This window comes from Anolis sagrei, chromosome X (genome assembly GCF_037176765.1).
Source record: "Anolis sagrei isolate rAnoSag1 chromosome X, rAnoSag1.mat, whole genome shotgun sequence".
In the NCBI taxonomy this organism is placed as follows: domain Eukaryota; kingdom Metazoa; phylum Chordata; class Lepidosauria; order Squamata; family Dactyloidae; genus Anolis; species Anolis sagrei.
In genome coordinates, this window is record NC_090034.1 from 22,509,751 (window position 1) to 22,646,910 (window position 137,160).

At 46.9% G+C, this 137,160-nt stretch overlaps 12 protein-coding genes across 15 annotated transcripts; 9 read left to right on the forward strand and 3 right to left on the reverse strand.

Moving 5' to 3' along the window:
• Positions 1-5,773: 5,773 nt before the first annotated feature.
• On the forward strand, positions 5,774-12,573 carry KDM8 (lysine demethylase 8). 2 transcript variants are annotated; one of them, XM_060786426.2, is made up of 8 exons: positions 5,774-5,951; positions 7,959-8,477; positions 10,181-10,347; positions 10,476-10,608; positions 11,087-11,134; positions 11,279-11,428; positions 11,515-11,607; positions 11,705-12,178. In XM_060786426.2, exons 1-8 carry the CDS (start codon positions 5,880-5,882, stop codon positions 11,867-11,869), a joined length of 1,347 nt encoding a protein of 448 aa, XP_060642409.2. In that variant the 5' UTR covers positions 5,774-5,879; the 3' UTR covers positions 11,870-12,178. The 2 variants fall into 2 exon arrangements, with proteins under 2 accessions (XP_060642409.2, XP_067316649.1); XM_067460548.1 differs by lacking the exon at positions 5,774-5,951 and adding an exon at positions 12,185-12,573 and having other exon boundaries at positions 8,133-8,477; positions 11,705-11,905.
• Positions 12,513-18,101, reverse strand: NSMCE1 (NSE1 homolog, SMC5-SMC6 complex component). Its single transcript, XM_060786428.2, has 7 exons — positions 17,937-18,101; positions 13,975-14,090; positions 13,776-13,853; positions 13,422-13,568; positions 13,215-13,331; positions 12,977-13,097; positions 12,513-12,781 (listed from the first exon to the last, which is right to left on the reverse strand). Exons 1-7 carry the CDS (start codon positions 18,043-18,045, stop codon positions 12,771-12,773), a joined length of 699 nt encoding a protein of 232 aa, XP_060642411.2. The 5' UTR covers positions 18,046-18,101; the 3' UTR covers positions 12,513-12,770.
• A 20-nt stretch (positions 18,102-18,121) lies between these two features.
• Positions 18,122-23,784, forward strand: IL4R (interleukin 4 receptor). The gene is made up of 8 exons (XM_060786424.2): positions 18,122-18,358; positions 18,431-18,585; positions 20,865-21,016; positions 21,151-21,301; positions 22,033-22,126; positions 22,242-22,311; positions 22,420-22,481; positions 22,676-23,784. The coding sequence occupies exons 1-8, from the start codon at positions 18,177-18,179 to the stop codon at positions 23,619-23,621; spliced, it is 1,812 nt and encodes a 603-aa protein (XP_060642407.2). The 5' UTR covers positions 18,122-18,176; the 3' UTR covers positions 23,622-23,784.
• Positions 23,785-24,216: 432 nt separating this feature from the next.
• IL21R (interleukin 21 receptor) lies at positions 24,217-29,291 on the forward strand. The gene is made up of 9 exons (XM_060786425.2): positions 24,217-24,788; positions 25,851-25,986; positions 26,231-26,357; positions 26,618-26,802; positions 26,974-27,128; positions 27,329-27,503; positions 27,618-27,711; positions 27,886-27,970; positions 28,070-29,291. Exons 2-9 carry the CDS (start codon positions 25,935-25,937, stop codon positions 28,898-28,900), a joined length of 1,704 nt encoding a protein of 567 aa, XP_060642408.2. The 5' UTR covers positions 24,217-24,788; positions 25,851-25,934; the 3' UTR covers positions 28,901-29,291.
• A 2,077-nt stretch (positions 29,292-31,368) lies between these two features.
• On the forward strand, positions 31,369-35,651 carry LOC132781542 (interleukin-9 receptor-like). 2 transcript variants are annotated; one of them, XM_067473259.1, is made up of 8 exons: positions 31,369-31,511; positions 31,687-31,810; positions 32,055-32,251; positions 32,452-32,597; positions 33,044-33,218; positions 33,440-33,551; positions 33,917-34,001; positions 34,959-35,651. In XM_067473259.1, exons 1-8 carry the CDS (start codon positions 31,388-31,390, stop codon positions 35,448-35,450), a joined length of 1,455 nt encoding a protein of 484 aa, XP_067329360.1. In that variant the 5' UTR covers positions 31,369-31,387; the 3' UTR covers positions 35,451-35,651. The 2 variants fall into 2 exon arrangements, with proteins under 2 accessions (XP_067329360.1, XP_067329361.1); XM_067473260.1 differs by lacking the exon at positions 33,917-34,001.
• Positions 35,652-40,170: 4,519 nt separating this feature from the next.
• Positions 40,171-50,578, forward strand: LOC132781891 (3-phosphoinositide-dependent protein kinase 1). Its single transcript, XM_060786423.2, has 14 exons — positions 40,171-40,296; positions 43,167-43,403; positions 43,655-43,697; positions 43,880-44,017; positions 44,444-44,588; positions 44,904-45,001; positions 45,152-45,227; positions 45,575-45,643; positions 47,281-47,377; positions 47,750-47,923; positions 48,154-48,374; positions 48,706-48,763; positions 48,958-49,110; positions 49,423-50,578. The coding sequence occupies exons 1-14, from the start codon at positions 40,273-40,275 to the stop codon at positions 49,528-49,530; spliced, it is 1,641 nt and encodes a 546-aa protein (XP_060642406.2). The 5' UTR covers positions 40,171-40,272; the 3' UTR covers positions 49,531-50,578.
• A 1,461-nt stretch (positions 50,579-52,039) lies between these two features.
• Positions 52,040-64,503, forward strand: LOC132781890 (BTB/POZ domain-containing protein KCTD5-like). 2 transcript variants are annotated; one of them, XM_060786421.2, is made up of 7 exons: positions 52,040-52,474; positions 59,375-59,483; positions 59,843-59,934; positions 60,350-60,445; positions 60,593-60,718; positions 61,576-61,634; positions 63,649-64,503. In XM_060786421.2, exons 1-6 carry the CDS (start codon positions 52,076-52,078, stop codon positions 61,618-61,620), a joined length of 867 nt encoding a protein of 288 aa, XP_060642404.2. In that variant the 5' UTR covers positions 52,040-52,075; the 3' UTR covers positions 61,621-61,634; positions 63,649-64,503. The 2 variants fall into 2 exon arrangements, with proteins under 2 accessions (XP_060642404.2, XP_060642405.2); XM_060786422.2 differs by lacking the exon at positions 61,576-61,634 and having other exon boundaries at positions 52,041-52,474.
• A 3,795-nt stretch (positions 64,504-68,298) lies between these two features.
• Positions 68,299-77,575, forward strand: LOC132781889 (SUMO-conjugating enzyme UBC9). The gene is made up of 7 exons (XM_060786420.2): positions 68,299-68,501; positions 68,848-68,926; positions 71,626-71,709; positions 72,474-72,546; positions 73,700-73,809; positions 75,929-76,008; positions 76,922-77,575. The coding sequence occupies exons 2-7, from the start codon at positions 68,861-68,863 to the stop codon at positions 76,983-76,985; spliced, it is 477 nt and encodes a 158-aa protein (XP_060642403.1). The 5' UTR covers positions 68,299-68,501; positions 68,848-68,860; the 3' UTR covers positions 76,986-77,575.
• A 358-nt stretch (positions 77,576-77,933) lies between these two features.
• TSR3 (TSR3 ribosome maturation factor) lies at positions 77,934-80,995 on the reverse strand. Its single transcript, XM_060786419.2, has 6 exons — positions 80,913-80,995; positions 80,549-80,801; positions 78,973-79,166; positions 78,669-78,842; positions 78,495-78,558; positions 77,934-78,418 (listed from the first exon to the last, which is right to left on the reverse strand). Exons 1-6 carry the CDS (start codon positions 80,989-80,991, stop codon positions 78,265-78,267), a joined length of 918 nt encoding a protein of 305 aa, XP_060642402.2. The 5' UTR covers positions 80,992-80,995; the 3' UTR covers positions 77,934-78,264.
• A 78-nt stretch (positions 80,996-81,073) lies between these two features.
• On the forward strand, positions 81,074-90,610 carry GNPTG (N-acetylglucosamine-1-phosphate transferase subunit gamma). The gene is made up of 12 exons (XM_060786418.2): positions 81,074-81,155; positions 81,249-81,300; positions 82,374-82,441; positions 83,211-83,265; positions 83,358-83,441; positions 83,599-83,692; positions 83,787-83,901; positions 85,072-85,154; positions 86,075-86,200; positions 86,284-86,365; positions 87,168-87,313; positions 89,259-90,610. Exons 1-11 carry the CDS (start codon positions 81,089-81,091, stop codon positions 87,308-87,310), a joined length of 969 nt encoding a protein of 322 aa, XP_060642401.2. The 5' UTR covers positions 81,074-81,088; the 3' UTR covers positions 87,311-87,313; positions 89,259-90,610.
• Positions 90,298-101,022, reverse strand: ALG1 (ALG1 chitobiosyldiphosphodolichol beta-mannosyltransferase). Its single transcript, XM_060786417.2, has 13 exons — positions 100,793-101,022; positions 100,257-100,334; positions 98,936-99,039; positions 98,091-98,239; positions 97,147-97,236; positions 96,407-96,523; positions 95,857-95,981; positions 93,486-93,524; positions 92,824-92,883; positions 92,332-92,442; positions 91,707-91,821; positions 91,150-91,225; positions 90,298-90,457 (listed from the first exon to the last, which is right to left on the reverse strand). The coding sequence occupies exons 1-13, from the start codon at positions 100,995-100,997 to the stop codon at positions 90,305-90,307; spliced, it is 1,422 nt and encodes a 473-aa protein (XP_060642400.2). The 5' UTR covers positions 100,998-101,022; the 3' UTR covers positions 90,298-90,304.
• Positions 101,023-106,330: 5,308 nt separating this feature from the next.
• CIMIP2B (ciliary microtubule inner protein 2B) lies at positions 106,331-116,820 on the forward strand. Its single transcript, XM_060784398.2, has 6 exons — positions 106,331-106,492; positions 108,035-108,270; positions 108,993-109,186; positions 109,662-109,800; positions 110,287-110,517; positions 115,933-116,820. The coding sequence occupies exons 1-6, from the start codon at positions 106,425-106,427 to the stop codon at positions 116,025-116,027; spliced, it is 963 nt and encodes a 320-aa protein (XP_060640381.2). The 5' UTR covers positions 106,331-106,424; the 3' UTR covers positions 116,028-116,820.
• The last annotated feature ends 20,340 nt before the right edge of the window (positions 116,821-137,160 follow it).

Genomic DNA, 137,160 nt, shown 5'->3' on the forward strand with positions numbered 1-137,160 from the left:
GCATCCCAGGGTAGTGCCCACTCCCTTGGTTCGACCAATGGCAAGCTGATCATCCTCCCTCTGCCTCCTCTGACCAAAGGTCCCCTTCTGCCAGCGCTCCTTCCTTGGTAAGGCATCTCTTCCGAGGCCTGAATACCAAGCGCCTTTCACAGCACAGGGGGCATCCATTGGGGAGCAGCGCCCCCTGCGGGCGACAAGACCCTCTTTCAGCTGGATTTGGGGGAAACAGAGGGGCAACTAATGAAACCATCCCCTGGATTGGGAGGGAGGTTCTGCTCCATTTCCCAATCGAGGGACTAAGAAGTGGCTGAAGTGGCCCTCTCCAGTTCTTCCCTCTTTGGGGGGATGGTTTTGGTTGGCCACTATGGGCAGAGATTGCTGGACCACTCAGAGCTCAAGGCAGGTCTGGCTGGGGGACGCCAAATTCCAGGGCCACAGCCCCTAGCCCCTCCATCCTGACTCTATAGAGAGAGCCCAAGGCTTCTAGGATGGGATGGCAGCCTCATCCAGACCAGTCTCAGTCTCAGAGAGAAGGGACAAATGAGGCTTTACAGAGGGCAGTGGAGAGGACTGAAGCACCCCCATAGGCAGTGAAGTCTATCAATTGTTATGTCCATGTTACTGTCATTTCCCCTGTCTGCTGGGAACACCTCATTGGGAATTCAAACGGCATTACACTTTATGTCTCCAGTTTGTGTTGCCCAGAACAGACGCACTGGGCAGGGCCGAGGGTTGCCCAGCAATCCTGCCTTCCTACAGAACATGCTGGCTTCCACTCCAGAGGCATACATTTCTATGGGGTGAGATGCGGAAGAGCCCTCCCAAAAAAATCTCTCCTCTGCCCAGATTTAATTCCCATTTGTTTACTTCCAGCTGGTACATTTCCAATTCCAAGCACTGATTTGGAGCCTCTGTGCTTCAGATGGGAAGGAGGTAGAGAGGCAGGGAACATCCGCATTCAGATAAAGGCCCAATGGAGTGGTTTTGTGGGGACAGTGTCCAAATGTTAAGGAGAGACACATATCAGCACCGTCGGGGCCCTGGGGTCAAAGGCAGCACCTTCTCTGAAACCCAGAGAACTCTGTGGCTAGTAAGTGGCCACCTCTTGATGAGCCATTAGTCCAGCCTTGGTCCTGCCCAAACTATGGCCACAATTATTCAAGGGAAGAGGTCTGGCCATAGCTCCCCCCCCCCCTAAAAAAAAACAACTCCATGCTTGGCCATGGTGATTACTTACTTCATTTATAGGGACGCTTTAAAAGGCGCCTATCAAATTAAAATTCTTTTTTTCTACAGGCAACAGCTGGTTCACAGCTTGAAAGCAACAGTTAAGATAAATTAAATAAAAGGGATAATAAAATCCAAGCCTAATTTAATTTGTGGTACATGCAGATGCTGGCAGTGTTTTTAAAACACAGCAAAAGACGCCAAAGTCAAGGGACCCAGGAACTCTGTGCAAACATGGCTCTGGGTCTCAAAAGTAAGAGTAAAGAGACGCTGCAAGAGGTGGGGGGCTCATAGGGAGGGCCATACAGTGGCAGAAAAGACCAGAACGGCTCTCTGCAGCAAGAGTAGAGCACAGACTAAGGGAGGCCCAGCGCTGGTTCCTTGGGGGGCTTGGCCCCATCTAAAATGGCCATGAAAGTGTCAAAGGAGGCTGGATGGATCCATATAGGAGGCAATCAGTGGAAAGTAGCCAGGACAGCCCTGGACCTGGCAATGGATGGGAGGAAAGTGGGAAGAAATGTAGATCAGAGCGAGGCCATCCTGGCAGAGGAGGGAGCTGTGTAGGCAGATCCTCTCTCTGGAATAATAGAATAATAGAGTTGGGAGAGACCACCTAAGCCATCTAGACAAACCCCCTGCCATTCAGGAAGAGCACAATCAAAGGACCCCTGACAGATTGCCATACAGCCTCTGTTTAAAAGTTTCCAAGGTAGGAGCTTCCACCGGACTCTGGGGCAGAGCGTTTCACTGCTGAACAGTTCTTACAGTCAGGAAGTTCTTCCTAATGTTTTAGTGGAATCTCCTTTCTATAATTTGAACCCATTCTTCCGAGTCATGGTCTCCAAGGCAGCAGAAAACAAGACTCCTCCCTCTTCCTTATGGCATGCTTTCACATATTTATACATGGCTCTCATGTCTCCTCTCAACTTTCTCTTCTGCAGGCTAAAACATACCCAGCTCTTTCAGAAAACTTAACAAAGACAGGATGATGGTGATGATGATGACGACGATGATGACAATGATGATGATGATGGAGAAGGCTTCCCTTTTCTTTCCCCCGTCCCCAGAAAAACATTGGGACTGATGTCACCTTACCATGGGCCTCATTGTTCCACCCCATAATACCAGAGAAATTATGACAATATGTTGTTCGACATGAAAGTACACAACTGAGCCATTTGCACGACCCGACATCTGCCGTTCTCCTTGGAGCAGATGGCGGTGCAGATAAAAACACAAAATAAGAAGAGGGTGACAGGGACATCCTGGTCATTACAGACCCCTCTCCTGAATGCCCCCCCCCACTCCAAAATGCAAGGGGAGCAACTCAGATGCACACATCCCATCCACCCCTCCCCAGCCTAAAGGGGGGGTTGCTCATTGTGACCATTCTTTAACGTTTACTGTCTGTTCTTTGCCAGGGGTGAGTACCCCTTTGGCCCCATTGCCTTCCCTATGTGGCTGGATGTGTCCCCCCCCCCCCCCCCCGCTTCTTGGACCACAAGCCCATACGGCTGGCTATGAGTCACCCGGAAAGCCTTGCCAGGGGAAGAATGACACATAAATGGATACAAGCAAACAGATGCTGTCTTTTGAAAATATGCCCCAGGTTGGGCTGGAGAGAGAGAAAGTGACCAGGCTTCGATCTGGGTTTGTTGGCGTTTGTGAGAAGGTACTGAAAAAATGTACCTGTCCTGACTTACATACAAATTCAACTTAAGAACAAACCTATAGAACCTATCTTGGGTTGCTGTGAGTTTTTCTGGCAGAATGGCCATGTTCCAGTAGCATTCTCTCCTGATGTTTTGCCTGCATCTGTGGCTAATGGCATCTTCAGAGGTTCTGTTGGCAGTGAAGCAATTGGAGTATATATACTGTGGAAGGTCCAGGGTGAGAGAAAGAACCCTTGTCTGTTTAAAGCAAGTGTGAATGTTGCAATTAGCAAGCTTGATTAGCATTGAATTGCCTCGCAGCTGTAAAGTCAATCAGTGGGAGTATCTGCATAGAGGTAGCCAGGCCTCTGTTGCTTGGACGCATCCTATGTTTGGAAAGTGTTAACTGGCACTTGGTTGTTTGCTGTCCGGAATGCCTATTTCTGAGTGGTGTGCTTTATTACTGTCTTGATTCTGGTGTTTTTAATATTAGTAACCAGATATTGTTACAGTAAGTTGTAGCAGAACCAAGTGTGTGTGTGTGTGTTGAAGGAAAACTTTATGATGGTAATTATTATGTGCAGCTGGTAATGTAGGCCAACCAGCAAGCTTGGGCCACATCCGATAGGGTATAACTGTATGAGTTTTTACAATACAGTACTGGAGAGTTTTTTCTTTGAGGAACGCTGTTATGCTGCTCTAAAGGAGGCTATGGTGGAATAGCCGTTTACTCAAGATCTATGTTTTGCTCTCTCATTTGACTTAAGATGAAGATGCCTTATTTTGTGTTACTCACAGAGACTATGTAAGTTTCTTGCAGTTTGTTTTTGTATGCAACATTGCAAGTTTGTGTTTCATCTCTGCTATTAAGAGTAAAGATTTTTCTGTTCATTTTTCCTCTGGTCTGTGTGTCTTGTGCATGAGACGTGGCTAAGATCCGCTTGATGCGCAACAGATATTACTCAGTATCTGATACAAAGTGTCAGGCTTTGTATTTGTAGGTGTGAAGATTACTGCAGATGCAGACTGCAGCCAGGAAATCAGTAGATGTTTTCTTCTTGGGAGGAGAGCAACAACCAGACAATTGTATTACATTTTTAACAAATTTTTAACAAATAGACAAAACAGAGTTTGCAAGCTTGGTAGTTGATTAAATGTCCTTTGACCAGTGTCTGGCCACTTGGAGTGCCTCTGGTGTTGCTGCAAGGAGGTCCTCCATTGTGCATGTGGCGGGGCTCAGGTTGCATTGCAGCAGGTGGTCAGTGGTTTGCTCTTCTCCACACTCGCATGTCGTGGATTCCACTTTGTAGCCCCATTTCTTCAGGTTGGCTCTGCATCTCGTGGTGCCAGAACGCAGTCTGTTCAGCGCCTTCCAAGTCGCCCAGTTTTCTGTGTGCCCAGGGGGGAGTCTCTCATTTGGTATCAGCCATTGATTGAGGTTTTGGGTTTGAGCCTGCCTCTTTTGGACTCTCGCTTACTGAGGTGTTCCAGATAAAATAGTGAAGAGTAGAGACATCACACTGACAACGAAGATCCACATAGTTAAAGCAATGGTATTCGCCATAGTAACCTATGGATGCGAGAGCCGGACCATAAGGAAGGCTGAACAAAGGAAGATAGATGCTTTTGAACTGTGGTGTTGGAGGAAAATTCTGAGAGTGCCTTGGACCGTGACAAGATCCAATTATTTATTTAATTCATTTCTATCCTGCTCTTCTCACCCCTCGGGGGACTCAGAGCAGCATACAACATACATCTAGGCAAAAATTCAATGCCTTGGTACACAAACCATATAAAACATAACATAAAATCACTAGAAACAATAAGCATTTAATACCATTTAAACCATTAAACATATTAAACCATAATAACCCCATACACAGATAACACATTGTACCAATCCTTTAAGCACCCTACTAGGGCCTCCCCCTTCCCTTGTCATGATCCGAAGGCAGTGCCTCCCAACCCATGGGTCCCCAGATGCACCGGACCTCAATTCCCAAAATTCCTAATAGCTGATAACTTGGCTGGGATTTCTGGGAGCTGCAGGCCAAAACGCCTGGGGACCCATAGGCTGAGAACCACTATCCCAAGGTCTTCTTTGGCTGTCTTGAATGGTGCTGTATGACTGGTCCTCCGCTGGCATCCTCCTTTTATGCTAAGGGGCAAAGGGGCCTAAGGGGCAAAGATGAAGTACTTTGGCCACATCATGAGAAGACAGGAAAGCTTAGAGAAGACAATGATGCTGGGGGAAATGGAAGGCAAAAGGAAGAGGGGCCGAGGGCCGACCAAGGGCAAGATGGATGGATGGTATCCTTGAAGTGACTGTCTTGACTTTGAAGGAGCTGGGGGAGGCCAGGGTCGACAGGGAGCTCTGGCGTGGGCTGGTCCATGAGGTCACAAAGAGTTGGAAGCGACTGAACGAATAAACAACAAACAATAAACTTGTGCCTGCCTATGTGTGTGTGTTTGTCTATGTAATTTAGTAATTTATTGTATTTTTTATCTTCGTTTGTTTTCGAATTTCTTGTACTCTGCCTCCAGCCATCAGGAGAGGCGGGTAATAAAAAAAAATGTATTACTGTTTCCAGCGCTATCTCAAATATTCATCCCTTTCCTTTTCCAAACATCACTTTGATGGAGCTCAGCAGATCTTCATTCATAAATAAGAAAAAGGAATCCCTTTGCAGTTTGCTCCATGCAGTGCACCTTCTAACCCAGGCTTGGGCCAATTTGGGCCCTCCAGGTGTTTTGGACTACAACTCCCACAATTCCTAACAGCCGGTAGGCTGTTAGGAATTGTGGGAGTTGTAGTCCAAAACACCTGGAGGGCTGGGTGTTAACCCAGGCCTCGCGCATGCGCGCTGGGAGGGAAGGCCGGCCCAAACGACATCAGGTCTTTTTACTACTCGGGAACTGCGCATGCGCGAATGAGGAAGGACGCCCATAAACGTCAATAAAATGGAATGACTCTCATCTTAGGTCTTCGAGCGGGACACCATGGAGGAAACACCTCCTGTGTCGGAAGCCAGGGAGACCCCGACCACTCTCCGAAGAAGCCCGGAGAAAGAGGCATGAGCACACGAAGGCCGCTGGCAAGAGGGAGGGAAGAGGCTTGGTTTCGCCTTTGGCCCATTCTGACCCTTCTCTTTCCCCGTAGCTCTTTCCCCATCTCTCTCTCTTTCATTTTTGTTCCCTCTCTCCTTATATTAATTAATATCTAGTACAGTGTTTCTCAACCTGGGGGTCGCGAAGGGGCTTTCAGAGAGGTCGCCAAAGACCATCAGAAAGGGGCTCTTTGAGTGTAGGTGAACTATAAATCCCAGCAACCACAACTCCCAAATGTCAAGGTCTATTTTCCCTAAACTCCACCAGTGTACACATTTGGGCATATTGAATATTCGTGCCAAGTCTGGTCCAGGCCTATCATTGTTTGTGTCCACAGTGCTCTCTGAATGTAGGTGAACTACAACTCCAAAACTCAAGGTCAATGCCCACCAAACTCTTCCAGTATTTTCTGTTGGTCGTGGGAGTTCAGTGTGCCAAGTTGGTGAATTCAGAATGCTCTTTGATTGTAGGTGAACTATAAACCCCAGCAACCACAACTCCCAAATGTCAAGGTCTATTTCCCCCAAACTCCACCAGTGTTCTCATTTGGGCATTCTGAGTATTCGTGCCAAGTTTGGTCCAGATCCGTCATTGTTTGTGTCCACAGTGCTCTCTGGATGTAGGTGAACTACAACTCTCAAACTCAAGGTCAATGCCCACCAAACCCTTCCAGTATTTTCTGTTGGTCATGGGAGTTCTGTGTGCCAAGTTTGGTTCAATTCCATCATTGGTGGAGTTCAGAATGCTCTTTGATTTTAGGTGAACTATAACTCCCTGCAACTACAACTCCCAAATGACAAAATCAACACCGCCCCCAATTAAATTTAGGCATAACGGGTATTTGTGCCAAATTTGCAGTGGGTGCAAATACCTGCATATCAGGTATTTATATTACGATTCAGTAGCAAAATTAGTTATGAAGTAGCAACGAAAATAATTTTATGGTTAGGGGTTACCACAATATGAGGAACTGCATTAAGGGGTTGTGGCATTAGGAAGGGTGAGAAACACTGATCTAGTGAATCAATGAGTAGGAAAATCACATAGAAGACAACATATAACATTTGGCTGTGTTACATCTAGTTCTGAGTCTCTATTACCATAACACTCATTACTTGAGATGCTAAAGTTTTGCAAGTTTGATCTATCCTCCATAACAAATAGGGGAATATTACTTTCTATAGAACCAAATAGTCTTATCTTCCTGAATCACCTTCTTATGTTTTCTGTCTTGTTCCATATTTCTTCTCCTATTTTTCTTCTTAAACGTTCTTCTCGATTGTTCCTGTTAGATTATATTTGCTTAAAATATAGTAGTAAATGTTAATAAAGGATATATAAAATACAAAAGTACAAAATGTCCTAGATGTACTTTCATCAAACGAAAATCAGTGTAAATACTAATAATTGGAATCACAAATGTTTGCACAAAAGGTTTATGTATATCTGCACCTAACTGAAATAAGTGTAAATAATGTGATGAAAATGTATTAAGAATCCGTGATAATAAAATAATACACACACACAGTAGAGTCTGACTTAGTCAACATAAAGGGGCCGGCAGAACGCTGGATAAGCGAACATGTTGGATAATAAGGAGGGATTAAGGAAAAGCCTATTAAACATCAAATTACATTATGATTTTACAAATTATGCACCAAAACATCATGTTTTACAACACATTGACATAAAAAGCAGTTCGATACATGGTAACATTATGTAGTAATTACTGTATTTACTAATTTAGCCCCAAAACATCGCAATGTATTGAAACAGCCGTGGATCCAGCTGGGAGGCAAACTGTGTTGGATAATACAGAATGTTGGATGAGTGACAGTTGGATAAGTGAGACTCTACTGTATATATATTCATTCTATACAATAATTCAAATTTACTTAGCAGGTACTAGGGCTCTATTAACAAATTATCCTTCTATCTTCCTTCCCTGGCCCTTTTCTTTCTCTTTTCCAGGGAGAAGAAGGAGCCCCGTGTTCCCCGGAGAGGAGCGATGGTGGCTCCCCTGCACTTTGGCCCTCGCTGCTGGCACTACTTCCAAAGGAGGGCCTGACCCTTGACCTGGGCCCTTCAGAGGAGGTGGACCCTGCTGTAACCTGGCTACTGGAGGAAGGGGCTGGGTTGCTCCTGGGCCCGCTCCCACCTGGGGACCCCAGCCTTGGGCGCCTCTTGTTCCTGAGCAGCGCAGCCTGCGACTTTTGCTGGGAGCGGCTGAACATGGGGCCTTGGAGGGAGGTGCGGGGGACCTGGCGCAAGGCCTTTGCCTGGGGATGCCTCCTCCGTGCCCTGGGACTCTGCTGCCAAGACACCCAGGGCGGACCCCTCCAAGCCCTGCGCCAGTGCGACTTGGGCCTGCTCCTGGGAGCTCCACTCCCGGGAGACGCCTTGCAGAGGGTGGTTGGCCTCCTCCAGCGGCACCTGCATGGCCTTGAAGTGGACAAAGAGAAGGAGGAGGAAGGAGCCCCCCCTCCCAAGGTACAGCACTTACAGTTTGGCCAGCCTCAAGCTGGGAGCAGGGGCTCACCTTAGCACGGCTGAGATGCCTCCCTCCCTGTATTGCCGAAGGGTTTCACAGCCAAAATCACTAGGGTGTTGTGTGGCTCCTGGACAGTATGGCCGTGTTATGGCAGCATTCTCTCCTGATGTTTCACCTGCATCTGTGGCTAATGGCATCTTCAGAGGTTCTGTTTGCAGTGAAGCAAGTGGAGTGTATATTTAAGTGTGGAATAATGTCCAGGTGGGAGAAAGAACCCTTGTCTGTTTAAAGTAAGTGTGAATGTTGGAATTAGCAAGCTTGACTTGGCAGTTGAGTAACCATGAAGATTGCAAAGTCCATCAGTGAGGGTATATACAGAGGTAGCCTGGCCTCTGTTGCCTAGAGGCATCCTCTGTTTGGGAGGTGTTAACTGGACCTTGATTGCTTGCTGTCTGAAGTTGTTTCTGAGTGGTGGTCATTATTTACTGTCTTAATTCTGGTGTTTCTTTTAATACTGGTAACCGGATTTTGTTAATTTCCTTGTTTTTCTCCTTTTTGTTGGACTTGTCCACATACTTGTGGATTTCAATGGCTCATTGATTGACTTTGCAAACTTCATGGCTACTCAAATACTAATTAAAGCTTGTTAACTGCAACATTCACACTTACTTCAAACAAACAAGGGTTCTTTCTCCCACCCTGGACATTATTCTATCGGAATATATACACTGCACTTGTCTCATTGACAACAGAACCTCTGATGAGGCCAGCCAGATCCAGATAAAACATCAGGAGAAGATGCTGCTAGAATGTGGCCATCTAACCCAAAAACCACATCACAACACCCATATTTACTCAAGGTGAATGCATCATTAAATATAATGCACACCTCAAATTGCCAAAACCCTGAAACAAACCACAAAAAAAAAAACAAAAAAAAACATTTGTTGCTAAATGTAATGCACAGGTACAAAAATTAAACCCTTTATAATTTGGCCAAAAATTGTGTGCATTGCAGTTGCTGCCTGCTCAGAATTCCTTCTTTAAAAACAAAAAGTGTTAGAACACCAAAACTTCCAGCCATGTAGAATGAATCCACTTTAATTGCCTTAGTTCAATGCTATGGAATCCTGGGAGTTGTAGTTTGACAAGTTCTCGAGTCTGCTCTGCCAAATAATGTGGATGCCTCACCAAACTACAAATCCCAAGATCCCATAGAACCAGGACCATTAAATTGGAGATGAGGTCCCTCATATAGGAGCTGCAGTTGCTCCTGAAGCAGCTTCCACTTTGGCTTTGGCTCAGCACTAAGATGATTGTATGATGCGAATCTAATGTACATCCTCATTTTGGAGAGGTAATTTAGCTTAAAAAAAGGTGAGCATTAGATTCGAGTAAATAGAGTGATCATAATCAGAAATGTATTACTTGCCTCTCCCTGCAGCTTGAAACAGGGCAAAATATTGTGAAAGCAAGAAATAAGACACTTAAAGGACATACAAGAGATAAAATACAAGATAAAATCCACTGATGAAATGTGGATTTAAAATCCACCACTTAAAATTGTTCCCCTTCCCTTTCCAGGTCCTCTTTTTAGCTCTGTACCCCTTCAATGGGCAGTGGAAATGATCTCTGAGCAGAGCATTGCAAGCCTCAGAACCCCAGCTTAAATTACTCTTCTTGTTTTGGCTCCCTGCTGCAGAAGATCCAGAGGGAGTTTCCTGTGAGGCCCGCCATGAAGAGCGAGGCATCTATTCCATACCTTCTCTGCCCATCGCTGGAGCACTTCCGGGACCACTACCTGGTCCCCCAGAAGCCCCTGGTCCTGGAGGGGATTGTGAGCCACTGGCCCTGCATGAAGAAGTGGAGGTGAGCAACAGGTGGGGTGCCCTTTGATAAATTCCAGCTCAGGTAGCTTCAGCCCCGTTGCCTTACAAGTGTTTTGGGGGCTGGAGGAGATCCCCAGGTGACATTAATGGGGCTTCTCTCCGTTGCAGCGTAGCATACCTGCGGCAAGTGGCCGGCAGCCGGACTGTCCCGGTGGAGCTGGGCTCCCGCTACACAGACCAGGAGTGGTCCCAGGCCCTCATGACTGTTGGGGAGTTCATCGACAGATACGTCGAGAATGAGGTTGGGGCTTTTTATTCCACAAGATAGAAGGGGTCTATGTGTGGCCTTGGAGGGCGAAGGGGGTTGGGTTTGAAGAACCAAAGTCTCTGTTGGAACTTTCCAATAAATCAAAGAATATGTTGCCATCTGCTTCATTCAGGATTTAGCCACCTTCCAGGTTACACAGATGGGGCATCTGGATCACTGCAGGATTCCCACCACAAATATTCTGGTTTCTCTACATCAATAAGCCTTCCAATTATTTATTTATTTATTCATTACTCACCTCTCCTTTTGGCTTGAGGTGGGTCACAACATATATATGTATAAAAACATATTAAAACATGCACATATTAAAATGCATGAGATGAAAAATAAAACCATAAACATAGAAAGTGATTTTTAAATTCATAGTCAAAACTGACTGGGTCAGCCTGCTGGAAGAGATAGGCCTTCAGTTGTGTTTTAATTTCTGACTCCTTGTCTCTCTTCCTTTCAGTTCCCAGACCACACTGGATACCTGGCTCAGCACCAGCTTTTTGAACAGGTAAATGTGGGAGCCAGTTCTCCCTTTACTGCCATGTCTTCCTTGGAAGACTCTACCCTCAGGATCCCTTATGGAAGGACTCCGAGCTCTCTTTCCACCCCCCTTGGCCTGACTGAGTTTCCCCTATGTTCCCTTGGCTTTCAGATCCCAGAGCTGAAGGCAGACATTGGGGTCCCTGACTACTGCTGCCTGGGCAAAGGGGACGAGGACGACATCACCGTGAACGCCTGGTTCGGTCCTGCTGGCACTGTTTCCCCACTCCATCATGACCCTCAGCACAACTTTCTGGTCCAGGTGGGTTCCGGGGCCAGTGGCATCCTCGGGTCTAGAGACCGCCATGAGGGGGCTCTGCCTGAGCCCTGGCGCTTCTCCCCTTCCAGGTCATGGGCCAGAAGTACATCCGCCTGTATTCACCCCAGCAGTCGGAGCGGCTGTACCCGCACGAAGGCCACCTCCTCCACAACACCAGCCAGGTGGGTGCCCTCAGTGAGCTTCCACATTGCCAGCCTCCTCGGGACAGGGAAGTCTGGCAGCATGGGATGCAGCAACCAGACTCTGCTTCCCTTCCAGGTGGATGTGGAAGACCCCGACCTGGAGACATTCCCCCAGTTCCAGGCCGCAGCCTTCCAGGAGGGCCTCCTGGGCCCTGGGCAGGTCCTCTTCATCCCGGCCGGACACTGGCACTACGTCCGGGCCTTGGACACCAGCTTCTCCGTCAGCTTCTGGTGGTCATAGTTTCGACCTGGAGCAGATGCAGGAGGAAAGGAAAAGGTACCAGCCGGAGGGGCTTGTCACGGACGGCAGTGCAGCCGTTTTGGTGCTGCCATTGGGAGGGCCTGGCAGATAGGCAGAGAGCCACGAGATGGGGTATTGGAGGAGCCAGAGAGGAGAAGGTGGGGAGAACCGTTGCCCTTTTGGGATTAATCAGAACCTGAACTGGAATAAAGGAAATAAATAATTTATACATGGTATGATAGCCATGTATAAATATGTGAGAGGAGGCCACAGGGAGGAGGGAGCAAGCTTGTTTTCTGCTTCCTTGGAGACTAGGACGCGGAACAATGGCTTCAAACTACAAGAGAGGAGATTCCATCTGAACCTTAGGAAGAACTTCCTGACTGTGAGAGCCGTTCAGCCGTGGAACTCTCTGCCCCGGAGTGTGGTGGAGGCTCCTTCTTTGGAAGCTTTTAAGCAGAGGCTGGATGGCCATTTGTCAGGGGTGATTTGAATGCAATATTCCTGCTTCTTGGCAGGGGGTTGGACTGGATGGCCCATGAGGTCTCTTCCAACTCTTTGATTCTATGTTTCTAAGAATCCTGTCTTCCAAATTGAAAACTTCACCGCTGATGGGAAATGAAAAGCAATGTGGCTAACCAAGGAGAATCAAACCAGTTTTATTTGAAATTTTATAATAAACTGTTTTATTTTAAACTTTAAAAGACATTGTTTTAATTCAAACTTTACCAAAAAATCCAACTATTACAAACATATACAAATCTATTTCCTTTCAACAAACTTTACAACAACTGTAACTGCACTAGCTGCCGTAACTGGGCCCTTTGAAGCCATCTGAGGCTGGAGACCTCCTCCTGCCCTCCTTGGGGCTCCCCCTAAGGGCGGCTGGGGTCCTGTGTGCTCAGCTCTGGGCTGGAAACAGAGAGAAAGAGAGAGACATCTGGTCATTTGTAGGACCTTTTGTGGCAGTTGGTACTGCCCCTTTTGACTCCTGCCGCCACCCAGGGCATGATAATGGGGGAAGCCTGGTTCTTTGGGCAAAGAGAAGTGCCATCAAAAGGGGGGGGGGGGGGGGAGAAGGGGCTTTGGAAGTAGAGGTTCTTTCACCTGGCACCTGGTGAGGCCAGAACTGCTTGCAGTGTGGGCAGCGACGCTCAGCCTGTGCGTGGAATAACCTGCCCAGGCAGTGCAGGTGCATCGCGGTCCCACAGTCCTCACAGACCTGGCTCTAGAGAACAGAAGAGAAGCTGATGGGTTTCTGGGAGAGAAAGGAAGCCGGCTGGGCTGGCCAGGGGTGACTTAATGATTACTGATGCCCCTCCCCCAATATTTCCTGCCCATTTACCTGAATGCAGAGGCTATGGCAGAAGTGGCACTTGTGGGCCAGGTCCGGGTAATGGCAGAAGATATATTGCTCCAGCTCCAGGATGCTGCGGACTGAGAGGGTGTACTCCCCCTCCTTCTGCAACCGCAAGGAAGGAAAGATATTCAGGAGCCATGAGCATCCCACAGAAAAGCCCCCATCTCCTCCATCTCCCCACCAGGTCTTTACCTCCTGCAGCCACTTGCTCTGCACCAGACTCTGCAGCAGCTGCTCAGCCTCTACCTTCTTCATCTTCCGCGGCTTAAGTTGGTCTGCCAGGTTCAAGATGGCTGTGGAGGAGGCAAAGCCGTTCTCAGAGGAGAGGATCAGGTCCATCTGGAGATATGAAAGGATGGGGCAAAGTGGCTCTCAGGCTGCAGCCATCCAATTCCCAGAAGCCCGTTGCCAGCATGCTAGAGGGACAGGGATTGCTGGGAGCTGGGGGTCTAAATAGCAGGAGAAACGAATTTTGAAGATGCCTGTGTCTCGTTCCCAGCATCATGGTCAATGGGTGGGAGTGCCCCACTTTGGCCCAGGGCTCACCGTCTTCTTGAAGAGCTCCAGCTCATTTTCTGCATAGTCGCTAGCCAGCTGGGTAATCTCATTTGCGGCCAGGTTCACCTGGGTGGAAGGGAAGCAAGAGAGGGCATTAGGAGGGGGCACTGTAGGAGGAGGCCCCCCTGAAGGACCCTCTCCTCCTCCAAAAGTCTTGTCCCCTCCCCCCCTTCTTGCTGCTCCTGACCAGGGCGTAGTGGGGCCTCCCATCCTCCTCGGCTAGGCCCTTCCGGATCTCCATGGACAGTGGCCGCAGGTGTGTGTTGATGGTGCCAATGAAGGTGTCTAGCGGTTCCTGAGGCACTGAGGGCAGAGAGAGAGAGCAGTCACAACTCACAGCCCAAGAGATCTTTTTCTGGGCTCCTGTCACAAAATATAATGTGTGGAAATTAAACTGACTTGGTACGAAGGATGTATGGTTGGGGAGCTATCCTAAAGAGAGTAAAGATGCTATCCTAAGACTGAAACCTGGAAAATGACTACACTGCTGAACTGTAATACAAAATTGATGAGAACTGCTGGTGACCAGAGACAAATGATTAACTGTTGAACTGTTGGTAGAAAACAACATGTTTGCAAAGTCAAACACAATGCTCTTTTAAATTAAGGAAACCAATTATCACTTAAGAAGGAAAGCTACCATCTGTCCAGGAACGGATGGAATCAACATTTTTAGCTGCTTGTCATTCATTTACAACTTGTTTGGAACATCAGCAAGAAATATGCTATATAAAAGACCAAATATTCCAAAATTGTGGCAGACAGCTGGTCTGGTCACCCACCATGCTCTGTTCCATGCGGAGGACAGGGGTGGTGCATTTGCAGGGCAGCAGATATGCATGGAAAGCAGAAGTCTGGTTGTCTGCCTCAGGTTGGAAGGGAAGGAGTGTGTTTCGGAAAAGTATTGTGCGCATTTGGGAGAGTGGCAGATCTGCAATGGTACTCAAGTCTAGTCACTTGCTTCTTTCTTTTCTTTTTTGCATTTTGGAAGTTTTGGAAATATTGGAAAATTGGCCAGATTTGCAGGGAAGCAATCTGGCCTAAATCCAGGTGTTCTTCTCCAGAAGAAGTGGGAAGAATGATGAATGTGATTAATATGATGAATGTACATTTATATGTGTAAGTGTGAATGATGAGTAGATGTGGTTAAACCCTCTTTGTTTGTTTATTAACCAAAGTCACTTTAATAATCTATGTCTACCTTCTTTCTCAGTGTAAAAGTTGTTTGGATATATCCTCTCACACTAAGATTGCAATAAAAAGAACCTTTGTTTAAAAAGTATTCATGGCACTGGGTTGCTGTGAGTTTTTCGGGCTGTATGGCCATGTTCCAGAAGCATTCTCTCCTGACGTTTTGCCTGCATCTGTGGGTGGCATCCTCAGAGGTTTGATTGGAGGTATGTGGGAATGAGACAAGAGGGGTATATATATATTTGTGGGGTGTCCAGGGTGTGAGGAAAAACTCTTTTCTGTTTGAAGCAAGTGTTTAAATTTTGCAATTAGTTAGCTTGATTAGTATTGATTAGCCTTGCAGATGGTTGTCAGAGTGGTCCAGCATTTTAATGTTCTCAGATAATATGCTGTGTCCAGGTTGGTTCATCAGGTGCTCTGCTATGGCTGACTTCTCTGGTTGAAGTAGTCTGCAGTGCCTTTCATGTTCTTTGATTCGTGTTTGGGCATTGGTGTGTTTGGTGGTCCCTATGTAGACTTGTCCAAAACAGCATGGTATGCAGTAGACTCCTGCAGAAGTTAGAGGACCCCTCTTGTCCTTTGCTGAATGGAGCATTTGTTGAATGTTCTTGGTAGGTCTTTGGGTTGTCTGTAGATTCATTAGCTTCCCTATGCAGTCAGTGGCTCCCTTGACGTATGGTAAGAACACTTTCCCTCTAAGTGGATCTTTCTCTTTACTCTGTCATAGCATACCCATTAGCCTGTAGAGCCCAGTTTAGATGGTTTAGTTCACCTTAAAGGAGGTGGGAATACAGACAAGGCTGTGATGTCCAGCATTTTGAACAGTGACAGAGGCACTGAGTGGAGGTGCAAAAAGAGGGACCAAAAAGCATTGAGGCACTGAGTGGCACCAAACCAGGAACCAAGAATGGCACATCTTTCTCATGCCTGGCTTCAGGAGCTAAGCAGAGCCAGGCATGGCTACAACATGGGTAGGAGAGGGCCTCAGAGCATCCCCCCCTTTGTCAAGGGCCCCATGATTGGTTTGTTTTGGTGTCACCCTCAGTCAGAAGAGGCTTGAAGGCAACCAGCCATAGCAACCACAAGCCCAATGCCCAGGAAAGGAGCCCCAGAGGGAAGCTTAGGGACCCCGATTGCTGTCACCAGCCAGAGGGATATTGGGTCCAAAGTACCACCACTTTGTACTTTGCCTGGAAACTAATTGACAGCCAGTGGAGTGACTTTCGAATAGGTGTAATATGCTCATTTCTAGATGTTTCCATAATGAATTTGGCTGCCATATTTTGAATCAGCTGGAGTATCTGACCTTGGTACAAGGGTAGTCCAATGTAAAATGCACTGCAGAAGTCTGACCTTAAGGTGACTACCATCTTCAGGTCCACCAAATCTATAAAGGGGTGCGGCTGTCAGATCAGCCAAAGTTAGTAGTAAGCCCTCTGACTATTGTCGCATCTCCCTGGGCTGACATTTGGAGAGACGGATCCAGGAGAATCCCAAGCTGCGGACACAGTCTTTCAGGGGGAGTGGGATCTGTAATATATGTAAGCTTCACTTGCCTCACTGAAAACAGAACCTCTAAAGATGTTGGGCACAGATGCAGACAAAATGTCAGAAAAGAATGCTGCAGGGACATGGCCAAGCCTGTAGCCAAGGGGGCAGTTTAGGGGTTCAACTACCCCCAAAATTTTTCAGGTAAAAAAAACCAACCAGGTTTACTCATGAATTTTAACTGATTAACCAAATCCTCCTGCCAAGTCAATGAAAAGCAGAAATGGGAGTCTCTCCAGAACTGTAAGCACTATCTCAATGCAATTTTGATTATTCACACTATCAATACCTAGCTTTCTACCAATTTACATTGCAATAGCAGCAATATTTGACATAGTGGAAGCTGCCAAAATGTGGTAGCCACCAGGCAAAGCTTAAGGTGTGGGACTGTGGGCGGGGGGATTTGACCTGGATTGCAGGTGAAAACTGAGGAAACGGGTGTCCACCACTGGTCCATTTCAACCCAAATGGTTCAGCAGATTTCCCTGGTTAGCCTATTCATGTCATGTACAAGGTGCACTCTGCAAGTACGGTGCGGTGCTTGGAGGAGAAATTGGAAGTAAAGGTGGTCATCAGAACCTTGGTGTATTGGTTGCTAGACAATTTGTGTGATGGGAAATTGCAATAGACATCTTCAATAGACACCAAAAAACAGAGTACCATCAGAACAACTTGTGCTTGGCTAAAAAACCCTTCCTCGTTCACTGTGGAAAATGTCTTGATGAGAAAGGAAATCAGAAGGAAGAACAAGAAAACAGAAAAAAAATCTGCCTTTTGTGGAAACTATTGTCCTTTGTAGCAGACAAGAACGGGCTTAAGGAGAGAACCGTGATTCAGGACCTATTACCTGTGAAGAGGGAGCCCTCGGTGGCGCAGTGGGTTAAACCCTTGTGCTGGCAAGACTGAAGTCTGACAGGTGGCAGGTTCGAATCTGGGGAGAGCGTGGATGAGCTCCCTCTGTCAGCTCCAGCTCTCCAAACGGAGACATGAGAGAAGCCTCCCACAAGGATGGTAAAACATCAAAACATCCGGGCAACCCTGGGCAAGGTCTTTGCCTGCGGCGAATTCTCTCACACCAGAAGCGACTTGCAGTTTCTCAAGTCGCTCCTGACATGGAAGAAAAACCCCTGTGAAGAACCTTTGCTTAATGATGCAAAGGGCCTTGTTGTTGAAGAGAGACTGATCTAAAAAGACATCTTGGGTGGGGGAAAAATTCAACCGCTCACATTTTTTTTTCTGGCTACGGGCCTGACTCCATTTGCCTCACTGCCAATAGAACCTCTAAAAAACTCATTAACCAGAGATGCAGGCGAAACGTCAGGAGAGAATGCTGCTGGGACATGGCCATACAGCCTACAAAACTCACAGCAACCCAATGCACCTGGGTTTCGACATGACTCCTCCTCTCACCGCGGTGGGCCTCGCAAGCCAGGCGCTGCAGCTTCCGCGCCCGCTCCGCCTCCACCAGGCCCAGCCCCAGGAGCGCCTGGAGCAGCTGCCGGTGCGCCTCCGTCATCATGGCCGCGGAAGGAGGAGGGGAGGAGGCCTCCGAGGGAGGAAGCGGAAGTGGACTGCCTTCGCCCCGCCCCCCCCCGCCCCTCCCCCGTTGCTGTGCTGCCTCAGAGAGATGCCCAGCGGAGGGAAGGGAGGATGGCGTCCACCTCTCCGGGGCCCTTCGGCCTCTTCCTCCTCCTCCTCCTCTTCACCGCCTCCTCCTCGTCAACCCTCGCCCCGTCTTGCCACACGGACTTCTTTGAGGCCTTGACCTGCTCCTGGGAGGTGCCCCCTTCTTCCGACTGCGGCGACTTCCGCCTCCTCGTCGAGCCCCCGCGGTAGGTAGGCCTTGCCTCGAGTGCGCATGCGCGCAGGGTGGGACCCCTCATCATTCCCCCTTCCTTTCCCAGGGAGACCTGCCTTCCGGTTCGAGAAGATGGTCGGTGCCGCTGCCTCCTCCACAGGAAGGATTTCCGCTACGTTCGGTTCTGCCTGAAGCTGGAGCAGAGGGAGGGCGCCCGGTGGAAGATCGCCTGGAACGCCACGCCGAATGCCGAAGAGTTAGGTGAGGGAGAAGGGGCCCCTCTCTTTCCGGAAGTGCTGGCCTTCAAGGGGCCTCGCCCTTTGAAAAAGAAAAAGCCAGGCAGAACCAAGGACAACTCCTTGGCAGCTGGGGCTGAAGGCAGGCCTGGGCCAACTTGGCCCCTCTGGGTGTTTTGGACTTCTACTCCCACAATCCCTAACAGCCGATAAAACAACTTCAGTTTATTTATCGTGTCAGAAGCAAATTGAGAATCTATATATATAAATCTGTTAGGTTGGTTCAACGGGACAGCAAAACTCCACAACCCCCCAACGAAACTGCACCAAAATTGCCATGCCCCAAGGACAACCCACTCGGTACAAACTAATCCATTCAAAATTGAAAACAACACAACCACACACAGAAAAAACGGCAAAACAACTGAGCATGCGCACTGGTGCAAAGTCCCCAGCGCGCGCGCTCACATGGCCAAACGGCCAACGCACCCTCCGCACTTCCCTCCCTCCCTTGCCCCGCCCAGCACGAACACGTCGCCGCCCACACACACACACACACACAAACAACGGAACTTCCCCCCCGCCACCTTCCCTCCACCCCCTTCCCTCCACCCCCTCCTTCATCTTACCCCCCACCTTTGTCTTCAAAGTCGCCCCCACCCTTCACCCCCATCCCTTCCCTCCCTGACTCACTCCTCCCTCCCCCTCCGGAAAGACACGCCCCCTCCCTTCGCCCCAACCCTTCCCTCCGTGACCTTGAGTATGGGAGTTGTAGTTCACCGACATCCAGACAGCACTGTGGACTCAAACAGTGATGGATCCGGACCAAACTTGGCATAAGCATTCAATACGCCCAAATATGAACACAGATGGAGTTTGAGCGAAATAGACCTTGACATTTGGGAGTTGTAGTCACTGGGATTCAGAGTTCACCAACACTCAAAGAGCATCCTGAACCCCACCAACGACAGAATTGGGGCAAACATGCCACACTGAACCCCCATGACCAACAGAAAATGCTCAAGTTTACACACAAGCATAAAGAAGGGAGAGGAAGGAGGGATGCCAGAGGGGGGGGGGGGGGGGGGAGAAAGGAGTGTGAGAGAGAGAAAGAGGGAAAGAGAGTGAGGGAAGGAAGGAAGAGAGGCCAGGCAGAGACTTCAAAACTCTTACTAAAGGCCACAGCAACGCGTGGCAGGGCACAGCTAGTACAGTTATAAAGTATTAAAAACCATAAACAAAGTTAAAATCTTGGCATTATGATCAGAAGCTGGCCATTTGGGAGTGCCTCTGGTGTCACTATAACAAGGTCCTCCATTGGCAGGGCTCAGGCTGCATTGTAGTAAGTGGTCTGTGGTTAGCTCTCCCCCACACTTGCATGTCATGGACTCCACATTGTAGCCCTGTTTAAGGTTGGCTCATGGTGCCAGAGCGCAGCCTGTTCAGCACCTTCCAAGTCTTCTGTGTGCCCAGGAGGGAGTTTCTCATCCAGACTCAGCCACTGATTGAGATTCCGGGTTTTAGCCTACCACATTTGGACTCTTGCTTGCTGAGATGTTCCTGCAAGTATCTCTGTAGATCTTAGGAAGCCATTTCTTGATTTAAGTCATTGGCATGCTGGCCAATATCCAAACAGAGAATGGGCCAGGGATGTCAAGAACTCCAATAAACATATTAAATAAACATAATAAATAGAAATAAATATATCTTCCAGAGAGATAACCCAGATGCGCTGTTTGCATTCTGTGACTTAAGCATTGCTTCAGGCCACAGAAGCTGAACAGCAGTGATGGATTGCCGATTAACATCGGAAACCACAGAAAGTGTCAAGAAAGGATGGGTTGCTGAGTCATCCAGGAGCCAGGCTCAGGCAGCAGAAAACAAAGAGGCAGCAACCACTGCAGAGCCAAACAGAGGAGGAAGGAAGGGGGATTCTGGTTGAAGAGTCTACCCATCTCAACCTTCTCTGCCCTGGGATTCAGGCAAGAGGCCTGAGAAACCTCTCCCTCCCTTTTCCCTCCTTCTCCACCAGTATTTTGCATGCAGACGTTCCAAGGGGAGGCAGGGCAGGTGAGAATCCTGTTCTACCTGCCCCCACCCCATTTATAACAATACCATTACTAAATTTACATCTGACATAATTGTGGTGGGGCTTCTTCTCTCTGAAGGGGAGGAGCCTGCCTATCAGGATGAGGTAGATCAGCTGCTCTCATGGTGCAGGGACAATAATCTGGTTCTTGATACCAATAAGGTTATAGGTTTAGGGGCTTCCCAGGCCCTTTATCTTCTCCTCCCTCTCTGCAGTGAAGCCTCGTCCGATGGTCAACCTGACAGCTACGAAGCAGGACCGCTCCTTCCACCTCTCCTGGCAGTGGGACTACCCCAAGGAAAGCCCCCTGGTTACTGCCATGGCCTACTTCCAGGTGTCCTACTGGCCAAAGGGCCAACTGGAGAGGGTAGGTGACCTTGTGGACCCCACTGGCCCTAAGGCGAAGGGCCAGTCGGAGGGTGAGAGAGTCCCTCTGGGTCCTGCCTCCCTCCCTCCTGGGGCTGGAACTCCACCAAAACCTGTGCCTCCCTTTCCTCCAAGGCAATCAGTGCCACCGTCCAGAAGCCGACCTACGACATCTTCGCCGACCGCCTCGAGTCTGCCTCTGACTACGTTGCCAGGGTCCAGGTCAAGCTGGAAGACTGGGGGGACATCTGGAGCGACTGGAGCCAGCCATATGAATGGCGCAATGGTGAGCGCCTCCGGGCTGCAGGGGCACCATTGCCTATTATTCATTTGCCCAAAGAGACCCCTCCCCCTCCCAATGCCCATGTGGGGAAAGTGAGGCTTATGATAAGGGGGATGGGGGTCTTGCCTTCCGGATTTTTTAAAAATGAATTTTATTATTATTTCCAAAGTGTACACATTCTAACTACTGATATACAAAGCCACCAGTCAACAGTAGTAATTTTACACTTTCCAACAGTAAAACACACGTAACCCATTTAAAAGAAAACTTCCCAACCCTACGCTAAGATGGCGTCTTACAACAGTTTGTCCTATCAAGCAATGTATATTCATATAAATATATATATGTAAATTTTACAAAATGTATTCAAAAGTGATCTAATTATACAACATGTATTTTTAATCACTCAACACTCTTGTAGATCAGTTTTTAAATGTTCTAATTATATATTGTGCAAAAGGTTTCCAATTATTTTGAAAACATTGTATTATTTTATTTCTAAGAAGACAAGTTAGTTTATCAACTTCTGCAAAATTTAGCAGTTTGGTCCACCATTCATTTACAGATGGAATAATACTTTCCTTCCAGTGTCTGGCATAAACTATTCAAGCAGCTGTTAGTGGGTTTTGGGGGGGGAAACCCAATATTTTCCTTGTTGATGATATCATTTACCAGTCCCAACAAAAATATTTCTGGTGAAAACAGTATATTCTATTGTAAAATATGCCTTCTAGATTTTGAGCCAGGAGAGGAGCCCTGGAAGCTGGCGCTGTGGTCCTGCATCCCAATTGTTGCCATGATCCTGACCTGCTACCTCTGCCTCGCCAGGTGAGTTGCAAAGTGGGATTTCAAGAAGCAGCCTCGGCCAAAGAAGTGGTCAGGCTATCTCCTCTTCCTCCAGCCAAGCACCGGATCAAGTTTGTTTGTGGAACTTGCTTTGCAGGGTGAAAAGGGACTGGTGGGATCGGATCCCAAGCCCTGCCAAGAGCAAGATGGCCGAGAGCCTGGCCAAGGTAGGAGCCGCCCCATGGTGGGAGGGCGAGTGGGCTTTAACGGCGTCGCTCCCTTTGGGGTGGTCTGAGGCAGATGTCTCATCCTGAAGCTTCTCCTCAATCTTCCAGTTTCCTCCTGGGAAGCAGATCCCACACAAAAGGAAGACACTCCTGCCAGGACCAAGCAAAGGGTGAGCTCATCAGCTGCACAGTGATGTGAAAAGTCTCTGATCCCATTCTTCCCTGCTGCCAGGAGGGTGTCGCAGGAAAGATCCCATCAGACAATGGGAAATGATCAAGGGGCAGGTGGAGCCCATCCTGACCTGATTTTTTTGTTCTGCACAGTACTTGAGCCTTATGTCTATGTGTTTTCTCCCCCAAACAGAATTGGCAAGGGCCTCCAGGGTGTCCCTCCAGTACTCCAGGAGGCAGACCCTGGCTCCAGACCAAAGGCCTTCCTGATGCCAGAGGTGGCAGTGGTTGAGTCCCCTCTGGTGGTTTGCAGCCGCATGCCTGAGACCAAGACCGAGGGTTTCCTCAAGGAGGAGCAGGAGGAAGAGGAGCCGATTCTCCCTCGCCAAGATGCAGTTGCTGGCCTCTTCCGGGACCTTCTGGATGGAGGCTTTGGAAGCGGAGAGGCCCGGGTCCTTGAGCTTCTGCCTCCCAAAGAGCAGGGAGCCCCAATAGGCTTTTCTCTGGAAGCATCACCCGGACCCAGCTTCCAGGGCTCTGTCAATGTGGGGTCTGTGGGGAGTCTGGCCGGAACTGGACATCCTGTGGGACAGAGCTTTGCCTCTCCTGCATCCCCATTTCCTGTCCAGGGCCCAAGTGGCAGTCCTGGCAATAGCAGGGTCTGCCCTGGGTTGGATGATCCAACTGCCCTCGGCTACAGGTCTATCAGCAGCCTGGTTCCTCAACTGTCAGCAGACTTCAACCATGAGGAGGGGGTGGGAGAGGAGGAGGAGGAGGAGGGAGGTGTCCCGCAAGACCTGGGGCCCCATAACAGCCTTACAAGGCAGTGCAATCCTTTGTCTGGGCTTCAGAGTGCCTTTCCAGCAGACCTCAGTACACTCTGGCTCCCGGCTGCAGATCACCCTACTTGGGAGACTCCAGCCGGAAAGGTGGGGAACATGCCTTGTGCAGGGGCCTCCTTCTTGTCCAGCTACCGGTCCTTCACCTCTGTGCTTCAAGACAGCAACCCAGCCCAAGATGGCAGTACCTTAACCCTCCTCCCAGGGCCCTACCAGCCCCTCCCGGCCCTCCTCCGGAGCAGCGGCCCCAGTCCGATCGAGGGGAGACATGCTGCTGGGCCAGGCCAGCCGTGGGCCTGAAGGGGAAGGGGTCTGGGGGAGGCTCCTCCCCTCTCCTCCTTTTTCTGCCTTTACACTACATGGACTTTCTAGCACCCTTCTTGACTTTTGCCAGAGGATGGCTCTGGCTGCACAGAACGAGCACCTTTTTTTCTTAGAGCATTAAAGGATTTTTCTTCTACAATCTGCCTCCTTCCTCTTTCTTGCGTTTCCTTTCCTGTGCTGTTGCTGAAGGAAGCTCTGCCCACACAGCCTCCCCTTGAGGGCACCGCCCCCTCTCCCCCACTGGGTAAAAAGCCCTTCCTTCCTTCCTCAGTGGGTTTCCTGGAAGAAAAGGGGAAGAGAGTTCTCAAGAAACAGAAGACTCAGGAACCAAACACACACAAACACTGCCATCCATCTGCCACAAAGCAATGGCACTCCCTTTCTGTCTCTCATCTCCCCACTTAAGTATTTTTTGGGGAAATGCAGCGAGGTCCTTGCTCTTTGCAAGCACATTTTTTAAAACCCCACAAAAACAGCAGGCATCATGTTAAAACAAGAATAGTCCTAAATGAAGCAGGAAATAATCTGACTGGCATGAAAACAACACAACAGCCAAATAAATGTTACAAAAAATGGGAGGGAAATGAATCAATAATTTATTTTTTAATTTCAAAAAGATAAAAATACAAAGTTACATTGATGTATCAAGCGAAGGAAATATTTAAGAAGCTACTGAGTACAAGGAAAGTTGATGACGTGGTTCCCAACAACCCTCTGGTCCACTCTCGGAACAACCAAGTCTCTTATCTGCCCCACCAGTGCTTTGCACTTCTCCCCAACACGGAGGGAGGTCCCTTGGGCAAGTGCTGTGTCTCAGCCTGGATTGCAATGATGGAGCTGCAGCCCAAGGACCGGCCGCAAGGACCCTTGGGCTGGAGCTCCCTCTTGCGACCCCAAGGAGCCCTGTGTGGCCCTTGACGGCTGCAAGGAGAGGCACCTGGGTCCTGCAGCTCCTTCCTACCAACAACCTCTTCACCACATCCTCCCCTCCTCCATCCTGCTGACTGACGTCGACACAGAGCGGAGTTTGGTTATTACTCAGCAGGGCTTTGGGTTTTTTGCCTCTGAAAGGGAGCCAGAGAGAGGGAACAGGGTCGACGGGGGACACGGTGGCAGCCAAACAGCAGAAGGAAGAGGGAGACGGTAATGGTGGGAGCCGAGTGGGGGAGTATTGGGAGGAATGACTGTGGGTGGTGGAGGGCTCCAGGTGTGATTGGGTCTGGAGCAAAGGGTGGGTGGGCATGTGGCTGGCTCCTAATGCCTCGTGGCACAATGAGAGGACCTGGACCTCCCCAGGGTCTGGTCCCCTTCAGAATAGGCCTTGCGAATGGGGTGAGGGCAAGTGATCAGAGCAGGGAGATAGGACCGCTGTCCCCAGCATCTTCTGCCCCCGCTCCCCCTGCAGACATCCTGGCACAGGTTGAATGGGGCAGAAGGCCTTTTGGAAAGATGGGGGAGGCCCCATGGGAAAAATGAACCCCACCTCAAAGGGCTGAATGCTCCAAGGCTTGGATAAACAACAACCGTGCCGGGGAGGTCCCTCCTCTCATGAGCCACGCAAATTGTGCCAGGGCCACTGAGAGCACTTGCCAAACAGAGGGTCCTCCGGATTGGGATGTGGGTCCTGTCCCGCATGGGCTGTGAAAGGGATGCCCTCTCTCAATCTGTCATCCCCCCCTCCCCACCACATAATGTTAAAACGTCCCACCCGGCTCATAAAAACACAACCCAGCACTTGCTACTGAAGTTAGTCCTCCCTCTGCTTTTCTGAGAAGTTCTTCTGAGTCATTTCTGAAGAACAAGTCCAGAGATGGTGCCGTTTCCCCAGGCAAGATGCGGCACTAATTGCCCTTCGTGAGAAGGAAGGAAGACGCTGCACCCAATGAAACATATTTCTGAGTCAAGGTTCCCAGAAAAGCCTGCCCTGTTTCTTAAAAAGTGATAAGGCCCTCGATCCAACTGCTGGCACCAACCAGAGTGGATCTCCTGAAACAATTGAGATTTAACCTCCCTGCGGCTCAAACCCATAGGGTCTTTCTTCCCTGCGTGCAGTTGTTTCCATATTTGGTGGTGGTGGTATGTTGGAAATTACAAATTGTACCCAAATGATTTTTCTCTTTCAAAATGAATGCACATTTGAAAATCCTGCTGGAATGTTTTTTTTTCTGAAGTAATGACTAGTGAACGTATGCACTTTCTATCCAGAACACTAACTCTGTCAAAAAGGTGCAGGCCAGACCCCCATTGCCTGCATTGGAAGAGGAGGAGGAAGAGGAGGAGGTCCAGTCCATGGCTCCCTGTCCGGTGCTGCTCCTGCCTCTGCTGCTGCTCCTCCAGCAGAGTAAGTCCTAATCCTCCCACCTTCTGGAGGGGTTTCCAGGCAGGGCTGCTGCTCTTGGGCCTCCCCTCCCATTCTTGCCCCTTCTCTCCTCGGCCAGCCCTCCCTTCCTTTATGCTTGTTCTGCCAGTTTAAAAGCAAAAACAGGCCACTATTTTGACCAGGAGCATGGCCTGGCTGGTGCCACAGAGGGCTGCCCTCCTCACACACCAAAGCCACGCCTGACACTGTCTCACTTATTTTCCAGCCTGCTCTTTGGATCCGGCTTGTGAGGAGCTCACCTGTTTCATGGACTACCTGGAGATGCTGACCTGCACCTGGGGAGAGGAACCCCACCCCTCCAGGCCCAACTTCTACAACCTCACGGCACAGTGGTATGTGTGGAAGGGGGCTCCTTTTTTAGGGGCACAGTAAGTCCTGAGTGGGATGAGGCAGCCCTCCCTCCCTCATTAAGACAAACTGAACTGACCTCAAGCCTCTGCCAGATCTGACCCTTGGCATCACAGGTGCAACCGGCTGCTATCTTACTTTGGGCAGCCCCCCCCCCCCCGTCTCCTATTAGTGCCCCTTGCCCCTGGGTGCCTTGGGCTTTGGCTTGAGGACTGACCCAGAGCCCCTTTGGCTGTCCTTCAAGGAACTGTGGGAAAAACGAATCCTGTCTCCTCCTCCCCGCGGATGGGAAAATCCCCCCGACACACTTTGCCTGTTTGGCGGAGCAGAAGCTGTGCCTTGGAGATAAAGCCTTTGAGGTGAGGGCCACAGAAGCTACACCTGGAGCTGTCAAGGGATGCCAGAGGACGTTCCTCTTGAAGAAGAACAGTGAGTGCATTATGTGTGTGTGCAATGACAGAGGGAAGGGGGTCTCCAAAGAGCAAACACAGACCTTGGGGGCAGCCTGGTGGGCAAGGTGTTCTCTCTGGAACTGGCCTCTTGGGAGCGGAGGAAGAGTCTGGCCCCAGGAGCCCTGACAGATCCCTTTCTCTCTCCCAGTCAAACCACAGCCCCCCTTCAACCTGACAGTCTCTGCCTCCCCCTCGGGGTACAACATTTCCTGGGAGACCCCCTACCAACACCGGAGTTACCTCCTCCTCAGGGACCACCTGCGCCACCAGCTGCGCTTCCAGAAGAGGGGCCGCTCCTGGCAGGTAGGGAGGCAGGCAGTAGGAGTGGGGGGGGGGGGGGGGAGAGTCAGGGAAGGAAGGGAGGGCACTCCCAGGCCCCTCCTCTCCCCCCCATGGAGCCAAGTACAGGGTCACTGGGAGGCTGAGAGGCCTCCGCTGAATTGTTGTGTCTTTTTGGGAAGGGGGGGGGGACCTCCCTGACCGTTGACCCCTTCCTCCTTCAGGGCCAGGCCCAGAAGCACCTCCTCCTTCAAGACACAAGGTTCCTGTGGCTCGAGTCCCTGGAGTTCGAGGCGGGCACAGAGTATGAGCTCCAAGTGCGGTCCCAGCCAGGGTCCCCTTATGAAGGCACCTGGAGCACCTGGAGCCCCCCAGCCTTCCTCTCCACGCCCCCTAAGAGTAAGTATTTCCTGGCCAGGTCTGTGGAAGGGTCCTCCAAGGAAGCCAAGTAATTGGCTTCCCTCCCTCCCTCTCCCTCTCTAACTGATCATGGCCTGATCTTCCCCCCTTCAGCCTCCGACAGCCGCAAGGAGCCCAGAGGGCCCTCCAAGTGGCTGCTGCTCTCACTGGTCCTTCTCCCTGCGCTCCTGGCTTTGCTGGGCCGGAGGTGAGTGTCTCATAGGGGGCAACAGAAGCCGCTGGCAGAAGGACCTCCCCCCCCCCCCCATGGCCAGTGGGGCTCATGGGACCTCTCCTCTTGAACGTATCTAGTGGCTGGGATGAAGTGGCTTTCCTGAATCCCCCTCAAAATCCTTCATCTCCCTTGCTTTCTCTTTGGCAGGTTGTGGAAGAGACTGGAGTCCTTTATCCCCAGCCCCGCACCCTTCTTCCAGCCACTCTACCTGAGCCACAAGGGTGACTTCAAGGTAGCCCCCTCCCCTCCCTCCGTTCTGAGGTTTTTGGGTGCATCTTTGGCTTCTTCTGCCACTGACCTTCTTTCTTCCCTTCCTGCTTCCTCTCTGCAGAAATGGGTGGGCAGCCCTGGCCCCAGTACCATGCTGGAGGTCTCAGAGTGGTGCCCTGGAGTAGGGCCAGAAGCACTTGGGAGGGGCAGCTTCAAGCTCCTGGCATTGCTGCCCCCCTGTGAGGCTGGACATGAGGGCCATGATGGCGCCGGATGGGCAGAGCCCCTCCCCATGCAAGAGCAGCCCTGTGGCCTCCTCTCCATTGACACCGTCACCGTGGATGATGGCGGGATTGGGGCCTGTTGCCCACAGTGTGGCCACTGTATTGCCGAGGAGCCCCTCCATGTGGAAGAGGAGGGGGAAGGCAAGGGGGTGGATGTGAGGGATGCCTACCGCAGGATTGAAGACAGCAGCAATGGGGAGCCCCTGTTGGAGAGCCCTCCTGAGAGGAATCCTCATCTCCCCTCCTCCCCTTTGCTTCTCTCCGACAATGCTCCAGCCACTCCCCCTCCCTTTCAGGGTCAGGTGCGGGGCTCCCTGGGCAGGGGTCCTGCAGAGGGGCCCTTGTTCTTCTTTGGCCCAACTTTGGCTCTCCTGCCGCCTCCTGAGCGCAGCCTTATGATCCCAGAGGAGGAAGCCCCTTCCTACAGCACCCTGCTGTCCCTCTATTCGGAGGCCGAAGATGAGGGGGACCCTGAGGGTGGCCTGGACCTGGACACTATTGACAGCGGCTTTATGGACTGTGACTCTGGAAGCCCTCTGGACCCAGAGAGTGGGAAAAAGCCCCCCAACGAAGAAGGTGAAGCAGCTGCAGGGGATACTGAAGATAGGGAGGCCTCCCTGCCAAGTTACGTCAAGCAGTGGGTCTCTGGCCACAAGCTCAAGGCTTGAGGGTCCGGAAATGACCTATCCAACCCCTTGTTCCCAATTGTGGCCTCTGTTTTGTCTGCTGCCAGAAGACAACTTCCTAAAAGAAAGAGCAATGGAGGCTGCCCTGCAACAGGCAGGAAGGGGGGGCAAGCTCTTCTGTGGGGCAGTTATTGGGCCTCCAGATGATTTCGGACTGCAGTTCCCATCAGTGCCCCTAGTCAGCAATGCCAATGCTAAAAAAACTGGATGTCGCAGCCCAACAACACCCAGAACTTTTACGTGCTTTTACTGACACTTTCCCACTGTTTCCCTCTGTATTTGTTTCGGTCTTTGTAATGTTCCTTGAGGGGCTGTATGGGGTGGGAGGGACACAGGACATAATGGAATAAAAAAACAACAGCTGCAACATCTAGATCAGGAATATAGTGATGAGCAACTGATTAACTGATCAAAATGCTGGTGGTTAGGTGGGTGGGCCTAGTTCTGGGCCACTGGCTCCTTAACTCCTCAGCTCATCTGCAGGGCCCCTCTGATCAGTGTGACGATCTCACAAGGGGCTTCCGCCACCCAGCGTAGGCTATCGCTGGAATCAGGTTGAGCAACAGACAGAGCTCAGCTTGGCCAGGAGAGGCTTCCTCTGCCTTTCCTCCAGAAAAAGGACCAAGAGCCCAGAACTGAAGTGGGCACAGCTGCACAGGACCCCCTGGGTAAGAAAAGGGACACCAACCCCTGCCCCACAATTGGGGGGGGGGGGTCACTTTGGCCAAGGGCCCTGAATTCATTCCTAAGCAGTAGTCCAGATCTGGGGCACAAATGCATCAGTAGAAGTGGTAGAAGTGGCTAGGCTTCTACTGATGAAATGCTTCTTAGAAGAAGTGTGAGGGGTTCAGGTGCCCCCCGGCAATGCCCCCCCCCCCCCGCCAGCAACACAATGCCCAGCATTTCCTTGTAGGAAGAACGATCACCTGGTTGCCAGATCCTTTTCCCTCTAGGGCTTGTCCTCCTGCTTGCTCAATTTGGAGCTGCAGGACTTCATCCTCCTGAGCAGTTCAGAGTGGTCTTTCCTAGGAGCAAAGGGGTCACAGATCAGTGTGGGAATGGAGGTGGGTAGGTGGGGTGGGAGCAGGCCCGTAGCCAGGATTTCGATTCGGGAGGGGCTGAGTTTTGGGGGGGGGGGTTCAGGAGGGGGTCTGAGTTTCGGTGGGGGGGGGGCTGAGTCTGAGTGAAAGAGGGTCTACCCTAGCAAACCTTTTGTATCCTTACCCCAATACCCCCATGCATATGGGATATATTGAGTATGGTGATCAGATCATGATATGAATAAACATAAAAGTTTAAATAATGCACCAGTAAGGCCTTTTCGCGAACCACCATGAGAATTTTTGGGGGGGGGGGGAGCTGAAGCCCCTCAAGCCCCCCCCCCCTCCCCGGCTACATGCCTGGGTGGGAGGCAATGTCTGCCCAGAAGGGCCTGTTTGAAACTGGAAACCCATTTGACCTCTCCATCTCCAGGGATTCTGAAAGGAGCTTGTTTATATTCTTGTTTCGAAGAACAAGAAAACATCTGTTCATGTGCAGAAAAACGAGGCCTGGTCTCCCCTTTCCCCGGATAGGCCTTTGCCCAAGGGACTGGTGTAGTTGGCTAAATGGAGGAGTCGAGGCAAGGGGACTCCACCTGGTCATGGCAAAGCTGTTGCAGGGCAGTTAATGGAAGAGCCACCTGGTCTGTTTTCTTCCCCTAGCCCTCCCTCTCTCCTTTTTAATGTTGCGCAACACTGCTTATCATATAACCCCCGGTGGCACAGTGGGCTAAACCTTGTGCCAGCAGAACTGAAGACAGACAGTCACAGATTTGAATCCAGGGAGAGCATGGATGAGCTCCCTCTGTCAGCTCTGGCTCCCCATGTGGGGACATAAGAGAAGCCTCCCACAAGGATGGTAAAACATCAAAACATTTGGGCGTCCCTTGGGCAATGTCCTTGCAGACGGCCAATTCTCTCACACCAGGAGCACCTTGCAGTTTCTCAAGTCTCTCCTGACACGGAAAAAAACCCCTGCATATCAAGGGGGTGGTTTCAATCCAAAGAACCCATAGTGGCCACGCCAAGTTTGCAAGGCCTGAGCTCATAGGATCATCCTGAATCTGTCCTCCATGTAGACCCCATACATCCAGGCCTTGGGACCATGCTTCACCTCCGAAGTACACATGCACCACCCTAAAAGAAGCCTTCCCTGAGTCAGGGTTGCGGTGGGCTTTGGCAGGTGCTCCCTTCCATTTCCAACAACATGCTACCGATTGGCCCCTGCCTGATGTGATCCTGTGCATCTGGCGCAACCCTGATCCCACCCGGAGACAATGCTCCCAGGCGCCAAGGGCACAGGCCGACCTCCATACGCGCTGGCCAGAGAATGCTGCCCACCAAAGCTCATGTGAGAAAAAGCAGACGAGTTGCAAAAGCACCCAAAGATTCTTTGTTTCAGGTCAGCCATCTTGTCTTGTTTCTGTTGATGGAGAGGGGCTGCTGCCAGGGTGCCCACCCACTGAGACTGATGCATCTTCATCTCCTCCTCCTCCTTTTCATTTCTTTTTCTGTGGCCCTGAAAAGGCGGTGGCGGCAGCACCATGATACAGGTACAAGGAAGGAGTGAAAGCCATGCAACCCCATCTGTGTGAGGAGACAAGTGCCCCTTTTCTGGTGGGAAAAGGGGAGCCAGGCTAATGGAGGGAGGGGCCCTGGGCTTCTGCTGGAGACCCTCCAGCTTGGCCCCTCGCCTGCATTTCTGCCACTTCTCCCTCCCTCTTCTAGGGGGGCTCTCTGAGGATGTCAGCTGCCTGAACAAATGGAGCTCCTCTGGCCGCAGCGTGTCCTGCACATGGTGGCCGCACAACCAGAGCTTGGGGCAGGGACCCTTCTACCTCCAATTCTCAGAGTGAGTACAGACCCTCCCTTGACGCACACTGACCCTGCCAGGGTGGTCCTTCATCCAGGCAGAAGATCCACTGCAAGCCAAGGGGAGAAGGAGCCACACAGCACAGGGAGCAGCGCCGTGGCCATGTGCAAAAAGGGGTGCATTTTGCATGGCTTGTGTTGCTCCTTGCCCCATGGAGGGTTGCTTGTTGCTCCAGTGGCGCTCAGGGGTCTCCTCTTCCTTTTCCCCATTCTTCCCTCTGCAGCCCCTCAGGCCTCCTCAGCAGCCTCATCTGTTGTCTCTCGCCTTCCCCGAAGGCTGGGGGCCTCTATAGCTGCATTGCAGAGGGAGATGGGGAGTTCACAGAGAACGACGAATACAGAGTCACTCTGCATGCCAATTCCTCCTCCTCCTCGGGCAAGAATGTGACCGTCTTTGAGTTGTATAAGCCCAAGCTGCACAGTGAGTCCTGTACAATCACCCCGGGGTTCTTTCCTATCCCACTGGGGGCCTGAGTCCTGTTCTCTTCCATTGACTGGAGGGGGATTGGACATTTCCCTGGAAGCCCAGAAGGGCAGCCCTTCCCTGACAGGCAGCTAGACAAAAGCCTCTTCTGGCTCAAAGTGGACACACTGGTGCCCAGCTGCCCCTTTCCCTTCCAGTCCAATTTGATGTACCCATCGGCCTGCAAAGCCACGTCAATGCCACCAAGTGTCGGATCCAGTGGGAAAAAGCAGAAGACGACGACGGCTTTATTGTGGAGTGGCAATGGCAACTGGAGTTCAAGCATGACAAAGAGCCCTGGGAGGTGAGAAACAATTTGTGGAGGGAGAGGAGGCTGCCCATTCCTCTGGGATCCTGCTTGAGAGGGATGAGGGGCAGCTTTCGCCAGGGCTGTGGGGGGCCATGGGAGCATGAGGGATCAAGATGCCGCTCTCACAGTCTGCCAGCCCTTACCCACAAGCGCCAGTGAATCGGCAGACGGATATTTCAAGAAATTGCAAGTCAAGAGGAGGGCTGGGCCAGGCAATAGCTCCTGAAATCTGCAACTGTTCCTTTCTTGTGCTTTTGCATCACAGCACACTCTCTTTCTATAACTCTCTTGCAGTACTATGTTAGAATGGTTTTGGTTAATGGCTGCCTGGCTCCCTCTGCTGTCCTGGAGTCCAGCTCCTTCTGCCTTTTATGGAGTGTGTTGTGACCTCTGCCAAAAAGGGAGGCCCACTCACATCTTGTGCGCTCTAACCTTTGCAGCAAGCAACACAGAAGAACTTTGCCACCCAAGAATCGTGGGTTGACATAGACAGCTCAGAGCTCAAGTGCGGAGAAAAAGTAGTCCGGATCCGTCGCAAAGTCCCAGATGAGGACCTGCATTACCGAGGCCCCTGGAGCCCCTGGAGCCCCTCCATGCACTGTGCAGCCCTCCCAGGTCTGCTCCGGCCATTTAGGTCCTTCCACTTCCTTCTCTTTTCAGAACGTGGGGAGGGACATATTCCCCTAACCATGCAGTGTGGGTGGAGTAGGGTGGGGTGGAGAAACACAAGTAACCACTTTCATCCAGGACACATGGCCATCTAGCAGCTGGCCCCTTTGCCATTGCAGGGATAGTGCTGCCTGACTAACGCCCCGCTCCCTCCTCTCCCTTTGCAGACTGTGGGCAGAAGCAGTCAGACCTCCGCTTTCTGTGGACATGGCCGGCCTCCCTCCCGCTCGGCCTGGGGACCCTGCTGTTCCTGCTCCTGTCTTTCAGGTTCCTCTGGAGGTATGTTATCTGCCCTGTCCCCCAGCATCTCCATCTCGGTGGCTGCCCTGCATGGAAGACTATGAGTTTGTGCCCCCAACTTGAACAAGGTTGGGATCAGGTCTCAGAGTTTGGCTACTATCAGGATCGGGGCAAGAGAGGAAGGGACTTCTCTGCTGACCAGTTTGTTCACTGACCCCATTCTGCCCCACCTTCTTCCAGGGAGATGTCTCCAGTAGGGCTGGGTTGAGAGGGGACAAAGGCAGGCCAGCCCAAGAGCACCCTCTCAGCTCCAGAGGTCAGAGCTGCCTGCAAGGGGTCTCTGGGCAGTGAGAGCCAGGGGGTCTTGCCCCTTGGGTCTCAGCAGCTCCTCCCTCTCCCTCCAGGCTGAAGGACAGAGTGAGGACCCACACCCCAACACCTGCCACTTTCTTCCAGCCCCTCTATGCCTCTCACAATGGGGATTTCAAGGTAAGTGCTACCTCAATGGGAGCAGATCTGGGCTCCTTTCTTCCAAAAACTGCTCCCATAGGAGTTGTGTGCCCCTCTGCTGTGTCCAACCTTGGTTTAGAAGCCACTCCCACCCCCACCCCACCCCCCTACACACTTCCTCAGACTGTGATCCAAGGAGGCTCTTGAGAAGATTATTGTTGTTGTTGTTGTTCTTTTGTTCAGTCATTTTCGACTCTTCGTTACCTCATGGACCAGTCCACGCCAGAGCTCCCTATTGGCCGTCACCACCCCCAGCTCCTTCAAGGTCAATCCAGTCATTTGAAGGATGCCATCCATCCATCTTGCTCTTGGTCAGCCCCTCTTCCTTTTTCCTTACATTTTCCCCAGCACAATTGTCTTCTCTAAGCTTTCCTTTCTTCTCATGATGTGGCCAAAGGATTTCATCTCGGCCTCTACTATCCTTCCCTCCAATGAGCAGTCGGGCTTGATTTCCCGAAGTATGGACTGGTTGGATGGCATCCTTGAAGTGACTGGATTGACCTTGAAGGAGCTGGGGGTGGTGATGGCTGCCAGGGCGTTCTGGTGTGGGTTGATCCATGAGATCACCAAGAGTCGGAAGCGACTGAATGAATGAACAACAAATGGACTGGTTGGATCTTCTGGCAGTCCAAGGCACTCTTGAAGAGATTAATTTCCTGTAAATCCCAAAAGCACATTTTGGGGAGATGCTTTTATCAAGGCAACAAAAAGGCGCCAAATCCATCCCACTGACATCTTGGGTCAGTTCTTGGGCTGCTCTTACCTTGCTGGACACGAAGCTGCACGATTCCCAGGTCCAGTCTGGGAATCTTTTCTTCATGTCCAGCCATTATTTATCCTGGCACACATAAAGCCGAAATGGACAGCTCCCTGCCTGAGAGGAAAGGCCTCCAGGAAGCAGGGCCTGAACAGTGTTCCCTCTTTTCTCCTTTGCAGGGCTGGGCTGGCCTCAAAGGGAGAGCAGTCTGCCTCAGCAGCAACACAGAAGAGGATAGCCTTCGCGGTAGCAGCAACAGCAGCCATCGGGGCAAAGGGCAAGTCATGGAAGGGCCCTGCTCCCAGATCTCCTCCCTTGCTCTACTCTTCAAGGCCCCCCAGGATGCAGGCTGCCCCTCGAACAGAGGGGACTCCATTGGCATCCATTCTGGGGGGTCAAGAATGGCAAACCTGCAGGAGAAGTGCACAGAGCCCCTGTCACTCCTCCCCCCTCCCCTTTCTGGGGCTCCCGGGGCCCTGGCCAAAGCAGAGGGAAAGGGGGCTCCTTCAAGCAGCCCCTCTTTCCAAGAGCTGGGGCTCAGCCGGGAGACAGAAAACCTCTTTTCCTGCAGCAATGATTACTATTGCATTTGGGAAGGAGGCAGTGGCAGTGGGAATGGCCCAGGGGCTGAAGGCTGCTTTCGGTTGGGAACGGCTCCTGGCCAAGGCTGACCCGAAGCATCCAGTTCATGCTCTCCCCGCCCCATGGGCAAGATAAGAAGCAGCCCAGTTGGTGAAAAAGAACAGCCTGTCTCCAAGTTTGTGTGTCAAGTGGCTTTTGCCCCATGCTCTCCTGGGCACTCCCGGAGGCTCTGCCTCCTTCTGCTGTGTCCCATTTGCAGAGTTGCAATAAAAGCAATGTTACAGTGATAACCCCATGGTCCAGCTCAAGGCTTTCTTCAACTAACAACAGGACACCTCAGCTTTCAAGGACTGGGCACATTTCTGCAAGGTGACTAACAATTAGAATAGAATAACTTTATTGTCATCGTACAACAAAATTAAATGCCTTCCCCAGCACACATCACAAAACAATGCACCCATCTCTCCACGCTCCCACCACGACCATACGGCCCCCAATGAAACTATAGAATTCAACATAGGCACAGCTCTAGGGTAAAGCGGTCTCCCAGTCTGTTTGCCCTTGCCTTTGTCACTCTGTATCGTCTGCCAGATGATAATTTTTAAAAAAGAATATGTTGGGAGATATTGATCCCTAAGAATGCTCTGAGCTTTCTTAGGACTGTGGGACCTATAAAGTTCTTCCAAAGAGGGGAGAAAGAGGGCAATTGATGATGCTCTGTGCAGAAGTGGTGACTCTTTAGAGCGCCTTCTTGTCTGCCACTGTGCAGTTACCAAACAAGTGATCCCAGCCCTTTTTGAGCAGTTACCATTCCACAACATTAGTACTAAAAGGGTTAGGAATCAGTTTTTGGTCAACTTTAGATTTGGTTTGGTTATTTGGGGTGCTGATTCCGAAAACTGCATTGGACTGACCACATCAGCTCTAGTTTCTGATACAGAACATATGCCATCCAGTATTCGCCATCTGCTTTCCCACAGAAAACCATATTTAATCATTTAGAGCTGATGTAGTAGTGGTAATATTTCGTGGGCAATCAGCTTCCCCTCTCCTAACATCCCCATTGTCTCAGCACTATAAGAGGGTTTCGTGAGACCAGTCGTTCTTGTTGCCACGTGGTTTTGAAGCAACAGTGTAGTAATAGTGAGGCCATGGACCATATTTTAATTCTTGGGGACCACAGGTTGGGGACCACAGTACCAAAGCATGTGCAGATGCAGTAGGTTAGGACACTCTCCATAGCACAGTAATAATAATAATAATAATAATAATAATAATAATAATAATAACAAAAACTTTATTTATACCCTGCCACCATCTCCCCAAGGGACTAGGAGTAGCTTACATGAGGCCAAGCCCAACAGTAGATCAATAAACAAAAGCAATAAACAAAAACAATAAATACAATACAATTAATATAAATCACATATAAACAATAAACAGTAAACAGTTACACACAAGGAATTAAAAACCTATAGCTGGGCCAAATGTAATAGTTTAAAATTTAAAAAATAAACGCTGAGCATGAACAAGGTAGGATATAACTGGTATAGGGTTTTCAAAGAGAGATGAGGGGATGCAGTCAGTCCTAAACCAGTAGTAAAGTGCATTCTGAGGGCATATTGCTGAGAATTTTTCTTATTCTGGGAAGGCATACTGGAACAACCACGTTTTTAGGCTCCTCCTAAAGACTGCAAGAGTTGGGGCATGCCTGATGTCCTTGGGAAGTGAGTTCCAGAGTCAGGGGGCCACCACCGAGAAGGCCCTCTCCCTCGTCCCCACCAATCGCGCCTGTGAAGGAGGTGGGAGCGCGAGCAGGGCCTCTCCAGATGATCTAAGAGATCGTGTGGGTTTGTAAACAGAAATGCGGTCACGCAGGTAGGCGGGAGAAAATGGGAGAAAGTCACAAGCAGTGTTCCATTCAGTTGTCGGTTCCTTAGCAGTCTCAGGTAGTACAGTCTCTGCTGGGCCTGATATCGAGCTGCTTTTAGGAGGATCTTCCCAGCCGAGGAGATCCCGAGGACCGCACCAAAGAGGGTCCCTGAACCTTGGGGAGGGCAGCGAAGCCAATTCCAGCAGTAGAAAATATTAAAATAATAAATCCTCACCAAAGCGGAAGAAGTCGGCGACCGAGGTGTCTTTATTTGCGATTCAGCTGTAATCGGATGCAAGTGTAGGGATATTTCCTCTACAAGCATACCAGTACAAGATTTACAGGCATTTTTATAGTAAAAGTACAGAAAAACTTTTTGAATTTCCCGCCCGCCCCTCTCCACCCGGCTCTACACTGATTGTCTGCTGGCCTGAACAGCTGGGAGGAGGCTTGGCGGCCCGCCTTGCTTCGGGCCAATCAGCAGGCTTCCCCGCCTTGGGGGGGCCAATCAGCACTCTCCTCTCGCCTCCGAGGATGGACGAATCAGAAGCGAGGAGGCGGGACGATCGTTGACAATGGGGAAATGATGGGATTATCGCTAGCCGGCCAGCTGGAATTTGAGGCTTTGTTTTGGCAGGCAAAGTGCGATTTTCCTTAAGAAAGGTTTTCCTGTTTGGAATCAGATAAGGAGTGTCCTTGATGGGTTCTGGTAAAAGAAACAAACAGAGTCCGGAAAGGGGACCCTGGGGGTCGTCCTTGTCCTTTTGTGATCTAATCAAAGTGTCCATAGAAACTTCCTATGCCCGCTAGACAAACTCAGAGGGCAAGCACGGGATATTTCAACTTGTTATTGTCCATGCAATTGTTGAGTGATCAGATTAGTTTCTGAGGGAGGCGGGGGTCCTCCCTCGGGCAGTGAGCAATCTCTGGTCGCAGTTTTTCTAGGGCAAAAGGCAAGGGGAAAGGTGGGAAGACAAGCGATATTTCATGCATTTATCATCAGTACAAAACTCATATAGAAAAACCCCATCTCCACCCCACATCCTAAACATTTAATAAAAGAATTGATTTTTATTTGAAAACTGGGAATCCCATGTTTCTGGGGAAAGTTCATGGAAACGGAGGTGGCTTGCAGTCCAAAGCAAGCAGCAGAAAGTCATTTTTCCTTGGCTGAGGTTAGCAGATGAGCGCTGAGTTGATTGGCAACAGAATCCATAGCTTGGTCCTTGGGGAACTATAACTCCTTCCCAAGGACCAGGCCTCCTGCCAGGCCCCCTCTCCGAGGTCTCCTGGGGGCAGCCGCAGCAAGTCCCTGGTTGCGTAGCTAGGCAGGAACGAGCGGCAGCAAGGGGAAATTGGCTGTTTGCGTGGAGCCGGCAAAGTTTGACAATCAGCTGTTTTCTGTCAAATTATATTCTTTAAAATAAAAAGATTATTTCCCGGGCGTAGGGATCCAAAATGAAAAAAGCAAGATAGCAGTTTAGTTAGGAATAAAGCACAGAAAAATATGGCATCAAAACGGGGCCAATCCGCCATTTTGAGATTTTAGCGGATACCGAGATCCGAAAGGGAGATCTCCGTATCCACGGTTCCAATTGACGCAGATTCGGCCTCCCCGGGACGCCAGGAAGGCATCCCAGGCAGGCCTGCGGTTGCCCGGAGCATGAAAAGAGGTTTATTTCATGCTTGGGTTAGCTTAGGCAGAGGACACAAAGTATCAAGCGGAAAGGTTAAAAAGTTGCAATTTTCGAGTACCTTTATTAGGGATTGGTTACAAAGTCAAGGCTTGGGGGAAAGTGATAAAGGCTGGATGCAGTCCTAGTTTTGAGCTGCCTGCTGGGGCATATTTCATCAGTTGGTCCCAAACTTGGATCCCAGGAACTGCAGAACTCTCCGCTGCAGTTTATACCAATTTGAAAGCGGGGGCCTCCGCCGCTCTCGGGGTCAGGCCCTTTTCACCAGTGCTGCTCTATGAACGTTGCCCCAGGTCAGGTCTTCCTTCATAGTGATACCCAAAAACTTGAAACTCATCACCTGCTCCTCTTGGTCTCCATTTATGAGCAAGGGCTAGATTTCTGGTCTGCTCTTCATGTTGTCCACTATGAGCTCCTGGGTCTCATCCATGTTAAGAACTAGGTTATTGTCCCTGCCCCATGAGATCCATCTCATCCCGGTCAGCAGACTCCTCACCTTCAGAGATAAGAAGTCCCATCACAGTTGTATCATCTGCAAATGTTATTGTTATAGATGGGGTGGGGTGGAGAAGGCAGAACAGGACCCTCACCCACCCTGCCATTGATTGTACACAGTATGGGCCAGGCATGGGCCAACTTGGGCCCTCCAGGTGTTTTAGACTTCAACTCCCACAATTCCTAACAGCCTACGGGCTGTTAGGAATTGTGGGAGTTGAAGTCCAAAACACCTGGAGGGCCCAAGTTGGCCCATGCCTGGAAGGCTTCCTGCAAAGTCCTGTCCCTTGCCACTCTTCCTCAACACGTAGTTTTGGGGGCGATCCATGGCTCCCATGCTCCTTCCAGGAGGCAATCAGGCCTGGTGGACAACGCTCTGGGACCACAACCGCGCCATTCTTTCTCTCCAGAGGCCTATTTGGGGGGGGGGGGGGATGTATCCGGAACCCTATGATCGGGTTGTGGGTGGCGCCGGACAACGGTACTCCGCACTTCCGCCGGAGACACTGAGGGAAGGGAGTGAGTGAAAGAGAATGGGGGGGGGGGGGGAGGCCCGGTGCCTTCTGGGTAGGGAGGGAGGGAGCGCGAGGGGCGTCTCCGCTGCTGCTGCTGCTGCGTCACTTGCTTCCTCGCCGGCCGGCCCCTCCTTTTTCTGTCTCGCGAGAGCCACCAAGCGAGAGCCGACGAGATGTTGAGTTGAGCGGCACCTCGGGCAGGGCAATGGCAGAGCGCACCGGCGGGAAGTCCCGCCCTCAACCGCGCGGAAGTGGGCATTGTTGTCGCTGACGTCAGTGGCGGAGGACGCGGGCGTCCCATTGGGTCGCAGTGGCGGGTCGGGAGGCCGGGCCCATGGCCAGCACCGGCAGCCCCCTGGTAGGAGGAGGAGGAGGAGGAGAGGGAAGGGAAGGGCGGGAGGAGGAGGAGGCAGGCGGGCAGGCCTAGGCCGCGCCCCTCAGGCCCGGCGCCCCGGCTAGGCCCCTGCCAAGGCGCCCCGCTGCCTCAGAGGCCGGAGGGAGGGAAGGAGGGAGCTTAGAAGTCGGCCTTTTCCCGGGCCTGAGGCGCTTTCTGCCTCTGCTCCCCAATTCGCGCCTCTCTCCCTGACCCTCCTTCCCAGCAAGAGGGCTTCCAGCGGCCCGGGCGAGGCCTGCCTTTCCGTGAAGCCGGAGGGAGGAGTAGAGGCCAAGCGCGGCCCGGGCTGGAGGCCTGTCCAGCACAGAATAGCAGTATATGGGCAGCGAGACAGCCAGAGGCCTCGGACTGCTTCTGCTCCAGCCACCGCCCCATTCAGTCTCCAGCCAGGTGGCATTTACCAAGAGAAGGCTAGAGAAATGGCAGCTTCTCTGGCTGATTCCATTCAGTCTCCAGCATCTCCCAAACACTCCATCCGGCAGAGGATAGAAGGGCCCACCACCTGCCTGCCTTCCAAACTACCACTGATGCCACAGAGCCCTGACAAGGCGCAGTCCTCACTGAAGCGCTCTGCAAGTGCCTCCCTCAAATATATTCCAGGCTCTTCCAGATATGCTGGAGGCCTTCCTTTGAAGTCAGAGGATGCTCTTGGCTAGTTTCTCAGGCACCCATTTGACACCCCCCCCCCCCACATTGTTGACCCTGAAGAGACCTTTCTAGACCCCTTGGCTTCGTGGATACTGAGAAGGAGACTGAGCAAAATGGCAAGGCCAGGGAAAGCATGGCCCCCATCCCACACAAGTGGGCAATTGACATTTACCAAGAGAAGGGTATAGCGATGGCAGCTTCCCTGGCTGATTCCTTCCTGGGACTCCCTTTGCGGCTTCTGCCGACCCACAAATTGGGCCCCAAGAGTCTCCTGCTGCAGCAGAGGGTGTGGATCCCAGCTACTTCTCTGTTGCTTGGGGGGTCCTGTTTGGAGGAAGGGAGTCCTCCTGTGTTTATGAAGGGTGGTTAAGAATGGCATATGGTTTTGCCACCGCTCTGTGGTGTCTTCTTGTGGAGGGGCAGTAATATGTGGATTGGCATTTGCAAGGCACAGAGTAGATAACGTGTGTATTTCTGTAGTCTACTTTTGCTACAATCTTCTAGAAAACAACCACTAATGAGGCAAGCAGTGTAACATTTCAGTATCTTCCATGGCCTTGCAATATTTCTCACGGTCAGGCCTGGCGCTTCTGCCCCTTCCTTGTTGGAGCCCAAAGTGGGGGCTGCCCACCTCACCCTGTGCAGAGGTGCCTTGCTGAGGGGCTCTGCCCCTGCTCGTGTTGCTGACAGTGCCCCCGTTCCCCCTATCCCTGGGCTTCTCCGCTGCAGCCCTTGGTGTGCCAAGAAGCTCCTGCCCCATTCCGAGGACCCACACAGCCGTATAACCAAGAATATAAAGGCAAATAAATAATCCACAATATCTGCTTTGAACTGGGGGCCCTTCCAGACAGTTCCTATATCCCAGGATTTGATCCCAGGTATTCTGCTTTAAACTGGATTAATGAGTCCCTGCTGCCAGATAATCTAAGGACCCTTCCACGCAGCTGAATAAAATCCCACAATTTCTGCTTTGAACTGGAATATATGGCAGTGTGGACTCAGTTAACCCATTTCAAAGCAGATATTGTAGGAATTTCTGCCTTGATTATCTGGGTTATTTGCCTGTGTGTAAGAGTCCTGAATCCACACTGCCATATAACCCAGTTCAAAGCAGAAAATGGGGGATTTTATACAGCTGTGTGGAAGGGGCCATTGGTGTCTCAGGAAACTCCTGCCCTATTCATAGGTCCCTTCCACACAGCTGTATAACCCAGAATATCAAGGCAGATAATCCACAATATCTGCTTTGAACTGGATTATCCGAGTCCACGCTGCCATATAATCCAGTTCAATACAAATTTTATACAGCCTGTGGAAGGGGCTGGAATCCCTTTCTGGTGCCAGTCAGCTAGCTCTGTCTTTGCAACTCTTGTTGTCTTTCACCCCTTTGGCTTTAAAGATCTGGCCTTGGCGGCTTCTATCATCTGCTCTGTTTGCCTGGAGCTTGAGCCGGTGCATTGCTTTCATGTTTCTGAATGGAAACTCTGGGCCGGGCTCAGATTGTTGAATGAAGGCAAACTCTCTCGTACTGAGTAACTATTGCTTAGTTGTGGAGACATTTCCCTTCATGGTTTTACTCTTCAGCATGTATGTTATCTGTTTATGACTGCTATTGTGGTCGGCAGAAGCCACAAAAGGAGAACCAGTCAGGAATCAGTCAGAGAAGCTGCCGTTGCTATAGCCTTCTCTTGGTGAATGTCAACTGCCCACCCACGTGGGATGGGGGCCATGCTCTCCTTGGCCTTGCCATGTTGCTCAGCCTACTTCTCAGTATCCACGAAGCCATGGGGTCTAGAAAGGTCTCTTCAGGGTCAACAATGTGTGTGTGTGTGTGTGGGGGGGGGGTGTCAAATGGGTGCCTGAGAAACTAGCTGAGATCATCCTCTACTTCAAAGGAGGGCCTCCGGCTTTTCATTGGGAGAGGCACTTGCAGAGCACCCTAGTGAGGACTGAGCCTTATCGGCGGGTTGGCAAAACATTGGTTGTCTTTGGTATCAGTGGAAGTTTGGAAGACAGGCAGGTGATGGGCCCTTCTATCATCTGCCAGATGGAGTGTTTGGGAGATGCTGGAGAGTGAATGGGGCCGTGGCTACAGCAGCAGCAGCCAGAGGCCTCTGGCTGTATTGCTGTCCTTATACTGTCACCCTGGGGAGAGCCATTGGGTGACCCTGTTTTTTCCTCCGCAGTATGATGCTGTTCCCATACAGTCCAGCGTGGTGTTGTGTTCCTGTCCGTCTCCATCCATGGTGAGGAGCCAGGCCGAGCCCAGCCTCCCGCCCGTCACTGCCTCCGCTTGTGGCGGCCGGCCAGAGCTGAGCATGGAGAACGCCTTGCCACAGGCCCCTGCCCCTCAGCCACAGCGGAAGAAGCGCCCTGAGGACTTCAAATTTGGGAAGATCCTGGGCGAAGGCTCCTTCTCAACTGTGAGTGTCTTTGCTGGGAAGAGGGAAGAGGCATGCCCTGATGCGGCACAGAGTGCTCCCTGACCCACACATTCCCATGCGCTTGCCATGCTTGGGCCAGGTGGGCTCTAGGCACTTCAGCTCACCAGAGGTAGTCTGGGTCAGGAGGGCAGCTGGGCTCATAAAAGGTTCACTGGCAGCCTTATGGGGGCTTCCTGCAGGGCTGCCTCCTCCTAGGGATTGTAATGGCATCCCTCTTTCCCTTGAAACAGGTGGTCTTGGCCAGAGAATTGGCTTCCTCCAGAGAATATGCCAGTGAGTAATGCTTTTAGGGTGGGGTTGGGTTCAGCCTGGTGGCTCCAAAGGCAGCAGTGAAGCAGTGCTCTTGCAAGGGCTCATGTCTGCCTGGCCTCCAAGCCCCTTCCTATCCACCTGCATGGTTTCTGAGTTTTCCATGGAGGCTGCAAAAGGTTGAAACTCCTTTGTATTTTGAACAGTCAAAATTCTGGAAAAACGTCACATTATCAAAGAGAACAAAGTGCCCTATGTGACCCGGGAGAGAGACATCATGTCCCGCCTGGACCACCCTTTCTTTGTCAAACTCTACTTCACATTTCAGGACGATGAAAAGCTCTGTATCCTTTGGGAGGAAAATGTTGTCAAGGCAATAATGATGATGATGATAATAATAATAATAATAATAATAATAATAATAATACACTTTATAACCCGCCACCATCTCCCCAAAGGGGACTCGGGGCGGCTAACATGAGGTCAATAAGTGCTAGACCAAGAAAGGCGGACAGAGCAGAGTGTTTCTGTGAAGTCTTAATCATGTGACATTTCTGTATTTCTTATTAAAGCTGCCAGAGAATGTTAGATCCGGGCAAAAGTGGGTGCTGCAGGGGCTGCAAAGGGCAGTTGCCATGATTGATGCTGCTCTCTGATGACCCCCACTTCTAGGGCCAGTAGCCATCTCTTTAGAACGACATCCAGTGTCTCTGTTTATGCTACAGAGTCTATAGCCTTCTGAAAGAAATAATTCTTAACGAAACATCCAGATTTTGGTCTCAGTTATGCCAAGAATGGGGAGCTTCTCAAATACATCCGCAAGATTGGCTCGTTTGATGAGACGTGTACAAGGTTTTACGCTGCCGAAATTGTGGCTGCTCTGGAGTACCTTCATGGAAAGGGAATTATTCACAGGTAAGAGGAGGAAGTGAATGTGTTCCGCAGTTCACGTTCCTGCCACCTCACTCTCCCCCCCCCCCCCCCCGCTGCCTTTGCTGGATTTCTCTGCTTAGCCCAGGATTCCCACAGGAGGGAACAAGATCCCCATGAGCCTCTTATGTGGGACCCACCCAGGAAGCTCCGAGCTCTCTGGTTCTTTGTGCATGTGTGGTGTTGGGGGGCAACATGGAATTATGTAGCATGGAGATTTTTCCACTTTGGGTGGAAGGAAAAGGGAGATGTTTCCAGCATGATGGGTTGGGGATCTTCCCTGAACTGTGCTTTCTGCAGGGATCTAAAGCCGGAGAACATTCTTTTGAATGGAGAAATGCACATTCAGATCACAGACTTTGGGACAGCAAAAGTATTATCTGCAGACAGTAGACAAGGTACATGCAGTTTCATCTCATTTCATGAGAATGGTTACAGTAACCTTTCTCGGGTTATCAAAAGCTGTGTTTTCCTAGTTAGTGACAGGAATTGCCTGCTGGGCCATAGGCTCATTTATCCTCTTGGTGGCTGTTACTTCTCCCTTTCAGCCCGGGCGAACTCCTTTGTTGGGACGGCGCAGTATGTGTCACCGGAACTCCTCACAGAGAAGTCAGCTTGCAAAAGGTGAGTGCTCTGGCTCTCTGCAGTCATGCTCTTGGGAGATTTCTCTGTGTGTGAATGTAATGGGAAAAAGGAAGAGAGATATTTCAGTCCCTTCTCCCCAGTCACCTTTGCAGCCAAAAAAAAAAAAAAAAAAAAGAAACTAATGATTTACTAAGACTGAAGAACATGTAAACAACTGGCCAGAGAGGCCATAGTGAGCTATTTGGCCTGCTCCTCCTCAGGGATAACTAAGCACCTGACTTAGCATAATGCCGAGGGCAGCACCCCTGGATCTGCAGGGCCTGGAATGGCCTGGCACTGACCTCTGTGCTTTGTCTCCCCCTTCTCTCTCTCTGTTGTGGATGAAGCTCCGACCTGTGGGCACTTGGCTGTATCGTCTATCAGCTTGTGGCAGGGCTGCCACCCTTCAGAGCTGGGTAAGACCTTGTGGGAATTGGGGCCTGCTTCTGGATGAAGGAGGCCCAGGGCATCGTCTTGTAGTATTCAGCTAATAGGTTGCAGTGGTGGGGGTGGGGGGCTTCTGGGTTGAGCTGGCATGCTCCTCTCTGCTTCTGGTTTCTCTGCTGCCTGACGTAAAGGAGGGGGGAGGCCTGGTTTCTGATTTAGGGCAACCAATATAATAAAAACTAGCTGTCCCCTGCCACGCGTTGCTGTGGCCCAGTCTGTTGATCTGAAAAATAAAGTAATGAGAAAGTGTTGGTTTCTAATTTATGTAATTTCTTCATGCTTGTGGGTAAACAGTATTTCTTGCTGTTTCTTTGTCAGTGTTGATGTGGAGAGTGTCTGGTTTGCCCACTTTGGAACATGCAATATATTGTCCTTCTTTAAAGGTCCCATTCAAATCGATGATACTGTATCTGTGTGTGTGTGAATCATATCTATCTATCTATCTATCTCTATGGCTGGATGGCTCTTTGTCAGGAGTACTTTGATTATGTTTTCTTGCCCTGATGAAGGGAGTTGGATTGGATGGCCTTAAGTATTTTCTGTTGGTCATGGGGGTTCTGTGTGGGAAGTTTGCCCCAATTCTGTCGTTCGTGGGGTTCAGAATGCTATTTGATTGTAGGTGAACTGTGAATCCCAGTGACTACAACTCCCAAATGTCAAGGTCTATTTCCCCCAAACTCCATATGTGTTCATATTTGGGCATATTGAATGCTTGTGTCAAGTTTGGTCAAGATCCATCATTGTTTGAGTCCACAGTGCTCTCTGGATGTAGGTGAACTACAACTCTCAAACTCAAGGTCAATGCCCACCAAACCCTTCCAGTATTTTCTGTCGGTCATGGGAGTTCCGTGTGCCAAGTTTGGTTCAATTCCATTGTTGATGGAGTTTAGAATGCTCTTTGATTGTAGATGAACTATAAATCCCAGCAACTACAACTCCCAAATGACAAAATCATAATTTTTGAGTGATGGTCACTCCTTGTGTTGTGAGACGTTTTATTGCCAAATTTGGTGTGATTTCGTTCATTGCTTCTTTTGTTTTTAAGGTACTCATTATGCACAGAGCATTTTGATAGATAGATAGATAGATAGATAGATAGATAGATAGATAGATGAGCTACTGGAAGGGAAAGAGATGTCTGATTTGAGCCTGTTCAAATCCAGTAAGCATGGCCCCTCCAACTACCCATAAAAAGGACATATCTTCCCTGGCCCACCTCATGTGTGATTGGATCATAGCAACTGTGTTGATTTCAGTGTTAGGGTAGTCTTGGAAACTAGGGTAGTCTTGCTCTTCTGCTACTATCTGCGTGTGTGTGTGTATGTGTGTGTGTGTGTGTGTGTATGTGAACACTGGTGCCAGCCATTCTAATGTAACCATTTTAAATTACTTTTAAGGTATTTGTTGTAATGTTTGCTTATGTTTTGGTTAACTGTGTCTTATTGGATTGTTTTGTTTTATTTTTCATCACAATGCTTAATTATTTGTCGTAAGCTGTTAATACTGTTGCTTTATTGTGTATTATTTCAATATGTTTGTACTCACATGAAGCATTAAAGGTATTATTATTATTATTATTATTATTATTTGTGTGTTTACCTTGCAGAAATGAATATCTCATATTTCAAAAGATAATCAAGTTGGAATATGACTTCCCAGAGAAGTTCTTTCCTAAAGCAAAAGACCTCGTAGAAAAGCTTTTGGTAAGTGAATTTAATCTGTGAAAGGGATTGAAAGAGTGCTGGAGATGGGAGAAGAAATGAAATGCACCCCCCCCCCCCCCCCAGTCTTTGACTTATGGCTCTGAGGCCTCTCCCCTCAAACACATCCTCTGGGTTGTCGGGCTGCAGAGCCATATCTCCCTCCTGGGCTCACAAACCCCCTTGCTTAGGCCCCACAGTCTCCATCCCTCTCCCTTTCCTCCTCACCTGCTTCTGGTTCCCTTTTTTGCCTTTGGCTGCTTGATGGGTGCTTGGGCTGCTCAGCCCCCCCCCCCCCCGATTTGGGTGTTACTTTACAATCGATCCCTGTTGTTGTCATGGAAGAGATGTCTCTGAAGTGTTGGCTTTGATCAGGTCCTAGATCCTACCAAGCGGTTAGGCTGTGAGGAAATGCAGGGCTACGGACCCCTCAAGGGCCATCCTTTCTTTGACTCCGTGACTTGGGAGGATCTTCATCGCCAGACACCGCCCAAACTGACTGCCTACTTGCCTGCCATGTCAGAAGACGATGAGGATTGCTATGGCAACGTGAGTTCTCATGTGATCAAACCCCCTCCCCTTCAGAGGGGATGGAGACCAACAGCTCTGTCCTTGTCTTGCCTTAGCCGCCTCCGTTATTTTTTTGAGAGGGAGCCACATAAACAGATAGCGCTGCACCTGAGAAGCCCCTCCTTCGGCTTTTTGAGAAGGAGCCAGGGAGAAGGGGCTGGGTGTCCTTCTGGGTGCAAGTGAATCAGCGTGCTTCCTTCTCTGGGCAGTACGACAACCTGCTGAGTCAGTTTGGCTGCATGCAAGTCTCCGGCTCAGCCTCATCCCAGTCGCTGTCTTCCCCGGAGACGTCCCTGCCCCCACAGACCTCGGGCAACAACATCGAGCAGTACATCCACGACCTTGATAGCAACTCCTTTGAGCTGGACCTCCAGTTCTCTGACGAGGAGAAGAGGTTGCTGCTGGCAAAGCAGGCAGGTGGAAATCCCTGGTAAGCAGTTCGCCCATCAATCATCTTCTAGAGTTTCCCCATAGAAACCCCTTTTTTCTCATTTGGGGGAGGAGGCTACTTAGGGGGGGGGGAAGCAAGGTAGCCCCCAAAGGACTTCTGGTCTGTTCCTGTTGCGAGTGCCTCATGCTATCATTGCCTTGGGAGAAAGGAAGGAGCATGCTCCGCTGCCAAGCCCTTTACCCTGGGCCCTCAGTAACTGGCTCCAGCTGGGACCTCAAGGGCTGCAGTTGCTGCCTCCCCACTTTAAAATCCACCTGAGTCCTGTTTTGAGCTGATGAAAATAATACAGCGATGGTTCTCTCCTCCTCAGGCACCAATTTGTAGAAAATAACCTAATACTGAAGATGGGTCCAGTAGACAAGAGGAAGGTAAGTACCTTTGGTTTCCTAGCTGCTTTTCTCTCTCTCTTGATTCTGGAGCAGAGTGCAACTCTCCCCTGTGACAATGGTGAGGGTCCTCCAAAGCCTCTCCCTTCTCGTAATTTGGCCTCAGTGGGAAATGCAGGGGCTGCTCAGGAGCGTCTCGTGGCCCTCAGCCAAGTGCCCTTTCCCTTTCCCTGCAGGGCCTCTTTGCTCGTCGGCGCCAGCTGCTGCTCACCGAAGGGCCCCATTTGTACTACGTGGACCCTGTCAACAAGGTCCTCAAAGGGGAGATCCCCTGGTCCCTGGAGCTCCGGCCAGAAGCCAAGAACTTCAAGACCTTTTTTGTCCACACAGTAAGTGGCCCATTTCAGCAAGGCCTCTCTTTCTTGACTGCCATTTCAGTGCTGAGGGGCTTTTCATGGGAGGGATTGTGTTCCAGCTGCTGGTGGCCCCTGAGAAGAGTGGGAGAACCTTCTGGGCCCCTAGGGGCAATTCCGGCAACTGGGGGCCTTGGTCACCTTCCTTTCAGCTAGAGAGGAAGGCAAGGCGGCCAAAGGGTTGGGGCTGGGGCCAAGAGGTCAGTCCTCAGCCCAACCAACTGGCTTGAATTTGGCCATTGCTAGGGCTGGTCTTGGGGTGAGCACTGAACTTGTGTTTGCTTCCAGCCGAACCGGACGTACTACCTGATGGATCCCAGTGGGAATGCTCACAAATGGTGCAAAAAGATACAGGAGGTTTGGCGACACAGATACCACCCGAACACTGCGAAGTGAGGCAGCGACGGCTGCTCCTCCTCTTCCTCCTCTTCCTCCCTTGCGCCCCGTCTCCTTCCGTGCTGCTAGAGAGCCACCAGAGGACTCTTCCCAGCCCAGTCAACAACATCCGTTTCCAGGGCCAAACTTTTTCCTTTCTGGAGGAAACCAATGGAATTCAGGGTCGCTTTGCTTGCTTTCGTGCTTCTGCTGAGGCTTCCACACACAGGCCCCTTCCTCTCTGTCTCCCTCCTTCCCTGTTCCGCAGAGGAGCAGATCCCCTCCCCCCATATTGCTGGCATTGCAGCCTGGATCGTGTGGGGCTCAACTGTGACTTCCTGTTGGATCAGTCATGCCCTTTGGTGGGCTCTAGCCTGAGCAAGTGAGGCTTCCTGGTAACTGCCTCCGGCCTCTCTTCCTCCCTCCTCCCTTCGGAGCCGATTGGTGGGCTCCATTTGCACCCCTCGCAATGAGGAACGCAGTGGGGATGTTCCCCCCATAGAGCACTCTGGGATCCTCCCTCCCCTGATGGTACTTTCTTTATTCTCATGTCTTGCAGACACTCCTTTGCAGTGGGGAAGGGGAGGAATGTAGAGCGTGGAGGAGCCCTGGCCCCCTGGTCTCATAGTGTTTTAAACATGGGGTTTTAATTTGGTGCATTTACATGTTTAAGGAGCACTGAGGTTACCAGCATGCTTTTAACTCATACTAACGGAGGGGTGAAGTAGTTGGTCTGGAGGCTGCCTTGGTGCAACTTTGGGGTCCTTTGCCTTTTTTGAAGAGCAGAGCCAACGAGTGAGTGGCTTCCTCCCGGAGCAGCGAGCGAAGGGGCTGAGCGCCACAAGGGGGAGGGGTCCCTGCTTTTGGGGAACTATTTTGGGGCAGAGCAGAGGGAGGCCCCCACCCCAAGAGACATGCTGTTTGTACAACTGATGACTTGATTCGTGGTCTCTTTGTATAATGAGGTGTACAAATATTCCTGTATTGTTCATTGGCAAAAAGCGTCGTACCTTTTAGCAACTTTGGAAATATTTTACATGATTTAAATATATTTAAGCCCCTCCACTAATCAGACTAATTGTGTTTATGTACAAATGTTGATACGATGGAGGGGGGAAGACATGTATGGTACTTGAGTCATATCTATCAAAATGTTTCATATAGTTCTTTTGTCTCTCTTTATTATTTTTTCCCCAATTAAACTGTCATGGTCAAACGCTTGTGGCTACACGGCGAAAGGCCTTGCTTTCTCAGCGCCAGCCACCCATCGGGTTGGACCAAACTGTGGGGGTGGGGCTCTAAACGCCATTCCCTCCAGACCCCAAATACTAGGGCGGTTCTCATAAGCAGCCTTCCCTTTTGTGCCCTGAGAGGGAACATGGGCGGGTGGCTGGCCCCAAAGGATCCCCAGCAGATCAGCTGCTGCAGGGCCTTCGCTCTCCACTTTGGGTTGACTGGAGGCAGAAAGGGCTGAGAGCGTGGCTCCTGTTGATCAAGGAGATCATCTTCTTTGACCAGAGCTGACAGGCCCTTTCTGTGGGTTTCCTCTGGAGGAGAGGGCCTCAGCCACAAGGAGGGCTTTGGGATGGGAAAGGCCTAAGTCATTAGTAAAGATGTTGAACAGGACCGGGCCCAGGACAGAACCCTGCGGCACTCCACTCGTTACTTCTTTACAGGATGAAGAGGAAGCATTAGTGAGCATCCTCTGGGTTCGTTTGCTTAACCAATTACAGATCCACCTAACTAGTTTTGCCTTGCTCACATTTGACTAGTTTGTTTGCCAGAAGGTCATGGGGGACTTGTTGAAGACCTTACTGAACTCTGGATACATCCACGGCATTCCCCGCATCTACCCAGCTTGTAACTATTAAAAAAAGTCAATCAGTAGGGGTATTTGCATAGAGGTAGCTTAGAGGTTGCAATGCTCACATTTGCTTCAAAGAGACAAAGAGTTCTTTCTCCCACCCTGGACATTATTCCACAAGTATATATACACCCCACTTGCCTCACTAGCAACAGAACCTCCGAGATGCCATTAGATGCAAGAGAAACGTCAGGAGAGAATGCAGCTGGAACATAGTCATACAGCCTGAAAAACTCAGCAGCCCAGTGATTCTGGGCATGAAAGCCTTCCATCATCATCATCATCATCATCATCATCATCATATTTCTTGACCGCCTCCCTGCACGGGTTGAGGCAGGTTACAACATGGCTCAAACACACGTTCATCTAATTCTTTAAACTACACATATTAAAACATAATATCAAGGCAGAAGACCCCACAATATCTGCCTTGAACTGGGCTATCTGAGCTCACACTGCCATATGTTCCAGTTCAAAGCAGATAATGTGGGATTTTATTCAGCTGTGTGAAAGAAGCCATAGTCTCCCGAGCAGCAGGAAACAAGCCTTGCCCTGGGCTCCTCCAGGTTTCCCTTTCCCTTCAGCCTTCTTCCTTGCTTTGGCCGGTCGCCGAGGAGATGCGCATGCGCCCTCGCTAGGGCCGCGCACGTCCTCGGCTCGGGGGACGCCTTTCGGGAGCGTCACTTCCGGCGCGCAGCCAAGATGGCGGCGGAGAGTTCTTGCGAGCTGCCCATGGCCCCTCCGCCGCCGGCCCCCCTCGGGCCTTCCTCCTCCTCTTCGTGCCGCCGCCGATGCTCTAGTTCCAGCTCCAGCGGCTCCTCCTCGTCGTCCTCCTCCTCCTCGTCGTCGCTGCTCTCCTGGGGCGGCCCTCCCTCGGCTTTGGTTTCTTCCGCGGCGGCGGCGGTGGCGGCTCCCCCCTGCCGCTTGGGCCCCGGCCCGGCCTCGGCCTCCTCAGCGTTGGGGGCGCCGTCGCCCGGGAAGTGGGTCCGGCTGAACGTGGGCGGCACCTGCTTCCTCACCACCCGGCAGACGCTCTGCCGCGACCCCAAGAGCTTCCTCTTCCGACTCTGCCAGGCCGACCCCGACCTCGACTCCGACAAGGTGGGCATAGAGCAGGCCTGGGCAGACTTCAGCCCCCCTTCCAGCTGTTTTGGACTTCCACCATTCCTAACAGCAGCCTCAGGCCCTCTCCTTTCTCCGCTCAAATAATAAGACTTTATTTGACTCAGGGCGGATTCTAATAATAATAATAATAATAATAATAATTCAGCGCACATCATTCAAAAATACATCACACAGTCCTAGATGCTTGGGAAGTGTTCAACTTGTGATTTTTTGATACGAAATGCAGCATATAGATCTCGTTTGCTGTGACATTCTGTGCTTTTGTGTCAGTAAAATAATAGTAATAATTATTTAAAAAATGTTATTTCTTACCCCTCTCCCCAGAGGGACTCGGGGCAGCTTCCAAGTGCGAAGGCAAATTCAATGCCATATGCAAGCATAAAAACACAGCACCATAAAAGTCACTTCTAGAGAGAGAGAATCAGCCATCTACAAAGACGTTGCCCAGGGGACACCTGAATGTGTTGCAATCCTGCGGGGAGGCTCCTCTCATGTCCCCACAATGGATGACCTTCTTATAGCAACACCAGAGGCACCCCAAGTGGCCAGCTACTGGTGAAAGGACATTTAATATAATGCCAAGTTTCTAAACTTTGTGTTTTCACAAATACATCACAACTGTACTCTTGGTTCGCTCCTGATATGATAAAGACATCATCATTAAATAGCGCATATAAAATAGACTATGGGGAGGACAAATAATTAGACCTCATAAAGTGTATTAGTTATAAGTGCTGTGTAAATATAGACTCTAGATATATAAAATATAAATGTAATAGTGGTTCTATGAATGTGTAAACCCTTGGCAGGACATCAGTCAGGAAGGAGGGGGGTTTCATTACTCATCATAAGCTATGGAGCATAGATTAGTTTTTAAAGGTGTTTTTAAAAGGAGGGGCGGGAGGGGACTGTTCTAACTTGGATGGGGAGGGTATTCCAGAGAGACAGAGCAACCACGGAGACAAGTGTAAACATGACTATCCACCAAATCCCAAAGCAAACCGACACTGAACAACAAATTATAACATAAGACTTAAATTACACAAACAGTTAAACAGTAAAATTATATCAAACAATAAAAACATGAATCTCAATTTATAAAACTCCCAAAGGTTCATTAAAAGATTTAAAATTAACTATAATTGCAATAATGTCCATGGTGCTAGCCTACCTACCAGGGCCAGAGTGCTGACTGTCATTCTTTAGTTCTCCTCTTCTCCGTATGCTAGAAAGCACAAGTAGGTTTTATTGTTTTTGGAAGTAGAAGAGGTAAGGGAGGGCATTCTAGAGGTGATGGGCAATTATGGAGAAGGCCCTTTCTCTCGTTCCCACCAGGGGTGGGACCGAGATTAGTGCTTCCTCTGCTGACAACAATGTTCAAGTTGGCTTATAAGGGGATATGCGGTTTTTCAAGTAGCCTGGACCTGAACCACTTAAAGATAATGACCAGCACATTGTATCTAGCCTGGAAGCAGACCAGAAGCCAGTGGAGCTGCTGCAACATGGGAGTGGATCTCTCCCTGTGCAGAGCTCTGGTTTGTAATCTGGCTGCCGATCTCTATACCAATTAAAGCTTCCGAACTGTCTTCGAAGGCAGCTCCACATAGAGAGCTTTATAGTAGTCCAAACGGGATATGACTAAGGCATGGACTACCTTGGCCACATCTGGTGCCTCAAGGTATGGGCGCAACTGGTACACAAGTTTTAAGTGTATCTCCAACCATATCTATCTATCTATCTATCTATCTATCTATTTTCCCCTCTGAACCTGTTCGGATCTTAAGATCTGCTGGTGAGGCCCTCCTCCATCACCATCACAAGCATGGTTGGTAGCGGTCCCTCCGGCTTTGGAAAACCCTCCCCAGGGAAATTTTTGTTTATTTATTTATATCCCACTTTATCTCTTCATATGGAGACTCACAGAGGCTCACAATAAAAAAATATTGCAACTTAAAATGTACAAATATACAATAATAAAACAGTATATAGTTATATATTATTATATATTATCAGTAGTATTATATTTAATATATTAGTATTTTTATATTACAATATTATATTATATTGTTATTAGTATATTGTATTCCATTATAATAACATTGTTAATATTTGTATATATAATCTAGTAGCATAGCACAATATTAGTAGTATGTATTATTATATTGTACTATACCCCTATACTGCAATATTATTAGTAATAGTACATGTAATATATAATGTAGCGCAGGGGTCCTCAAACTTTTTAAATAGAGGTCCAGGTCACAGTCCCTCAAACTGTTGGGGGGCCAGATTATAATTTGAAAAAAAAAAAAAAGAACAAATTCCTATGCACACTGCACGTATCTTATTTGTAGTGCAAAAACACTTTAAAATACAATAATTAAAATGAAGAAGAATTTTAACAAATATAAGCTTATTAGTATTTCAATAGGAAGTGTGGGCCTGTTTTTCGCTGATGAAATAGAGTTGTCGTTGTGTGCTTTCAAGTAGTTTCAGACTGAGATTGAACCTGAGCGAGGGCTGGGTAAATGACCTTGGAGGGCCCTATCCGGCCCCCGGACCTTAGTTTGAGGACCCCTGATATAGACTATATAAAAGATTAGGCAAGTGCTCATGATCTTTAGGAAGGAATTGAAAACTTGGCTTTTTAAACAGGCCTTCAGCAATGGCGAAATGTATTTTTATTAACTATCAGTCAGATTTTATGGCTATCCTTACCAGAGCAATGGCTGGGATTTTTAATGTTGTTTAAACTGCTTTTATATAGAATTGTTTACTGATGTTTTGGTTGTTTTGTGTTTTGTGTTTTGTTTTAATTTGATATGTTATCTACCTTGTTTATATTATTGGTTATGTTTTATTTTATGATTGTAAGCCACTCTGAGTTCCTATTTGGGAGATGGGTGGGGTATAAATAAAGTTTTATTTAATTTTATATATGTATGTATGTATATGTGTGTGTATGTATATAAAAAATGTTTATTTATATCCCACTTTTTCTCCATACGGAGACTCAAAGCTGCTCACAACTAAAAACATTGCAATACAACTTAAAGTATACGAATATACAAGTGTTAAAACAGTATTAAACATGATTAAAATCATATCAAATCACAACAGCCCCATATGATCTGAAAAACCTTTTTAAAAAATTGCCTGAAGGACAGCAGGGTGGGGGCCATTCTGACTTCCCTGGGAAGAAGAAGGGCGTTCCAGAGTTGAGGGGCATTTGCTGCCAGAAGGTAGGCCCATTCTTTCTCTTGTTCCCACCAATTGAGCTTGAGATGGAGGTGGGACCGAAAGAAGGGTAGTCATCCAGATGGGATGTAACTAAGGCATGGACCACCATGGCCAGATCTGGCTTCTCAAGGAACGGTGCAGTTGGCGCACAAGTCTTAATTGTGCAAAGGCTCTCCTGGGCCTCCAGGTTCAATGCTGAGTCCAGGTGGATCCCAAAACTGTGAACCTGTGTTTTCAGGGAGAGTGTGACCCCCATCCACCAAAGGCTGGATCCCTATTCCCTGATCTGCTTTCCAACTGTCCAGGAGTACCTCTGTCTTGTCTGGATTAAGTTTCAATGTGTTTGTCTTCATCCAGTCCATTAGTGATGACAGGCACTGGTTTAGAATCAGGACAGATTTGGATATCATAAGGAATGCTTAACACCTCTGTGGACTTTGTTCTACTGTCTGTGCCTCAGTTCAGAGGTTTTCACCTCGCTTTCTGTCTCTGTGAGAATTGGATTTTGGAAAACGTGCTTTGTTGTGGAAATAAGAATTTGGGATAAAGCTTCAACTGAGACCCCTTTCCCCCCTGATAATAAATAACTCTTTCAGGAGTAGATTTTACTTCCTAGAAATGGATTTCTCTCACTTCCTGATGTCTCACCCTGTTCTTCACTAGGAGTCGTTTGTACACCAAATGTTTGTAACTCAGGGACCCTGTGATATGGATTGGAAAGGAAAGGGTGCTTCTGCCATATCTCTCCTCATTCTTCCTCTTGGAAAGGGGTTCTCCTTTCTTCTCTGAAGGTTTTTAAGCAGAAGCTGGACCGCCATCTTGGGAGGGATCAGATGGTGCCTCCCTTCCCGGCAAAAAGAAGTTGGACTGGATGCTCTTTAGATTCTTTTACAACTCTAGAATCCTGCCTAAATCCCCCGAGGCCTTCCTTCCTGTGTTCCCTCTGCTGTACAAGAAGACATGGAGATGCTTTAATACTTGCCTCATTTTTTAAAAAATGAGTAGAGGGGTCTTCAACACTTGCTGTTTGCAGAGAGCTCCTCCTTTAAATCTTAGTTGAAATTTAAAGTAAAGAAGAAAACACTGATTATGAAACACACAATAGCCATGTTTTCTATATTACTGATTTCCAGTACTCAGCGTTTTCTCTTCCTCTCTCCATCCCAGAAGTTATTTGTGATTACATTTTGGAAGAGTTGACTCTTCACGTTTGCAGGTTTAATTTTTGCAGATTTGATTGTTCATATCCCAACGTTTACGTGTTTGGACAAAAGGTTATCCCTCATTCGAAACAAAGGTCAAACTTTTTCATCTCTTTTCTGCTTCAGAGGTTAGGCTCAGGTACAGATCCTGCCTTGCCTCCCTGCCCCTGATCCACCCCTGGGATCATATTGATCACGTCGGGGAGCCAGTCTGGACTTGCCCAGGCTGTTGTCAAGAAAGTCCTGTTTCCCTTGTGTTTCAGATTTCACAACGTTTGCAGAGCAACGCCTCTCACAAGCCCAATGCAATCTCCTGACAAACCAAAGGATTTCTGCTGGCAGGGATGGCAGGCAGGCTGGTGGCTCCCAGTTATGGCCCATATGGACCACCCCAGAGCATGTTTCCATACTTGTTCTGGGAACAACAAGGGATTGTGGTTTGGATTGTTTCTATTGACAAAATAAACAAAGCAAGAAAATAATCTGGTTGGTCCAGGGAAGCCTTTAAACTTGTGGTTCATTTCTCAGATAAAACTGTATGCTGCCCTTTTTTTGGTTTGAAGGTCTATCATCATTGTTATTATTATATTATTAACCCCCCCACCCCTTTCTGCAAATAGGGACTCAAGGTGACTAACAACATTGCCATTCTTCATAGCAGCAGCAGTAGTAATAGTATCATTATTTCTATCCTACCTTTACCCCCCATAGGGACTCAAGGCAGCTAACAACATTGTCCCTGTTAGTTCTGCTGGACCTCTCAGCAGCCTTCGATACCGTCGATCACGGTATCCTTCTGGGACGCCTCATAGACATGGGTCTCGGGGGTACTGCTTTGCAGTGGCTCCAGTCATTTCTTGAGGGTCGGTCCCAGAAGGTGTTACTGGGTGACACCTGTTCAGCCCCACAACTGTTGTTGTGTGGAGTCCCACAGGGTTCGATTCTGTCCCCAATGTTATTTAACATCTACATGAAGCCGCTGGGAGAGATCATTCGGAGTTTCGGACTGAGATGTTATCTCTACGCAGATGATGTCCAGATCTGTCACTCCTTCTCACCCGTCACCAAGGAGGCTGTCCAGACCTTGAATCGGTGTCTAGCTGCTGTGTCGGACTGGATGAGAGCTAACAAATTGAAATTGAATCCAGACAAGACAGAGGTCCTACTGGTCAGTCGTAAGGTCGAACAGGGTATAGGGTTACAGCCTGTGCTGGACGGGGTTACACTCCCCCTGAAGACACAGGTCCGCAGCTTGGGAGTGATCCTGGACTCATCGCTGAGCCTGGAACCCCAGGTCTCAGCGGTGGCCGGGAGAGCTTTTGCGCAATTAAAACTTGTGCACCAGTTGCGCCCGTACCTCGGGAAGTCTGATCTGGCCACGGTGGTCCACGCTCTTGTCACATCCCGAATAGACTACTGCAACGCGCTCTACGTGGGGTTGCCCTTGAAGACTGTTCGGAAACTTCAACTAGTCCAGCGAGCGGCAGCCAGACTGCTCACCGGGGCGACATACAGGGAGCATACCACCCCCCTGCTGTGCCAGCTCCACTGGCTGCCGATTCAGTTCCGAGCACAATTCAAGGTGCTGGTTTTGACCTACAAAACCCTGTACGGTTCCGGTCCAGTGTATCTGTCCGAACGTATCTCCCTCTACGTCCCACCCCAAACTCTGAGATCATCTGGGGAGGCCCTGCTCTCGACCCCACCACTCTCACAAGTGAGGTTGGTGGGGACGAGGAGCAGGGCTTTCTCAGTGGTGGCTCCACACATGTGGAACTCACTCCCGGGGGAAATCAGGGCAGCACCATCCCTCCTCGCTTTCAGGAGGAGGGTGAAGACGTGGTTATGGGACCAGGCCTTTGGGCACTCCGGCAATTAAATCAGACCATCAGGCGAGTAACAGCAGGATTGATGAAGTGGAATGTAAAACTAGATCTATGAGTTAGCGAATGCTGACCAGGTAAAAGGAGAAATTGGGTTTGTATTGGTTTTTATTGATTTTATGTTAATAATGTATGAATTTTTTGTTAACTGAGTTCTGATGTAATTTTGTGTATTTTGTGTATGATTGTTTTATGATGTAGGCATCGAATTGTGCCTTTGCTTTTGTAAGCCGCCCTGAGTCCCCCTCCGGGGTGAGAAGGGCGGGGTATAAGAACCCCAAATAAATAAATAAATAAATTGTTGTTGTTTTATTTCCACCCCCTTTCTCCAAATAGGGATTTAAGGCAGCTAACAAATAAATCCGCCTAGTAAAAATTAAAACCTTCCTCTGGTAGGTAGCCCTTAAAGAGCTAGATTCCATACATTTAGAGAACAAACACTGGTTTTAAATTAAGTGGGGTTTTCCCCCATTCATAATCAACTCTGGGGGGAAGGTTGTTAAAATGTGGACTAAGACACCAACTGAATAAATACCTTTCTTGTAAATTAGGATGAAACAGGTGCCTACTTAATAGACAGGGACCCGACTTACTTTGGGCCAGTTTTGAACTATCTCCGACACGGGAAGCTGGTTATCAATAAAGACCTTGCAGAGGAAGGTAGGTGTTATAACTGCGGAGGGAAAGTGGTTTGTGGGGAGGCTTTTGGTGGAATCTTCACTTCAGTAGCAAAGCAAGCAAGGCTTTCCAGTTTGGCAGCTTCTTGTGGCCTTTGCACCTTAATTTCCTGTAGTGGGGCCTTTGGTGGTGGTGGTGGTGGTTTAGAAATGGGGCCTGGAATTCAAATGACTGGAAGGTTGTGTTGCTGGGGGCTTAGCAGTCCTTGGCAGCAGCTATTTGCTATTTCTTCCAATCCCTTGGGTTCCTGTCATGCTGCATTGCCTTCACCTCAGGGTTTTGGCCCCATTGAGTTCCAGGCAGGAAAGGCTCCAGGGCTAATGGAGATTCTTTTGTATCAGGTGTGCTTGAAGAAGCTGAATTCTACAACATCACTTCGTTAATCAAACTGGTGAAGGATAAAATAAGGGAAAGAGACAGCAAAACCTCACAGGTGAGACCCTCTTTTAATCATTCCTTTTCCTTTTGCACCTAGCATGTTGCTAGTATTGGAAGTGCAGTTACAGGGTGCTCTGGGGCCAGAGGAGGGCCTGCTCAATCTGGAGGCACTCATTTTTTCATTCAGTCACGTCTGAGGCATGGTTTGGTCCTCCCTCCCTCCTTTTTCCTCCCTCCTTTCTTCCTTCTTTGCTTCCTTCTTTCCTTTCCCTTCTTCTCCCTCCCTCCTTTTTCATCCTTCCTCTTTTTCTTCCTCTTTCTTCCCTCCTCTTTTTCTCCCTCCCTCCTTCTGTCCTTGTTTCCTTCTCCTCTTTTCCCTTTCTTCCTCCCCTGCCTCCCTCCTTTCCTCCTTCCTTCCCTCCCATCTTTCCACCTTCCTTCTCTCCATGTCATGTGTATTTCTCCCTCAGGTGCCCATCAAGCATGTTTACCGGGTGCTCCAGTGCCAGGAGGAAGAGTTGACCCAGATGGTCTCCACTATGTCCGATGGCTGGAAGTTTGAGCAGGTAGGGGACAGTGAGTCAGCTGCTGGGGACGAAGGACGAAGAGGGCAAGGCAGTATTTTGGGGGCACAGGGTTGTGACCCTCTGTCCCGCTGCCTCCTGTTGCATTGGACAGAGCCCTTTCCCTAATCCTTTCTTCCTCTCTTCCAGCTGGTCAGCATCGGGTCTTCCTACAACTACGGGAACGAAGACCAGGCTGAGTTCTTGTGTGTTGTCTCCAAGGAGCTGCATAACACTCCCTATGGCATGGCCAGTGAACCCAGCGAGAAGGCAAAGGTGAGTCAAGGGACAAGGTGCGACCCCTATCTCTGGATACCTCCCAGTGGCCTCTGAGCTGCTGCTGCTGTTGTAAGCACATGAAACTGGTGCTTACGTTGGTTGCTGCCTTGGGTTCTGCTGATTTTCAAAATTAACAAGCTGTGTGTTAGATAATGCAGAAGCCAGCTTGTTGCTCTGTCACTCAGTACCTTTGCTTTTTGATGGTCCCTCTCTTTGCAAAGAGGCAATGGGCTGCTCATTTGTGAAGGAAGCACTTGAGACTTAGTTATGCTCTGTAGGCCTCATTTGTTAAAAAGACAGATTCCAGCTAAACCAAAAGACTTAGAGAAGGACAAAGGGATGTTGTGGGGTAGTCTTCCTGTCTTGAGGCTGCATCTGTGCATGTTTTTTCTCTTTTCTTAAAAATATAGTGCTTATAAAGATGAGTTGTCTTTCACCATGGCATAAAGCAGCTTGGTCTTGTGCTTGTGGCTGTGAGTGAACTTTGGCTAAGGAAAGAACACTGTAAGGAAGCGGAGCAAAAGAGTGGGGTGGGGGGGCAGGGAGTTACTCTGCAAGGCCTGGGCTTTCAGGCCTTTCTGCTGCTGGCTTGGCTCCTGCACTGCTCTGTCTGGGACTGCCCCAGGACCAGCTCCTGGCTAGCCTTTCTGCAAAGAAGGCACTCCTCCCTTTGGGCCTTCCTTCCTTTGCACCGCAGGGCTCTCCTCTCAACGGTGACCCTTCCTCCACTTAACACTCTCTCCCCTTTCTCTGCCCACGGCACACGGCACCAGCGCTGGCTTTGGCTTGACTCAACTTGCACTCTTTTTCTTTTCCTCCCTTTCCTTTCTTTACACTCGCTGCATGCCTTTCAGAGCGAAGACGAGGAGACGGATTACGATGTGAATGACTCAGATTGAGTATGAGTGCCACGGTGAGCACTAGCAATCTGCCCCTGCCCTCCATCGCTAGTGCATTGTGTCGTTGTGCTGTGGCTGCCTTTAACCGCCCCCCCCCCCCCAAGGCGGGGAATGTGCTTCTAGGCCTCCTTCCGTTCCAAGTGTGTGCTAGTTACTTCCATGGAAGTGTGCGTTGTGGCTTATTTTGCTGTGAAGGGAGTGAATCTCCATTGGGGGAGGCCTGAGACTGCTTTTGCTTGTATATCTAGTCCCTTGCCCCTGTTTTAGCACTGATGGAGAAGCAAAGAGGACACCAATGGGGTTGCACAGGAGATTAGTGTGGCCCTGTGAAGTAGCAGCCAGTAGAATCCCTCCTGGGATCCTGTCAGATGGGAATGGACCAAGTGGCAAGATGTTGGCAGTTGTGCTACAAAGAGAGGGACTTGCTGGCTGACATTTGGGGGAGGCATCCCTAGGCCCTTTCTGCTGCCGCCAGTGGGACCTGGTTCTGCCTTGGCTGCCTTGGGGTCTCTGGAACCTCAGCCGAAGTGCTCCTCCAGCCAGAGGCGGAGGAAAGGAGCTTGTCAGCAGGTAGGGGGCACCGTCCTTCATTCAGGCACAGCTCAGTGGGAAGGGCTCCTTGAACTGGGAAAGGCCCTCCTCAATGGAAGAAGGCCTCTTCCCTCTTCATGGGCTGCCTCTCCAGCCACTCGCTCCACTCCCCTCTCCCTTGGCCAGTCAACCAGCCAGCCAGCGTTGGATCATCTGGTCTCCCTCCTTGTGACTCCTGACCGGCAGGGCTGCTCCTGTGTCCCCAAGGCAGCTGTAGACCTAAGTCTCTGCCCAAGCACTGGGGAGGGAAGGAGGAATGTGTCAACTCTGATGAGGCAGATGGATGCTGGAGACGGTGGTTCTGCAAGGCCTTTGTCTTCAGGGGACAGTTGAAGACTGCAGAGTGGCCAGTGGAGACACTGGAGATGGCACAAGCTGGGGGGAGGCAAGGGTCCCCCTGAGAGCACAGAGCTGCATGTGGGCTCTGGTTGTCAGTGGGTGAGGGGTTTGAGAAATCAGGGGCTTCTCCCAAGACTAGGCTCAGAAAATATCTGTTTCAATTTCCCCAGTGAGCAATGTGTGAACAATTCACAGTAATTGTTTGTGTAATCTCCCACTATGGCAGTGACATCTGGTCCTTTCTCCAGGCTATGGGGGAGCAGGTGAAATGTCTTCCTTTCTTTGGGTCTGTCAGTCTGCCATGGTCCCCTTCCTGTAGTGGAGAAGGGGCTGTGCCTGGCCCTGCACTGAGCCTCTCTGGGGCCGGTGGCTTCTCCACAAGCAGAGCTTCTATGATGGAGCAAGCAGTCTGTTGTGGCCCTGATCCTGTGGGGCCTGCTAACCTCCCCTCCCTCCCCCCTAGCCTGGGGCCCCTGAGGACCTGGATCCCTGGGTCATTGGATTTTGCTTTTGGAGGCCAAGGGGTCATTTGAAGAGGAAGGGAGGGAAGGAAGGAGCTGCCCCTGGGACATGAAGGGCACCTTGCCCCTTCTAAGTAGCCCCGTTGTGCTTTTGTTGCTTTGTGGGTTCACAGAAGCTGCTCAGCAGGAAGAATTGGGATGGGAATTGGGCTGATGGCCCTTAGCTGAGGATCCAGGTAAGGATCCAGATTACTGAGGTATTGGCCCCAGAACTGAGCTTGTGCAGAGACTAAGACTCTCAGTTTGGGATAGTAGATTACTGAGAATATGCTCAACCAGAGAAAATTGTGCTTAAACAGGAAGCCACATGAATCCAGTAAGCTTGTGCAGGGGGGGGGGGGGGGGAGGCTGCTAGGCCTGGGCAGCAGCCTGTCCAGTCAGCTTTGCAGGGATTGTGGCAGAAGGGCCTGGCCGATTTGTCTGCAGAGTGGTCCAAAGACCAGAGTGGCTGGCTCCCTCCCTGGGACCGTAGAGATGGAGGGGGCTTTCTTCACTGCCCTTTGCCCTCCTTGTTCCAGCAGAGAGCCCTCCTAAGGCGCTTTGTCATCTCCCATTCCTTCCCCTTGCTCTCTTCCAGATCCTGCAGGAACGAGGCTCCAGGATGTAGCTGTGCCCCGATGCAGAGCGGAGGATACCTTGCTTTGGAAAGATGGCCAGCACTGCCAGGGAGGCCCTCCTTCCTTGATCCCTTCTGCCGACCTGGACCTGGGACCTTCTCCAGAGGAGCAGGCCTTTGGGGACAATGGGCACTGAACAGGGCCCACAAAAGGAGCAGAGTGGTCATTGTTGCCTCCACTGCACCTCCATCTGGAGGGACCTGGCCTGGGCCTGTTTGGCTGGACAGAGACCGATTTGGGTTTCCCTCCTTTGAGGCTGTTCCTGGGGAACCTACTTGGTGCTACATCCGAACCAGCCCCCCTTCCCCTCTTTTGTGCATCCCTTTTGGGCCTTCCTCTCTGTCTCTTGCAAGCCTGCAGTTTTACTTTGGGCCTGGGGACCTTTCCCCGGCAAGGCGCATAGAGCCAGGCTTTGGGGAGCCCTGTGTGGATGGAAGCCAGAGAGTCTTTGGCTGGGTCTCTGGCCCCAGCAGCAGGAAGGAGGGGTCCCTGCCCTCCAGATGTTTACAGTTATTTCTACATTCTCTTGATCTATGCAGTTCTGGCGTTTCGGCAAGGGAGCCCCTGCCTGCCGCAAACGCTTGTGGTTTCACGACGGAAGGTTTGTGTTGTTCAATGTGAAGAAAACACACAACTGGAGCTTTTTTTTAGTGCACTGTGTTTAAAGGACACTTTTAGCATGTTTTCCAGATAGGTTTTTAACAGAGCCTGTATTTATGCTCTGTTCTGTAGGGAAGCCCACGGCCTCTCCCAGGAGGCTTTCTAGCACTCTTGCCTGTGTCTGAGATGGTGGAATTAAACAGCTTTTGGGACTAGTTGCGAATGTTTGTCATTTAGTCCATATATACTCGCTCCCTTATGGTGTTGCCTATTGTCTACACCAGGCATGGGCGAACTTCAGCCTTCCAGGCTTTTGGACTTCCAACTCCCACAATTCCTTACAGCTTACTGGCTGTTAGGAATTGTGGAAGTCCAAAAAATCTAGAGGGCTGAAGTTTGCCCATGCCTAGGCTAATTGCTGGAGTGTTGGATTGCTTTAAAAAGGGGGCCAGTGTCTCATCTGCCACAAAGAGCAGTGGCTCCCAAACTGGGTCCCCAAAGACTATCATCGAGGTAATTATAAATAATATACTTTATTTTTAACCCGACGTGTCTCCCTGAAGGGACTCAGGTATATAAGGAAGCCTTTCTAAAATATTTCCCAAAAAGACTAGACCGGAGACAGAGCTCTTACTGAGGATTCAGTGTTCCTCTGATTGAAATATATATATTATATATAATAGTACTAATAATATTGCAATATAGCAGATAGTACAATATATACTAATATTGTGCTATGCTAATATAATATATTGTATATACATATAATATTGAAATATAATAAAATATTAAATTCAATATAATATATAATAATATTGCAATATAAAAATACATTAATTATACTACTGATAATATATAATACTGTTTTATTATTGTATATTTTAAGTTGTATTGTAATGGTTTTAATTGTGAGGCACTCTGAGTCTCTATATGAAGAGATCAAGCGGGATATAAAGCTGCCTATGTTGTAAAGCCGCCTTGAGTCACCTTCAGGTTCAAGAAAGGCAGGGCAGAAATATTGTAAATAAAGAAATATAAATATACTATACAATATCATGGTATATATAATACTAATAGTAATATATAATACTGATATTGTCTTCTTAGGCGATCCCTCGTTGTCCAAGTAGGATAGTCTTCCAAGGTCAGCGTACTGGTGGGTCCCTAGGTGACTGTGGAACCCTATTCTTGATCTGCATCTTCTCCTGCAGTGAGGGCATTGGTTTCCAGGTGGAAGGCGGTCTCAGTCGGGATTGGCTTGATGCACCTTCCTCTTGGCATGTTTCTTTCTTTCGCCCTCCATTCGTGCCTCTTCAAATTCTACAGCACTGCTGGTCACAGCTGACCTCCAGCTGGAGCGCTCAAGGGCCAAGGTTTCCCAGTTCTCAGTGTCTATGCTAGAGTCTTTAAAGTTGGCTTTGAGCACATCTTTAAATCTCTTTTTCTGCCCTCCAACATTGCGTTTTCTGTTCTTGAGTTTGGAGTAGAGCAACTGCTTTGGGAGACAGTGGTCGGGGATCCAGTCAACGTGGCCGGTCCAGTGGAGTTGATGGCGGAGGACCATCGCTTCAATGCTGGTGGTCTTTGCTTCTTCCAGCACACTGACATTTGTCCACTTGTCTTCCCAATAATAATAATAATAATAATAAACAACTTTATACCCCGCCACCATCTCCCCAATGGGAACTCGGGGTGGCTAACATGAGGCCAAGCCCTTTTAAAAATACAATACAACACAGTAAAATACAGAATACAAAAATCAAAATGCCTCAGAAAATAAATTACAATAACAAAATTAAATAATAAAGCAAATTCACCCAATATAAAATCGAACAAGATGGGCAGGCCAAATAGACAAGATAAAAGGCTAAAACCCGGGAGAGATAGGAATAGAAAATATGTAATTGATATGAGCCCAAGAGATTTGCAGGATTTTCCGGAGGCAGCGTTGATATTGTACTATGCTAATAATATAATATATTGTATGTATATATATCTTGTATTTTCAAAGGCTTTCATGGCTGGAATCGCTGGGTTGTTGTAGGTTTCTCCTTCGTGGTGTCTGTTGAAACAAGATGCTGCCACCACCTATCAACACAGCGCTCATATGAGGCAAAATGGAAGTGCTTTGCTGCGTTTACACGCCAGCATGGTGTGCAACCTCTGCAGGCCCCTACTTCACTCCTTCTTCGGTTCCTTGCGAGGTTGGCAGACAAGGGCCTGGTGCTTTCTTCGATAAAGTGCTATCTTGCTACACTCTCAGCATATTGCCGTAGGGAAGGCGGCTCCTCATGGTTTCAGGACCCTCTTGTTCAACTTTTCCTTAGAGGGTACAGGAATCTCCGACCACCAGTCTCCCCTCCACCTCCCTCTTGGCAGCTTGACCTTGTGTTGTCGGCATTGATGAAGCCATCTTTTGAACCTATGGCTACGGCTGATCTTTCTCACTTTTCATGGAAAATTGCTTTTTTGGTGGCAGTCACCTCGGCTCGCAGATCCAGTGAGTTGTGTGCACTTCATGTCGATGAGCCCTATCTCTGGTTTCATAGGGACAAGGTGGTTCTCAGAACCGACATCGCCTTCCTCCCTAAGGTCGCTTCGGCGTATCATTTGGCTCAAGACATTGTGCTTCCAGCATTTTTTCAAGCTCCGCAAACAGAGCTTGAGCGGGCACTTCATCTTCTCGATGTCTGCAGAGCACTCTCCTACTTTCATAGGACGAAGGACTTCAGGCAGTCTCTTAGGCTTTTTGTGAAATACTGCAGTGACACCAAACGTCTGCCTGTTTCCCCCCAATGCCTCTCGGCATGGGTGGTCTCTACCATTAGACTTGCCTATCAGATGGCAGGCAAAGATCCGCCTATGCATCTGAGGGACCACTCCACGAGAGCAGTCGTTACACTGGCAGCTTATCTTTGTGGAGTTCCATTGGACGACATCTGTCGGGCGGCGATCTGGACCACTCCGTTAACATTCACCACCCATTATAAGATGGACGTCCAGTTGAGGAGGCATGCCGCATTTGGCAGAGCAGTTCTCTTCTGGGCAGTGGCATGACGCCCACCATCCAAGGTTTGTGGCTTGCTAGTTGTATTACATGTGCTTACTTCAACAGACACCACAAAGGAGAAATGATGGTTGCTTACAGTGGTGGGGAACTACACCTACAGCCCCTTATCTGGCTTATATGCCTCATGGGGAAGAGGGATGGGGCGGCAGCCACAAGCTTGTCAGCTTGTCAGAGTTTTCCAGTGATTGCTGCACAGGTTCATCAACTATCACATGTGCTAATTTCCCATCATCACACGAAGAAATATGGTTACAGGTAAGCAACCATCATTTTTTTGGGCTATATGGCCATGTTCTAGAGGCATTATCTCCTGACATTTCACCTGCATCTATGGCAAGCATCCTCAGAGGTAGTGTGGGCAGGCCCATAGCCAGGATTTTGTTTCGGGGGGGGGGGGGGGGGCTGAGTCCGAGTGAAAGAGGGTCTACCCTAGCAAACCTTTTGTATCGTTGCCCCAATACCCCCATGCATATGGGATATATTGAGCATGGTGATCAGATCATGATAATAAACATAACAGTTTAAATAATGCACCAGTAAGGCCTTTTCACAAACCACCATGAGAATTTCGGGGGGGGGGCTGAAGCCCCCCCCCCCCCCCCCCCCAGCTACATGCCTGAGTGTGGGTATATATATCTCTCTTGTAAGCCGCTCTGAGTCCCCTTCGTGGTGAGAAGGACGGCATGTAAATGTCGTAAATAAAAGAATTCGGATCGCTCTAGGACCCAACGGCTGCCCTGCCTGCTTGCCCCGCCCCTTCCCTTTGGGCGCGCGGAGGGGGACGTCCCGCTGGCTGCCTCGAGAGAAAAAAACCCTCATCCGGGTCCTGGGAGCGCCATTTTCCCCTCCCCTCGGTCTCCGTAGCAACCACTTTCCGTCCCGCCCCCATGCGTTTTTATTGGCGGGCTCAATCAAGGGGCGTGGCTGAGGAGCACGCACCGCGCAGGCGTAGTCGGGCGGACGGGTCGCGCCGAGGGACCTTCCGCTTCCTGCGAGGGGGAAAAAAAAAGTCCAGGATCGTCGAGACAAAAGGGGAGGGGAGGAGAAAGCGAGCGGGGAACATCCGGGTCACTCGCCGCCGCCGTTGCTGCTGCCTGAATCCGGGACACGCGCCGGTGCCGTCGCTGCTGCTGCTGCTTCGCGGTGAGGCCTCCCCGGAAAGGAGGGAAGAGGGAAACGGGGGGAGGAAGGAGAAGAGGCGCTCCCTATATCCCCCCCCCCCTCTCTCTCTCTCTTTGGACCGAAGGCCTGGAAGGAGGAAAAGGAGGGAGGGAGGGAGGGAGGCCAGGCCCCGGCAAGGTCAGGCCCCCTTGCGGCCTTTGCAGGAAGAGCAGGAAAGGGTAGCGAGGAACCCCTTCGCCCCCTCAATTTTTTGGCTCCTCGAGGGCCCCGTCGCCTCAGGGAAGCGGGGAGGGAGGGAGGGAGGGGGGCTTTCCCCCTCGTTGGCTCCGCCCCCTCCGCTGACTCCGCCCCTCCTGCTTCTCTCCAGAGGGACGCGCAGGATGTCCGGGATCGCGCTCAGCCGCCTGGCGCAGGAGAGGAAGGCCTGGAGGAAGGACCACCCCTTCGTAAGTGCTCCCACGCGCATCCAGGGGTAGAAAGCAGCAGGGAGGCCCGGCTCCGGGACCCAGGCCGGGAGGCTGCTAGGAATGGTGGGAGTTGAAGTCCAAAACACCCAGAGGGCCAAAGTTTGCCTATGCCTGTTCTACACAGTTACAACCCAATTGAACACATTTCCCCAGCACACAGCGCAAAAGCAAAACACCATCCCTCCACATTCTAATCACGATGGCACATCACCGCATAACCACGGTGTTCACTATAGTTGCTGCTCTAGCAGTCTCGCAGTCTGTTTGTCCTTGTCTTTGTCACCCTGTGGTGCTTGCCAGGTGGCAATCGTTCAAAAAATGAATATGCTAGGTGAGATGGATCCCCCAAAATGCTTTGAGCTTTCTTAAGGCTGCGAGACCTGTAAAATTCCTCCAGAGAGGGGAGCAATTAGGCAGGCAATGATTGGTGACCCTTTGGAGCGCCTTCTTGTCTGCCACTGTGCAGTTACCAAAACAGTGGTTCCCAACCTTTTTTTGACCAGGGACCACCCTCCCCAACATTAGTACCCATATAATAATAATAATGATAAAGAGGGGAGAAAGAGGGCAACCCATGATGCTTTGTGCAGAATTATTATTTATTGATTTAAAACATTTATATTCCGCCCTTCTCACCCCAAAGGGGACTCAGGGTAGAGCCCAGCATATACACAGCAGACATTCAATGCCGGGACACAAACTCACATACAATACATAAACATTAAAAAACATTTATCAAAATATTAAAAGGCATTATTTAAAACCATCCTAGCCATCCACATCAAATCCAATTGGCCCTGTTATCTTTCCCACTGCCGCTTCATTGCCCTGTCCTGAAAACTTGGTCCCACAGCCAAGTTTTTACCATCCTTCTAAAGGACAGGAGAGAGGGGGCTGACCTGATCTCACCAGGAAGGGACTTCCATAGCCAGGGAGCAATAACCGAGAAGGTCCTGTCTCTCGTCCCCACCAATCGTGCCTGTGACAATGGCGGGACGGAAAGCAGGGCCTCCCCGGAGGACCTTAATCTCCGTGATGGTTCATAGGGGGAGATGCGTTCGGACAGGTAATTTGGGCCAGTGACCCTTTGGAGCGCCTTCCTGTCTGCCACTGTGCAGTTACCAAAACAGTGGTTCCCAACCTTTTTTTGACCAGGGACCACCCCCCCCCCAACATTAGTACCAATACAATAATAATGATAATAACTTTATTTTTATACCCCGCCAACCATTTCCCCAAGGGGACTTGGGGCGACTTACAAGGGACAAGCCCAAAACTTACAATAAAACACAACAGATTAAAAACATCAATATGAAAATATAGAAACAATCACAAATTGTAAACAACATCAAGCAGTATGGCTGAGATAAAGATCATAGCAGAGGTACAGGCTTACTGAGCACAATACATTCTGAAGGGAGTGCAAGGAAAGTGCAACAATCCAGTAGACAGGGCTGGAAATACTGTCATCAAAAATGTTGAGGTAGACAATGAGAGCCAATGTAAAATACCAAAAGGGTTATGAATTATTTTTGGTCAACTTTAAATTTGGTTTGGTTATTTGGGGTGCTGATTCAGAAAACTGCATTGGATAGACCATATCAGCTCTAGTTCCTGATACAGAACATATGCAACCGATGATTCTCTGTGCAGTAGTGGTGACTCTTTGGAGCGCCTTCCTATCTGCCACTGTGGAGCGACCAAAGCATATACAGATGCAGTATGTTAAAGCACTCTATGTCAGGGGCCCTCAAACTTTTTAAACAGAGGGCCAGGTCCCAGTCCCTCAAACTGTTGGAGGGCCAGATTGTAATTTGAAAAAAGCATGAATGAATTCCTTTGCACACTGCATGTATTTTATTTGTAGTGCAAAAAACACTTAAAAACAATAGAATAATTAAAATGATCAATTTCAACAAATATAAATTTATTAGTATTTCTGTGGGAAGTGTGGGCCTGCTTTTCATAGAGTCATAGAATCATAGAGTTAGAAGAGACCTCATGGGCCATACATTCCAACCCCCTGCCAAGAAGCAGGAAAATTGCATTCAAAGCACCCCCAACAGATGGCCATCCAGCTGTTGGGGGTTTAAAAGCTTCCTAAAAAGGAGCCTCCACCACAGATGTTCAGATGGAATCTCCTTTCCTTTAGTTTGAAGCCATTGTTCCGCATCCTAGTCTATCTTTCAAGTAGTTTCAGACTTAGGTTGACCCTAAGTGAGGGCCGGGTAAATGAACTTGGGAGGGCCGTATCCAGTCCCTGGGCCTTAGTTTGCGGACCTCTACTCTCCATAGCACAGTGGGAGAAAGTCACCAGCAGCTTTCTATTCAGTTGTTGGTTTTTTTAAAGTACAGTCTCTGCTAGGCCCTCTTCACCAATGCTGCCCTATGAATGCTGCCCCAGGTCAGGTCCTCCCAGGAACCTGAATCTGGCCACCCGCTCCACTTCGCCCCCATTCATGAAAGGGCTGGGTTTCTAGTCTGCTCTTCCTGTAGTCCACTATTTGCTCTTTGGTCTTATTGATGTGAAGAACCAGCATATTGTTCCTGCCCCTCAAGAACAGCCAGTCCACCTCATCCTGATAGGATTCTCCAGTCAAAGTGGAAAGGCTTAATTTACAGAATAAAGGGGAAAGATAAATATTCTCCAGTGCTTTTATTCCCTTTGTCTCCTGCAGGGCTTTGTGGCCGTCCCCACCAAGAACCCTGACGGTACCATGAACCTCATGAACTGGGAGTGCGCCATCCCAGGGAAGAAAGGGGTAAGCGACCTGGGCCTGCTCTCTGTACACCCACAGAAGACGGCCCTGTTGTTGTTGTTATTGTTACCGTATTTACTCGAGTTTCATTCACCATCAAATCTAATGCACACCTCCATTTTCACAACCCTGAAGCAAAAATTTTTTTTGCTGTTATTACTGTTGTTTTATTGTGTTTTTTTTAACATTTGTACTTACCTGAGGCATTGAATGCTTGCCTTTTTGGGTGTGTAAACCACCCTGAGTCGGTGGTCTAGAAATAAAGTTTTATTACAATACTATTATTATTATTAATTTATTGTAATATGCCCATTACAGTTGCTGTCGGCTTAGAATTCCTTAATAAAAACAATTGTGTCGTAATGCCACTTTAACTGCCTTGGTTCAACGCTACAGAGCCTTTTCTGCCAAAGAGTGCAGAATCCTCACCAAACTACAAACCCCAGAGTTGCATAGTATTGAGTTATGGCAATTAAATTATAGGTGACATCTTGCAAATAGAAACTCCAGGTGCGCCTGAAGCATCTTCTCCTTTTGCTTTGGCTTGGCATTAAGATTACCATATTGTGCGAATCTAATGTACACCCCTAATGCAATTTTAGCCCTAAAAGGTGAGCGTTAGACTCAAGTAAATACAGTATTATGCTGCTCCTGCAGAAGCCAGAGGGGCCTCCTGAGGCTTGCAGTGCTGCTGCAGGAAGAGGCTGCCTTTGGGCCCCAGTGTGCCTTCCACATGGTGACTCGCGCCTCCTGTGCTTTCCTTGCAGACACCATGGGAAGGAGGCTTGTTCAAGCTGCGGATGCTCTTCAAGGACGACTATCCCTCCTCCCCGCCAAAATGTGAGTCCAATGGCAGTGAAGGCCTGGGCGGAAGGTGCCTCTGCTGGACTTTTGAGGCCTAAATATTCTGATGCATTTCTCTCCCCTCTTTCTCCCCTTAAAGGGTTTTTCATCTCCAAAGTATGAAGGGGAGGGGTGCATTAAGAAAGGCCTGGGCTGGTTTTCCATTTCTTTCTTTGGTTCATTAGGAAAAACGCAGTTGGTTCCCACCAATTTATAGAAGTGGAAGAGTCCACATGGGCCATCTAGTCCAATCCCCTGCCATGCAGGAAAAGCACAATCAAATTACCTCCAACAGATGGCCATCCAGCCTCTATTTAAAAGCCTCCAAGGAAGGAGCCTACACCAGACTCGGAGGCAGAGGGTTAAAGACAGGACATTCTTAATGTTCAGGTGGAATCTCCTTTCCTGTCATTTGAACCCCATTGAGTCCTACTCTCCAGGGCAGTGGAAAACAAGCCTGCTCTCTCTTCCTTATGACATCCTTTAACATATTTCTATGTGGCTCTGCACGGCTGCGATTAAAATTCGGTGGATGATTATTGAGGGTTAAAAGACCTAAGCTTCTCCTCTGGAATATAAATGGGAAATCAGATATAGACTGATATTTATAGTGTTGGATATTCCCCCCCTCCCCGGTGCCTTCCCCACTACCTCTCTTTAGACTGTGTTCGGATGATCTTGTGGGTTGAGTTAGGTTTTAATAACTACTTGTATTGGTTTTTAGCTTAGATTTTAAAATTTGTTGAAGTTTGAAGTATATAACCCTTTGGGTTTGATGTGAATGTAAGGGACTGGGTCCTCCTGTTATGATCTGGTCATTGACCGTAATAAACTGTACTTACTTACTTACTACATGGCTCTCATGTCTCCTCTTAATCTGAGGCTAAATAGACCTGCTTTTTAAGATGCTCCTCATAGGGATTCATGGTCTCCAGACCTTTGATCATTTTAGTTGCTCTCCTCTAGACACCTTCCAGCTTTCCAATATCTTTTTAAAACTGTGGTGCCCAGAATTGGACACAGTAATTCTTTTGCTAGCAGATTTGTTTTGTTTGGTTTTTTTTTTTAATTTGCGTGATGCACAAGCCATTTCTCTTCAGAGGATGCCTTGCGCGTGTGCCATGTCTTGACTGAGGCTTGTCTTCTGCAGGCAAATTTGAGCCGCCTTTATTCCACCCGAATGTCTACCCTTCAGGCACCGTGTGTCTGTCCATCCTAGAAGAGGATAAGGACTGGAGGCCTGCCATCACAATTAAACAGGTAGGCACCTCTCTGTCATTGTTAGGCCTGAGGCTCTGCAACCACGGATCCATTGCTTTGGCCGGATATGGGAAGGCTCTGCAGGCTGGGTTTTAATTGGCATTTTACCTGTGTGTATGTTTTATGCTTTATCTCATTGTTTATACCACGTTGTATCCCACCTCAAACTACAAGGAGAGGTGAGTAGTAAGGAAATTATTATTGTTGTTTATTATTTTTATTTTATCTTACTATATTTATTATTACCCAAGTCTAATGCACCCCGCAATTTTCAAAACCCTAAAACAAAAAAAGTATTTGCTGCCTATAGTGCACAATTGCAAAAAGTCTACTCTTGTAATTTATGCAGAAAAGGTGCGCATTACATTTGCTGCCTGCCTAAGATTCCTTCTTCAAAAACAAAAGTGTTAGAGCACCAAAGTTTCCAGCAAAGAAAAAGGAATCCTTAGGTGTGTCTATGCTGTAAAATGAATCCAATTTAATTGGCTTGGTTCAATGCTATGGAATCACGAGGGCAGTAGTTTTACAAGGTCTTAGGCCTTCTGCGACAAATAGTGTTGATGCTTTGTCAAACTACACATCCCAGGATTGCATAGCAGTGAGCCATGGCAATTGAATTAGACATGGAGTCCCTCAAATAGGAGCTCCAGGTGCAACTCCTGAAACATCTTCCCCTTTGGCTTTGGCTCATCACTATGATTGTAAGATGGAAATCTAATTCACACCCTAATTTTGATGACATCATTTCACCAAAAGTGATCATTAGACCCGAGTAAGTAGGGTATTATTACTACTATTATTTAATATTATATTATATTTTACTATAGTTTATTATTACTGTTGTTATTATTATTGGGAAGGTTGCTCTATGGGCACCTGCAAGTCCCTCTGAACTGGACCTTTTGCCCAACTGTTTCTTCGGATGCCTCAAACATCAGATCAGAGGAAACAGCTTGATAACAAAGAAATATTTTGCGAAATAAAAACGGAAAAGGAGAAAAAAAGACCTTGAAGCCTACCTGGTTCTAATTTTCATATGGGCTTTGATGGACAGGAACCACCTCAGGTGCTCACCGCAGTCCTTTGGAAACTTTGGGTGAAGGTCATGATTTGGGCCTTTCTTGATTGTATCCTACTCCCTCAATTGGGTAATGTTTTTTATATTTGAGCATTCATTCATGATCACTCTGGTGCATCCATAAAAGCTCATGCAAAAATAAAAACCAGATAGGCTTGACCCAGGAGTTGGGAATGGTTTTCCAATGGCCCAGCATTGTCTTGGGCCTTGGCCACATTGACTGTGTTTTGTTGTCTGGGCATTTTCATTGGATGGAGACCCTCTGGCAAAAACTGGACCTGTCTTCCCTTTTCCAACTGTAAACCCAGAGTCCATGAATGGTAGTCTTATTAAGAGGTTGCTGAATTTTTGCAAGTCAACTGCACCCAGAATCACCTGGCAAAAGCATTGTGGAAGATTTGTAATAGCTGTCCCTTTTAGTGCCTGCTTTGAGAAGTGACTGAGAAATCAGGTATTTTGGTATTTCACCTCAGATTGTTGTCAGGGCATTGCTTGAGCCCAAGATTCTTTAATTTTGGAGCAAAAGTGTGCAGGATTTTGTCGCAGCTGTCCAGCTATTTACAGAACGCAGAGCTTTGGCAGAGCAGCCTCGCAGAGCAAAGGGGAAAGGGACCCAGATGTCCTGATTGGAATAGCAGAGTTCTACGGGTTTGATATAAATTTTGGATTTGTAATCTCAGGTTTTAACTTGACACACTTTTATTTCTTTAAGGCAGCAAAGCAAATAAGATTAAATAGAAGGACATCATACTTTAGTCCTTTGCAGTAAACAAAGAATTAAAATGATGACTGGCATCCTGTTAGTGATGTACCTTGGTATAAATGTAATTTAATGCTATTGTAAGTCTCCTTTGTGTGACTTTTGGGGAGACCCTGGCACAGATCAAGCAAGGGGCAGGAAGGGTCACCTCTTGTTTTGAAGGGGAGGTCATGGTTCTGTGCCTGGCTTCCAGGGAAACCTTCTGTGCCGCTCCTCCAGTGCAGGATCGTGGCCATTTCTGGTGGCCCCAGCTGACGCCTCCTTTCTTTCTGTGCCCCTAGATCTTGTTAGGCATCCAAGAGCTTCTAAATGAACCAAATATCCAAGACCCAGCTCAAGCAGAGGCTTACACAATCTACTGGTGAGTATCCTCTCAGACCAGGCCTTCCCTGAATGGTCTTCCTCTGGGCCAAAGCAGACCTGGAACAATAGCCTCATCTGCTCTTCTGTCAAATGTTATAAGAATTATAAGTAGTTGAATGTTTGTAGTTTGGAGAATTGAGAGATGAAAGGAGAGCCACTTTCACAGATGCAAAGGGGGTGTTGGAGCGAGGTTTCCAAGATAAGTCCCAGGGAGAACCGAGGGCTGTTGGTCCCTAACTCAGGGTCACCCAATCCCTGGATTTCCTTGGAGAGTTATCTAGGCAGTGTCTGCCTTTGCCTGCCTCTGAGGCTGAGAGAGTGGCATCTGCCCAAGAGCACCCAGTGCCTTTGCGCTGCCATGTAGAAGTTCATAGAGCGCATTGACACAGTGGTAGAGCATTGACCTTTCAAAACACCTGTATCAAGTCTGTCCCTTGGCCCTCCAAGATGTTTGATGCTCAATGTCTGGTGCTCTTGTAGTGAAGGAAAGGGTACATTCAGGGCTCTGAATAGGTCAGAAGGGGCTGTTCTGTAGCCTCTCATGTGCTGTTTGGACTTTCCCCACTGAATAACAGCAGGGCATCGGCAGTGGGGCTGTGGCCATTTTTGTACTCCTCTCATAAGATCCGCAGAGCTGTTTGGGACTGATTCCCTTCTTTCTCTGATGGCCTTAAGATAATTTTAAAACTATGATGACATGGAGGTCTCTGGGATTCAGCTCTTCCCTCCTTAGAGCATTTCAGATTTTGTCAACTGCCTTAAGGCCTTTGGAGGAGCGAGAATCTTCCCCCCTCCTTTCTCTGAAGCAAAACAGTTTTGAAATGAAGCTAGTCTCCATTTCCGGTCTGGCAGACCTTCCTTGTTGCCGCTCTGGCTTTTGGAAGCCAAGTCACCCTTCTCTCTTTGTGCAGCCAAAACAGAGTGGAATACGAAAAGAGGGTCCGAGCACAAGCCAAGAAGTTTGCACCGTCATAAGCTCCCATCGCCGTCATCACCCAGCATCTTTCAAGGAAGGGATTAATTGGCAAGAACTTGTTTACAAAACTTTTGCAAATCTAATGTCGCTATGTACCACCATTAATAGTCACTTAGGGGAGGGGGTTGTCTGTGTGCCATTTTCCATATCTGCCACTTGTATACAGTTCTAAATTTGCTGAATTGCCCCCCCCCCCCCTTTTTCATACAGGGTCTCTTCCTTCAGTCTTTTGTATTTTTGATTGTTATGTAAAACTTGCTTTTATTTTAATATTGATGTCAGTATTTCAACTGCTGTAAAACTATAAACTTTTATACTTCTATAAATTCACTAGTATCTCTAGTTTCTTTGCTCTCTGATGCAGGCATGCGTTGAAACTGTCTAGAAGACTATTTTGCCTCGACTTGGCTGTAAGAATGAAATAAGCCCTCCGCCCCCTTTTTGTCTTTTACCAGTAATAAATTAGGTTGTTGTTGCTTAAAAGCCTCAGATCCAAAGTCAGCCAGCATCTTGATTCTGCATCACTTCCTTTGTGTTTATGGCGTTTTGTCTGTGTTGCTGTTTAGAGTAAATAAACTGTTTCTATAAAGCCTGTTGTCTCCTTTTCTCCCTTTTGCAATGTAATAACCCGTCTGCCATTGCACTCTGTTCAAAAGAAATTCCGAGTCTCTTTTTAGAGACAAAAAGCAGGGTATAAATGATAATGTAAAAAAGAATAACACATTACGATTAGCGAAAGGAGAATTGAAAGACCTTTTTGATTGAAACCACCCAACGTTCCAAGACTGTGGTTGAGCCATTAAATAAAACACATGACTAAAATCAGAATAATGTAGAAAAGAATTGACAGCACTGTATATTTGTAATGCAATGTAAGTGATTGAAGGGTTGGAGTATAGATCTGGGAATAGATGATGCGATAAGATAAACGTATTAGGTTGTAAATGTTTTGAGATTTTAAAATATTTAATATTTAAATAAATTCATATTAAAATAATAATAAAAACAAGCACAAACGATTATTTTTACAGTTTACGTTAGGCAGTTCATATTGTACAAACTTGACATTTTTATAATATTTTCAAAGGAATATATAAAACTGTTCTGAATGAAGGTGTTTGTAAATGGCTTTAACTTCTCCAGACAAGGTAGGTACTATAGAAGTTTCACCAGGGTTGTGACCAGTACACTGTCAAAGAGGAAGAATGGTTGAAACCCACGCCCTTTTCGGGCACCCAAGCTATTTGGTATCCCTGAATGGCGAAGAGTTCTTTCTTTTTAAATGTCTTCTGCTGCTCCTCCAGTTGCAGCTTGTGGCCCATCTGCCATCCTGGGAAGGGCCCCAGGTGCATCCAGCTCCTCTTGACTGCTGCTGCTCTTTCCGTCCTCATCTCCTGATGTTTCCTCTGCTGAACTGTCATCTTGAATCGCTCTACAATCAGATCAAGATTAATTCATCCTCAGCACTGCTCTAGAAGACACTGAAAGGGGAAGTTTAGAGGACTTACTTTGAGACGCCGATGGGCCTGTTGGGATTAGCAAACTCCTTTCCAGAGTCAACGTCAAAGGGATCTGAAAGCAAAGAATCCAGGGCTGTGAGGTGAAGCCTTTCCGGGCTGAAGGAGCAAGATGTAGAAGCAGCCATGTGTAGAGGTAAGAAAAGAAGCTGCAGGTGCCCTCACCTATGTCGTCTTCCTCCTTTTCTTGCGCATGGAGCAGGAACTCCCTCTCCACTGCCAGCACCTCCTCTTCCCCAGCGCACGCTGCATATCTCTCCAGGAGGTCTTTGTTGAGGTCCAGGAAGACGGGCCCCCACTTAAATTGCTTCAGGAGCTCCATGGCAAGTTCCGGGAACCCTGGAACGGAAGGAGGGGAGGCTGGTGGCTTGTTCTAAGCAACACAGTTCTAGGCTGCCAGACCAGCACTCCTGCCATTTTCCACAGCGGGAATCCCCCCCCCCCTTTCCTTTGTAGGGCCAGGACTCACCCACAACGACAAGAGTAGCAGCCAAAGCCTCTGCACAGGACAGCCTCCAGGGCCGGCCATAGTTGACGGGGTTGGCGGCCACCAAGTAGGGCAGCAGCCGCAGGCAGCCCCCCTTCATCTTGGTGAAGGGAGTCTCCTCCAGCTTGGCCCAGGAGCAATCGATCACAGCTGCCCCGCCCTGTGCCACCATCGGCCTGCAAAGAGAGGGAGGGAGAGGCAGTGATGATGAGGCCCAAGGCTCTCCCACAAGAGAGGAGGGCAGAGCAAGCAGCAGTCCTCAAGGGACCTGGCTCTCCTCTTTGCCCACAAGCCATGCTTTCCTTGCACTCCCCAAAAATGCGGAGAGAGCTTTGGGAAGCAAAGCCGGAAATGTACAATTGAGAAGCAAGAACATCCTGAGGAGGAGCTCCAAGGCCAATCCCTTTGGCTCCTTTTGAAGCAGAAGCCTTGTTGAGAGAGCAGATCCCCGGAACAGAAGTGAATGGGAACTGTTTCCTTCCTAAGGTTCTCCTGGCCCTGCCCTGAAGACTGCCCAACCACCAATTCCTTTCAGATTCCCAAGGGCCAGGCTGTATCGCTCAATGCCATGCAGCAAGCCTCATGATGGCAGTCCAAATTGGAACCTGGGTCCATTTGGTCTAGCTGTACGACAGATGCGACGACCATTATATCCAAACCTCCTGTCAAAGCATGTATGCATTAAAATGTTCCCTTTCATAAATGCTGGCTCATATCATGTCCATCCCAAATATAGTTCTGTCTTCATGACACACTTTTCCTTGTCTTGAATGAAGGCTCTATCTCATTGGTTGCCCCCTTCTGAGCTCCCCCACAGACACACACTTCTCCATTTACTTATCTCACCCAGGGTTTTATCAATCTTATTCTGTGCATTTGGACCGCCCACCGTGCTTTTATTTCATTTCTTCATCACATTATTTTGCATCTGTTTATTTCATTTTCTGTTATTTTCTGTATTTTATTATTGACGTCATTTGCTGTTTGTATTTTATTTTGTTGTACTGTAATTCTGGGCTTGGCTTCATGTTAGCCGCCCTGAGTCCCCTTTGGGGAGATGGTGACGGGGTATCAATAAAGATGATGATGATGATTAATTCCTTACTTCTCTCTGTCATTCCCTCTTTCTTCTTTGCTTGCTTGCTTCCTTCCGCTCCCCTCACTTGTCATGCAGACAAGCTTCTCTTCCCTCCCTCTTTCCTTCACATTTTCTTCCCTCCTTCCTTTCTGCTCTCCTTCCATCCTTCCCTTTCCTCCCTTCTTTTCTCCTTGCCCCCTCTCCTTCCTTCTTTCTCCCTCTCCTTCCTTGGTTCCTCTCCCCTCACTTGTCATGCATACAAGCTGGCCTTCCTCTTTCCTTCATATTTCCCTCCTTCCTTTCCGCTCTCCTTCCATCCTTCTCTTTCCTCCCTTCTTTCCTCCTGGCCCTCTCTCCTTCCTTCCTTCCTTCCTTCTCCCTCCCCTTCCTCTGTTTATCTCCCTTCTCTTGTGAGGCATACATGCTGGCCTTCCTTCCCTCCCTTCCCTCCCTCTCGCTTTGCCCCGCTCCTTTCCCGACCTGTCTGCGGGGGAGAGGCGCCGGTGGGCGGCGGGGCTGAGGACGAGGCCCGGGAAGCGCTTTCCGACCCGCAGCGCCCGCACCAGGCCCTTCCTGGCCAGCCTCCGCCCCGTGCAGCGCCGCGGGTCGCACTGGCCCAGCTCCCAGAGGCCTAGTGGCGGAGGGCGAGGCCCGACCCCGGAGGCCGAGGCCGAGGCCGCCCCTCCCTCCGCTGGCTGCAGCAGCTCCTCCTCCTCCTCCTCCTCCAGGGCCCCTGCGGGAGAGACAGAGAGGGCGGCGGGCCCGTGTCAGGCAGGCCCGGTCTTCTTCCCCCTCCTCCTCCCCCCCCCCCGCTCTCCCCGCCCCTCCCCCTTCCTCCCCAGACCTGCCAGCGCCGCAGCGAAGCTCTCCAGGGCCGGCCCCCCGCCTCCTCTTCGGCCCCGCGGACGCCGCTTCCGGCCCATCTCGGCCTCTCCTGCCACTCTCCCCGCGCTCCCTCGCCTCTGTCCCGCTTCCGGGACGCACCGGAAGAGCCCCCGGAGCCACTTCCGGCGGGGTAAGATGGCGGCGAAGAGAATGGGAGCTTCACCTCGTCTCTTCCTCTTTTTCTCGCTTTGTCTCTCCGGAGGTAAGGCCCCGCGGAGAGCTCCCCCCCCCCTTCGCGGCCCGGGCCTGCATCCCGCTCACCGCCACCTCCTCTCTCTCTCTCTCTCTCTCGCAGGTCCCGCCTCCGGAGGGAAGATGAAGGTGGTCGAGGAGCCCAACAGCTTCGGGTAAAGAGAGAGATGGAGGGAAGAAGGAGAGGAACACAAGAAGGAGGGAAGAGAGGGAGGGCGGGGTTGTTTTTAAGGAAAGCATGACCTTTAAGAGATCATCAAAGGTCTTTCTTTGGAGGCTTGTAAGCAGGGATGCTTTGAATGCGATTGTCCTGCTTCTTGGTAGGGGTTGGACTGGATGGCCCCCGAGGTCTTTCCAACTCTAGGATTCTACAATAACTTTTTAGAGAAAAGCCAAAAACCAGTTTGAGTAGAATCTTCTCAAGTGGTATACAACCAAATGTAATTATGCAAGGCAATTGGCGTCAGTTGTTAGACTGAACAACCCGTTGCCTCTCATCTGTTAGGAAATAGAGATTTGGCAGTGCATAAAAGCAGCAGAATTCCAGACATGTTTTGCATTGCCCTGTATATATATATATATAGGGCACTGAAAAACATGTCTGAAACTCTGCTGCTTTTATATATATTTACAACAACTCAGAGCGGCTTAGGTAGGTAAAGGTTTCCCCCAGACATTAAGTCCAGTTGTGTCTGACTCTGGGGGTGATGCTCATCTCCATTTCTAAGCTGAAGAGCCGGCGTTGTGCGTAGACACCTCCTAGGTCATATAGCTGGCATGACTGCAAGGAGCACCGTTACTTTCCCGCCTGAGTGGTACCTATTGATCTACTCACATTTGCATGTTTTTGAACTGCTAGGTTGGCAGAAGCTGGGGCTGACAAGCGGGTCAACAAGTTCAGCAGCTCAGTGCTTTACCCCACTACGCCACCGAGGGCTCCTCAGAGCAGCTTACAAGTTATATATACATACAATACATTATATTATTAGTATAGTACAATATCAGTGTTATATATTACTATATTGTACTATTCCATTATATTGTAAAATTATTAGTAATATTACATGTAATATAAAACATAGAATTATAATATATTTGTATTATATATATATATATATATATATATATATATATATATATATTCTCCCATAAAAGAATTTGTTTTATATCATAGAATCATAAGGTGCAAGTTTAAAATTGATCATTCAAATGGTCTTTCTTCCTCTAGGCTCAACAACCCCTTCCTGCCTCCATCAAACCGCCTCCAGCCCAAGGCCTCCCCAGCACCCCCTGCAGGTGAGAACCCCACCCACCCCTTCCTCACTTCTTCGTTCTCTCTTTTGTCTTCTAGCTCTCCTTCCTTCCCTCTTGTCACCTCACTCGCTTAAAAGGTGCAACTTTATAGCAAGCATGGACTAACTTCAGCTCTCCCCCCAGGTATTTTGGACTTCAGCTCCCACAATTCCTAACAGCTGGTAGCCTGTTAGGAATTGTGGGAGTTGAAGTCCAAAACACCCTGAGGAAGGGCTGAAGTTGGCCTTTGTCTGCTTTAGAGACAGAGAGAGCCAAGTAACCAGACATTTCTTGCTCTCAGAAAAAAAACCACTTTATTATACTTTCCCACCTTTCTGGGGGCATCACACAATCCTTGTCAGGTTAAGATCAGGCAATTTCACAGCATGGTCCATATCCTCAGCCCTTTGTCTAATCCTTATCAGTAGGAAGTCTTCATCGTAAACTCACCAGTGGAGCAGGGGAAGGTCCAGCAAGTCTTATCAAGGCCACTTGTGTCTAGCAGGGTGGGTCATGAGGTGCTTACACTCCATCTCTCTTGGTCTCCTTCTTTATCTCCCTCTTGTCTCCTTCTTTTCTCATCTCTCTTCTATTCTTCTTCCCCTCTCCTTCCCTTCTGTCCTTCCTCTTCTCCCTCCTCTGTCTCCTTCCTTTCTTTTCTCCCTCCCTTCACTTCTCTAGCCTTCCTCACCATCCTTTCTCCCTTCGCTCTCTGCTCTGCTCCTCCTTTGCCCATCAGTTCTTGAGCCTTTCTCTCTCTCCTCTATTCTAGGCCCCTCACATCTCTTCCGACTGGCAGGGAAATGCTTCAGTTTTGTGGAATCCATGTAAGTCCATCACTGGGAGGCTTTAGGCGCAATCCCCACTGGACAGTCCCATAACCCTTTCTGGCCTCTCTATCTCCCTCTCCCCACAACAGGTACAAGTACGAGTTCTGTCCCTTCCGCAATGTCACACAACACGAGCAGACTTTCCGGTGGAATGCCTACAGTGGGATCCTGGGGTAAGAGCCATGTGCCTGTGGGTGCAGTTGAGCTTGGCAGGAAAGGGCTTCCCAGAGGATGTGGTTGGGTCCCGCCACTTGCCCGTAATGGGAAAAATTACCTTTTGATCTATGTATATTTGGAGAACCTCCTCTGAGAGATTTTGCTTCCCTCTAGAATCTGGCGCGAATGGGAAATCGAGAACAAGACTTTTGCGGGGATGTGGATGAGAGATGGTGACTCCTGCGGAACCAAGAACAGAGAGACCAAGGTCAGCAAGAGGGCTGAGTGAGAGACCTGTGCTCCTTGGGTGCCGGCCTCTCTGTTTCTTCTGTAACGGCTCCCCTTCTTCGCCTGCCTTTCAGGTGCATCTTGTCTGTGGGAAGAGCCACCGCTTGGCTCAGGTCTCTGAACCCAGCACCTGCCTTTATGCGCTTACCTTCGAGACACCGTTGGTCTGCCATCCGCACTCCCTCTTAGGTAGGAAGAATGCATGCCTCCGGAGCAGTGCCTTCAGGCCTGTATCTGAGCTCCAGCAGGAGCAGGGGTCTGTTGGGTCTTAAAGGGCTGAATTGTAGGTGTCCTGCAGCACATTTTGCTCTAGTTTTCCAATGAATATCTCATAGAATCTCAACCAATTCAACTTAGTTTGTGGCAACCACAAAAACAAAAGTTTCTGGAGTATAACAACTGCTTTCAAAATAAGGACCATACAATTAAACAGGAAACAGCACCTACAGTCCAGGAACAGATTTTTTTTCCACATCTTGTTACATAGTGTTGTTGTTGTTATTTATATCCCACCTTTTCCCTCTAAAAAAGAGACTAGAAAGCAACGTGCAGTAAGACCAATGCGATGCAATTTAACAACTAAAAGTATACAACTAATAATAATATAATAATAATAATAAACCTTATTTATACCCCACCACCACCTCCCCAATGGGGACTTGGAGCAGCTTACATGGGGCCAAGCCCAGACAACATATTAACACAAAATATAACCAGACAACATATTAAGACAAAATATAACCAGAGCATAAACAATAAACAACATCATCAAATTACATCAAGAAAAAAGAAAAAAATTATAAACACAGACATAAAATAACATTCCAATAAGCACAATCACTATTATTACTATTTGTATCCCGCTTTCTCTCTCTAAAAATAGACTAAAAGCGGCTCACAATAAAAAGCAATACAACACAATTTAAAACCTAAAGATTTACAATTATTATTGTTTGCATCCCACTTTTTCTCTCTAATAAAACCAATGAGATACAATTTAAAATCTAAAAATATACCACTATTATTATTAAAAAGAGGCTCAAAGCAGGACATAATAAAACCAAAGCTGCTCACTATAAAACCAATGCAATACAATTAAAACCTTAAAATATGCAAACAATGGAATTAAATATGAACAATGGAATTAAATATGAACAGTATTACAAATAAACAATTAAAACACATTTATCTAATTAAAACCTCAGCATCCCCTCCTTCAGACCCTTCAGGCTGCCACTTTCTCCCTAAAACTGGAAGCCAATGAAAAGTGGCCTCTGGAGCAACAAAGCCTAGGGTTGCCATGGAGGCCCAGGTCCAGTAAGTGACTTCTCCTCTTTTTCCTCTTCCTTCCCATTGCAGTGTATCCTGCTTTGCCTAAAGACCTCCAGTGGAAGTGGGACAGAGTGGAGCAGGCGCTGTATGACGAGCTCATCACGGAGCAGGTGTGTCCTCCTTCCCTTTGGGGAACACAGCGGAGGCCCTGGCCCACAGGAGCCCCACATTCCCTTCGGTTCAGAGGGATCATAGAATCCTTGACGAAAGGGATCCCCAGGGGCCATCCAGACTACCTCCTTCTGCTTTCAGCTGGGAAAGTGCAATCTGATCCCACCCAACAGATGGCCACCCAGCCTCATAGGCATTAGTGGGTTTATGGAGAAATAGGGATGAAGAATCATAGAATCCTGCAGTTGGAAGAAACCCCAGGGGCCATCCAGTCCAAACCTCTTTTGCCATAAAGGAAAAATTAAATTTAAAGCTCTCCTGACAGATGGCCATCCAGTCACATTGACGCAGATAATCGTTATTGAAATATTGGAGCTGTTTTTATTACTCCCCTCATACAAAAGATACCTGATAGAAATGATGACTACTATCTAAAGCATCTCCTAGACCAGGGGTACCCAAACTTTTTAATCAGAGGGCCAGGTCACAGTCCCTCAAACTGTCATAGACAATAGGGAACCATCGCGCACTCTTAGGGTGGCTAAGTTTTGTGCTGCTACTATAAACATAAGGAGGAAGATTGTGGATAATAGTGGATGATTTTAATGGACATTTTAGTGTCTGTACCCACAGATTTTATAAGAGCCAATCCAGATGTCTGTGTTGGGGACTTTCTGCTTTTAAGGTTTTGCATCATTGATCTTAATGTTAATATATTTTTTAATAAACCCCCTCTGATTTAAATGTTTTAGGGCCTTGTATTACAGATCTGTGACCATCACAATAAAATTCACTTTTGAGTCTTGTAGTCCAACTACATATATTTTTAAATAATGTTACTGTAACAAACTGAACAGTCAAGATGCCCATATCCCCTTGGCCTGTTGGTCATCATTGCCCTCACCTTCTCCTCTTCAAGGGATACAAGAAGCGGCTGAGAGAGATCTTTGAAGACGCTGGCTTCTATCAAGCAGCAAGAGAGATAGACGGGAAGAAAACCGAATCCCCAGAGACAGCGTTTGACTCCTTGGACAAGTGCAACCAGGTACATTACCTTTAAGGTCTGATAGCTGCCTTCTGGACCTTGAGAGAAACTGCCTGGGATTCAACACTCTTTGTCTTCTCTAGGAGTCCAAGAAACTCTCTGAAGATCTGCAGAAACTTAAGGATTTATTGACCCAGCATGGAGTGGCCTATGAAGCAGCCCTAGGTAGGTCTGACAAATTTCCCCCCACTTCTTAAAGGAACATGCTATTTGGAAATAGAGTTGGTTAACAACAGCTATAATAAAAATAACATCATCATTAGTTTTCTGTCTCCAAACTGAACTGGAAAGTGTCTTCTGTCTGAAGCCTCTGTCGGTTTCCTGTATGGGTTTAGATAGACCTGTTCTGCTGTTTTTCCTTTGTTTCCTCAATATTTTTAGTTTAAAATTTTGACAGAAAAAGCCACAAATCAACAACAACCATAATTATACATATATAAACACATACATGCCTGGCAATTACATATAAAACTATATAACATCAATTTCTGCTCTGATCACACCTGAGTCTAAATTACAAACATATTCATATATACATATGAGTTTCTTTCCTTTTTATGGTATTTTTCTTGCACCTTATGTCTCACATATAGCTTCCTTCTTCTTATTGTTACATTAACACATTTCTTAACAGCTTATATTTCCAAACCGCTTTGAGCCTTGGGTAATAAATTATTATTATTATTATTATTATTCCCTTTTCCTCAGATAAATATTGGTTAAAAGGTTTATGTTATTCTAGGAAGGTATCTAGTGAGTTATCCTTCAACTTGTCCATTTCTATACCACATCTTCACTGTTCAGTTGGTATATCTGCTGTTTTCCATTCTCCTACTGCTGATCGCATCTTTTGCTGCAACATTCTTTCATGTTCTTTTCTATTCAGTCGTCCAACATTCCTAGTTATACCCGTTCTTCTTGAAGTGGGTTTCTGTCTCAAGGATCCCCCTCTTTTTCTGTGTTGCAGCTGAAGGCGGTGATGGAAAGCAGGCCCTGGAAAGGCTCCTGGCGGAAGCGTCTCCTCCTGCCCTTCCCTCAAAGGCCGGTCACCAGGCCCTGCGCGGAGACCCTGGAACAATTAATGGCTCCCTGTGGAAGGGACGGGACTGAGAGGTAGGTCCCTGCTCATCCTCCCTTACCGTATGCTTGTGGCTCAAGGAGGGGCTCACAGTGCTCTTCGCACAGGCTGAACTACAACTCCCAATCCCCCCCCCCCCCCAAAAAAAAACCTGTCATGAATACTTTTCAAAATTTAAAAAGCATTAAAAGGTTCTTTTATTTCATTTGCATCGAGACAGAGTATCCCGCAGAGCGATATAGAGAAAGAAAGTAGACACACAGGCTCTGAAGCTACATTGGATAAACAAACAAGGGGAATTGCATTTTACTCAGCATTCACAACCATAAACATCACTCATTATCATTCATACATTACCAGCCCTTCTTCCTTCTCCTGGAAAAAAGATCCCGAAGTAGGCCAGATTGCATTTCCAGCAAATCTGCCATTCTGCAAATACATCATCTTCCTCCATACCTTGGAAAAGATGACGGGTGGACAAGACTCCTCTGGTCTACCACAATTTTGGAATAGTAGTGTCTCTTATATAGCATATTTCTTGCTGATGCTGTTCCAAAATGTTAATGAATGACAGGTGTTTTCCCTACGTGTCTGTGCTGTGAATGCGCACTAATGGTACTCTCTCTGCGCATGCGCAGTCTCATCCGGAATCTTCAGTTAAAATTTAAAAGAAAAAGCGGTTGGCCCCGCGCACACTCCCCAAGATAGCATAAATAGCCCGCGGCAGGCCAACCGCCTCCAGATCTCTTCATCCGCGCCTAAGAGCAGCAACAACCGGATCTTCCTGTTTTAGACTCGGTTTAATTAGAAATTTATTTAGATATGTCCCTTACGAAGGGCTTTAAACGTTGCTCTGCCTGCCAGAGCAGTTACCCGGATAATGATGCACATTCGATGTGTATCGCCTGTTTGGGTGAAGGACATCTTTCACAGGCATGTTCAATATGCCAGTCCTTCACCCCACAAACACGCCCATCCTCCCCGCAGTTTGTCATGCCTCCTCCTTCTGGCTGCTTTGGCGGCGGAAGAGATCTGGAGGCGGTTGGCCTGCCGCGGGCTATTTATGCTATCTTGGGGAGTGTGCGCGGGGCCAACCGCTTTTTCTTTTAAATTTTAACTGAAGATTCCGGATGAGACTGCGCATGCGCAGAGAGAGTACCATTAGTGCGCATTCACAGCACAACACTAGGGAAACTACGGTTACAGGTAAGCAACCTCTCATTTTCCCAAACTCAAACTTCCTGGCTCCATCAGATATTAGCTTTTCCTTAACCGATGTAGCTTTTCTTTCTTAAGGAGCATTGTGTTTGCATCCTTTAAAAAGCCATTTTCGCTGGTAATGCAAATATGTTGTTTTCCACCAAGAGTTAACCATTCGGTTCATGTCAGCAGTTCTCTTCAGCAACTTTTAGTTACAGTTCATGAATTTTCCTTTTATAGTTTTGCAGGTTTTGTTTCTTAGGATGGCATCTCCAAGCCCCGGCCATATATCTTTCATACAATTTCATTCAAATCTAACATAATGTATTAATGGCAAACGCCTTCATTATTTTCTGCTGTTCAATGGAACAGCCATCTTGGAAATCGCATACATAGATAAAAATATAAAAAGGTAAAGGTAAAGGCTTCCCCTGACATTAAGTCTAGTCGTATCCAACTGGGGTTGGTGCTCATCTCTATTTCTAAGCCAATGAGCTGGCATTGTCTGTAGATGCCCCCAAGGCCATGTGGCCGGCATGACTGCATGGAGCGCCGTTACCTTCCTGCCAAAGTGGTACCTATTGATCTACTCACATTTGCACGTTTAATTTTACTTATATATATATATATATATATATATATATATCGTGTGTGTGCATATATATATTCATGTTTATGATATTACATAATATACATTATCATATCATATAGACATCTTATATATTTTATATGTAAAGGGGGAAAGGCCATGTGCTGACCTGACATCTCATCCTTTTCCAGGACACTTGCACCCCAAAAGAAGAACCGGGATCACAGATGAGAGAGAGCTGATTGACCAAACCTCACAAAATGATTGTTGACAGGTAGAAATGTTGGATGTTACTGTTAGGCAGAAGACATGAAATGCAGAGGGGTGACCCACAGCTCAACAACAGTCCTGTCTGTGAAAGGGATCTGGGAGGATCAGTCTGCCACAAGCTGAACATGAGCCAACAATGTAATGTAGCAGCGGAAAATACAATTCTGGGCTGTATCAAAAGGAATCTAGTGTTTAGATGACGGGAAGTCCTGGTGCTCCTTTGTTCTATTTTGGCCAGACCTCTTCACCTGGAATGACAACCCTGTTTCTGAGCAAAGCAATTAAGAGGTATGTTGAGTCTGAGCTGGAAGGGGTCCAGAGGAGGGTGGCTAAAAGGATTCAAGGCCTGGAAGCCAGGAATCATCTCTCTTGAGGAGGAACAGCTTAAAGAGCTGGGTCTGTTGAACTTTGAGAAGAGAAGGCTGAGAGAAAGGGACAGGAGAGGAACTATGTCTAAGCATTAGAAGGGCTGTCCTATGGAAGAAGGAGCCGGCTACCTTTCTGCTCTGGAGACTAGGCCTCAATGGAGCCAAGGGTTCAAATCCTAGAAAATGAGATTCCTCTGAAAGATTAGGAAGACCTAACCAGAAGAAGATGTGTTCGACTGTGGAGCCCTCTGCCTCAGTCCAGGGGAGATTCCCTCCTTCTCCAGACATTGAAGCAGTGGCTGGATGGCCATCTGTCGGGAGTGAACAACAGACCTCACAACCTCTGAGGATACCTGCCCTAGATGTGGGCAAAACCTCAGGAGAGAATGCTTCTGGAACATGGCCATACAGTCCAGAAAACTCACAGAAACGAGAGATATCTACATTCCCCAAATCCTGACCCAGCATTACATATAGCCTGAAGGCCATAAAGGTTGGGCACCATTCCAAAAGCTTTTGACTCATTATGTAAGACCACTTTTTTAAAAAAAGGTTTTAATTTATGAATATTTTTCAGCATTACAAATAATTAGGAATATTTAACTTCTATGTTGTTTGGCTGAGCTGCTGCTGAAGAGAGGAAGGACTGCCTGTTCCCAACTTTCGTCCCACCGCAGCTGCCGGGCCGAGCGCAGGTTTCTTCGGAATAAGCTCAGTTTGCCCTCCACAGCAGGGAATTCCCAGAACAGCATCTGCAATGTTATATACAGAGAATATGAGAAAAGATTAGCAGGACCCAAGGCAGAATGGAAATGTTGCATTTCAAACTTTGCATCCTATACCAGCAACTATTGAAAACTGGTGAACAGAATTGTTCTTTTAAAATAAAGATGTCTTAAATTAAACTGCCTTGTTTATTCTCATGTAGTAGTTCAATTGTCTCGCCACGTTTTGTGGAAGTCTGTCTGCAATAGGCATTTAATGGTCAGGCTATTGGCTTACAAAAAAGAAAAGAACAATTAAAAACACACACTGGACTCATAAAAGTAACAATGTGTAATTGCAAGATTAGAATATAAAGCAATGGATGCATATGACCAGGGGAATGATCCCACCTAAACACCAGGAAGAACTTTGTTACTCAAAGAGCTGTTCAAAAGCCCTGGAGTGTGGTGGAAGCTCCTTCTTTGGAGGCTTTTGAGCAGAGGCTGGATGGCCATCTGTCAGGAGTGCTTTGAATGTGATTTTTCTGCTTCTTGCCAGGGGACATGATTGGATGGCCCACGAGGTCTCGTCCAACTCTATGATTCTATGAAAAGTGGAATATATTGCCTTGGTGGACTCTCCATCTTTGGATATCTTTAGATAGAGGTTGGATGGGCATATTGAAGAAGTGCTGTAATTATGCACTTGATTCTAAGACATGCTCTTAAGGCGCTATTACCTTCAGTTGCTCTGCAAGTTCACTCGAGTCCTTGAACACCAAACCATTCACTTCATGCTTCACAAGCTCATGTAAACTACAGTGAAACAAACACAGGACAGGCAGATGTTTACTGGCAAGAATCAATTCAGGGAAGGCATTCTTTCCTTAGCTTTGCCCATTCTCAGGTAAAACGTGTGTGGAGTAAGCCAGCTATGAATCTGAAGTCCCTTCAGGCCCTCTATCATGTAAGTCACATCTCTGCACATTGCGCAGCCTGAAAGAGACCCAACACTTGCTGGAGAATTAACCATTTCACCTGCTTTCGCGCTGTTTTAATGACTCCCCAATTACATTTGCATGCCCCTTTTCTCCTTGGCGTACAGTGACTAAAGACCACACGCTGTCTCCTTTAAAGTAGGGTAGTTTAAGAAATTATTGATCTCTTAGTTCTTACTCAGTGTGTGTTAGAATGTCAAGCTGTTGGTGTCTTTTGTGTTAGTTTGCACGAGGCTCCAGCTAACCGCAGGGGATCCCTCTTCCTTTGTTTCACCGACCAAATTTTTAACAACACTTACCACTGGAAGTGGACTGCACAGACAGGCAGGCAGCAGCCAAACATGTCCACCACCTTCATTGGCAGATCCAACCCACTGGAAGACTTATGGAGGCAAATGCCCAAGTCTGCTGAACCTGCAAGAGTGAATCACATTCATTCTGCAAAGACGTCTCCTTACAACAAGATGCCAGCTCTCTAAAAGTAACTGCATTTCATCCAGGCTTCTCCCGGAATGAATCAAGGAGGTCTGGGACTTTTACGATGAGGCCTACCCAAGAGGAGTTTGCATTGCACAAAGCTGGTGCATGCACAGGGATTGTAGAACAAGCTCTAACAAAGCATCCACTTTCATGGCCAAGAGCTCAAGCCATTGCACAGAAGGATTGGGAGTTTCACTTTTTTGTGACCATTGCCTTCAAGGAAAGGGAAAGGGAAAGGGGGGGGGGGGATGAAAGCAATACAGGGACAAAGTTTCCCTTCTACCTTAAGAGAGACCACCAGGCAGAAGTTTAAACAAAGGCAGATCTATAAGGGACTGGATTTAATGATATGATCTACTTGTGAGAAAATGAGCTGCTACAGGCATAGGGAAGGGATGGCATTGGCCACATTGAAGTATGGAGAATTTTGGAGGAACTCCTCACCAAGCAGGACAGGGTAGTCCTCCGCTTCCAACCAGGGAGTGCAGATCTGGATATGCTTGAACTTCAGTTTTTCAATCAGCTTATTATAATATTCCTTCAGGGGTCCTTTGCCTTTTCAGACACATAAAAATGGGACAGCGTAAGCCATAAAAGGTGACACCACATGAGTGAGGATCATTTTGTACACCCAGGGAACAGCTTAGAAAAATGACTTCTTTTCAGAATGCAACTTCCAGAATCAGTGGCAAGACTTGGGAATTGTAGGGCAGGAAAAGAACTTTGAAGAGAGAGGACATATGTCAGTTTGTCACAGCAAAAATAAATAAATCAGAGTCTTATTGGCCTTTGAAGATCAGCACAATCTACATTTTTCTGGATGGCAGCTCACTTTATAGAATTCAAGGAATAATACCTCAATGAGCAGAAAAGTTCTTAGTAACACAGAATGTAGGAGCTTAAAGGAACATAACATTAACAATTAAAACATCTTACCTGTTATTACACAGACTAAAGGAGGCAGTTTTGTTCCACCATTGAGAGCATTTTCATAGTCTGTGGAATTAAGAGAGAAAAGTGTGTCTTACCATATTCACCATGTAACAATTCTTTAGGACAGTGACCTGTAAGAACGAAAATATGGACTGCAGCCTTACCATTACTACACTGTTGCCTCAAAACCATGCAGCAATGAAAGCAATTAGTCTCATAAAACCCTCTTATAGTGCTGAGGCAATGGGCACATTGGGAGGGGAGAGGCTGACTACGCACAAAAGATTACTACTACCACATCAATTATTAAATCTGGTTTTCTGTGGAAGAATTCAGTGGAAACAATTACATACAAAGTTGATTACAACTTGATTCCAAAGTGAAACTAGAATAGAAAAGTACAGAAGGGAAAGAGTGAGCATTGGTTGTTAACTATTCTTTTTTCCAATTTTATATGAGCCACCCTAGAGCCAATGAAAACTTGAGGATTCCCACATTAGGAAGAAGAGCCTTTGGGTGCCCTACATTATCCCCCTGATGGAGAAAGAAGCTGTAAGTTCCAGGCAAAGCAATGAAGAGAAATCACAATAGGACCCAAAGTAGATGCAAGGATGATCAAACAATTCATTTTTGAAATAATACAGAACACATTGTGGGAAACCTACCTTCTAAGGCTTCTAAGAGGATGGAAAAATCTTCATCCTCTAGAAAGAAAAACAGGAGAGAAATGACAAAGTTGAGTCTAAATGCATTTCAGTTAAACACTATAGAAAGAATTCCTACAAGTGTGGTTTCAGATTCTAAAAGCTTTGAGTGCAATGATGGAAGCATTCTGATTTATAAGCCAACAAATAAGCAACCCAACTGACACCCCTACAAGGTGTCCTGGAGGACTCTACAATTTGTCTTTTTAAAAATAGCTAACGCCTTAATATTAATGCAGATTCAGTATTATTCCAAATCTCTAGAAGTCTTTTGGATTTTGGAAATACCTACACTTCCACATAGGTATATGATGAGATATTTTAGAAGTGGAACCCAAGTCTGAACACATAATTGATTCGTATTTCATATATTCCTTCTACACATAGCCTGAAGTTTATTTATTTATTTACCACACTTATATCCTACCCTTCTCAACATCGAAGGGGACTCAGGGTGGCCTAACAAAGGTAGCAATACAATGCTGCACATACAGTACATCGGTAAATAAACAGACTCAATTAAAACCAAACCAATTAAAACATCAATTAAAATCACATAATCCAGAATATATTTCAGGCCAGTCCGAGTCATCATTATGTTGATTATAGTCTCTTATTTCACTGCTTTCATTATTGACCAAAAGTCTAATCCCAGAGCCAGAGCCCTGAAAGTCAGGACGGAGGGAGCCGATCTAATTTCACTGGAGGGGAGTTCCATAGATGAGGTGCCACCACTGAGAAGGCCCCTTCTCTCATCCCCACCAATTGTGCTTATGAGAGGGGTGAGACCGAGAGCAGGGTCTCCCTGGACGATCTTAGCCTCTGAGGTGGTTCATAGAAGGAGATATGTTTAGGCAGGTGTAAAGAGGTCGTTAAACTGCTGCCACCAATTGTAACGATGACCGTTTTAATGCCACCGAATGTGAAGGTGCGAGTGGTAAAACACCCACTGCCACCTAATCTATGAGGGAAGCCGGGCAACGATCAATATCAGCCTAGGAACTATTTTATATAGGGACTGTTTCTGGCTGACTTTAGTATTGCAGGCTGTTCAACTTAGGAGAAACTGTATCAGGCAAGGCTTGAGGAAAAAGTAACAAGTTTATTTTAACAGGAGTATAACAATGTATAACTGTTCTTCAAAAGAGGCACAAATCTTGATGGATACATTGGAAAGGTTTCATGAGTAAACTCAGGCAAACACTTCATAAGGTTTCACAGCTGGCACAGCAGGCTTAAACCCAGCCAAACCTTGATTCTTAATTTAGAATCAACAACCCCCTGTACCGGGTCCTTTTTAAAACACTTTTTAAAACACAGCTGCCTCTGAAGAGGCGGTTGGCTCTGCCCCTGTTGCTATGGCAACTCAGCTAACACCAAGCCGCTCTCTCCAACAAAACATAATCTTACATACTTACCATCCCTAAAGTATTGTTAAAATTACACATAACCAAAGAAATAAAACTTACACATCGTCACAGCAGGTAAGCTGGGCTGGAGCCAGTACTTTGAATTGTGCTTGGTATCAGATTGGCAGCCAGTGTTGCTGATGTAACAGGAGAGTTGTATGCTTCCTGAACCCAGCTCCGGTGAGAAATCTGGCTGCTGCCCGTTGGACCACTTGGAGCTTTCAAACAGTTTTCAAAGACAACCCCACATAGAGTGAATTGCAATAGTCTATTCGGGATGTAACAAGAGCATTGAGCACCGTGGTCAAGTCTGACTTCCCAAGGTACGAGTGCAACTGGTGCAAAAGTTTTAATTGTGCAAAAGTTCCGCTGGCCACCACCGAAACCTGGGATTCCAGGATCAGTGATGAATCTGGGATCACTCCCAAGCTGTGCAGCTGTGTCTGCAGGGGGAGTGTAACCCCATGCAGGACAGGCTGTAACCCTATGCCCTGTTTGGCCTTTTGACTGACCAGGAGTACCTCTGTCTTGTTTGGATTCAATTTCAATTTGTTCGCCCTCATTCAGACCATCACAACCGCCAAGCAATGGTTAATGTACACAATATTTTTAATAGTTTTGTGCACAAAATAAAGTTTGGGGACACTTAACCATCAGAAAACAATGGGATCAGTGTCTCAGCTATGCATTCTGGATAAGGGATGTCCAACTCGTATTATACTCAATTCTGTTTTGGGGTTTCATCTTATAAGTGGTCATCTATATTCCTACTAAATTAGAAAGAATTCCCAAAAGTCTCAAGGAAGATCTGCTGAAGGATGTGGAATTCCCCCATATTTCTCACAGCAGAGAAGCTCAGTTTGCATGTCACGAACCAACAATTCAAATACACCAAAGGAAAAGATAAAAAATATAGTAAAGACCTGTCCAGCTAGTGCTACTGACGAGGAGAGCCGGTCGGTCCTTTTGGAGCATCACATTCCCACTTCTGACATCAAGTTGTGTAAAAGCAGATTTCTCAACTTCACCTGGGAGATTGGACTCTGCTCTGAGAAGAAAGAGTACTTTAAAGACCAGCCTTTAAAAGAATCCATACCTGAAGCAAACACATCAGAACTGGATTGAAAATATGGCTTCATTAATCAATGAAGAGCAACCCAGACATGTAAAAGAGGAACAGACACAAGCTACTCCATTTGGGAGTCCTAACATTTCATGTATATCTTCACCCATTTATTAGTTTATTTGCCTGTCCTGCCAATGCCTGTCTGAAAAGATGCAAAATTGGAAAAGACTTGCCTATTTTCATATTATGAGCAAACCTTTCAAATTAACACAAGGCAAATGCACCAATGTGCTTTCATAGATGTTGTAGCCAAAAGGAGAGGGGGGTGTGTGTTAATGAATATTATTATTATTCTAAATGAGACTGAAAACTAGACTTTAAAAAGGTCAAACATGCTTCTAACTTACGCTGGCAGGGCTCTAAAGGGAGCATAGTCTTTGACGAGTTTCATAAATAAGTGATGCTGGTCACTCAAAGGTGTCTCCTTGAAGAATGATGCCGGCTTGTCATACAAGGTTATTGCTCTGCAACACAAATGGTTTGGCAATGAAAACAAAGATAACGTCACAAACATGATAAGAAAGAAAGTATGTATCTTTTAAAAGTGCTTCCCAAACACTCACACAAAATTAAGACTGAAGATCTCTCACTCAGAGGTATGCAGCTAAACCACTAGATGTTTTTGACCTTCAATTCCATTAGTCTCAAGAAAATAAAATTCATTAATGTCTGGAGCGCCAGAAAGGGATTGTGCTGTGGGCCATATGTGTGGACTCCTTGAACTGCATACTTTTAGGCATCCTCTCAAGCCGATTATATTCACATGTATGTATGTAGATGCCTTTCAGTACAACTAAAGCTACAAACAACGTATAAAGGCTTTCCAACAAAACAATGCTATGATACAGCAAAGATGTATACATTCAAATTTAATATCTTGTTTAAAATAATAATCCCAGTTACATTTTTGGACAATTATACACATGACAATACTACCCCCTTCTAAATATATGGGGTTGAGGGACTTATCCAGGAGGACTGACTATTTCTGTATGGCTGTCTAAACCCTGGATCAAGGGGTCTGGAACATTCCTTCTAAGTATGTACTCCTTATTTGGTGAGATCCTATTTCGAGCCCTTGATTTACCTAATATTACAGTTCTTCCCAAGATCCTCTTTCATTGCATTCGTCACACAAATGTTGTCATCAGAGAAGCGGCCAAAGAATTCTTCATACCTAAAAGCAAGTGAGCTTCCATCCATTACTAAATCCTGAAATCTACGTATCCCCGCTCAAGACATCTGCAGGGAAATGTATCACTCCCCTGCAGTTGTAATGATTTTTTTTTTAAAGTAAACTAAAGCTGAACCAAATGACTACAAATCCTCTGCTACCAACCGTTCATTTCTTAACCCTCTTTAAGCTCCAGTAATGTAAATTATATTTAATTACAACTTCCAACATTGGCACCATTTCAAGCTAGGAGCCCCCAGTGGTGCAATAGGTTAAACCCTTGTGTCGGAAGGATTGCTGACTGAAAGGTCGGGGAGCATGGTGAGCTCCCGCCTGTCAGCTCCAGCTCACCATGGGGGGACATGAGAGAAGCCTCCCACAGGACAGTAAAACATCAAAATACCCAGGTGTCCCCGGGGCAACATCCTTGCAGACGGCCAATTATCTCACAAGTTGCTCCTGACACACACACACACAAAACCAAGCAGAAAAATGTGGCTTTAAGAAACAACACTAAATAATGCAAAATAAATAATGCAGAATTCCGGGATCACTGGCTTGAACATAGCGTCAAGTGCAAGTTGTAAATAATCCAGCAGTATATATATATTAAAACAATGAAAGAAGCAGAAAAAATACTGGGCAGAGAACTGAGCCCAACTTCAGCAAAACTGGAAATACACACACACACACAATTCCATTGAGCCTTTTAAAAGATTTGTCTTGGTGTTTTCAAAAACGTAACACAGAATAAAAGTCTATGCAAGTTTTTCATTTTTTGAAAACACATCACTGCTCCATTTGTATACTGACCAAGTGTTTATTATGAATTTTAAAAAAGAAGAAATTGTACAAACCATTTTGCAATCCGCACTATAGGGTGCCTCTTTCCATGCGTCAGACTCATGATTGTATAGCCATAGTTGTGCCAATCGATGATGAACTTGCTCCCTTGGAGAAGACAAACCAACCATGTCACTGCTATGCTGGGCAGACCTGGAGGATTCTTGTTCATGAAATGAGGGCAAAAGAGAAGAGGTTTAATATGGTTTATTGTTTGTTTCCACTATGGCTGTAAACCCTTCCTGAAAATACTCACTGAAAGTCAAACCTCTCCTCTGTACTGCACCATTACACTATGTAACACAATTTTTGCTCCTGAGTTATAAATGTCATTTTCTAATTGGTTCAATTATAAAAACACAAAAAGTTTATTAAACTGCAAAAACTTTGTTTTTGCGGGAGGGACGTCATGCAGTACATTTTGCTCTACTTTTTCTATGAATCTCTCACAGAGTCTCAACCAATTCAACATAATTTGTGGCATTAGCAGTGCTATAACAGTTGGGCCTAACTATTGGATTCAGACTACTATTCTCCCTTATCAACCATGTTATTATCCTCACAACAATCTTATGGGCCCTTCCACACATCCCTATATCCCAGAACATCAAGGCAGAAAATCCCACAATATCTGCTTTGAACTGGGTTATCTGAGTCTACACTCAGATAATGTGAGATTTTCTGCCTTGACATTCTGGGATATAGGGCTGTGTGGAAGGGCCCTATGAGGTAAGTCAGGCTGAGAGGTCACTCCATGAGCCCCTTCCTTGGGATTTGAACCTCTGGGCTCTAACTTCTACTCTATAAACATTGATTTACAAATGCAAATACAGTTAAGAAAACTAGGAGATGGGTGTACCTGGAGGAGGACATGACCCGGTTTGTTTATACTCAGCATCGTATACAACAACTGGAGGCTCTGCAAAATGACTTTTGCAAGATACTGGAAAACTTTTGGCCCAACTGCAGAAAGGAAATAATCTAGTATCAAAAACACAGACAGGTTGTCATCAAAGCTGTCTAAGCATTAGGGGGAGAAGGGGCAAATATATTCTAACTTAACAACATGCAGACATTAGTGTGTTTTGGTGAAAACTGGTAGTACACACTACTGTCTCATGGAAGAATTTTCCAATGCTGAACGTGTAGGTCAAGACTCTAAACTTTGGGGAAGTTCTGGGTGGGGTTGTGTGTGTGTGTGTGTGGGGGGGACGGGGGGACGGGGACGGACCAACTTTGAATAAAATTTTAATTGTACTTCTAGCATTTTAACTTTCGTATCCACCCAAAAATGTTTAAGTGTTCTTTAAATTTTTGTATATGTCATATAACGTATAATCATTACCACCATCATTTATATTTTAATAGGAGCCACTGTGGTGCAGCAAGTTAAACCACTAAGCTGCTGAACTTGCTGACCTGAAGGTCGGTGGTTCAAATCCGCAGACAGGGTGAGCTCCTGCTATTAGGCCCAGCTTCTGCCAATCATGCAGTTTGAAAACATGCAAATGTGAGTAGATCAATAGGTACTGCTTTGGCGGGAAGGTAATGGCACTCCATGCAGTCATACCAGCCACATGACCTAGGAGGTATCTATGGACAACGCCGGCTCTTCGGTTTAGAAATGGAGATGAATACCACCCCCCGGAGTCGAATTCGATTAGACCTAATGTTAAGGGCCATCTTTACCTTTACTATATTTTAATAATCTCACCATTGTCCTACAACTGAGACGCCAGATGCCTTATAACACAAGGAACAGAATTATGCAGCTAAAGAGCACAACATGGCCCCATCTACACTGCCATATAAAATCCGGATTATCTGTTTTGAATTGGATTATATGGCAGTGTAGACTCATATAATCTATTTCAAAGTAGATAATGTGGATTAATTGCCTTGATAATCTGGATTACATGGCAGTGTAGAAGCAGTCTATGTTAGGTATTTTACACATTAAAATCTTCCAATCCACCTCTTTATTAAATCCCTTACTGGATTAAAAGGAAGTTGTCTTCTCCCAGCCTTCAAGGACCCCACAAAAGGGAAAACAGTGGGGAAATGGCATCAAAGGATGGCAAAGGCTCAAGTTTTGTAATGCCCTTAAGATTTTTCTATCCAAACCACTTTTATTTGGAAACAGTGTTAGTTGAACAAACAACAAGAGACATGCACTTTACCTTGCCAGACTTTCAGCTCAGTCATATGGACAATCTCGATGTTTCCATTACGTATAATGTCACCGTGTGGGTGCGTGCCTTGAAAGAAAAGCATAAACGGTTAGGATCATTTATTCAGTATTCAAAACCGAGGAGAGGCGGGTGAGCTCCCTCTGTCAGCTCCAGCTCCTCATGCGGGGACATGAGAGAAGCCTCCCACAAGGATGGTAAAACATCAACTCATCCGGGCGTCCCCTGGGCAACGTCCTTGCAGACGGCCAATTCTCTCACACCAGAAGCGACTTGCAGTTTCTCAGGTCGCTCCTGTCACGACCAATCCAATTTATTCAGTACATACGCAAATACGAGCAAACACAACATCCAAATCAAGGAGATGCAAATTGGGTGAATGTAACATTGCATGGAGTCGGATGACAACTGGGAGTCAGACCACACTTCTCAGACCTCTGACCTGGCCCTGAGCCAGATGTCCTCTGAGCATGCGCAGAGCGCTTCAATGCCTTCTCTTTCTTCCCCGGAAACGGGCCACGGCTTACCTGGGTAGCCGACCAAGGTGACGCGGCGCCCGCGGAGAGCCAGCGAGAGCGCATGGTACTGCATCCGGGGGCTGCGTCCCAGGTCCCCCAAGACCACAACCGCCACTCGGGACTGGGTCCCGCTAGGCCTCAACCGCCGTTGCCATAGCAACAACAGGAGCGGCAGCAAGAACAGCCCAGCCGTGGCGATGACTAGGACCGCCATCTTGAAGGAAGAGGAAGCAGGAAGGCTAGAGCGGCTCTTTGGAAGAGGCCTGGGCTCCTGCGTAGGACAGAAGGAGTCAGCGCCCTCTGCTGGTCAGAGCTAGGAAAAGGAGGGAAAGCATTCCAAGAAGCCCGCGCCGACTCCTGATTGGTTGGAAAGCAGCCCAGCTAGGATCTGCTCCCTGAATGGCTCAGGACATCTTTTTTTATAGATATAGATAGTGGCGGGAAATGCAACAAGCCATCATCATTGGAGCATTTGAAGCGTCAGTCCTTTTCATGATGAGCTTAATGGTGAACGTAATAGGGTTACTTTAGGCACTGGCCAACTTCGGCCCTCCAGGTGTTTTGGACTTCAAAACAGCCGGTAGGCTGTTAGGAATTGTGGGAGTTGAAGTCCAAAACACCTGGAGGGCCGAAGTTGACCCAAGGCTGGGTTAATCCAATGTACACAATGGATACTTGGGGATGATAACCATCTCAATAGGTGATGCTGACTTGAGGCCGTTGTTTCTATTTCTTATTTGTATACATTTCATCAAAGAGTATAACCTCAATTTAAGAGTGTGACGATGTGTAACTTTTATTCTTATGGTTATGTGTTGTTTAAACACTAGTTAATAAATGGTAAGCATGTATGATTATATTTTATTAGAGATGGTGGCTGATTTAGCCTGAGCTGAGTTGCCATAGCAACGGGGGCGGAGCCAACTGCCTCTTCATGGGGCAGCTGTTTGAAAGTGGCAGTCTGTAAGCCCGTGAGCTACAGGGAAGACTGAATCTCTGGGTGGAGATCCAGGGAATTAATTTGTGACCAAAGGGGTTACAGGAAAGGACCCGGTAGTGATAAAACTACAGGGGGTTATTGATTCTGGGTTAAGAATCAAGGTTTGGCTGGGAGCCAATTCTGTTAAATAAGCCGTTTAGCTTATTTGTTTTATTAGGACAGTTGTCCAGGAAAGATACAACTGCTTATAGAAACCTCTTAAAGTCTGTACCTAAAGTTACTCATGAAACCTTACTAATGTAACCAGTCAAGATTCATGCCTCTTGTGAAGAAACAATCAAATCTGTTATACCTTGCTTGTTCCAATAAAATTGTTACTGTTCTCCTCAAGCCTTGCCTGATACAGTTTCTCTTAAGTTAAACAGCCTGCATAAGAAGTAAAACCAAACCAGGGACAGAAAACGCTACGCTATCAATACTTCTGTAAATAATAGTCCCTTTATAAACCAGCTCATAAGCTGATATTGATCATTGCCCGGCTTTCCTCACAGATTGGGTGGCAGTAATTTTACCCTCCTTTACAAAGAGCACCCCAACTTACGAGCATTTTGAGTTAAGAGCCATTGCTCAGTGCTGTTTTGCTTTGACATATGACCAGTGTTTTGAGTTAAGAGCAAGTGTGAGAGTGCAGGGCTTCAAAGGAGCAACCTCCGGGCCTTGTGTTCTTGTCTACTTTGGGACAAAGTTTGCTGTCCACTTTGCTCATGTCCACTTTGAGGAACGTTGGGTTAGTTGATTTTGTGTGGTTTTTATTCCTGGTCTCTTTGGCTTGATGAAAAGAGAGAGAGAGCAAGAGAGGGAGGGAGGCTGGAAGGAGGACAGAAGGAAGGAGAAAAGGGTACTTCTGCCTCTTTGCTTTGTGTTGCTTTGTGCTCCATGCCACAACGTTATGCTTCTACCATTTTAAAGTTGTTCTTTAATTTTTATTGTTCTACTAGCTTGGGTATCCAGCAATACCAGGGTTATTTGAAAAAGGAATTGTTTGGTTTTTGATGTTATGGATTGACCCGTTAGAAATTAGTGCAGATCCATAGGGGTGATTTGAATGCAATATTCCTGCTTCTTGGCAGGGGTGTTTTGGTACGGCTGTACCAGGAGCTCCAGCTTATCTTGCTATTTGTTGAGTGTTGCATGTTTTAAAAGTTCTATGCATTTACAGTTAGGTGGCTTTCCTTACTTTGCAGTTATTGGGTCAATGACCTGTCAATTATCATTAGGATCCCTAGTTCTGCCCCCTTTTTGGGTTTTGGAAGGAATAGGAGTCATTTTAAGTCACTCCACACAGAGAAGTCTTTCTTACAGGATTTAAACCAGGACCTCCTGTAAAAGGCTTCATCATTTACAGCTTGGCCGGGGGGAAATAGCCCCATAGCTTGGCCAGGGATATACAGTCTCAGCACAGTTTTTGCTGGGGACTTTACAGTTTGCTGAGGAACTTACAGCATCTCAGCTCTCTTGCTAGGCATCCAGGCCCATAGTGCTTCAGCCAGCCATCACTGGGAAGTGAACATCTTCCTCCTCCTGGAAGTTCTGCAAAGGTCTCTGTTCGCTAAGGGCCCTTCGCAGCAACCATAAAGCAGATTGGACCGGGTGTAGGGGCCCCGCGCCAACAGAAGAGAAGACAGATTGCCCAGGGTAGAGGTCTGGGATTTTCCCAACAGTGAAGGAACAGTTGCCTGCCCTTGGGGGCAAGATTGAGAAAGCCAACTGTTTATTAAGAAAACTTTGAATCCAATCGTTGAAGCCTTGTTATTTGTTCAGTAATAAAGATTTTGTTGCATCTTTAAAGACTTTGAAGCCCATCTTTTCAGGAAAATCCCAAAAAACCTCTCTCTGAGGCAACCCAGGCATCCCGTTGAGCTCACATAAATTAAGTCCTGTTTATAGTCTTTTATAGGAGCCCAGCACGCGACAGCACAAGGGGGTTGGACTGGATGGCCCATGAGGTCTCTTCCAGCTCTTTGATCCTATGATTCATGGCAGATGGGGTTTGCTGTAGTCTCTGGATGTGGGTGAAGGTAGTGCCAATCCCATTGTCTGTGGTCCATCCTCCCCCAAACCACACTAGGTTGAAAAGTGGGTCATGGTGGGGTCTGTGTGCCAAGTTTGGTCCAGATTCATGGCTGATGGAGTTAGCAATAGTCTCTGGATGTGGGTGACGGTACTGCAAATCCCATCATCCATGGTCCATCCTCCCCAGGACCTAAAGTGGGTCATTGGGGCCTGTGTGCCAATTTTGGTAGAGATCCGACATTTGTGGGGGTTGCAGTGGTCTCTGGAAGTCAGAAAAATCATTGCCCACACACAAACATTCACTTTTATTATATACATAGATAGATCGATAGATATATAGAAGTTATACATAGATAGATGTGAATGTATACATTATTTGTAATTTTTCTTACTTAAAAACACATAATAAAAATGGGAGGGGAGAGTTTTGAGCCCACCAAATGGATTAATAACATTTCTATGGCAAAATCTACTTTGCGATAAGAGCATTTTGAGTTAAGAGCTCATCACAAAACAAGTTCAACTCGTTAAAAGGCATCACTGTGCCTTTTATAATTTGGGAGTCTGATTTCTGGATGTCATATTGACCATGGAGAAAGTGGAAACACAGGCAAAGGGACGGGGGCAATCTCTTGAGCAAGCCCCACCGATGCTGTGTGGTTCTCTGGACTAAGTAGGCGTGAGTGATGAGGTGGGAATTTATTGACAGCTCAAGAGAACATGTCATTCTCTACACCCAACATCCTCCTGGCTACCCATGGTGTTGGCATAGGGTTGCAGGAGAGAGATAGGGGCCCTTCTATATGGGTCCTAAAACAAGGAAGAAACCAGGATAAAAGACTAAGTGACATTTAAGGGAAATGCACACTGATTTGGAGTAACGGCTGAAAAACACGTGTTAAAAAGGAGCGCTTACAACCCAATTTTGGCCGAAAACTGCACATATTCACATGACTGTATATCCCTGCACTCAAGGAAAACACACAACTTCATTGTGCAAATTTTAAAATTGCATTTTAAAATCCCAAAACAGCTTACCAGCACTGTAAACAAATGGAGCCACGGAAACACAGGTGGCTAAACGGAAGCACAAATGGAAAGCAATTGCAATGAGAACTCTGCAACTATTCCTTTGCTCTCACATTTAAGAAATTAAACAGAGCTTGAATTTACAGTAGGGTGAGGAGAGATAATAAGAAATCTGCTTGTGTGTACATTCAGACAGCCGAATCAGCATATATAACAACAACCCAGCATATATAAGGTCCAGCGTGTCTCAGAGCATCAATTTTTTTAAAATGTTAACTTCCACCGGATGTCCCATGTCCATCTTGCCAATTTCTAAATTCTACAAAGGAAGGTGTCAGGATGGCAGGGGAGCGTTTACTGGGACTGACAGGTCTGTGTTTGGACTTGCTGTCAGGTCCCGCATTTTTTCCCAATTAGTTCACACAAGCACTCTCCATCCATCTGGGGGCTGTGGGTGGCGCAGTGGGTTAAACCCTTGTGCTGCTGAACCTCTGACCTGAAGGTTGGCAGTTCGAATCTGTGGGATGGGGTGAGCTCCCGCTGTTAGCCCTAGGTCCTGCCAACCTAGCAGTTCAAAAAAACATGCAAATGTGAGTACATCCATAGGTATTGCTTTAGCAGGCAAAGGCAAAATGATGCTCCATGCAGTCATGTCAGCCACACAACCACAGTTGTCTACAGACAACACAGTCACCTCTGCTTGGAAATGAAGAAGAGCACTTCCCCCAGAGCCTGAGATGAGCACTGCTAGCAGAGCCGGAAATGTAAGGAGAGGCCTTTGCCTTTGTTTGTGTCAGCATTGTGCTTTCACTGTAACAAGGCACTGAATGTTTGCCTGTGTCTGTTTATATGGTGTAATCCACTCCGAGTCCACTCGGGGAGAAAGGCTAAATATAAATAAAGCATTATTATTATTATTATTATTATTATTATTATTATTATTATTATTTGCCACTGGCCCGGCCTGTCTGTCAAATTTTAAAAAGCAATGTGTTAAAAAGTTTGCCCATGCCTGATATTTATTTATTTATTTATTTATTTACTTTGCTTATATACCACTGTTCTCAGCCCAGGGGCGACTCACAGCGGTGTACAACATAGAAAGGACAAGGTTCAAAATTCAAGACACAATCTAAAATATCAATCTAGCAATAACCAAAAACATCATCATCAAAAACATCAACAATATCAATAATACAAAAATCCATTCGCGTCGTCTCATCGTTTAAACCACAATCCAGTATCATTTTCCGTTGTTCCATTCCCGCAGTCATTACCAATTATATACACACATATATACATTTTATATCATATAATATGTACTATATAAATATTTCTTGGGGCTCCATGAAAAACTATTGCTTCAAAAAGGGCTCTGTGGCTGAAAAAGTTTGAGAAACCCTGCTGTAGAGTTCTAGTAACAGAGATGCCCCTCCTTCTGCTCCCCTGAGTTTGTGTTTCCTTGGGCACAGTCTCCTCCTCTGCCATCTGAATGCTGAGGGCACACTGTCAGCCGGCCCTGCCTGCTGCGGGCAAAATACCTTCTGGTCTTGGTTCTGACTCCTCAGTCCTTAGGCAAGGAGGAGGCCTCTGTGGATCATGGCCACTACTTTTGCCCCCAAGCTCAGCCCAATCCTGATGACCCCAGACCCACACTACATCCCTGGGTAAGTGCAGCAGTGGGACAGCAGGAGCCCTTCCCAGGTGAAAGGGATCCATGGAGTTGGAGGTACAGCCAGCATCTCTTTCCATGAAACTTGTCTATGTTGGGAGCAACCCCCCCCCCTTTTCCTCCCAAACCTGCATAGACATGCAGGTCTGGTGGGGTACCCAGGTCCCAGTCTCTGATGCTGTTCCAAGTTGGCAAAACTCTGAGGCAGGCTTTTTGGAAGAGGGGTGGGTGTCTTTGTGGCAGGATTCCTGGTGTATGTTTTTGTGTGGAACTCCGATACAGGAGGATTGGCAGGATACACCCCCACACACAACAAACACAAATAAACAGAGTCTTGTAACATCATCTGCTCTTGTGTGGACAGGAGGCCATAGCAACCAGAGAGGGAGCAGGAGCAGACACTTGAAGGACAAAACTTGCCTTATTCTTCCTTGTTCCTCCATTCCCGGCCCATGCACACATTAGGGAAGGGGCAAAAGAGGGGCCACCCACAGAAAATGGGCATCTTGGAGCTGTCAACTTAACAAAGAGACTGGAAAGTATACAGTAACTTGCAAAATGTGTGGGTGTGGGTGTGTGGCTGCTTCCATGCAAGTAGGGTGCAAGTACCTCACAACCTCTGAGGATGCCTGCCACAGATGCAGGCGAAACGTCAGGAGAGAATGCTTCTAGAACATGGCCATATAGCCCGAAAAACCTACAACAACCCAGGGTGAGTCCATTTCACAGTGAAGGGGGCTGGCCTTACTCAAAAGCTACCTGCCCTCCCTTATGTGTTGCCTGAACTGTACATTTAATACAGTTTTGACTATAGTTTGACACTAGAATCTTGGGGTTTGTTGTTTGATGAGGCACCCGCAGTCTATGGCAGAGAAGTCTCAAGACCTTGCAAAACTAGAATTCCCAATGCTATTCCCAATACAAACACCCCCAGCAGCCATCAGTTTGGTACAGGCATGGACAAGCTTTGTCCCTCTTGGTGTTTTGGACTCCGACTCCCAGAATTCCTAACAGCCAATAAGCTGTTAGGAGTTGTGGGAGTTGAAGTACAAAACATCTGGAGGGATGAAGTTTGCCCGTGCCTGGTCTAGAAAAAAAGAAGAGGCGTTCCCTTAAGGGATGAGATCCCGAGCCATGTCAGGCTTCCATTGTCTCCATGATGGAACTGGGAAAATAGTGCTGTACTATATAAGATGGATTGGATTGGATTCCTTTCATTAGATAGTTTTACTTGGAGATTAGATGTGTACCTCTTAAAGGTAATTTCGTAGCGGATCCTTTGAGAGGGTGGACTAGATGACCCTTGGGTCCCCTACAGGATGTTTGAACAAAGATGGAATGAAATCCGAAAGATATATGCACCAGATCTTGGCCAGAAGAGACAGGAAAGTCAGGGTCCTCCTTGCCCCTTCAGCTCACCAAAACAACCTCAGTGCCCATACAAAAAAATATTCTCCTGCTGAGGTGGGGTGGGGTGGGGGTGGAGGTCAGCTTTATCAGGCCTTGCAAGACACTCTGCATTGCCTCTTTCTTACAGCTACTGTGGCTATTGCCCCCGTTACAAGTTTGCACTGGGCCAGACATACGGGAGACTCACTGGGCAGCTGCTTTCTAATTCCGAGGGGATGCACCCTGGACAGCTCCTGCTGCAGCCCAATGGCTTCTCCCACAGCAATAAGGAGGAGGAGGAGGAGGAAGATGAGGAAAGGTCTGGAGGTGGCAGAAGGGCAAAATGCCAAGCCTTTGAGTACTGCTTTGTCCCAGGATATACAGGTGGGTCACGTGGCTGAGTGGATGCAGTGGGGTTCAGGTAGTGACTGCCAGGTCAGCAGTAGCAAAGCAGGAGAATTAGAGGGGCAGGATGCTTGGGCACAGGAGCGCTGGAGGTCAGGGCTTGAAGTTCAAGCACCATATGTCAAGATATAGTGGGAGGACAGGTTTGGGGTGCGGGGCAAGACGACTAAGGCATATCCTCTAACACTTCATACATGAAAACCAGGACAAATGGAAGAATAAGTGAAAGACGAATGAAGCCACAGCAGAAGAGAGCTTCTTTGGACCCCAGAGCCAACTGGCCATGGAGGAAGTGGAAACACACGGACAAGAAAACCAAAGCCTGGAGGAGCTGCAAGTCTATCCATATGAAATACTGCTTCAGGTGCAGCTTTGTAGAAGAATAAGTAAAAGAAGAACAAGGCCATTGAGGAAGAGAGCTCCCTTGGAGCCAGAACTCACCACCAGAAGACCTTAACCAGTGTTCACAACATTCAAGGGGAGCTCTCTTTCCTTCCTTCCCCTGGAGGCCAGTGTGAAGATGATGGCAGATCTGAAATATTTCTTCAGGTGCAGATGGAGGGATTGTTTGCATTGTTTCCCTCATCCTTTCCTTATCCCTCCCCATATTTCTGCAAGGGACAGATGCCTGGTGGAGGCTTCAAAACCCAAAAAGGAAAACATTTATCATCACCCTCTGATTTCTCCTTCTTTCTGGGCAGGATTCATCCCTCGAGCCCAAAACCACTTTGCCAAGACCTACAGTCAGGTCTGCAAGGAGGCCAGGAATGAGTTTGCCCGGCAGGTGGCGAAGCAAGTGGGCATCAAAGCAGCGTGGCAGCGAATGGAGCCTGAAAGAGAAGGCAGAAGAGGAGGAGGAGGGTCCCCGCAGGAGAACGGCAAGCTGGAGTCTCAAGTGAGTGGTCTGATGTGGCAGGCACTGAGGCTGCTGCAGATGGTCTGGTGCCATGGGCATCTCTCAGGGCCCTTTTGTGGTCCCGTGAAAACCCTCTCCACAAGACAGTGGGGCCCCTAATGCTGTCCTTCCATGAGGGATGTGGTAGGGTTTCACCTTGTCTAAATCTGAGGAAATGGGAGCACATATATTTGGGAATCTAGTTCTTTCTCTCTCTGGTACACAGACAAGCTAGCAAAGATATGAGGTTCCATAGTAGACCTCCTCCTCTGGGTGTCACACAACCAGTTCCCCTTCTGTGCTCTTAATAGGGATGTTCTTGGGGGTAAGGGGACTGTTTTTTGTCCCCGGTATGGAAACTTTCCAGGATAGCCCTGGTTCTGCCTCATTTCAGCCATTCCTTTACCAGACTGGGGAGAAACAAGTCTATGAAAGGTACGCTGTGGCCTGACTTTGCCCCTCTTGTGCCCACCAGCCCCTCTTTACTCGGGCTAAAACTCCACTGAATGCCCTGGGGAAAGCTGCTGCTCCTTATGTCTCTCGCTGTGCTTTCCAGCCTCAGGGATCACCCTACTCACTGGAGGACAGCAACCCTCAGAAATACTTCATGTCAGGTGAGTGGGGTTTCCCAAGGACATTTCCCAAATGAAAAACAGAACATGTGTGGCCAAGGTGCAACCAAAATTGCAAAGATTATTGATAAATAAGGAAGAAGCTTGGAGAGGCTAGTACAGATTGCTTTTGCCTCAACCTCCTGGGAAGTCCACTCCAACTTCTCCTCTTCTAAAACTACTGCTGTACTTTGAGCTCAGTCTGCAGCAAGTGGAATTAATGATAGAAAAGGGAAAGGAAGAAAGAGAAATGGGACAATTAGCAAGTAGCTGAAAATGAGGGCTAATGGGAATAGTCCTGGCCAATTTGGGACAGGCTCTGGCTCTCATAAATGTTTTCGTTTGTAATTTGGCAAGGATTTTAACTTTTCAAAGTCACTAAGAGTGCTCAGGAAAGGGGAGATAGAGATGAACAGAATATCAGTGGTAAGGCTGGAAATCAGAGCAGCTGCTCCTGCCGCAATGCTAAACTTCACCCTTATTTCTCAGGCTTCACAGGTTTTGTCCCCAGGGCCCAATTCCTGATAGGAGCCAGCTACCCTGTGATCACCCACCGGGCGCTGCTAGAGTTTGACCGGATGCTTCACAAGCCCAGGCCTTTGGGGTCTTCAGGGAGCAGCAGCCAGGAGGGGAAGAGCAGGGGCCAAGCCCTGCCTCCGCTGGCCATAGTCTTCCCTAAGGACGGGAGCCTCTTGCCCCATTACAAGGGCTACGTGCCAGGTGAGCCAGTGCTCTGCCTTCCTGGTGTGTGTCCTATCCATGCCTTGGCTTTTGGGTGGGCAGACATCTGTGTAACCCCACACCAGAATATTGCATGTGTTCATTAGAGGGTCTTCAAAGCTGTGAGATATCCTAGACATGGGGCTGGTGTTCTCTGAACCAAATCCTCTGCTGTTTGAAACATTTAAGACAGGGAAGGCCATGTTCACTACATATGAGATTTGGACTCTGGAGTGGACTGGCAGTAAGAGGGATCTTTCCCAAATCAACCTTGGGAGCAGGGGGTCTTGCACTCAGACCAAAACTTCAGACATTGTTCCCTAATGTGAATGCAAATTCCATCACCATCCAATAATCATCTGTTAGAAAAGAAGAGAGGGGAGAAAGAGAAAGGGAAACTGGATCTGGCGACTGGAAAAGAAGACTAATATGGATCAAGACAGGAAGGAAAGAGACTGTGAGAAGGACTGACTAATTATTAGTATAAAATATGCAATCCTACTAGTTAAGGAATTATAAGAATATCCTGGGAGATATCGGAATGGGTGCACTCAGATGGAGGATGGGTCCCCTCCCCCCACCCCACAAAATGGTTTGGAGTAAACCAGGTTCGAGACAAGTAGTCTTTGAACATAGTGGGGTGAATGGAATAGGGGGAGAAGAACACTACACAAGGGAAGGGAGGGAAGGGAGGGGAAGGAGGGAGAGGGGGGTAAAACAGGGGGGAGTACGAATTAGGGACCAGCCAAGTAAGAGTAAAAGTAGAATGGTAAAGGAATGGGGGAACACCTGAGGATCGTATCTTTGAACTGTAAAGGTTTGGGCTCAATTTTTAAAAGGAAAACCATTGCAGATTTGATTTATAAAGCTAAAGCTCATCTTGTATTCTTACAAGAGACTCATCAATCCAAACCGAAGGTGAACGAGCTTAAGATGCGGGGATCTGTAACGTATATAAAATCATATGGAACATCTAAATCGAGAGGTGTGGCAATTATAATCCAAAATCATTGTGGTTTCAATATAAAAGAAACAAAGATAGATGAGCAAGGAAGATATATTATTATACAAGGGACGATGGGGAATGAGGATTTCACCTTTGCTAATGTATATGCTCCAAACACTAACCAAGCGGAATTCTATGAAACAATATTTAAAGAAATAGAGGGAATACAAAAAGGGTATTTGATCATAGGAGGGGATTTCAATGGAATAATGGATGAGGAAATGGATAAATCCCACCACACAAAGAAAGGGAAAGGGAAAATGCAAAATAGAACAACTCTAAATAGAATAATAAGGAATAAAAATATGGTTGATATTTGGAGAACGTTAAAGGGGAATGAGAAAAGATTTACATTCCATTCGACAGCTCATCAAATTTTTTCTAGAATTGATTACTTTTTTGTTTCACAACAGGTACTGCCCAAAGTACTAGATACTGGAATAGGGGTAATAAGATGCTCAGACCATGCATTAATAAGCTTGGATCTCCAAATAAAGAAGGATTACCAAACATATAAGAACTGGAAGATAGGAAATGCAGTATTAGAGAATAGCAAGATAGTGGGAAAAATAACCAAAGAATTAGGAGATATTTGGGAAATTAATGATAATAACCAATGCCCTTATGCAACTGTGTGGGATGCGATGAAAGCAGTATCAAGGGGCCTGTGCATAAAAGAAGCATGCAACCTAACAAGGGAGCAAGAAGCAGAGAGAAGGAATTTAGAATTAGAAATCCAAGAACTAGAAAAGAGATACATAAGGGAAAAAGATAAACAAAGTTATCTTAAAGCAATGGCCAAAAGGAAAGAATTGGATAAACATGACTTGGAAAAAGTACAGAGAGATTTGATATACACGAAAAGGGAATATTTTGAATATAGCAATCGGAACTCTAGGATGCTAGCTAAAGCAGCACAAGATAAGAAGAATAAGAACACAATTGGAACTATAAAAGATAAGTGGGGTAGGGAAATCATATCAATGAAAGAAAAGCTAGCTGTTTTCTAAGAATTTTATCAAAAATTATACACAGCAGTGGATAACCCCAACAACAAAATAGAGGGGGTTATAGATAAATACTGGAAAATAAAATTACAGGAGATGGATAAAATGAGTATGGAACAATCAGTATCAGAAAAAGAGATAGGAGACGCTATAGATAAATTGAAAGGAGGGAAGACTCCTGGAATGGATGGGCTAGGACCGGAATATTATAAAAAATTTAAATCAATTTTAGTTCCAAAATTAAAAGAACTATATAATAGGATAATGGAAGGAGAACAGATCCCTTCATCATGGCAGGAATCAAGGATCATATTAATTCTAAAAACAAATAAAGATCCTAAAGATCCTGGTTCATATAGACCTATTGCCCTTATAAATCAAGATGCTAAAATATTGACGGCAATAATGGCAAAAAGATTAAATAGCTTTATATATAATTATATTAATAAAGATCAATGTGGATTCATTCCTGGTAGACAAATGTCAAACCCAGTGGGAAGAGTGCTAAATATGATTCATACAATTAAGAAAAAGAATATTAAAGCAGGGATATTGGCCCTAGACATATTTAAAGCATTTGATTGTGTCTCATGGCCGGCATTAAAAAAAATATTAGAAAAATTTGGTTTAGGAGAGAGATTTAGAGGACTGATTGAGAAACTATATTCAACCAACTATGCAACTATACAAGTAAATGATGGCCTTACTGGGAAAATAAGATTGTCTCGAGGAACAAGACAAGGATGCCCCCTCTCTCCTACCTTATTCGCAATAGTCATAGAATTGCTAGCAAATATGATACGAGAGGATAAACATATAAAGGAGATAGGGAAGGAGGGAAGATACAAGATATGTTTATTTGCAGATGATACACTACTAACCTTCAGAAAGCCATTAGAACAGATAAAAAGAATAGAAGCATATTTAACAGAGTTTGGAGAAATTACAGGCCTTAAAGTTAATTGGGATAAATCAGAAATCTTATTATTTAACCACACTAAAGAAGAGGAAGAAAAATTAAGAGAAGGGAGATTGGGCAGATTAAAAATAAAGAACTCAATAAAGTATCTAGGAATTAATATTTCTAAAGAAATTGATAAACTAGAAGAGGAGAATCTAATTAAATTAAGGAAAAATGTAAGGATACTCTGGCTAAATTTGCCAAGCTCAAATTGTCATGGTTTGGTAGAATAGCTCTAATAAAGATGAAAATTTTACCTAAAATAAACTTTTTGTTTAGGATGCTACCTATTAAAATCTCAGCTGGAGAAATTTCAAAGTGGCAGAATATGATAAACACCTTCTGCAACGAGAACAAAAGAGTTAGAATTAACAAAGCAAAATGGTATAAACTACAAAAGAAGGGAGGTCTGGGAATACCAAACTTAAAACTATACTATATAGCAAACCAGTTAAGATATGTTGTTGAAGGGATTATTGGTCAAAAGGATTTAGAATGGTTAGAAGAAGAGAGTGAAGACATAGACATGAAACTAGAATATATTTTCTTTATAGGGAAAACTAGGAATCTAGACAAGAAATGGTATAACAAAATAGAGAACCCTTTTCTAAAAAACATATTGGGAATATGGTCTAAATATGAAGAAAAATTAATACCCTCGATATCCCCATTAACACCGGTGCTGATTACAAGTAATTTCCCTATAAATCTCAAAAAGGAGTTGGAAAGTGAATTCAAGGAAAAAGGAATAACGAAATTAAAAGATTGGGAATCAAAGATGAAAAATATAAATGAGATAAAGGTCCAGTTAGGAGGGAACATTGGATGGTTTAAAGTACTACAACTTGAAAGATGGTTAAGGGAAATAAGAAAGAAATATAAAGGAGAGAGAGAATTTACCAAATTTGAAGAAATGATTAGCCAAAGGGGGAGTAAGGAAGGAAAAGAAAGAACAAAAGGTATAACAAGTGATATCTACAAAATGCTGTTGGAAGGGGTCCAGGAGGAGGACCACCTTAAAAGAATGTGGGAGTTAAATTGTAATAAAGTAATACACCCACAAAACTGGAAAGGAATGTGGAAAATGCGTATATTAAAAAATATGTCAATAAGAATAAAAGAGAACTATTACAAAGTGGTGTGGAGATGGTACCTCACACCAATCAGATTAAATCAAATTGACAAGAAACATTCTAAGCAGTGCTGGAGGGGCTGTCAAGAAACTGGCACATATATACACATGTGGTGGTCTTGCAAATATGTTCAAAAATTTTGGGAAAATGTATTTCAAGAAATAAGAAGAATCACCCAAATAGAGATAACAGGAACACCGGAGATAGCACTGCTGTCATTTATTGACAATGTTAAAATACCAAAAGAACTAAAAGAATTAATTGCCAATCTGGTAACAGCAGCAAGATTATTAATAGCTAAAAAATGGAAAGAAGGAGGGGAGTGCCAATTGGAAGAGTGGTATAGGGAGATTTGGGACATCGCAATAAACGATAAACTGACAGGAAACATTAAGGTTAAAAGAGGATTATTAAAAAAAGATGATTTTGGGAAGATTTGGGGGAAATTGATAGAATATGTATATATAGAAGGTAAGGGGACCAAACCTGTAATAGAAACAACTGATTTTTGGAAATAAGTATTGTAACTGGCTGGTCGGGGGTGAAGGGTTAGCACTGGGTGATTGGATGTAATGAAACAGGAGAATGAAATATTATAGGTATCAAGACATACATGTTCTGTACAATTGTTAATGGAAAGTGATAAGTATAAGAATGTTTAAATACCGAATATGTTAAAGCTACAATAAATAAAAAAATTATTACAATTATCATCTGTTACTGCAAAGCCCTCCCAAAAAGCTTCTCTGTAAATGTGATGTGTGTTACCTAGGAAGAAACGCGCCTTACTGCGAGCCAATAATGAAACGGCACTTTCAGAGACACATTTTAATCCCTGGAAGCAACTGGGAAAATCCCATGCCCTCAACCCTGCCCTCCAGCCCCACCCTCTGCAATCGTAGAAACCATTTTGCAATTTAGGACTTAAGTTGTTTCCAACTTAGGACTTCCCAAGGCAGTAGGATCTCAGGGTTTTCTTGGCTAGTTTTATTCAGAGCAGTTTGGCCCCAAGGCTTTCCCCTGAGCCTGAGAGAATATTAGCAGTGGGATTTGCCCAAGGCCCACTGAGTGTTGGCCTACTCTTAAGTCGTGGGCCAACACTCAGATCTCACATTCCACACTAGTTCTCTATTGTCGACATGGCTTTCCTCTGAAGCAGTGTGCAACTTGTCCAAAGTTGCCCAACAGGTTGCTTTGGCTTCCCCTTTAGGTCTCCAATTAGTTTTTTCCAGTAACCCTAGGAAATCCCTTTGATCTTGGAGTGGGTTATGAAAAGGCACTCATTCTTTCCTCCCTCTCTGCTCTTAGGCTACAAGTTCCAGTTTGGAAAGACCTATGGGCAGCTGACCCGCAACGCTTTGGGCCGGAGCACGCTGGAGAAGCAGATCTTAGGGGTTGTATAATAGTGGAGGATCCTTTCAACACTAACCTCCACTGCACTCTTTGCCTCGCTTGCTTCATTCTGTATATGAATCAAGAAGGAGGGTCTGACCAGTTGTTATCTCCCACTCTTGGCTATCCAGCCAGAGCTCTTTCCAGACTGCTTGCCTCGGCACATCCTTGAAAACCTCCTCACTCCCTACTTTTTCTTGCTCTTTTTCTCCCTCCCCAACCGCTACATGTATCTTTTTTGTCCAGCAAAAGTGGGTTTCTCTTCATGGAAGCCATGCCAAAATAAAACCTGTTAAAGCATGCAGTCTGGGCCAGATGGTACTCCAAAGCGATACTGTGTGGCATTCCTAGAATCCAAGTAAAATCTGTCCGAAAAAGGACCAAGCAATCCTACCTACATGCACCACAATTCAAGAGAGATATTGACAAGCTGGAATGTGTCCAGAGGAGGGCGACTAAAATGATTAAGGGTCTGGAGAACAAGCCCTATGAGGAGCAGCTTAAGGAACTGGGCATGTTTAGCTTGAAGAAGAGAAGGCTGAGAGGAGATATGATAGCCATGTATAAATATGTGAGAGGAAGCCACAGGGAGGAGGGAGCAAGTTTGTTTTCTGCTTCTCTGGAGACTAGGACACAGATTAATGGCTTCAAACTACAAGAGAGGAGATTCCATCTGAACATGAGGAAGAACTTCCTGACTGTGAGAGCCTTTCAGCAGTGGAACTCTCTGCCCCGGAGTGTGGTGGAGGCTCCTTCTTTGGAAGCTTTTAAACAGAGGCTGGATGGCCACCTGTCAGGGGTGATTTGAATGCAATATTTCTGCTTCTTGGCAGGGGGTTGGACTGGATGGCCCATGAGGTCTCTTCCAACTCTTTGATTCTATGATTCTGTGCAACCCAGCCCAGCACTCAGACAAATCTTACTTTGACACAGAAGCTCATTTGTGGCAAAGATTCCCCATAAACTTGTCCTATAAAGAAGGAGAACTTTAAAGCATTTTGGAGGGGGTCGCAAACATTTGGAAGGTCAATCAGGCTGTGTTTTCTTCCCCACAGTGAGGAGGTCACAAATGCCTTGGCCTTTGGCCACGGAATGTACCAGCTAGTCTGTCTTCTGGCTTTCTGATGCTTTTGCCTCAAGGTGTTATGCTCTTTTAACAAGTGCTTGCTGCTTTTGGCTCAACCTGGGGCTTTATTAGGGAAAACACCCCAGGTGCGGGCTCTCAGAAATTGAGAGTTATGTTGCCAATCAGTCCCGGATTAAGAAGCCTGCTGAGTTTACTGAGACACTTGGAAGAAAGTTATGAGAGCTTGCGGCATAGATGGACAGGGGCTGTTTGAGGTGAAGCCAAGCTTCGGAAAAGCAAACACAAATTGTAAAAAGGACATGGGTTGCTACCTGTTTCCTTGGCTAAAGAGCTGCAGGGAAGGAGCCTAAAATGAAGAAAACAACTTACTTAACCTATGTATAAACCCAGAGCAAGTTTGAGAAGCAACATTAGGAATTTGATACGCACTGTGGATAAGTCGAGGGTTGTTCTGCAGAAAGGGAAATGCACCAATGCCTGCTCAGGGGGACCACTGGCTCTCGCAGCCATTGCCATTTCCCCACCCAGGCATTCAAAGAGGCCATAAGTGATACCGGAGAAGAGAGAGGAATCAGTGTTTCTTTCAGGTTTTTCTGAGATGAATGAAACTCTTGCCTTTCGTCACTTAACTCGGAGAAGGGAATGGTTCCTTTTTTTGGTAAAGAGATAAAATACGGGCCTTACACTGGCCTCTCATTAAATCAATCCAGTATATTGGAACTGGTTTTTGACTAAAATGTATAGTCTTATACATGAATATTTATTTGGAGCTGTCCAGTAGGGGTGTGCAAAATTCTGGACATTGTTTCAAATTTTGGAAAATTTGGGTGAATCAGAGATACAAATCCCCAAAATACAAAGCAGAAAGGACCTCAAATTTACAAATTGAAACATGAACCTCCTCTGGGAAATTGGTAAAATTTGTTGCTTTGGACCTCTTTTTTAATGTAACAAATCAGTGGATGACCAAAATGTTCTGAAACTTGGCAGGAATGATGCCCAATTTATGTTCTGTCCATGTTGAGAAATTCAAGGGGATACCTTTTTTTAAAGAAGGACATTTTATTTGTAAAAACTTTAAAAATTTCCCAAAAGTTAGTAGATGGCTGAAACACTCTGAAACTTGGCATCCTTACAGTCGTAAATGTGGCCTACAAGTGTGGCAAGTTTCATTCTGATACCCGTAAAAAATGACAAAGAAACCCTACGAATATGTTTTCCCATTGCTGCTAATCAACCAAATCTTATTAAAACAATAACAACAATTCGGAATTTGAATTACTAATTGAAACGCCCCTTCCGAATATTCCCGAAATGTGTGTGTGTGTGTGTGGGGGGGGGTCCGAATTTCGAAACAAAACCAAAATAGATTTCTGCCATTTTGCATACGTCCAGTTCATTAAATGACTATGGGTAGTCACAATCTCTATACCTATCCTAGAATTCAATCATGGTTTGTTTTGGGGATGCATGGAAGCCTCTTGGTGACATATATGGATGTCTTTGAAGGTACCTCCTTCTGCAATATTTCTCATCAGAGGTGATGCTCCAGGGCTAGTTTTTGGCTGAAGAGGCCAAGGGGTGCCTCAGAAGAATCTAGCTGTAGTTCAAAAGACGTGGATATAGCATGCCTTCTCCAGAGGAGCTCAACTGGTTGCTGACACCATTCTGAGTCTCCCCTTTTCTGGCTGCTGCCTAGATGAGCCCACTCTCCCTTGGCCATAGTGAAATAGTGCACTTTAAAGCAACTGTGGACAGTGAGATCCCACCTGTGGATAGAGAAACCTGCAGCACAGATACTGAGTTCTGATAAGCGGATATTGGTACTAGCTGCAGGCCACTCGTGAATCCGTGTGCGAGCCAAAGAAGCTACACCCAATGTTCCCAAATAAATTGAAGGTCCCACAATATTCAATTTTTAAGGTCCTGAAGTTTTTTCATCTCCCTTGCAAACCAGAGGTCTGGCAACCCCTGCAAGGCCACTTCTAACACCAACAGACATAGGAGAAAATGCAACTATCTTTTCACTTGCCTTTCTTCCCACCAGTCTTTTATCTTTGTGCTCTTTCCCCCATGGTGATGTGCCCCAACTGGAGATACTGAAACATATTTGGACCTTGTGGGAAGGTTTTTTAAAACTAGTAAATAGTAGGCCTGGGCGGTTTCGTTCGTTAATTTTGTAATTCGTTAAATATTCGTTAATTTTAGCAATTACAAAACGATTACAAAACTTATTTTTAAACCCGGAAGTGTTTTTAAATATCGAAACGGCACGCGCCAAAAAATGTTGTATTTCCGTCCATTTCGGAAATACGTAAGATGGCTTGGCTAGATGCTTGCTGGGAGCTCTCCTCTCTCTCCTCTCCTTAGCCAGTCAGAGGCAGAGCCTGAAAGAGGAGGAGGAGGAGGAGGAGGAGGAGGAGAGGGCGGGGAAGGCGCCGGCTGAGCAAGCGAGCGAGAGGGCGAGCGACCCTCAGCGGGAAGGCGGCCCGTCCCTCCTTCCTCACCTTTGCGGTGGGTGTGCTTCGTTCTCCCAATTCCTTAGCGGTGGGTGTGCTTCGTTCTCCCAATTCCTTAGCGGAGGGCTGTGCTTTGTTCTCCCAATTCCTTAGCGGAGGGCTGGGCTAGATGGCCTTTGGGGAGCCCTTCTCCCAATTTCGCATTGCTTCGGAGGAGCCGGGCCCGACTCGGCAGCAGCGCTTGAGGGCCCGCCAGAGTGAGTGCCTGCCTTCCCTCCTTAATAATAATTTCTCCTCCCTATTCTACTAAATTAATAATTAAATTAAAAAAAATTGAAAAAAAAATTGAAAAAATATTGAAAAAAAAGGACGCCATCTTTACAAAATGTTTTGTAAATATTAACAAAATTTCGTAAATACCGAACTTTTTTAAGGGAAAATTTTGTAATTATTTTAAATATCGAAACAAAAAAAACCCCCAAATACAAATCGATTTTAGAAACAAATTTTTGCGTTGTTACCCAGGCCTAGTAAATAGTATAGATGTGATATTCTTCACCACGAATGTGAATGTGAACTTGGACATGACACCTGAGAAAGAGAGGTGCGAACACATCCTTTAGATGGAAAAAACAACTGCAGAGACCTCTTTCCTAATGAGCTTTCAAATGGGCATAATTAGGGCAACATTGATTGCTAGCGATATTCTGTCTGAGTTTCTTTCTTGGATGAGCAGATAAGACAAATAGCAGTCAGCAAATGGAAAAGTTTTTGTCATCCATCACCCAGACACCTTAAACACCCAAAAGCTTCTGAGCATCTAGTTGGCCAAAAACAGCCACACATTCCCCATGCCATCAACATCTCCATTTGAGACATGGCCATAACCAAGAAATATGGAGCAGTGACTAAAGCAAAAGAGAAGAGCACCTTTGGGGACAGTAAAAGGCAATGTTTACTCCTTGGTAGTACGTTTCTTCACCTTTGTGACAAGAACCTACACATTTGAAATATCTTACCCATAACATCTCTACATGTTGCAACACCTTTTCTTTTATAACCTTCATTGTTGGCACAGTAAAATGGTTGAAAATCGTGAAACCCTAGGTCTCCGTGTTGTCACGGCATACAAAAATGAACTCTTACAAGTTCTGCTGAGGACTCATCTGAACTCTGTAAAATAAGGCAAAGAAGAAGAGATGCCATGAAAAAGCAAATCCCTGGGTGGCTGCTTCTGATTGCTGTCAGCCATACATAATGGAAGTGCCTTAATCCTAAGGTCTAATGAGACATCAGTATTTTAAAACACCTTTAAATCTTTGCCTGGGCAAAGCTAGAAACTTGTTTTCACAAAGCTTATAAAATGCAATACAAGAACCATGTCAACAAAGAGAGGCAAATGAAAAGAGAGAACATCACCTTTGGGGTTTCATAGCAGTTTGCGGTCAATAAATACAAGGTTTATGGATAACCTTTTCATAAAAGTAAGGGGATGCTTTGTCTCCTGAGCAAATGGACCACAGCTGAGACTTAAGAATGACAGGTCTGGTTGGGTACCTCATAAGGCTGCTTTGAGCCCTGGCCTGCCAGAAAGTATCAAGAAATGGATTATAATGTGTATGCTTCCATGTTGGAGTTGATATAAGGTCAAGTCAACATTTCTCAGCCTCATACCCAGTTCTCTAAGCTGCTTCTCAGTGGTGGCGTAATGAGTTAAACCCTTGTGTTGCTGAACTGCTGACCTGAAGGTTGGCAGTTCGAATCTGCGGGACGGGATGAGCTCCCACTGTTAGCCCTAGCTCCTGCCAGCCTAGCCGTTTGAAAACATGCAAATAGGTACTGCTTCGGCAGAAAAAGGCAAAAAGACACTCCAAGCAGTCATGCTGGCCGCATGACCAGGAGGTGTCTATGGACAATACAGGCTCCTTAGCTTGGAAATGGAGAAGAGCACCTTCCCCAGAGCAGGGGATGATCTCCGTCTCCAGAGCCTTTGTCTGTGTATTTGTGTCTCATTGTATTTCATTGTAACGAGGCACTGAATCTTTGCCTGTTTCTGTTTATATGCTATATTCCTCTCTGAATCCCCTCAGGGAGAAGGGTGTAATATAAATAAATAAATAAATATTGTCTTGAAGAGACTTGCAAGCCTCCCTTCAGCCTCCTGTGCTTTCCCTCACCTGCACATGTGCACCACAGTGCTATGTGCTGAGCACCCCTGCTCCCCCTTCCCTGATCAGTCTCAGAAGCATCCCTCCCATTGGCTGAGAGGCCGGCTGAGACGCCAGCCATAGCAGAGGAAGGCTTTTGGTGGAAGCATTTTCTTCCAAAAAGGAAGAGGATAGGCAGAGAGATCTTCAGCCTTCTCTGCCAATGGTCTTTGGTTACCCCTCTACAATGCCCATTCGACCCCTCAAGGGGTTGTGACCCCTAGGTTGAGAAATGCTGAAGAGTAATAGTTAGTTTGCTAGGCTGACCTATTGATGCAACACCATTTCTGTTCCTGAGTTATACATGTAATTTCCTAATTGGTTCATTCATAAAAAGATGGGAAAGGTTTATTAAACTGCAAAAGCTTTGTTTCTGTGGGAGAGGCATCCTGCAGCACATTTGGCTCTAGTTTTTCGATAAATATCTCATTGAGTCTCAACCAATTCAACCTAGTTTGTGGCAGCCACAAAAACAAAGTTTTTGGAGTAGAACAGGGAATAACACTTTCAAACTAGAAACAGTTTTTTTGTCAAATTTTGTTATATAGTGTTATCATACCAATAGTCTGTAAAAGAAACTTTTACAAACTTGCAGTGTTGTTCCCACAACACTCCTAACCACAATATGATTTTCTGGAATTGATTGCAAAAATAGACAATGCTGCTGGGCATTCATAGCATGAAGTTCGAGCTTGCTTCTGCTTTAGATCAGTAAAAGACAGGTTTTGTGAGCGCAGTCCCTTCCGTAGGTTGCATCAGAGAAGCTGGAACTTCACTGAAGCAGGAAGCTGTCAGAGAAGAGCTGCTGGCAAGTTGCTAAAGGTCAGGTGCAGTGACATTTGAAAAACCCTGCTTCCTTTCTACTGGCCATCCTTCCACAGAAGGGTCATCCCTTTGACCTTTTCCCTTCCTCCAGTGGAGACCATTGGGGCAGGAATAAATCCTGAAAGGAAAGCTCTCAGCATGATAGGTCCCTTCAAGAAGTTTCCATGCCCAGCAAAGGAAAGGACTTTTGTAAAGCTAATGGGTCCTAATTGTCCATTCTGAACCAAGCCACTCTTTTTTAAAAAGACTTAAAAGGGGGGGGGGGGATTGCTCACACTGCATTTCAGAATAACACACAGCTATCTCAAATGAAACAATGCCATGGTTGCATATGGTTCAGGGATGGACTGCAGGGCATTTTTATAGCCTTTGGGGCTTCAAGGACTTTTAAAAATGCACCCCAATTTTTCCAACTCCCTGTTTTTAATTTTCCTACTATCCTCCAAAGACATTGATTCGTTTCTCCACTGAGGATATGACTTACATCCCCTTTGGCAGAGCTATGAAGTGTCTTCTTAACAGGTTTACTGCCTTTGGGGTGATGAATGAGTGTCTTCTTGAGATCCCGGGGAAATTATAACAGCAAAATCAAGGTAATAGTTTGTGGTTCCATCTATGGCCCTTCGGAATGGAGATTAAATCACTTTCCATCTCTTAGGAATTGCTTTTCCTGCGTCTTCAAGATGCTTTTGATAGATGCTTCGACTTGGCTGAGATTTGTTCAGTGCAAGGAGTCATTCTTATTTGTTGGCTGCCTCTACCAAGCACAGAAAATGAATTTAGGTTTAAGTGTAAGTGTATCATACCCTCATCTGTCTGGTTCATATATTGTTGAACACAACACCCCCACCCCAATGATTTATAGTTTGCTAAGGGCACCAGAATAAAACTAATGATTTTTTTCTCTTCTCCACTAAACTTCCATGACTCCAGCAAGGAGTGAGACTGGCAGACGGACCAGCAGCCCCAACAACTCTCCCCTATCCCAAAGTTCATTTTCATTTCTATATTCTTTTTTATCAAAGGTCCACAGAGATGCACTGATCCATGTCAGCACATGTACAGACCAGATTTGCAGCAGCTCATCTCATACAAAGACTCTATCCTTTCCCAACTCATTGATAAAATATATCCTTTTCTGATAACTTTTTGTCTATCTTGTATCCCTTGCTTCCTGCTTTACCCTCATGTATATCAAATCTATATTTTTTAAAAAATAGGATTTCTGCCCAAATCATCACCTCCTTGCTGGCCTCATGGAGGAATTTCCTGGACATCTGGGGTTGGGCAAAAACCCTAGACAAAGGAGTCAGTCAAGGTCCATTTGTGTACATATAGGGACTAGCAGGTGGTTTCCACACTAGATCTAATATCACCAGCTGATGTTTGCCCAGCTAATTGTTTCCATCAAGCTGAGAGATGGCTGGCTGTAGAAACAGGGATCCAAATATCTGAACTCCTTAAAATCCTTTATTCATCATCAAAAGCTTAATTGCAGAAGATCATCACCCTTTGTTTCAAGGTCCCACGTCCTTGTCTTTCTTAGGATACTTCCTTCTGCCCTGCTGGAAGGTCATTACCAGAAGACCTCATACTGTGAAAGGCTATGTCCCTGTGACTCAGATCTCATAGAAACAACAGAGCATGTGCTTCTGCAGTGCCTGTTTTATAGAGACATTCAATCTCGTCTCATCTCCCCATGGACAATTAAATACCCAGGATGCTCTAGACAATTCTACATAGCCCTGCTGCTCTCAGACACAAACCTGTCTGTGACGTACAATGTCGCTAAGTTCTGCAAGGCTGCAATTAAAATCCGGCAGATGATAATTGAGAGTCAAAAGACCTAAGCTTCACCTCTGGAATATAGATAAGAAATCAGATATCGACTGATATTTATAGTGTTGGATATTCCCCCCTCCCCCAGTGTCATCCTCACTACCTCCCTTTAGACTGCCTTCAGATGATCTTGTGGGTTGAATTGTGTTTTAATAGCTACTTGTATGTGGTTTTTAGCCTAGATTTTAAGGTTTGTTGAAGCTTGAAGCATATAACCCCTTGGGTTTGACATGGATGTGTGGAACTGGGTCCCCCTGCTTTGATCTGGTCATCTACCATAATAAAGTTTACTTACTCACCAAGAGCTAAAACAATTAAACCAATCAAGGATTCATTTACAATCCCCGATATGGACATGGTCTTTCTGGAGCTTACCTTCTCCCAGAGGAGCCACCCTTCAACAGTTGATTGGCTCTCTCCAGGCCAGCCCTCCTTCATCTCCTCTATGTAGAGGTGGCAACATCACCGAAGCACCAGGTAATCAGGGCACAGATCTAAACCAGCCTCTCTTTTAGTCAATCAGGGAAGGGAGTGGGTAGAGTGGGAAGCTTGAATGGCTGTCAAGTGTATAAAACTTCATGTCTCTGTATTCATGGTTATGCTTGTACATTTTTGGCATCAGCCGTACTTGCATCCTTTCTGGCCAGATTGCTAATAAACCTCTGTAGCTGTCTTTACCTCAGGAGTGTGTTCTCCGATTTGGAACTTCTGACTTTACCATAAAGGCTCGCCGGGCACAGACCCTCTATATCTGCAGTTCTAGTCTAAATTCAACCTATATATGCAAAAGTACAATTTCTCCTACTCTTCATCCTATGGAATCCTATGGTTTCTAATTTGGTGAAGCACTGAAACATACCTCACAATCCTCTGGAGGAACTAGAAAACACATTTTTTCTTCTGGCACAGATAAATAAACTGTGGATATGGCTTACTGATCTCTGATAAAGATAATAAGCTTGTAAAGGCACCAAGATAACTCTGAACTAAACTTGCTTCACTTTTGATAGAGATCCCAAGATCCCACGCCACCTTGGAAACAAAGCAGGGTCATGCCTAGATAATACTTAGATGGGGGACTGCACAGGAATAGCAAGGACTGCAGGCTATAGTTCAAAGGAAGGCAGTGGCAAACCACTTCTGAATATAAGAAAACCCTATAAAATTCATAGTTGATTTGAAGGCAGAGATTGAGAGCCATAGAGAAAGAGAATGAATAACAGGACTGCTGGAAGCTACTTAAACCTATCACTGCTGCTCTTTCTAGAACATTTTAAAATGCTTAATGTTGTTACATTTTGAGCATATTCTTCATTCTATCCTTTATTATAAAATAGTTCGGAAGGAATATGCATACGTTGATAGAGAAGGATAGTGTGGCTAGGTGATAACTCACAATGAGGACCAAAGTGTTGAGAACTGGACTGAGACAACGTAAAGGTAAGACTAAACATAAAATAAAACTAAAACAGCTCAAACTATTGTTTTTCCAAAAATATTATCTTGTAATAAATCTCAGAGGTGCCTGAATAAATATTGACTCGGTTCTCCAGATTTATCCTGTGTGAGCTGTTACTTGTGTATCCAGAAATGACTGTACCCATAAAAGGGATGATAATGTTCCACATTTTACAGGACAAGCAACAATTAAGCAGAAGTGGGGAGACACACCTGCTTAAGGACTTCATCACACTGAAGCAGGAAAGTGTTTGGTAGAGTAGGTTTATCATAGAGCCCAGTCATACTCCATTTTGAAATGAAACAGATGATTTCCCTATCTTCATCACACTGTTAAATTTATCAGTGTGACTCAGTTGTACTCAGGATTCTTTAGTTGATTTGCCATCACACTGTAATCTCTAGGCACCGCCCACCATCCCTCCCCTGTGTTCTTTGTTTAAAAAGTCCTCTTTTTAAAATGTCAGCTCTTACATGTCTTTAGTTACCTAAGCTTTCAGTCTAGCCTCTCTCTCGACTGCCATCCTTCTCTCTCTCTCTCTCTCTTAGCTGCCCACCTGGGAAGGAGGAAGAAGGGCAGTCTTCTCTCTCTCTCTCTCTCTCTCTCTCTTTCTGTCTGTCTGTCTGCTTTCCTGTGCAAGGCACAGACAAATCACAGAAAGAAGGGAAAGGAAGGGAAGAATCTGGAAAGGCTATTTTTTTTTTTAAAAAAAAGTTAATGGTGGAACTTTCCCTAACAAGAGTATGTCAGCTTCTCCCACAATTTCCCCTCCCACAAATTGGGGAAACGTTTCATTCTAAACTTGAGAACAACGAATGCCGTCACATTACAGAATTGGCCATTTTGCCCATCTACATCCAGATGATTAACAAAAATTCACTTTCCAAGCAGCTCCTGAAATGTATGAAAAGAAAGCTGTCCCCAACACTTTAGATACATAAAGAATGCTCCACCCTACACTTGAACCCAACCTAATGTGATGAGCACAGTGGGTTATCACTTCTAAAGTGTTTGACTCAGTGATATTTAATCAATGTGATGAAATGGATCAACAGCTTCCGGAGTTTTTAGTGAATTCAATGGCTGTGAAATGGGATGGGGGAGATGGAAAATGGAAGTGGGAGAAGGGGTATGGGATGCAATATGGTACAATCCCCAGATTCATGGGGGATACACTGACAAATTTACCGTGGAAACAAGAAACTGTGAACACCATTGAAATGAATGATTCCTGCTAGAAGTTATCACAGAGTTAGCCTGGGCCACCTATACAATTCCTAGAGGATTGTATCGAGGACCTAGGAAATTCCTATCTATATAAATAAAAACGTAATGTTCATTTGTGGGATTAACATAACTCAAAAACCACTGGACAAATTGACACCAAATTTGGACACAATACACCTATCAGGCCAATGAGTGACCATCACTCATAAAAACACTGAAAAACACAGTGGAAGAGATGTAAAAAGCCAAAAAATACATTACATTGCATGCACAAAACCACATATATACACATATACACAAATATACACACACACATATATATACACACACAAAACACAAATACACAGACTGGGCCACAGCAATGTGTGGCAGGGGATGACTAGTGTGCTGGTACGGCTGTACCAGGAGCTCCAACTTCTTTTTCTTTCTTTGAGTGTTTGCATGTATTCTAAAGTTTGCAATAAGGTGGCTTTCCTTGCTTTACAATTATAGGGCCAATAACCCATCAATCATCATTAGGTTCTTTAGTTCCACCCCTTTCCCCAGGGCTCTGGGAGGGAAAGAGAACCATATTATTATTATTATTATTATTATTATTATTATTATTATTATCTTTATTTGTACCCTGCTAGCATCTCCCGAAGGACTCGATGCGGCTTACAAAGGCCAAGGCCACAAAACACAACACAAACAAAATAACACCAAAAGCAAAATTAAAAACAGTTAAAGCAATATTAATGACATGCAATAGACAGTATATCAAGACACAATAAAAAGTGGGCCGGGCCAGAGTAATGGGTACAGGATTAAAAGTGCTGATGTGGCAGGTGGTATACGAGGATTATAGGGCAAGTGCAGTGTGCGGTGTGCAATAATCTTAATTCTACTAAAAGTGCTTCGAGGACTTGTTACTGGAGAATTCCTATTCTGGAAAGGCACATCGGAACAGACTGGTCTTCAAGTTCTTTCTAAAGACTGCCAGTGTAGGGGGCCTGTCTAAGATCTTTTGGGAGGGTGTTCCAGAGTCGGGGGGCCACCACAGAAAAGGCCCTGTCTCGTGTCCCCACCAGCCGCGCTTGTGACGCAGGCGGAATCACGAGCAGGGCCTCACCAGATGACCGAAGTGAACGTGTGGGTTCATAGATGGAGATGCGGTCACTCAGGTAGGCAGGTCCCAAACCGTTTAGGGCTTTGTAGGTAAGCACCTGCACCTTGAATTGGGTTCGGAAAATAAATGGCAGCCAGTAGAGCTCCTTGAACAGGAGGGTTGACCTCTCTCTGTAAGGAGCCCCAGTTAGCATCCTGGCTGCTGCCCGTTGGACCAGTTGGAATCTCCGAGCCGTTTTCAAGGGCAGCCCCACGTAGAGCGCGTTGCAGTAATCCAATCTGGAGGTGACCAAGGCATGGACCACCCCGGCCAGATCAGCCTTTGCGAGGTACGGTCGCAGTTGGCGCACGAGTCTCAATTGTGCAAAAGCCCTCCCGGACACCGCTGACGCCTGAGCCTCAAGCGTGAGCGATGAATCCAAGAGGACTCCCAAACTGCGGACCTGTGCTTTCAAGGGGAGTGTAACCCCGTCCAACACAGGTTGCCACCCTATACCCCGATCCGGTTTGCGATCGACCAGGAGGACCTCTGTCTTGTCAGGATTGATCTTCAGCTTGTTCCTCCTCATCCAGATCGACACAGCGGCCAAGCACTCGTCCAGCACCCGAGAGGCCTCCTTGGAATTAGGTGGAAAAGAGTAGTAGAGTTGTGTGTCATCTGCATAGAGATGGCACCTAACTCCAAAACTCCGGATGACCTCTCCCAGCGGTTTCATGTAGATGTTAAAAAGCATGGGAGACAAAATGGAGCCTTGCGGGACCCCACAGGTCAAGGGCCAGGGGTCCGAGCAGGCATCTCCCAGCTTCACCATCTGGGTTCGTCCCTCCAGGAAGGACCGGAGCCACGACAAAACTGTGCCCCCGAGACCCATTCCAGAGAGTCGACCCAGAAGGATACCATGGTCGATGGTATCGAAAGCCGCTGAGATGTCCACGAGAACCAACAGAGTCACACTCCCCCTGTCCAGCTCTCTACGGAGGTCATCCACCAAGGCGACCAAGGCTGTCTCAGTGCCGTGACCAGGCCTGAAGCCACTGTGACTGATCTAGGTAATTGATGTCATCCAAGAATCCCTGGAGCTGGGAGGCGACCACCCGCTCCAGCACCTTGCCCAAAAAAGGGAGGTTGGAGATCAGTCTGTAATTGCTCAGCACCGTGGAGTCAAGGGAAACCTTCTTAAGGAGTGGCCGAACCACAGCCTGTTTCAGATTGGATGGAAAAATCCCTTGCTCCAACGATGCATTAATGATCAACACAAACCAATCAACCAACCACCCCCCTGGCCAATTTAATTAGCCAAGATGGGCAAGGGTCTAGAGCTGATGTGGTCACCCTCACAGCCCCAAGGACCTCCTCCATGGTTTCAGGAAGAACAAGCCTAAAAGAATCCCACAAAATTGGACAAGCAGATGCCTCAATCACCTCACCTGGTACTGCGATGAAATTGGAGTCGAGCTCAAGACGTATCTGAGCAACTTTGCCTGCAAAATGGTGTGCGAGCTCGCAACACCGAGTTGCTGGGTCGTCGAAGGTCTCCTCCCCCACAGGTGGGTGAAGGAGTTCCCCGACAACCCGAAACAGCTCCGATGATCTGTTTGCTGCAGACGCTATACGGGTGGTTGTGAAAGATTCCCTGGCCACCCGTATAGCCACGGAATATGCCTTAAGCGAGGCTTTAGCCCGTGCTTGGTCGGACACGTCCCGAGAACTCCTCCATTTGCGCTCTAGCCCCCTTCTCGTGTGCTTCATCACAGCCAACTCCCTAGTGAACCAGGGGGACGGTCTGTCACGGCGCAACGTGATGGGGCGTTCGGGAGCGATCGTATCTATCGCCCTGGCCATCTCCCTGTTGTAGAGATCAACCAAGGCGTCAACCGAATCGCCAGGATCCATGGCAGGAAGAGCCCCAAGATTCCTCAGGAATCCATCTGGATCCATCAGTCTCCTGGGGCGGACCATCTTAATCTGTCCTCCACCCCGCGGAGGTTAAGGGTCACAGAGAGTCTAAAACTGACCAGATAATGATCAGACCATGACACAGGAAGGATGTTTTGGTCTTCCACTCTGAACATTCCACTGTCCGCTACAAAAACTAGGTCAAGAGTGTGGCCAGCCTGATGGGTGGGTCCAGATATAATTTGTGACAGTCCCATGGTCGTCATGGCGGCCATGAAGTCCTGAGCTGCACCGGTCAAAGAGGTCTCAGCATGAATGTTAAAGTCTCCCAGCACAACCAGGCGTTGGGAGACCAGGGCCGAATTGGAGACCACCTCTGCTAGCTCAGACAGGGAGACTGCTGGGTCGCGGGGTGGGTGGTACACCAGCAGAAACCCCACACTGTCATGGTTCCCCACCCTCAGGTGGACACACTCGAACCCAGATGTTTGCGGAACAGCGCATCTGACCATGGCGATGGATTGCCGAAAGACTACTGCGACCCCTCCTCCCCGCCCCCCCAGCCTGGCCTGCTGATGCACTCCGAAACCCGGTGGGCACAGCTGAGTAAGGTTTACTCCCCCCAGCTCATCCAACCAGGTCTCAGTAATGCAAGCCAGATCTGCCCCCTCATCCAGGATCAAGTCCTGAATGGCAGCGGTCTTACCATTGACAGATCTGGCATTGATCAGCAGGACCTTAAGACCGGGGGAACTGCCATGGGGCCTACCACTTCCTACCTTCTCCAGGGTCGCAAGAATTCTGTTGCGCTTCTCCCTGGGACGATGGTAACCAGCCAGTCTCCTCCCCCACACGACCTGAATGGCGCCCCCCTCCTCTGGTCCCCCCTCCCCCCCTACATGGTTGGAATCTGTGGCTAGTCAGCTTCCGGGAGACGTAAGGCTGGGGTATAGTCTCCCTTGGATTTCAGGAAGGGGTGCTTCCGATGTCAAGCTGGAAAGAGAGGCATCAAGGGAGCTGAGTGGGCTGAACAGGGGAATTGTTCTTGGGCGGGAGGTTAAAGGATTCTCCCAAGAAATCGCACAACAGCGATAGGTCGTTCTTTCCACAAGACTCTGTTTCAGCCATTCCTATATCAACAATAATTCCTTCACGCAACTACCACTCAACACTACAAACACCACTCAACGCAAGCCAACCCTCGCTCACAACTAACTCACATCACAACCAACCATTCCACCAGTCACTCCACAACTACACACGCTCTCCACATTCTTCCGCAGATTCTCAACAACCACAAACTAACTACACTCTCTCATCAACTTACACAACCCTATGCCATCTACGAACTTTCCTATATCTTCCTATGCTTTCAACAATCAGTCTTCCTATACCTTCCTATGCCTTCAACAGTCAGTCTCATGTATTCTTGGGCTCACTTCACACTGGACTCCTATCTAACCCTGTCCTATGCTATCAATCTCCTATATATATATAATCCTATTTATTCTCTCCACCTCCTGCCACAGTCAACAACCAACACATACACAACATACTATCTGCACAATTACTACACTAGCTAACCAAAAGAAGGAAAGAAAACAAAATAAAAAAGAGATAGAACAAGATGTTGCTGTGCCAGGGATTGTTGACTCCACACTGCAGGCGAATCTTAGTTCAGTTCACACAGAGAAATCTTTAGTTCAGTTCACACAGAGAAACCTTTCGTACAGGACATGAATCAGTTCCACCTGTAGAAAGCTTTGTCTTTTACAGCTTTTTCTGGGGGAATTCAGTCCCACAGCTCTACAGAGAAGCATAGCTTTTGCTGGGGGAATCCAGTCCCACAGCTTTATAGCCAGCGTTTGCTGGGAATTGAAGACCTTCTTTCCTCTCGGAAATCTACAAAAGGACCCTGTTTGGTAAGGACCATTCGCGGCAGGTAGAGGTCAAGGATTTCCCTGATAGAGAAGAAACAGTTCATGAAGACAGTTGCCTATCCCTTGTGGAAAAGATTAAGAAAGCCACCAGTTGATTCAAAGCCTTGAAGTATTTGTTTGATTTATTGAAGATCTGAGCACTAATAAAGAACCTTGTTAAACTTTCCAAGTTTCTAAAGACTTTGTTTAGGGAAATCTATAGGGCTTCTAATCCGAGGCATCCCCGGCGTCCCGTTGGGCATACAGAGCACGTCCTGTCTACAGACCTTTTCACAGGCCCAGTGCATGACAGCACAGCTAGTATGATATATTTTGTCAAATGTGTGATGGTGAAAGCATGGGTCCTGATTCTACAGGTACAGCAGTTGTGCTACATTTGGGAAGAGGGTATAGCTAGTTATAATACCGAGATATAACACAGCCCATGCCAATATTATGATTACCACTTTTGTCAACAAATATGTTATTAAAAATACAATGCATAATGCAACAGCAATTTCCCTTTGTGTGCCCCCCTACCATGCTTCATACAATTGGCTGGCCATGTCATGCACAAGCGCCAATTTGCATGATCAAGCTGGCTCTCCAAGCAAAGCTATTCCATGCAGATGTATCCGAATGCATCCCACGCACCAGAGAGGCCCAAAGCACTGTTGCATGAAAGCTAAGCCATCGTATTGAATTCCGTCAATATATTATCCTCCTAAAGAAAATCAGAATTCTATCTTCAGCATCAGCAGCCACTGAGGTGAAAAGAGGGGTCACCAAAGAAAAAATGGAGCATTTATGAAGAGCGGATCAAGTGATATCTAGCTTGCCAGATTCCTTGCAAGGTCTAAATGCACCCAGTTCCCTTCTGTTTGTTGAAATGGGGGTTGGGAATTAGGTGACTGCTATCCCATCTTTCCAAACAGCAGGGACACTCCCACAAAAGGTGTAGTATAATAAAGAGTAATGGGGTTCAAAGAGTAATACCTCTCATTTAACTCAAAGATAGCTACTTTTGGTGGTTCCATGTCAGTGGGGGCAGTAATCCATTTTGGCTTTAAATTGGGTATCTCTTTCTCCCAAACAGCACCTCTGAGTCCTCCTTTAAATTCAATAATATCTGGGGACCCAAATTGGGTGAACACAAAAGAGCGCTGACCATTATGTAAAGAAATAATTGTTGGCCCTCTTTATCCACAGCTTCTCTGCCCATGGATTCAACAGCCCTTTGAATGTTTTGCTGCTTCTGTTTCCAACTCTGCTACAGCGGTTGCCACATTTCCTAATCATGGTAATGCATACTTAAAATCTGAAATTGAATTTGGCACTCAGGCTGAACTATCTCTATGCTATGCCAAATAGCATGGAAATAGCAGGAATGAACGTTCAGTGGTTTGTGAACCGTAAAAGGACAACCAAATAAGAATGCTAAGAGAGAATTCCCCCATTTTTACACCTGTGGGCCACAGGGAGCTTGGGGGAATGAAAACCTTAACCCATGGCACCCTAGAATCGGAGAGCTGGAAGTGGCCTCATGGACCATTGAGTCCAGCTCCTTGCCCAGGCCCTATCTACACTGTCAAATGATGCAGTTTCAAACTTCACTATGTGGCAGTATAGGTGGGGCCTCATAGTGAAGGTTCTCCAACTAGAGCAGTGGTTCCCAACCTGTGGTCTGTGGACCACCAGGGGTCCCCAAGGACTATAATATGGTCTGTGGTCTCATCGTTACTACACCGGCCGGTCTCACAAAACCCTGTTATAGTGCTGCAGAAACAGGAATGTCAGGAGGGGAGAGGCTGACTACCCACAAAAGGTGCAACCAGAAGCCTCTGGACTACCACTACAGCTGCTGCTGCTGCTGTAGCTCCTCCTCCTCCCTCCCCTGGAGCAGAGCCATTCCATGTGGCACTTGAAGTGGGAGTACCTTGGTTTTTTTTTGTTTATAGGCCTGTTCCTGGGGTTATTTGGGGTCTGGTTCATAAAATTGCATTGGATAGACCACATCAGCTCTAGATTATTAAATATGGTTTTCTGTGGGCAAGCAGATGGCGACTACTTAATGGCATATGTTCTGTTGCAATGATGTTGAATGCAGACACTCACAAGCGCGGAAGCCTTTTGCCTTTCACCAAGAAAAAAACTCAGTCGTCGTCTTTTGCAGAGTTTATAAAAGAACATATATACATACAGAGTCCAAATGTTATCTTTGAGACACAAGCCTTGTAGAACTCCAAACTCCTTCCAACAAACTCCTCCAAATGCCCCTCTCCAACAATACGGCTCCAGCAACCACCTCCAACAACCCACAGAATGGAGTAATACTTTGGTTCTTTTATTCCCCTTGCAGCTGCCCCACCCTGGCTGTAACCACGCAATGTTAGCCAGTGGTTTAGCTCACTGTCTGCTGCATTGATCCTTGCAGAACTTGTTGCTTACTACTTAAGAAATGAACTCTAACATGTTCTGTATCAGAAACTAGAGCTGATGTGGTCTATCCAATGCAGTTTTCTGAATCAGCACCTCAAATACCCAAACCAAATCTAAAGTTGACCAAAAATGGATTTAAAACCCTTTTGGTACTAATGTTGGAGAGTGGTCCCTGCTCACAGTGGACCCTGGTGCCAGAGTCTTTGCAGTTCAATCTTTAAATCCTAATATTGTGTAAGCTAGGCATCCTCAAAATGCGACCCTCCAGCTGTTTGGGCCTTCAACTACCAGAATTCCTGACAATTGAACAAGCTTGTTAGGGCTTCTGGGAAATGGAGGCCCAAACAGCTGGAGAGTCACAGTCTGAGGATGCCTGATGTAAGCTTTTCCAGTTGCTTCTCATCAATTCTGCTGTCACCTCAGACTTCAACACTGCCAAGCCATACTTTTGGTTCCCAACCCCTCCCCCCATGATCGTGAGGCCAGGAGTATTGTGCTACAAAACTGTCAGTCTGAATTCGGAAGTCCCAGTGTAGTTTGATGTGTTCATTTTCTGTAACTTTTTCAGGGTTGCGATCCCACCAGCTTATTGTCGCAGGCAGATGGTATTTGTGACACAAGTTCCAGTGGGTCATCTGAACAACAGTATTATGCCTCTGCTTGTAGTCCATCTGTGCAATCTTCCTGCAGCATTGTTATTGTTGTTGTATTTATTTAAATTCTGCTCTTCAGTCTAGAAGCCTCTCGAAATAGCTTACAAATTGCTGATTTGACCACTCCCTTCCCTTATTTATATAATCTGATTATAAGTAAAAGGGAATGGCAGTTTGGATGCTCTTTAAATTTCACTGCCAAAATTACTGCTGCCTCACCAAACTACAACTCCCAGGACTCCATAGCATAGAGCCCTGTCAGTTAAAAGGGTGTCAACTAATAGTTTGATAACAGACATGCACCCCAAATAAATTATTTTAGCATAAGCTGGTGAGCATTTGAATTCCTAGTGCATAAGAGAAAGTGAACTGAAATCCACCAAAGCTCAATAATGTCGTCAGAACGGTGTTGCGTGATACTTTCATTTACCATGCTCCCAGCATTTTAATTTTTAAAAAGACAGCTTTAAAACTGGTCACAAATTTCTAAAAGGCTTGTTTGACTCAGTCACGGACATCTGGAAGCTGATGTATAGCTCTGTTAGCCTGGGAGGTTCATTACCTCTGCAGCGAAACATCATTTGGTTTGCAAGAGTCCTTCTGGCAAGACATCCTGCTGTTAGTGAATTTACTAAAGGCAGAGTATTTTCTGTAATAAGCATTAGTCACATTTTTCTGGTTATACTCCACATTGTAACAAAACCCAGCTTATTAATATGTGCAACATGCTAAGACATCCATGAGTCGCCTTTTTGGGCTGAAAAATGCGGTATAGAAATAAAGCAAATAAATAAATAAATAAATCTCCATTTAGACCTTGGCTAGTAGGTTGGAATTTGTGGCTGTCTCCCCATACAGCCCATTTCCTTTCCAATTAGGGTATTTGTTGGGCTAAGTTTTCTTCTGGAAGCTGCCAGGAGCTTGATGCCAAATGGCTGGTTTTCTTTTTTTAAAGTGTGGTCTAAGTAGCTGACAACAAACGATAATGGGTCCCCAGGGAAGTAATGGGAAAGAGGCATTGCACAGCCCTGGCATCCAGCAGAATAAGGATTTATGGCTGTGATTGCCAACAGGACTGCCAGTTTTGCTACTTTTGCAGTCTTTGTATCAGAACATAAACACCACTACTTTTTTTTTTTGCCAAAGAACCCTATGACCCTTAGGGTCGCCATGAATCAGAAGAAACTTGACGGCACATGACAACAGCAACAACAGGTGATGAAATTTCATCAGATGTTGCTTGGCATGTCTAGATAATCAACTGCTATATGAGAAAGCCCATAATGAGAATTTGGAATAAATACAAATTTAGAATTTATTCAGAAGGGAGGGGGAGGAGCCATAGGTGCCCTCATGAAAAGTTCCCAGATCTGGTAGTCAAATTCTTTGAACATAATAGGGTTCTAGCTAATTACTTTTATCTCTCTCTCTCTCACTCTCTTCAGATCAGAGGCTGACCTTTCTGTATCTTGTTTATTCTCCCCTTTGATCATTTCAGATTAATTACTTTTTCTGCATTCATTGAGGTAGCTCTGAGTGGAGAGCTATAGCATCATTATAAGCAATCAAATATGTGGCTAGATTTATTTTGAGTCATGATGCGAGGGGGGAAAACAGACATCAGGTAGCCAAGAGAGATGTGCAACCATAGCAATAGACGATGAATGCCTCAGCGGATGGGCAGGGGGGAACTGAGTTTGCTCGCTTCTGTACGCCTACATTCACTCTTGACCATTTGCCCCCAGGCTTGTCGCACTGAGAGGCTCGTAGTTGTTAATATGCCTCAATTATTGGTTGCTCTTCAGTGATGACTTATGCCTTGCTTCTTGACCCTGCCTCTGGCTTTTCCTCCATGCAGACTTGTATCTCTTTCACGCAATTTAGTTACATGAGCCCACTTTAACTGCTGTGATTGGATCTGTTGAAATCCTAGGGTCTGGAAGGCGTTAGAACTGAGATATTGCAGAATGGGGAAATGGGTTTTATTTGTCCATAGAGAGGGACAGAAGAATAATGGGGGAGATGC

Coding starts and splice junctions, on each gene's coding strand:
- TSR3 (XM_060786419.2), bottom strand. CDS start 80,991: ATGGGCCGGAAGCGGCGTCCGCGGGGCCGAAGAGGAGGCGGGGGGCCG. Junction 80,802..80,912: donor CTTCGCTGCGGCGCTGGCAG/GTCTGGGGAGGA, acceptor TCTCTCCCGCAG/GGGCCCTGGAGGAGGAGGAG. Junction 79,167..80,548: donor CGCCTCTCCCCCGCAGACAG/GTCGGGAAAGGA, acceptor CTCTCTTTGCAG/GCCGATGGTGGCACAGGGCG.
- LOC132781542 (XM_067473259.1), top strand. CDS start 31,388: ATGGAGAGGGGCTGCTGCCAGGGTGCCCACCCACTGAGACTGATGCAT. Junction 32,252..32,451: donor GTATAAGCCCAAGCTGCACA/GTGAGTCCTGTA, acceptor TTTCCCTTCCAG/TCCAATTTGATGTACCCATC. Junction 33,552..33,916: donor TCTTTCAGGTTCCTCTGGAG/GTATGTTATCTG, acceptor CTCTCCCTCCAG/GCTGAAGGACAGAGTGAGGA.
- NSMCE1 (XM_060786428.2), bottom strand. CDS start 18,045: ATGATGACGGAGGCGCACCGGCAGCTGCTCCAGGCGCTCCTGGGGCTG. Junction 13,569..13,775: donor TGGAGCTCTTCAAGAAGACG/GTGAGCCCTGGG, acceptor TCATATCTCCAG/ATGGACCTGATCCTCTCCTC. Junction 13,332..13,421: donor AGAGCAAGTGGCTGCAGGAG/GTAAAGACCTGG, acceptor TTGCGGTTGCAG/AAGGAGGGGGAGTACACCCT.
- GNPTG (XM_060786418.2), top strand. CDS start 81,089: ATGGCGGCGAAGAGAATGGGAGCTTCACCTCGTCTCTTCCTCTTTTTC. Junction 83,693..83,786: donor CCAAGAACAGAGAGACCAAG/GTCAGCAAGAGG, acceptor CCTGCCTTTCAG/GTGCATCTTGTCTGTGGGAA. Junction 86,201..86,283: donor CCTTGGACAAGTGCAACCAG/GTACATTACCTT, acceptor TGTCTTCTCTAG/GAGTCCAAGAAACTCTCTGA.
- IL4R (XM_060786424.2), top strand. CDS start 18,177: ATGGCGTCCACCTCTCCGGGGCCCTTCGGCCTCTTCCTCCTCCTCCTC. Junction 22,127..22,241: donor TGCTACCTCTGCCTCGCCAG/GTGAGTTGCAAA, acceptor CTTGCTTTGCAG/GGTGAAAAGGGACTGGTGGG. Junction 22,482..22,675: donor CTGCCAGGACCAAGCAAAGG/GTGAGCTCATCA, acceptor TCCCCCAAACAG/AATTGGCAAGGGCCTCCAGG.
- LOC132781889 (XM_060786420.2), top strand. CDS start 68,861: ATGTCCGGGATCGCGCTCAGCCGCCTGGCGCAGGAGAGGAAGGCCTGG. Junction 72,547..73,699: donor TCCCTCCTCCCCGCCAAAAT/GTGAGTCCAATG, acceptor TGTCTTCTGCAG/GCAAATTTGAGCCGCCTTTA. Junction 73,810..75,928: donor CTGCCATCACAATTAAACAG/GTAGGCACCTCT, acceptor CTGTGCCCCTAG/ATCTTGTTAGGCATCCAAGA.
- KDM8 (XM_060786426.2), top strand. CDS start 5,880: ATGGAGGAAACACCTCCTGTGTCGGAAGCCAGGGAGACCCCGACCACT. Junction 10,609..11,086: donor ACAGATACGTCGAGAATGAG/GTTGGGGCTTTT, acceptor TCTTCCTTTCAG/TTCCCAGACCACACTGGATA. Junction 11,429..11,514: donor AGCACAACTTTCTGGTCCAG/GTGGGTTCCGGG, acceptor CTCCCCTTCCAG/GTCATGGGCCAGAAGTACAT.
- LOC132781890 (XM_060786421.2), top strand. CDS start 52,076: ATGGCGGCGGAGAGTTCTTGCGAGCTGCCCATGGCCCCTCCGCCGCCG. Junction 52,475..59,374: donor CCGACCTCGACTCCGACAAG/GTGGGCATAGAG, acceptor CTTGTAAATTAG/GATGAAACAGGTGCCTACTT. Junction 60,446..60,592: donor ATGGCTGGAAGTTTGAGCAG/GTAGGGGACAGT, acceptor CCTCTCTTCCAG/CTGGTCAGCATCGGGTCTTC.
- CIMIP2B (XM_060784398.2), top strand. CDS start 106,425: ATGGCCACTACTTTTGCCCCCAAGCTCAGCCCAATCCTGATGACCCCA. Junction 109,187..109,661: donor ACGGCAAGCTGGAGTCTCAA/GTGAGTGGTCTG, acceptor TGTGCCCACCAG/CCCCTCTTTACTCGGGCTAA. Junction 110,518..115,932: donor TTACAAGGGCTACGTGCCAG/GTGAGCCAGTGC, acceptor CTCTGCTCTTAG/GCTACAAGTTCCAGTTTGGA.
- IL21R (XM_060786425.2), top strand. CDS start 25,935: ATGGCTCCCTGTCCGGTGCTGCTCCTGCCTCTGCTGCTGCTCCTCCAG. Junction 27,129..27,328: donor AGAGGGGCCGCTCCTGGCAG/GTAGGGAGGCAG, acceptor TTCCTCCTTCAG/GGCCAGGCCCAGAAGCACCT. Junction 27,971..28,069: donor GCCACAAGGGTGACTTCAAG/GTAGCCCCCTCC, acceptor TCCTCTCTGCAG/AAATGGGTGGGCAGCCCTGG.
- LOC132781891 (XM_060786423.2), top strand. CDS start 40,273: ATGGCCAGCACCGGCAGCCCCCTG. Junction 40,297..43,166: donor CCAGCACCGGCAGCCCCCTG/GTAGGAGGAGGA, acceptor TTTCCTCCGCAG/TATGATGCTGTTCCCATACA. Junction 43,404..43,654: donor GCGAAGGCTCCTTCTCAACT/GTGAGTGTCTTT, acceptor CCCTTGAAACAG/GTGGTCTTGGCCAGAGAATT.
- ALG1 (XM_060786417.2), bottom strand. CDS start 100,997: ATGGCGGTCCTAGTCATCGCCACGGCTGGGCTGTTCTTGCTGCCGCTC. Junction 96,524..97,146: donor GGGAAGAACTGTAATATTAG/GTAAATCAAGGG, acceptor TTTGTGTTGCAG/AGCAATAACCTTGTATGACA. Junction 91,226..91,706: donor TGTGCAGTCCACTTCCAGTG/GTAAGTGTTGTT, acceptor GTTTCACTGTAG/TTTACATGAGCTTGTGAAGC.